Source organism: Labrus bergylta, chromosome 15, assembly GCF_963930695.1.
Source record: "Labrus bergylta chromosome 15, fLabBer1.1, whole genome shotgun sequence".
NCBI classification, from domain to species: domain Eukaryota; kingdom Metazoa; phylum Chordata; class Actinopteri; order Labriformes; family Labridae; genus Labrus; species Labrus bergylta.
Window position 1 is genome coordinate 16,567,573 of NC_089209.1, and position 134,984 is coordinate 16,702,556.

Sequence of the window (134,984 nt, forward strand, 5' to 3'; positions counted from 1 at the left end):
AAGTCAGAAAGTGTCTTTTTGGCTGATGTGGATGAAAGACACCAAATCCCAGAATGCACAGCACCGCAGGCCACTCCCACTAAGGTCTTCTATTTCAGAATCAGAAATACTTTATTAACCCCAGAGGGAAATTCAATCGTTACAGTTTCTCCAAATTATACAATATAGCAGAAGAAATATAGTAATAAAAACATTTACAGACATATTTACTTCAACACATGAGGCCATTTCCTCAACTGATTCAGAGATTTCTTCCAAAATTGATCTTGGAAATTCCTGTCAGAAAACAGACTCTATGTCTGTGTCCATAAGCAAACAGTGAGCGCACCAACACTACCAGTTCTCCCCAGCTCGAGCCGGCCCGGGCTCCTCGTCCTCACCGCCGACAGGCAAGCCTTATGTCTTGATGCTGAGCTGGCAGTGGCCAGCAATTTAACAACGAAACGGTTGCTGCTGACAGGCCGGTCTTGTGTCATTGTAGCCCCAGCGGCCGGCGGCCAGCAGCCTTCCGTGGCCCCGGCGGCCAGTGGCGGCCCCGGCGTCAGCAGCCAAAAACAGAAGACTGGCCTGTCGGTAGCAGCCGTCTCGCCGCTATATTTATATGTTTTCGCCATTATCAGCTTTGCCTGTTAGCATAGCTTCCAAGCAATATGGCGGATGTTAAGTTTCGATTCTGGCAGTCAGTTCCCACCCACTGATCTGTGATTGGTCTGTAGCTTCAGTGGTCGAAAATATGAGGAACTAGCGTTGTAGTTTCACCCCGCTAACCGCAACAGCTTCCAGTGACGCAAAAATCGTCATTTTGCGTCACTGGAAGCTCTTTTTCCGACTTAGAAATACAAAGATTTCCCATCTCAGGGGAAAATGAGGGCGGGATGCACGACCATTCAAAAATACTACCAGGTTTCTAATGATACAAAGCTTAATGCAAATGGGTGAAGTATCCCTTTAAGTATATTGTGCAATAAATTAATAACCTTTGAATTATTTCAATAGTGTGTTTTTTTTTCTTTTTGAGGAAGGTCTTAGTTGGATGACACATTAAATTCTGCTCTTTATATTTACAGAACTTTAGCTCTCATTTTATTGCAGGATATTATTGTAGTGATTTTCTTGTAAAAATGATTTATTTTAAAGCATTGATACCTTTTTTTGGGATAGTGGAGAGAACTGAACCTGGACATAGTGCAGATTTTTTTCAAAGGACACAAACTGTCCTTCACTTGTCAGAATCAAAGACTTAAGCCTGCTTTGTTGATGTGCGCACACACACACACACACACACACACACACACACACACACACACACACACACACACAAACACGCAAAGATAGAGGAGCTTTTAAGTTCTGCGTTGGCTGCTCTGTTTATAATTCATAACTCAGTGACTGAAGATCAAATATGCATTATTTAACCAGTTAAAGTGTAGTGGTGTGTGTGTGTGTGTGTGTGTGTGTGTGTGTGTGTGTGTGTGTGTGTGTGTGTGTGTGTGTGTGTGTGTGTGTGTGTATAAAATGGATGTTAATAGGCAGTCAATGTGCCATATTATCTCTATTGCACGTTCTGTTCATTTCAAGCAACCATACAAAACAACATGTGATCCATAAAAATATAACTAAGCACTTCTGAGATGCAGCTCTGTGACATACTGGTCCACATTCCTCAATGTGTGTAGAGCATGAAGAGAATTTCTAAGTGTGGTGCGTTCTTCACCACACTGATGTATTAATAATTTACAATCTAAATACATGGAAGATACTGGCTCTGTGGAAACAACAGTAAGAACTAGGTTAGGATCAGAGTTAGGGTAACTATGAGCCACATTTGTTTCATATTGTCTGACAACACGCAGCAACCGGGATGCAACCCCCCTCTTTCCCTCGATTCCAGTCCAGGATCGTTTGTATTTGTTTTTTGACGAGAGAATAAGGCCATTTTAAGCCAACCCCATATAGCCATTTTTTACACCCCTCAGTTTGCCAGGCAAACGGCAAACCAACAGGTGTTGCAGCGATGGCAGCAGGCAAGTAAAGTGGTTCAGATATAACTGATTCCACTCAACCTGAAAAGTCCTCTGCATTTTTCTAATAAGCTCCACGAGCAGAAAAAGGGTAAAACTAGGATAATTATTGGAGATGGTTAAGAAAAATGGAGCGAAGTTAGAATGCAGAAAGGTTTCATGACCGACTGCTGAGCTGGCAAAACACTGAAGCGCCCGTGTCCGTGACATGGCAACTTGCATGTGCGTCGATTTTAGGGAGGAGGGGTGTAGGGGAGACAGCTCCCTCCAATGTTTTGAATTTGGACTGCAAACACAACTCATCAGAGTAACATTTTGCTACTTTAGTGAGTGAAGTGAGTGAGGCGATTGCAATAAACTTACTGATCCACTTCCTGATTTTAAACATAGGTAATATCTTGTCTTGTCATTGATCATCATGTAGAGTTAAAAAAAAGAATCACATTTTCTGTGTGACGTGATTTGATTTAGTACTAGGTCTATGGATAGAACTTCATGTTACTTTTCCCCATAGATAATGTTTGTTGCCGTGGTAACAAGTGCTGGTGAATGACTGCAGAATGGTCATTGTCCAAATCAAGCGGTGTATTTGTGTGTGTGTGTGTGTAAGAGCGTCACAGTCATTGTCCCAATTGAACCAATTATGGCAGGCAGCTGGAGAAATTACTGATCTCTCTCTCTCTCTCTCTCTCTCTCTCTCTCTCTCTCTCTCTCTCTCTCTCTCTCTCTCTCTCTCTGTTTGACTGATTGATATGAATCAGTCCAGTCTTATCCTCAAACTCTCGCAATGTTTTTTCTCTCAGTTCAGGAACTTGGCCTCAGCTCAAAATCCATGTTATATCATATCACTAATTCATTTTTTATATTTTAAGCAGAACAAACCCGTCTTTGTCACGCTAATCGAGATATATTGAACTTCCCTCTGATCTTTTTGAAAAAAAATCCATAAATTTGAAACGGCACTTGCTTGCCTCTAAAACTCTGGTTGAGAAGAGGTTGGCGAACCCGATAATAATTCAAATCCTTTTCTTCATTTGCTTTGAACTTCACCACAGGGCACAAATGCCTGATTTTCTCCTTTCAAAACACAGAAATCTATAACTGAGATCAAGTTATTAACAATAACGTCAACCCGCATATGATCCAGATTTTATTCAGAGCAATAAGATATTTTGTAAAGATGATGAATCTAGTAAGAACAAAGCGCAAATTTATATGATTTATTTATTGATGGAGCAGATATATCAATCACCGCGGCTTAGTCTTAACTGTTCAAACTTAAGTTCAAACTGGTCTGTTTGAGGTCTGGTTATTTTGTTAAAAAATCTCTTTGGTGTAGTTGATGCTAAACAGGGTCACAAAGCTCAAGTCTTTCACACTGTGTGTATTGTCATGATTTTTTTTTCATCATGAGCTGAATCAAAAATACGAATGAAGTATCCTCCTTGTCCTCTGTCCTAATGCTGAAACGGAATTTTCAAGTATAAAGCTGCACCGATAAATCAATCTAGAAATCATTAACATCCATTTATTTTGATACTATATCTTATTACATCTATATTGTTTTATTATTTAAAGTAAAGTTGATGGGTTTAGAGCTGTTGGTTTGAAGAAGCAATTTGAAAATGTTTCTTTGGACTTTAGGATAGGATAGGATAGGATAATAATTTATTTATCCCCAGAGGGGAAATTCGGGCGTTACAGCAGCACAGACAAGAAAGCTCAAATACACATTAAACAGAATAGATAAGATAAATAAAGATAAAAATAAAAAATAAAAAACAGGGGGTATATACAGTACAAAAATGAATGCTGAAGTTAACTGGGGGAATTGAGAATTGAGACAGTATTTGAAGAGAATGAAAAAAGAAATTTAAGAAATTGTGTTTCACAGGTTTCTGACATTTTTTAGACTAAGCCTTCAAATTTTGCAGCTGAATAATCAATCATGTAAACAACCTTGTGTTGCAGTCCTACTCAAGTTCCTGCAGTTTTATGGGGGCACTGAAGTGCTCTTTTGATCTGCTTTAGTAGTAGTTAGTAGTTTCTTCAGTCAACCACAATCCTTCAGCAAAAAGCCAATTCATTTAAAGCCAATACTCTTAACATAGTGTCTTCCAAGCAGTACTTAAAGCAGGCATCGTGGTGGAGTGTTTGAACTTCCCAACACACGATCAGCATGTTACAGCAGAAACCGCTATGTGGACTTTCAGTCGCCTGATTTCACTGCTGTGTTGTGTTTCACTGCTTTTACTGCTGTCCGTGTGCTTCAACATGTGTGGATATGTTTTCTCCTCGTAATCACTTCTACTGACTGAATGTTGACTACAGGCTTTTTCCCGCCTGTTGTGTGAAATGAATCTCCCCACTCCTGTCCCTCATTATATGAGCATTTTTGCCATCATGGTGGCAGCTAAATTTCAGTTTTCTGACTCTTCGCACCGTTGTTGGTGGGCACAAGGCATTCATTTAAAAAAGAAATACAATTTAGATACAAACTTTGTCTCTCAGTTGCTTGGTGTGTCCGACACAAAATATTCCATAAATATTCTTTAAAGGGTTAGATGGCATTTTAACCAGCAGTTTTTGAAGACTAGTGTGTCATCCCTCCAGCAGAGTGTTGTTTGTGGAAGAACCCAAATGCTTGAGCCTTACACTGAGGGGGTTTGGCAGCTTTGTTGTCCTCTGGGGGGCAAGGGTCTCTTGAAATCAATACAACGGTCCTCTGAGTGATCTTTTTATCCTTTAATTAAATGTCTCTCCTGATGAGAATGGCTCTATCGGAAGAACATTTTCTCTTTGGTTTGGCACAAAGGGTCACTGAATGGGTTCGATGAGTATCCCAGGCAGTACCCACGATGCTGAACAGCAAATTGCAAACATCCTGCTTCTGACTAACTTAGCTCTGCTCTGATTTACTGAATCTCCTGGGAACATCAGGATTTTTTGGATGCTAAATGCTCCTCTATGTTCACCATCTTGCATCTAAATATGTGAGTGAGCTTGATGTTGGGCAGGATTCAGATCATTTTAAGTTCTTTTTGCTTGAAAACTGCCTCCAGGAATAATGCTAATGAGAACAGTGAGAGTGACAGAAAACAGTAAAGTTAGCGTACAGCCGAAGCAATTAGCTGCACGCTGCTGAAAAACTCCATAGATCAGAGGAAAACTGCAGTCGTTTGTGATAATTCTCTGTGGGTCTGACACAACAAGCAGCTCCTTTTCACATGAGACATTTTCATTTGATTTACGATTCATTTTGGATGATTCTTTAGCGCTGCTTTAAAGCCATAACTACCAATGTGGGACCAGCTGAACCTTTAACTTCAATCAAAGTAAGGAGCATACTGTAAAATCTACAGCTCTTAAATGAGATGGATGACTGGAGAGATCCAATTAAGGCGGTCAGAGACAGAATAGACGAGGGGCACGGCAAAAGCATGAAGGACAGAAGAGAGGAGAGAATGACAAACATTAAATGAACCACAGAAGGGGGGTGAGAAAGAAGAGAGAAACAGGAGGAGGAGAGGGGGCTTCGTGCCCTGGGGTCGCAACTTCCAGCAGCACTAATTTAATTGGCTCGTTAAGAGAGATGTGGGATGCTTCCTCCCGATTGGTTGAGTAAGCAGATGATGCCTGCAGAGACAAGAAACGCAGGAGGGGGCGTTTAAACTTTTAACACACACACACACACACACACACACACACACACACACACACACACACACACACACACACACACGCAGTTGTACTTGTCCGTAATGGAGGTGCAGAACATTTGCCCACAGTTCATCCACAGAATGCATTTCTGAGTGTGTGTGTGTGTGTGTGTGTGTGTGTGTGTGTGTGTGTGTGTGTGTGTGTGTGTGTGTGTGTGTGTGTGTGTGTGTGTGTGTTATCATAGTTTGTGCACAAAGCCATTAGAGCGCAATCGAAGACACAGAAACAAGCACAAATTCATACACACGGCAAGAACACCACACTCATTTTTTTTCCACACAGATTAGCTTATTCATGCATGCACTCTAGTTTATTAATGAGGACAAAGACCAACATCAGTTGTGTTTGCATTGTCAGTGTGCTGCACGCAACAGTTTTACTTATAGTATGTACACAGTGTGCCTGAAGAAATGTGGAAAGAAATGCTTTTTGTTTGCTGACACTTTGGAGTCAATGTAGTCAATTTAGCTATATTCTGAGTGCACAAACACGCATCCAAAGCAAATGGCTAGTTGTGTGACCTCTCTGTCAGTCCACCCACGCTCGCTCACTAGCTGCCCATGGATTCGTCCGTCCACAAACCTACAGATTGTCTTAATTTCCCATGGGTCTTTGGTCCTCCCTGTTTATCTGTCAGCTCTTACTTTCCCCCACATTTAAAGATTTTCACCTGCAGATACTTGCATATCTAATGCAATCAAATGTATTACTATTTCTGTCCCTAGTCATTTAATATTTGTACTCATGTATGCTCCATTAACACTGATTAGTGTTTACACAAACAACTCCTTGGAGACCTCAACATTAACGTTATCTGCAGAGCATGTCTCAATGTACCAAAACATTTCTATTATGCACAAATATCCAGTGAAGTCTCTGATTCAACTGATTACATTTCTGCTTATATTAATCTGGAATGAAATTAGAAACAAACATCTGCCATCAAAAATGTAATCCACAAGGTTCATTTTACATTTAATTAAAATGATTACATAATGTAGTTAAATGTCATGACATCACACTGTGTCCATCATATTCATACTGTACTTATATAAGATGATAGAGATGATAAATGTTAGATGGCTCAGGAAAAAACAGGAAAATGTGTTTAATCAGTGGTTTTGTCCCCGTTCATAGCCAGATAGTAACTTCATCTGGGTAGATCATTCAGAAATTAATATTTAATCATGGATGTGAGTATCTACAACTGCTATCAATAAACTTTTTTTTGTCATCTTGTTTACGGCCATACTATAAATTGCTCTCAGTCTGTGAAATTAAATTGTCAGAAATTGAAGTTTAGCCCATGGTCAGGGGGGGAAATACTGATGAGTTGGATGTTCAATTTTTTATTTTGCTTGGGAAATGTGTGAATATTTTGCCCAGCGGTGGAAAGAGATCGAGTTCTGAGTCCGTCAAACTTGTTGGCCAAGATTCTCCCCTAAGAAATAGAGCTTTATTTTTTGTGTTCAGGTATGTATTTATGCTCAGATTTGCCATGAACTGTTTCTATTTTTGTGGAGGTAAACTTATTTTGCTTAAATAATAAATATCTAGTCAGACATGAAAGTATAATTTCACGTTCTAGACATCACTCCTATCACTCACATCGTGTAATGATGCTCATGAAAGCTGAACTCGTATATTACAGAACTATTATTTATTCAGATTGTACACAAAAAAAGTTTTCACTTTTTTTTATTACACTTGGAAACACAGTTTTTGTTTTGATCTGCTATAAAATACACCATCCCAAGACCTGGAAAACCAATTTTTTTTAAATGTTTAAGCTGTTTCAATGACCGGTTGACCGAATCCTGACTGTTAAATTTTGAACTTTGACCTCTCTCTCTCTCTTTCTCTCTCTCTCTCTCTCTCTCTCTCTCTGTCTCAGTCATTATTTGAGAGAAACTTGTGTTGACCTGTTCAACTCTCAGGTCTTTCAGTGAAGTTAATGCAATATCTGCAGTCTGAAGTGCTTGGTTGTTAACAGAGACAAACTTACAGCTGTTCTTTGTGAACAATTCCTCTGCAAGCTGAACGTGTGTTTGGAGATCCGCGTTTTATATTTTAATTATTTTAACTAAATGATTTGTAGTGATGCCTTGTGTCTTAAGGGGGGGGCTTTTTGTGCCTTTATTGAAGAGATAGGACAGTGGAAATTGTTACAAATCAGGGAGCAAGAGAGTTGGGCAATGACTTGCGGGAAAGGAGCCACAGGTCGGATTCGAACCTGTGTCACTCACTTGGAGGACCACAGCCTCCATACATGGGGTGGCAAACTAACCACTGCGCCATCAGTGCCCCATCTGTAGCCTCTGTAGAGAGAAGACGTGACAAACACCATCGAACGAGTCATCGAACTATCCAAAAACATGAATGTCTGCATCGAACTGACACAAGAATCTGTTCTGGTGGAGACTGTATTGACTTGAGGAGTCTTTGCTGGTTTTATTTGTAAGTGGGTAACGTTGATATACAAATCTCCACTCTCTGACTCTGGTTTCAAATGTCAGCGCTAGTGCAAGATGGAATTTATATTTTGGCTTTACCTTTCTACAGAAAGAGGAGGCAGAGATGCGTTGTCCATCTATATATGGTCCTGGGGCTATAGTGGAACTTGATGGATGTCTAAAAATGTCCCTTAAGATATCATCAAGGTCATCTCAGATTAGATTCAGAGCTTACATTTTACAAACTGGACTTTAAAATAATTTTGCCTTTACTTGTCAAGACTGGTTAAAGAAAAGGTGTTGTTGAAATGTCTGATGGGTAATGTGGTATGCGGTACTTTTGGATTTACTAGTCATTCCCCCTTTTACCAGATGAGCTATTCACATTCAAACAACATTTTAATCACAAATTTAATTTGGGTCTTTATTTGCTTTGATAATATATCGCTTATATCATTTTTGGGACGAGAGATCCAACTGCGACAGAAAAACAAGAAAGTTCAAAATCATGAGCAATTAATAATTGAGCTAGCACTGCTCTGGCAGTTTTATCTGTTTCTCTCATTTGTACCATTGTAATCTCATAACGGTTCTCTCATTAGCAGCTCTCTCTGCACCTGCGTGTCAGAGCAACACTCACTGTGAAATATTAACACAGCCTGCCATGTAGCTCACAGTTCATGTCAGAGCTCTCTCCTGTAATGTTCATACAAGCGCAGAGAGACGGAGAGTACAGAGAGAGTGAGAGAGAGAGAGAGGGGGGGGGTACTGGTGAGGGGGGAGGAGGAGGAGGGGATTAGAGGAGTACAGTAGAGGAAGAAGAAGAGAGAAAATCAATCCAGGAGAATACACGAACAGGGCAGAGACACAGAGGGCAGACAGTGCTTGGAGAGGGGAAATAGTAATTGAAAGGCAGTGAGGAGGAGAGGAGATAAGATGATGAAGGTGGTGACAGAGTGTGGGGGAAACAGGAAGGAGAGAAAAGACCACGAAAGAGGAAAGAAACCGATGGGGCGGGTGAGAGGAAGACATAGACTGTATTTAGAAAGGAATATGGAGCAGATGTAAAACCCCACCGGTGACTCACCTGGTGCTGTCACTGTCAGTGTGTGTGTGTGTGTGTGTGTGTGTGTGTGTGTGTGTGTGTGTGTGTGTGTGTGTGTGTGTGTGTGTGTGTGTGTGTGTGTGTGTGTGTGTGTGTGTGTGTAAAATGAGCATCACTGCATTGGGTTCCCACAAAGTTCCATTCAAGTATTTTTACCAATCCCTCTATCACTGTCAAAATAATTTGATAAAAAGAATATATATAAATAACTTTAAGTGCAGAAAGTAAAATATAAGTCAGTCATTATTGAAAAATAACAATATTTATGGTTGCAACACTGAAGTATTTCTCACCATCCTATCCAAACTCTTTCCATGTTATTGGTTCCTCAACTTCGTCAAGTGACCCAGAGCCAAGACTTGCTTCAAGGACATTTTTTATTTTCGTAAATAATCATGGACTGAAAATGTGATTACAAATAAAAGGATAATATGTTCGGTGCACACACTTTAATAACTGCAACAGCTACCTTTGAAAGAATATTCTCTGACACCTTGCACCTCAGTAAAGTTCAATGACAAACAGAGGCAACGTAAATATGTATTCAAAGGTCAAATGTGATGTAGCAGAGGCAGATCTATCCTGACATTTTATTAAAAACATACAGGAGACGCAATGCAATGCAATGGTTCATAGGCAGATATCTGTTTTTCTTTGGAGTCAACACATCTTAAGGAGAAACTTAAAGGTTCTTTTTTTTAATAAATACAAAACCTTTTTTTGATTGGCTGTTAAAGTAGCTCTTTATGATTGTATTTGTTTTACAACAAAAAAGGGCTCAAGTTTAGAGGAAAAAGTGTTTGTTTTTGGTAAAACTGCTTTTTGGTAAAACCGCTTTTTTCCCCACAACACCCAGTATATAATAACAGACTCTGTTCTCTAAACCTGGCTAAGCTCAACGTGCAGTAGTGGATGGAAGTTAGTCAGAACGTTGGTATAGCTTTCATTGCTTTGATAGTCTTACACTTCATGATGACTTTCTGCTCTGTGACTCAGGACATGTTAAACTGTGTTTGTAATTACTCTGTGTTTTATGTCTGTAACTCTTTGCTGTGCTGCTGCCCCTCTTGGCCAGGCCACTCTTGCAAATGAGATTCGTAATCTCAATGAGGTTCTCCTGGTTAAATACATTTCAATAAATAAATAAATTCATTCTTCCAGTTGATATTAGTTGATGGTACAATAATGCGTTGATAGGCTTGATAGGACATTAAATCAATTTTTATTATTTTTTAACTTGAAAGGGAAAGGAGCCAGCCACGGTGCCTCGGTATGGTTTGTGCAGGTCTAGAGACCGAAACAGGGTTGGAAATAAGCAACCAACAAATGCGGGTGTTGTTGAGAAAGAAAACCCTATGAAATGTGGCACTCATTTTGGACAGTAGGCTTATGTTCCTGCCGATATGATGGAGTTCAGGATCTTGCAAGACTGATGTGCACTCTTGTCATACACACAGCATCAGGTTCACTAACTACTATTGAATATTTGTTAAAACATTTTATATGTGATAGTCTTTACGATGTTGTGATATGAACACATCGTTTGATATCCCTAACTAAGGCTGGCAACTCACCACAACACCTCATTGGTTCTCATCCCAACGCAACTCAATATCTCTCCTGATGGCTTTATTTCTTCTAATCCTGACCTGTTCCTGGTCTCTTTGATGCATAGCAGGTTCATAATTATAAGGCTGAAACCGGGCGGCCCGCCTGGGGGACTGTAGCCCGCATACACAGGGCGCGTGCACCAACCACCAGGCCATGTGCCCCTAGTTATTTGTCTTTAATATTGAAGTTAAAACAAGTGTATAAAAATGACTACAGGAGTCACTGTAGTGTATTAATTCATTAATTCTGTAAGTTATTTTCCTATACATTGATTCACTGGGGTCTCCAAACTTGCTCTCTAACACTAAGAAATACAGCCACAGTATACATCCTGAGTACAGCACTTGACATTTACTGGCAACAACTAGACACACGTCATCTCAGGTTGATGTATTTCAGCTGGCAGCCAGTGTGCAGGCTTATGTAAAAAAGAATGGTAATGTTGTGTGTTGACCTTCTTCCAAAAATGTGGAAAGTTTGGAAATGGAAAAATAGAGCGGAAGAGATAAGGAATAAGGAGTAAGAAAGAAGTATTCTTACCTAAGCTCTGTAGCCCGTTCCTCGTATCTGGTAAAGCAGTGGATCTCAACTGGTGTAGCTTCAGGACCCACTGATACCTCCTAAGTGAGAAAATTGCGACCCATATTTCTGAAAAGTTGCAACCATTAAAATATTCTTTAAAAAAAATGTTGCACACCTGCAAAAACGCAGGTATGTCCTGAGTTTAAGAAAACAGGTTTTGGTGTCATCCGGATGACATGCTGCTTAGGGACTGGACTGAAATTTGACCTTGAGACCACTGGGTTAAGGACCACAGACCTTGTACGTGGGGTGCTCACTGGGCTCCACCACACTGCCAAACTGGGAGGCCCACTGGGGCCCCCACAGAATATAGTATTAACATATTTTCAAGCTGTGCTGTATTTCCTGAGAGATAAATATGAAAGCTGAAATACTTCACTCCTGCAGTTACTTTTGAATGTTCGAAAATATGGAACATAAACTTTGCCTCGTGAACAAACACAATATAATGACCCGTTTTCATTCGAAGTTTAAACACTAAAAGCCTCGAAGAAGAAACTGTAAAGGTCAAACCCAGTTTTAAAACTTGAAAGCTGGAAGTAATACAACTGGCTTATTTCCATAATGCTGTTATCACTGAGGACATGACACTCTCTTCTGCGCTTCTGCTTCCAACATCATGTCGCCGCTCTGCCAGCAGAAGGAGACTTAAAGCTTTTTATTATTACCATGTATCCTGCAGCAATACTTTCTCTAGAGACTCACAGCCTTACACAGCAGCTGTGTAGCAGGTTTAGGGAAGAGAGGATATTCTTCTTTGTCTACATTTAGAAGAGATAACATTTCTTTAATGCTCTTCTACAGTGCTTGTTTTTTTGCTTTTTTTTATCCCCCTGCAGCAGAGACCTGACCAAATCCAGGTCAAGTGCAGCAGATAAACAGTGCTGACCTTACCTGATCCGTCCATTATCACCACAAGACAGAAGAGCAGCCAATTAGATTAACCCCAGATTTGCAGCTCATTCATTTTATTAGTAGTTTATCTTTTTGCAATGTCCAGTGGTTAGAGATTGTATTTTTTTTTAAATTGTAGTTCATGTGTGTGAATTGTAATTATGTGAGTAAGTGAGTTTCCTCTTCAGGCAGGGGTCCAGAGCACATCTCATGCTGCTATGGCAACTAGGCTGGCACCCCCACTGCTGCCTCATGGCATGAACACACAGATAGACACACACACACATACACACTTACTGGAATTATCGCCACAAGGCCCTTTCAGTGACACACACATGCTGGAAGGAAGCTAAGTATGTTTGCTTAATTACACCAAGGGATTCAGCGCAGAGAGGTGAGGGAAGACTGGGAGATGGATTATTGCAAGACACATCCAGTGGCTCAACCTTGTACTGTACCGCGTTTTGTAAAGAAATAACCAGACTATAAGAAATGGAGGTAGCCACTGTGATGTCATCCAATGAGTTTTTGACTGTTTTTTTAAATTTTCTGAAGCCAGAAGGGATCGAAGTTGAGTGAAGGACTGGAGTTAAGCCTGGATTATACATCTACATTGAATCTATGCCGTAGTGGCCTATGCCGTTGTGAGCATTACATATTTGTGAGTTTGTGTGTCTGCGTAGCTCTGCAATACTCACCCTACAAACGCTAGTTGGCAGTATGATTTATATCATGTTTGTTTGTGTACAGGAAACCATAGTGACTGAAACCAAACATATTATGTTGGAGTTGGAGATCACGAATATGAAACAACAGTTGATTAAAGAGCTACTCTTGCAAAAAAATAAAATAAAAGAGAGGAGACCTTGGAGGGGATGAAATGAACAGCAGTCAAATAGAAAGTTGAACAAGATTTGATGCCGAAGTAATTTATATATCAGGCTTTAGAGAGGAGCATGAGGTAAGCAAACATCAATTTAACAAAGCAAAACAGTCCACAACTGGCTAATGAGCTAGTCAATCCTTGTATTCCCAATCAAAAGAGTTACATTATATTTAAAACATGTCCCCAGTGTAGTTAGTGCCATAAAACGTGTTTTCATACCAGGATGTTATCATGTTAATTTCTGCTGTAAAGTTTAGATTTTTTTAACAAATTGCAAATTGGGGAATGACTCAGCCAGCCTCCTGTGGATACTTGAGGAACTGCAGTTTTAAGTACCTTTGTTTTGTTCAATTCTCAGCCCCAGAGACTGACTCTTGCCTGCCATTAGGGCTACTTAAATACTTTTTTGGAAAATACTTTACACAGAATACTTTATAAAGTAATACAATATTATATTTAATAAAACAGTCATTTTCTGTTCTTTTTCTATGGAGAAAGGTAAATAATAGAGTATTAACAGCTCTAAAAAACAATATGTCACTGGATGACTCACTTCCATTATGAATTCAGCACTGCTCATCCCAAACCATGATGCTTTATTACCCTCTGCAGCTGTGCTAATACAATTCTCTCCCTCTTGGCAGCCATTCTCCTCGGCTAATCTGAACACCACTCAGTTTAGCCTCCAGATGTGTGTGTGTGCGTGTGTGTGTGTGTGTGTGTGTGTGTGTGTGTAATTAGTCTGTCCGCTGATTATGTAAGTAAACTGCCCACATCACTCAAAACATGCAACCTCCCTTCCTATAAACAGAAAGAAAAATAACACCTGAAATCAAAGTCTTTTGTTACGGAGGGAGAACGGAATGAATGAATATATGAAAAAAATCAATCCTCTCTGTCTCCTCTGGGTGCTCACCTGTGCCTCGGGACTTCAAAGTAATTCCTTTCTATTGATGTGAATATAAATATGTGATCTAGAACGAGTCAGTGGTGTCATTTTCATCTCTGAGTCTGTGTGTATGCTCATGCACATGTGTGAGCCAGATTTCTTTCATTACAGTCAAATATCTTCACTCACTTTTAATGATGAAATGATTTCAACACAAACTGTGTTGCTGCAATATTTTCTTTTGTGTGTCGTGTCTGTCCAGATCCAGACTGACATTTTTTTCATTCTGTAATGTAGGCCGAGTTTCTGTAGATGGTTCTTTGTCTGTTCAGCCTTGGTGGCATTCACTACTCAGTGTATGACAATGTTCCTGTTGTGTTTCTGCCAAACTGCTATGACTGCTCCTGGAAATGCGAAAAGAGTCAGTCTGTATTAAAATGTTCTTAGAGAGAGAGGGAGACTCGAAAGCAGACAAAACAACATGTTTTAGCCGATTGGTGTTTCACAAATTGTCACCGCTTTAGTCGACATTTGTCATTTAGCCGGCAAATCCTGAGAAAACAGAACCAACAATGTATCTATCCATCTCTAGATATTTGCCAGCCTACACTGTCTTTGGCATTCAGCTACCAGCTCAGTTGTTCTTTCTCCAGACATAAATCTTTAAAAAGTAGAAGCTTTTCAGAAAAGATAACAGTGTGGCTCTAGGACGGCTGTGTAGGTCTGTTGAAACAGGCTGCAATATCTCCACAACTATTAAAGTGTTTGCCATGATATGATGACCATATGTTCTGCAAGATGAATAATACAGTGCCTGGCAATATCCTGCTTATCTGGTTGTTTGGTTGGTTAGCGTGCAAAACTCCCTCCAGCGAGCTCTGGGTCTACCTGGGGTCTCCTCCTAGTTGGGCGTGCCCAGAAAACCTCCAAAGGGAGGCATTCTAATCAGATGCCCAAACCACCTCACCTGGCTCCTTTCATTTCAAAGGAGTAGCGTCTTTACATCTGAAATCGGTATGGAACAACGTCTGCAGTACTGCCAACGCTGAACCAATCTGCCCCTCAATCTCAGGGTCCATTTTACCCTCAGTCTTGAACAAGACAATTCACCTTTTTCTAGCAAAGTACCATGGACTCAGACCACACACTGAGCTGCAAACCACCCCAATGCCTGTGTTGGAGTTTGAAAGAGGTCCCAGTGTGAGGAAGCCAACAAAACTACATTATCTAAATAAAGCATAGAGGAGATTTTGAGGCCCCCAAACTCAAAACCCTCCTCCCCCCCCGACTGCACCTTAAGATCCTGTCCATGAAAATCTCAAACAGAATTGGTGTCAAGGGGCAACCCTGGCGGAGGCCACCACACACGGGGAACGTGTCTGACTTTGTGCCGAGGATGCGACACAGCTCTCACTTTGGTCATACAGGGACCGGATGGCTCCTAGAAACCCCATATTCCCACATGACTCCCTGATGGACAAAAACTCCCATGCCCCCCCCACCACCACCACCACCACCACCACCAAGAAGCCCTGTGAGGTTGAAGAGCTGGTCCACTGTCCCACGGGCAGGACTTAATCTGCATTGTTCCTTCTGTATCCAAGGTTCAACAATTGGTCCAGCACACTAACGTAAACTTTCCCTAGGAGGCTGAGACGTATAATACCCCAACAGTTGGAGCACATCCTCCAGTCCCCCCTTTTTAAAAAAAAAATGGGAACCACCCCAGTCTGCCACTTAACAGGCACTGTCCAAGACCTTGAAGAGGCATCCAAGAAAGCCCCACTTTGTCCAGAGCCTTAAGCATGTCGGGGCGAATCTCCACACTGAGGAGCTTTTTAACAACCTCAGTGACCTCTGCCAAGGTCAATAGTAAGGCCTTTAACACGAGCGCTAGATGTAGAGGGTTAACAATAAAAAACAAATGCTGCAAATTACTTCATAACTTCATTAGGCATCAAGATAATACAGTGTGAAATGTCAAACCATATAGATGCTGTCTGTATATCTTCTCACTCATCCATTTCATGGTAATTTAAAGCTTGATCCAAAAGGCTGTTGTTCATTTGAAATTCCCCCCTGTGAGGTGGTCGCTATGTTGGTCTTTCAAAGTATAACACAAGTCTGCATTTAAAAAAAAAACAAACTACGCTTTAAGGCTTTGGACAAGCAGAAAAGACTTTGATGTCTTTGTTTTTATAATGTTTCCAATCCGAAATATATGTATCGTCACCCCTTATTTGCCAACTAACTTATTTACTTTAATTTACTTTTAATGAAAAGATGTTACAGTCTATCAATAGAGCATTTCGAGATGTAGCCTCATGCATATCTTGTTAACTCACAGAAAACTGCAGACTGTGTGTGTCTTCCAAACAGACTCACAGTCTCCCAGCTAACTGCAGTGTGTGACACATCCTTTGAGGTGAGAAGGAGCGAGCTGTCTCTTTATAACACATTGGCTGGGAGTGATACCCAGATGACACACAGTGATGGAGCGTGTTTGTGTTCCTGCTTGTGTATGGTTTCCCTCTGGACAAGGAAACTAAGATTTGGATACATATCTTATTTCCAAGGATTTCCTAGAAGAGACGCTTACATTTCCATGATCTGGTTTTATTTCCGTGCTCACAGTAAAAAAAACATTTGGAGAAATGGTTTCAGTTGCTTAAATTACCCAGCCATCTGTCACTGAGAGATTTGCTTAGCAACCAAAACGTAGTTACAGAAAGTTCTGTTTCCCAATTTTCAGGGAAACAATGCTTGTCTTTAATCAAAACTAGAAGGTCTGTAGCATTGTAGCTGCTTAGTTTAGTTTATCTATGCGAGACTGATGGACTTTATAAAAGGCACAGAAAGGTTTTATCCTCGCAAATCAAACAATAGTTTACTGCTGAATGCAGCTTGCAGCCTTCATAATCATCTAAAAATTTTATTCCTGAACTAGGACGAAATAGGAAAGTCTCCCCAGGACTGTGTATACTTTTATTTTGTTTTTATGTTAACAGGATGCGACATCATTCCTCTCCGCTGTCTAAATATGTTTCTTGCCCTCAGAAAGGGTCAGGATTGTAATTTGTGCCCTCGGTCTCACAGTGGATGAGACAACATCCTCAGCCATCTACTTTGAAATGTATTAATGTTTGTGTGTGTCTGCATTTGAAATTGGAGGAGGAATATGCTCTCATGCAAGTAAATGATTGGTCCTTGGGAGTGTGAGAGTGCATGTTTGTTTCTGTTTGTGTGTGTGTGTGTGTTATTCCCACCAAGCTGCAGAGCATATGGTAATTGACTATGACTCACTCAGACCTTTTGCTTATTTTATATGCAGGAGATGGAGAGAGAGGGAAGAAGAAAGAGAAAGAGAGAGGGATAAGCAATGTATTTGGGAAGTTGTGTTTAGAAGTGGGGTCAGTTTGTGTTGCTAAATGTCTGTGTGTGTGTGTTTGTGTATACCCAGGAGACTCTGCTACCTCCCACTGACCCCTTAATAAGGCACTAGAGGAGCTGCTCTGTGTGAAACCCTGTGTAGGAATCAGCGTTGGTTAAACACACCCATTAGGACAAAGTATGTTTCAGAGAAATGTTTGTTTATTTAAGGAAAAGGATAAAATTGGACATTGACTCATAAAACTGCTGGGAACCAGTTAATGAAACGCGCTGGCAAGATTCCTGCACCCACTGTCTGTCTCAACACATGTGGTGCTGATGATTTATCGTATCATGTGTGTTGCCTTAAAAGTAGCACAGAATGTGTTATGATTGATTTATTAAAATTCTTTTAGGTCCGTTAAGGTAGCAAGCAGCCAAACCAAACCGGATACAGAGATTTTAAGCATAATGAGGGAGTCATATTTGCTCATGTAGTGTATGTCTTCACACCCTGTCAATATGTTAATAATAAATAATTGTGAGACTGTATTAGTATTTTGCTATTCTGCTGAAATTCTTAATTCAAGTAAACAAAGAAATGTTAGAGGTATCTTTAAACGTTTACTGTAAAATTAAGCAGCATCACTTTTATTTTAAAGTCCTACTGAAATCACTTAATTGCCCCTTATTGTAGATAAAAAGTTGAACGTGTTTTTTTAATAGTGTTTCTGTAGATAAAAGGCCTCGAAGAAGTACTAGGTTTGTGATTTTGCAGATCTAGAACATCACCAGCATGTAACTGTACCAAAATGACATTAGCAGGTCTGTTTACATGCTGTTTAATGAGCTGCAGCTGAGCAGCTAATTAGCTCTGTGGCCTGCAAACTGACATTAGCGGAGCACTTTCCCCCCCCCCCCGCAGAATGTTTTAGTCACTCTTTGAACAAGATAAGGTGCTGCATGAACACGTGTGTCCATGTTTGTAGGACAGATAAGAAGACCTAAGCAGAAGAGGTAATGTCAGATGTTGTTAATGAATAGAAGATGTGAATGCAGCCAAGCAAAGATTTAAGTTGGATTTAAAAGTCCCAGCGTCCTGGATGTATGGTTATATAATGTCCTCCTTGTGTGATACCAATCATTTATCAATCACTCATCAAGAAGAAGTGCTTCAAGTTTGAGTATCGGCTTTAAAATGTAAATCTTTTTTTTTTTTTATGACTGAGAAATGTTTGGCAGTTTAAGACGGGTATACTTCGTTCCCTGGTAAAGATGTTCCTTCATTACTTGAAGCATTTAATTGGCAGTTAAGTGTTTAAATAAGCATCATGGATGAAGTGTATAATCATTTGTTTAAGCCTCAGTTTGTCATACTTCTGGTCTTCTTCAAGTATATCCCCCATATAAATATGGGGGATTTGTCTTATAATGAAGTTTGTTTATATGTATTCAAAACTATCAACATAGATGAATAATGGAGGGCATATCCTGAGATAACAGTGTCCAGTCTTTTCTCCCAGAATATGAACTTTAAACCCCTCAAGCAGAGCCATGAACAGACATTGTTACTTCTTTTTTTCACGAGCATAGTAAAACTTGTTTTACTCAAGCATTTGGTAAAGGGCAGCAATATTATGACTGCGAGGCAACATTGACTCTGTTATTGTATTTTGTAGTCTGGCGTCTTCATTTTAACTCGATTTGTTTGACTTTGCTCTTTGTGTGGATCTCTACATCTGTTACAATCTGAAGATCAGACACTCAAACAACAAACAAAACCCAACCTTAAAGCAAACACTACGTCTCATATCTTTTTTTAGAGCTTTTGGACTGTGTTTACTCTTGGAAAGTGTAATGTCTTGTTTTAGTCACTGCAGGTTTCTCTATGTTAGGTCTGAGCCAAACCATCATTTTTAATATTATACAGATACTAGATAACAGTAGCTACATTTTAAATAGGATCCATGCACTGCAATTTATTTTTAAAACTGAATTACTTGAGAGATGAGAGATTAAATACTAAAGAGCTTTTAATTTGAAACTAATTTAAAAAGTATTACATTTCTATAAAAGGGTAATGCTGTAGCCTGTAGCTGTGACAGGGCACATGGGAACAAGTCAAAATGAGGTCTTGCAAAGATGACTTACTATGTTGATCACAAAGCATCACCTGCATTATCCCATCACCCCTCATCCCATTTTCAAGCCCGCAGCAGTTTCGCCAGATGGCTGTTCATCATGAACCTGGTTGTGCACAAGATGTCTGCTTCTGAAAACAACGTTTTTTTCTTGCCGCTGTAACTTTGCTAAATGTTGCTAAAAGTGCTGTGCTCATGACGGCTTAACGTTTGGTCTTTGTAAAATAAAAAGAGAGTAAGGTCTTTTACCTGCTTTTTAAAGTGTCACAAAATAACATTTGTTATGAATTGGCACTCTACATATAAAGATTGATTGATTGATAAAGATGTATATTGCAAATTAGAATAGAAGGCCTGACTCGAATTCAAGCCTGAGTGAAAATAAAGGCCTGGTACTTTCTGCAGAGAACTGAAGAGTTCTAAAACGTCCTGGTCACTATTTAAGAAAATACTGTATTTGTTTTTGTGTCAAGATCAGTCGTTTAGTGGAAGAGAAAAAAGATAATTATCAGCTTCAGTATATAAAGCCTCATTACACACTTTATTTTAATCTCTGGTGCACTCCAAGCAAAGATCGTTAATATGACTATTTTTGAGCTTCTTCTCCTCTGATATTAAACCGACCGTGCTCGTTCCCTCAGTTTTTTTACCCTCTACCTTGTTTTAAAAGATTCACCTTTGTGTCTCTGTTTCCCACTCAGAAAGGAACTTGCTCAAAGCAATGACGGTGTGTCCTTGATTTCACCAGCAGCTTTTCAAGTAAAAACCTTGAAACACTTCACCAAAAGCAAATTTCAAAACCTGTTATAAGGAAACAGCATCAGCCAATACTGACTGTCAAGGCTTGAGATCATGTTAAATCTTTATTAGAACTACGTTTGTATAAAGCAGACGGGTGATTTAATGTGATTTGTTTATTGATGTAGGAAACTTGTCTTTCCACTTGCCTCCCTCAACAGAGGTCAGGGTCAGCTAAAAACGACTTTTCTCTGGACCTGCTGCTGTAGCCATTTAGTGTCTCAGCATAGATAGTCCGACACTCACTACTGTCCTTCCTTCAGTTCAGGAAAAAAAAAACTTTGAAGCAACACTTGAGTGTTTCTGGTAAAAGAGTGGAGCTGTTTAAGTCATGAATTTCAAGAAAAAGAGGAAACCGCCATACAACCATTGGTCCATGACTTCAGAATCGAGTCTCTGAGCTTCCCCTCTTCAGCGTGCTGCTGTTAAACTCGTCGTGCTCAAAGCTCAGATTATTATGCGACCTTGATATCATCAGTAGCTTCTCCCGCTTGCTGTAGTCGCGCCTTGCAGTCACATCCAACTCCAACAGCCGCTCCCCCACTTGCTCCTCCCTGTCCTCCAGCCGTGTGTAGCCTTTACTGCTGTTACTGCGACTGCTGTTGCTGCGGTCGAGGCGGGGCCAGCTGGGGTGCTTCCGTTGCTCCGGGTTCACACTGAGCATGCTCGGCCTACGCTCCAGGTCCAGAGATTTGGAGTGGCTGCTGAGCATGTGCAGTGAAGAGTTGGAGCCAAAGTCAGTCCTCGCTGCTCCAGGGGAGAGCCAGCAGCCTGAGGGAGCAGGGGAGAGGGAGGAAGAGGACGAGCAATGGGAGGATGAGGAGGCGGAATTACTCCGGTGGAGGCCTGGAGGTTTGGATGCCTTGGCAACAGATGCTACAGGAACCACCAGAGACTCCATCGAGCTCAGAGGCTGTGACCTTTCCCTGTCTCTCCTCTCACCTCCTCTTTCCTCCTCAGTAATCGCCTCCATCTCCGGCTCGTCAATAACACAGTTGTTGAGTTTGATGACAGGGAGAGTAAATGCAGAAATTGAGGAGGAGACAATAGAGCGAGCATGGTGTCCTCCTCTCTCACCATCTCCGTCCACTGACCACTGGTGACGCACAGAATCCGAGTGAACCAACCCAAGTCCGTGATTGTAAAAGGGGCGATCTTTGTAGAGCGGTGCTAGTAACCCAGCAAAACTACAATCCAACTTCACCTGGGACCTGTTTCTGTGAAGCTCCTCATCCCCTAACAGCACCTCCTCCTCCTCGGTTGAGCCCCCAACCCCTCCGGCGATGCTTCCGGCCCGAGAGGAGAAAGCAAGGAGGGAGTTGCTGGCTAACCGTGCTGCGCTATCACCTCCAAATCCTCGAAGATCCCCGACGTCTCTCGAGTAGATGCTGTTGCGGTGATAGTGTTGTTTTTGCTCCTTCTGCCTGAGGCGATGGATGTCAATGACGGTGGAGTACATGTCTCTCATATGGATTATCTAAAGCCAAAGAGAATAGTATTAGTAGAAGCAAAAGTGTTTACCTTTGGATTACCCGAGTATGTGTTCAATAATACATTTAATTACATGGCTGTGGTGTTGAATACTCCACTCTGTTTGGTTATTAAAGGTCTATTATTTTATATCAGACCTCTTTTTTAAAAAACAGATTGTTTTTAGGGACTCAGTTCTTACCCAGCCTCATCAGAACCACATTTAATCATATTTGTTTGAAGAAAAAGTCTTGAGCTTTAACTGAAACTTATGAGTCAACAACTTTGCAGATGACATAAATGAAATAAGACAGAGCACAGTTTGGACTGTTTACATTTTTCAGGATTTGTTAATAGAAAAGAAAAAGACCACAGATGACTTTACAGTCATAGGGATGAAAACCTAAATCAGTTATCACGCTAATTTGTGCGGCCCCATTTAGCTCACTTGATCAACAATGGAAATATTTGCCTTAAGGTCTAACAGCAAAATGGACTATTTTTAAGTTAACCCTTGCCATGGAAGACGTTCTAACTGAGTGAGTTTAGGGTTGGGGCAAAATATCAATATGGCAGTATATTTTCATTCTGACTCATCATATAATGCAATTATCAAAATTCTAGGTTTCAAGTGTCAATATTTTCATTAAGAAAAGTATGACACCATGACCAATTTGACTAATCGTATGACTGTACGGTGGTGTTTACGACATGACTGAGGGTAATGTCTAAAGAAGCTGACAGCAGAGTAAGAGAAGACGAAGAAGAAGCAGGATAATGTCAGACAGCAGTGAAAAGAAGTTAAAGCGTGATAAGAGGTTAAACTAACACCAAGTTGCTGTAAATATATATATTTATCCAGCAATTTACCTTTTAGTGGGCATTTTTTATTTGTCAATTAACCCGATATCACGATGCATCATCATATTTTTGTCTTGCAAATATTAGTTATCGAAGAATTTCTATATTGTGATATTATTGTTATTGTGGGCTACGCATCGTATCAAATGATGATATACCTTGATATTTCCAACCCTAGGGGACTATTTCTTTGGCATAAGAAACGTCCATAAAGCCATTACATGGTATACCATTTTGTGTAGTTTGAAGATCATTTTCAAAGAGTATTTCTTTTGAAACTTGCTTTATATTAAGCTGTATAGTTAACAGTTAGTTTTATTGTGGAATGGAACCCAAACAGGGTCATGTAGGACCCAACGCAAAGCAAAAACAAACTGTATATTTTCCCCTTAAATAACCATCCTTAGTTGGGTATCTGTATGTGTGTTTTCTGGATGGATTTGACCTTGGAATACATGGATTACCTGAAAGTGGAGAAGGGAGGAGGAGGAGGAGAGGTGTAATCGAATCAAAGAAGAGGGCATGAGAACAGAGGAAATGTGATCAGGGGAAAATTGCAGAGATAAGACGGGGCTGGAGGTTGGCAGAAATATGATTTGCATGTTAGTTATGCAGGGACGATGAATAAAGATGACTGTCTGCTGTGTGCATGCCTCTCATTTCGTAGGGATTGGAGGAGGAACAGAATGAGAATACAGGGTGGAGAATATAAACTACTTACTGTATTGACTCAAGGTTTGTTTCTGTATAATTTAAATTTTTTTCATAACTTTTTGAACTCTGTGTTCTTCAAACACAAGATTCTTAAACCCTGCAGGCAATACTAATTATGTTAAGTGTTATCTTTTTGGTAAGAAGACTCAAAAATGATTGGAAACTCAAGCATTCATTTATTGGACTTGAGCCCTACCTTAGTTTCTCTGTCTCTGTTTTCATGGAGAATGGCGTTGGCACAGATGAAGATGAAAATCCCAATGCCCATGGTGAAAGGCCCGAACATCTTCATCCTCTCAGAGTGACGATGCTGTTCCAGAAACCGCATCAGAGCCCCCCCTGTCTGCTTGGAAGGCGTATCTACATGCAAAAGTAATAGAATGTGTGAGCGGTTTAAAGTTATCACTTTGAGACTATGAATATGGAAGCAGAAAGAAAAGGAATTCCATCTCAACTCAATCTGGAAAGTTTTTTTTATTTCAATGTAGGATTGTCACCTTTGAGATAAATTGAATAAGATGACCCCATTTCACACTTCTCTCACTTCTCTTACCCTGCACATGACTGGCATTGGAGTTAGCTACATCTCCGTCCATCACGGCCATATTGGCTCCATTTCCTTCAGGTGTTCCTCCCGCTCCTCCAGCAGTTGCTGTCTTAGATCCTCCTCCAGTTGGGGATTTCGGAATGGTTTGACTGTGCGGCCAGTAACCGAGTGTGGCCATCCCGATCCCCACCGCCAAGATGACCAGTCCCAGGAGAAGGAAAAACCCAGAGGCAGAGTAGAGACGGAGCCTACCGCGTACCACAACAACATCAGTGCGTCGTTTCCGCTTCCTAAAAAATGAGCACAGTATTGAAGGAAAGCAATACCAACACATGGTAAATGAACATTTTTTGGCGTACAATGGCATACAACTTAAGAATTCTCATAAACCTTAACACCCGGGAAACACTGGTGAAATTTAAGCTAGTGTTGCTTGTAAATCAGTTTGAGACTTCAACCAGCTTCCTGTTGCCCAAAGTAGGTAACAGTTGTAGGTGAAGCTGATTTTGGATTTTATTTCTAGATAATTAATATTTGCAAAAATAAATCACCTTGGGGCAGACTCTGTTGCAGGGTTCCCCAGCCCTGGCGATGATGGTATGGGCCGGTGCTGGGAGCGGGCTGAGTCCTGGCGTTTAAGCTTAGCCAAGCCTGTTAGCACGCCTGCTGCTGCAGTCATTCTTTACCTGCAGATACATATGCAGAAATAATCAAGTAATGCATTTAACATTCATTTTGTGTTCAGCATCTGTTGCCGTTCTGTGTGTACTGCCAAGTCACTAAACTACAAGAGCTTCTGAGCAGTTTCTTGCCATTTTGTTTGGTCTTTTGTGCACAAATTCAACAAGAAAGAACTCTCAAACAGCTGCAGACATCCATTCAGTCGAGGCTGATTTGCACATTTTTTAAAATCAGGATAGGGAGGCACATCTTCACTTAAGTTTAAACAAAGTCTCTCAGGAGCTCTGAATACAGGCGGTGTAAGTCAGATAATATTCTACATCACTCACAAATGAGCAGATTGAAGCAGTTCCAGAGATCACAGCTCTGTTTGTCTCAATTTACACAGACGTGCCACCTCGCTCTTTTTTTGTACAGGGAAAGTGTGTCAGACTTCTGGATGTTTCTACTGCTTGTTTGAGAAAGGGCTGTTTACAATACAGCATTGATGAGGATCTGAGCACAACAACAACAAAAAATGTACACACTGTACAACATCTCCTCTGTTTACTGGTGATGTTTTGTTGTTACCTGTCAGCCCTTCAGGGCCACAAGGCGTGTGTGGATGTGTGTGCACACTGCACATAGTCATACATTCAGCCCAGCAGAGTGTTTGTTTACTGAGTTCTTCCTGTGTGCAGGGGAGAGAAACTCAGGAAATAGGGATGATGAGAAATGTAGGAATAGAAGCAAACAGACACAGAGACAAACACGCATGGCTTGGGCTTATTTTCAGTCTTTTATAGAGTTGATTGCATGTCTGTTGTAATTTATGCAGTTTTGGTTGTTGTGTACATCATTGATATTAATGTGGAAATATAGTGCTGCTATTCTGACATAATATTAAAATGAATCATAGTCTCTGCTAACCAGCTGCTTAGATGTCTATAAATAGTTATTAAGATGAAGAGGGCTTAAATAAACACAGGCTTATTTCAGGAGCCTCATTTATGTTTAAATGCCTGTTAATCTGGGCTCACATGAACATTAGCATTGTCCTGTTGAGCACTAAGAGGATTAAAATGACTGTGTTTGATGCTGAATACCCAAGGTACATTGTTTGAATGGAATTTAAAGTATCCCTCTGCGGAGTTATTACCGTCAAAGTGAAGTTCTCCTATGGTCAGGGGAAAGACAGTAGAACACAAACGAACAGCCAATGGAGCAACAGTGTGTTGAAACTGTAAAACTTCTTGCTCCCTATAACATTTGACCCGCTGCTGTCACTAGACACACTACAAGCAATGTCTTGTTATCTTGAATGAACATAGAAAGTTGCAATTTTAAGTAGACGAATGAAGAAAATCACAACTCGGTCTTATCAAATCGAACGATGTTAAGACTCAAGTGGGAAGTTTTCTCCCAAATAATTGCCTGCTAAGACACTAGTTTCACAGCTGCATGAATTTTCGTAAGAATGAGATTGCAATGTAATAGTGATAATAGATAATAGTTTCAGTGAGAAGCTAAATCAATGCAGTTATTGTGATGTGTCATTTTCTGTTGAAACATTATGGTGATGCATCACCAATCAGGACTGTACAATTCATCTTATTTTCATCATCTGGTGGCTCGATAAACACGTTGATAGAAAGTGTCTGAGAAGCAGTAACAGGAGAAAAACACTTGTAGGTGAATTGCAAACACCTCATCATAGAAACCTTCGATCTTTCAGATTGAGCCATTAAGAATGGGCCTTATATTCACAACATTTGGCCAGTCAGATGAAGCTTTAGCTTAAGCTAGCATGCTACCCTCAGATTACTGGATGTTTTCACTTGAGCTGTGGATTCTCTGTGTCTATATTTCGGACATTTTCCTTTGTGTATCTGTAGCGTATTAATGCCTGCTGCAGGTGTACCTGATATACGTATTTTAATATTTGTAGCTGCTTATTGCCCCCCCCCCCCCCCCCCCCCCAACTTTGTAAGTTAATCACTTATCGTAAGTGTTGAAGGGAAATAGAAACTACAAGGATGTGCAGATTGATGTCGACCCCTGAAAATAGGTAACAGGGGGCTTAAGTGTGATGTGTTTTTTTTCTTCAAACAAGCTATGCACTGACATGGCGCTAGATAAAACATATTCATTAGGAGAATTTTGATGAATGCTCATTTGCATTGCTTCCATTAAGGAATCAGTTTCATTATTTGTCTTCGCCTTCTCTTCTCTTGGCAAACAAAATAAAGCGGTTGTATGTTTGGATATCACTCTGGCAGCATATTCTCAACACAGCATTATTAATTACAGGATATTTATTTGGTAAACAGCGAACGTAACTGGATAAAACAGATTTAGCATGGGAACGAGAACACACCCATGACCTTCCTCTTTCTGTTTTTACATTTCTCTCTCCCTCCTTGCTCCCACCTCTCACTCACTCTCTCGCTCTCTCTCACTCTCTCTCTCTCTCTCTCCTCCTTTCTCACCCTCAGTCTGTGGGCTAATACATTCTGGTTGTGACCCTGAATAATTTTATCTTGCCTTCACTTCCTTCTTCTCCAGCTTTCTTTGTCATCTTATCTCTCTCTGTTTGTCTTCTTCCTCCGCCTTCCCTCCATCCTCCCAGATCTATTTTTAATCTGTCTCTAATTTTAATTTTCTTTTACTTGGTCACTCTCCTCTCTCACTTGCTTCCTTCTTCTATTTTCTTCCACATATCTCAAAGCAATAAAGCCTACTTTAAGATTCAGAGTGAGACAAAGCTTTTAGTAATCAAAGTAAGTCTGAATCACACACACAGCCAGACGCCCTCTCCTCCCACCCTCTTTTCTCCCTCTCACGTCTTAATGTGTTTTTCATGTCAATCATCTTTTTTCGGTAATACCGCTGCAGAAAAGTGCTCGACCACAGATGGTGAATCACACAGGGACAAACACAAGCAGACACTTTTTCTCGGGCTTTCTCAGTGTTCCCTCTCGATCTGTCTCTCGCTGCTCTGTGTGCGTCAAACAGGAACCCACACAATGTTCGAGAGCAGGGGGGAGAGAGTTCCTCCGTTTACTGAGAGGGATGGATGGAGGATAGAGGCGGGGAAGAGAATAAAATGAGAGGAAAGGATGACAGAATTTACATTATTGCACCTACCTGGGTGCAACACTCAGTCATCAGCAGATATTTAAAAGTCTACAGAGTTAAAAACAGCCGTAAAAACTAAGTGGTAGATGGAAATAAGATGAAAAAGACCCCACAATAAATACGTTTACAGCGCTATTTCTGTCAAACAAGACGGGATAGAAGGCGTAAACAAGCCAAGTGCATCTGCACTTTTAACAATGGGAGAAAGACTACAAACACCTGCATTAACAGACGCACCAGCAGCCCCTAATGAGATAGCACTCAGGCTCTGAAATGACAAGGCTTTCTACTTAGGAGACCATGTGTCGAACCTGTGCAGGGACCACATGAAAGAAAACGTTACTATTCTGTAACCCTGCTCCACATCCAGTCAGTGGGTCTGAACTGGGTGTGAGCCAGGCCTGTATGATATAAGGAGAACTTGTGACCTGAGAAACGATGTTCAAAAACTGAGATGACAATAAGTTGTGCAAAAACGAACAAACAAGAAAACATTGAAGTGCATGTGCACATTAGCTATCGAGTTACAGTGCTTGTGTCTGACTGCAGTTCTGCATGATTAAAATGACCTATGTTTGTAACCTTCATACTTAATCCAAAATAATGCCAAATAAAACAGTATAAAAAGGTTTTTTTATTTGATTTATATTCAACCAATCTTGTCTTTACTAATGTCTTTACTGCACAGTCAGTCGGTTATTGCATGATGATGAAATTGTGATTTCTAAGTGCAGCACTTGCAGCAAATCTCTGCTCTTGCATGCTGAACATGTTCAAACAGAGATCATTACGAATCAAATTTGTGCATTGTCTTTTAATCTGTGAAAACATCACTGTGATCATGTACAGATTGTTGAAATATTAACGATTCCCTTTCCTCCTCAAATCAGATAAAACTTATAAATAATGCGACATCCTCTGCTCCATTTTCCCTGTTGCTGCTTTAATGAGCAGTCTTCTAAATGAGTGTTTAATGATTTATGAATTAGCCTCCATGTGATCACCTTAATGTTGTAATGACTAAACTGCTTTCGCTGTTAAACATTGCAGCAGGAAAGCTTTTAAAACAATTAAATGTAACTATCCCCCACAGGGATTACATTTATTCTGTTGCTGAAGAATTTGAACATTCAGAGCAGCTCTGAAAAATGAATTTCCTTTTTTCAAAAACATCACATCTTTGCAGCAGAGATTCCCCCCTCTCTGCACTGTAACACCTCCTCTGTGATTTCCTCTGAATGTGTTGCATCTTTCAGAGAGGAGATGCCTTTCGTAGCATGATAACGACACGTTACCTATCTATAGGCGACATCATGTGATGCATTGTCCCTATAGCAACTACTGTACATGTGCTGCTGCTAGGTGACATGTTTCTATAGCAACTACCAGCTGTGTGCAGAGGAATGTCAGGTATATCATTCAACACAAGATTTGAATAACAAAGGGGCATTTCTCATGTATGTTTTCTGATTACTTTGTCCTTTTTTAAGTGCAGATATTGGGTAAAAAAAAACACCTTTAGGCCAAATTTTAAGGTTTAACTCGGCCTCTACATCAGCTAACGGAGGTTGTCACTGCGGGGGATGGGGAGGAAAGGAGGCGAAAGCAGAGGATGCCAGAGTAGGATTGATAGGAGACTGGCAAGAAGAGGCGATGGAAGAGGGAAGACAACATGGAAGAAGTGAGAGGGTTAGAGCAACAGAGGGTTTGGCAAGAAAGGCGTTTGCAAAGAAAAAAAAAACTACATTTTATGCACTTTCAAAAGGAATGCGTTAGCACCGTGTTCAAGGTATTAATTACACCATTTTCTGCAATTTCTGTAAAAGCTCTATTCTTGTCTTTTCGAGAAATGATGGAGAATGTGGATAAGGAAAGCGATCAGGACAGGTGAGGCTTAAAGGATAAAAAGAGGAGCATAGTCAGGGGATGCTCAAAGTGGAAATAAGTGACAAATCAGGACCAGAGGAAGTCAGCAGGTGGGGCAAGACAAGGAGGAAGTAGAGAGAAAGTGCTTTTATCCACATGGAACAAACTCTAGAGGCTTTAGAAAAACGTTGAAAAAAGTCAACTCAAATGACTCACTTCAGTGAACTGCATGCCAACACGTCATGGAGATAAGCATCTAACATGGACTGAAATGTAAAGAGGGGAGCTTTAAGCAAACATATAAGAGAGGAATGAGAAGGAAGAGCAGGAAGGAGCTGGATAGAGGGAGACATATTTGCACCATTATGTCTCCCATTACAGTAACATCAGGTCATGTGTTTTTCAGTTAAGGTTAGCTGAGGCCAAAGAGCTCGTATTAATGAGAAAAAATGTACGGGGGAGAGAGAAAGCCCCCACCACCCCTAGCCCCCCTGCTGCTGCAGTTAAGGTCAGTGGTGATATTGTGAAGCATGAAATAACACCTTCAAAAAAACCTCTCTTGAATTATTTTGGTGTTTTTGTTGGTCTTCTTCAAAAGTTTTCATTTTTTTCCAATTATTTATAGTTTACAAAACACTTAAACACACTCTACATTCTGCCATATCAAAAACTGACAGAGATAATCAAGGATTGGGCACACAGTGTACATCACTCAGCATTGGTACATCCTGTTCTTGACACTGTTTTTAACCTGTTATATTGAAACAAAGAGACCGTCAAGTGTTTTAATGCCCGGGTCAAACGTAAGTATACTTCACTTCTAAGTACACCTACACATCTGTCAAGCACTATGTAACAGACAGAGTGCAGGCTGGTGGAAAAGAGCAATAAGGGCAATATTTGACATTTTATTTCATTTTTTATTCAAGTCAAACCTCACATCTCAATCATTCTTGGCAACAGGTACCATACCTGCCAGGTCAAGAGAGTTCATGAATGTTTGTGTGCGTTACAAAGCTGTGCAGTATACTTAGTATATTTCATCATATAATATGGTTTATGAACTGTATGTTTTGCATGGTTAAAGTACAATGTAGAGCTTGACTGATATCAAAATGAGCTGATATAGTTTTATTAAAGTTTAAAATATGGCAAACTTATAACACCCCCCTAAAAAGGTGTCATTGCATGCCTTGTACAGCAAAGTGAACTCCATCATCTCCTTGCTCTAAGTGCTGTCTCCAGTGCAAGTAACAGAGCACTGCAGCTGAACAGAAGGTGGTCTATATTTACATTCATTGATGTTGTGTTGTAATGTTAAACATTCTTTAGTAAAGTTATTTAAAGCAACAGCATGCAACACAATTTAATCATATTTAGAGATAGTTTAAAAAAACAAACATCTTGGTCTGAATCAAACAACCATTCAGGGTTAGCTTTCACATGACTACTAGCCATTCAAAGCAACGACTTGACGCACGCACCTGTTGCTACCTTTTAATTTTTCTGAGATGTTTATTGATTGGCTGTTTGTGTTTCTAACCTCTGAGCCTGACACAACCAGCTGAGTGGTTTGAAGTGGAAATGGCTGGTATGCATGCATGCTTGGTGCATCATTTGGTTGGAGGGACGGAGTGCTAAGAGGGAGAGGTGGAAGATTTTTTAACGTTCCTTTCTGCCACTTTAAGAAAGAAATGATGTATGAACTATTATAGGAGGCTACAGCAAAATGCATAGTTTAAGATTTGACAGAATAGTGGACTTACTGCTTAAAGACAGTTTTTGAATGTTTGTGATAATGGCCTACGCGGTTGTTTTTGCAGGTCTCAGCCCATTAAACACAAATTGTGTACAATTTGTTACTTTGATCAGTTATTCACTTTATCTAACGAGTTCTAAGAGGAAATGCAGTCCTAGTGAGAGCCAGTTTGAGGAAATCCTTTTAAAGTGTGCTCCAAAAAAGCTACAAAACCAACAAATTTAAATTTAAAAACATTGACACGATCTTTTTTTTTTTAAATGTGTTTCTCCTTTCGGCCCTTCTGGGTTTTATTTTTCAGATGAAATAGCTAACAAATGTGATGCTTTTGGCAGCAGAATCTGGATCATGGAAGAGTATTCCAAACTCACACTTTTGTAATTATATTACCACGCAATGATATCTCAACTAGGACAAACATTAACAGCTTCTGCAAGGGATAATCTTCCCCAGAAATGTCAACAGGAAGTGAAGATATGAGGCCCATATGGAAGAAACAGTTTGATCCTTCACTTGTTTGATCCTTCAAAGATCATTTTTCTGCTTCACACAGCCATATGTGACAAGAAATCTATAATTAAGAGATGAGATGATCTGTGACACAAAGCGTGGACATGGATCATGACATGCCTTACAGCAGGAACTGTTTCTTTTTAGATCACACTCCTGATTTACTCTGTTGACCCCTGAAGTGAAATTCTGTTTGCTGTAGCAAAAAGGTCAGAGGTCAGAGTCAGCTGCAGGGAAACAACCCACAGTGTCTTGATGAAACAAGACAATCTGGATAACTCTACTGTCCAAATGAATCCTCCAGTAGAAGCTGATTGTTTTTCTTTTTGTACTCCTCACGTAACACCGAGGTGCATTGAGTTGAGGGTGTAATTAATGTATGCAGAGGTTGATGCTGTGTTCCCCAACAGATTCCAGCCCACCTGTGTTCAGCCACCTTCACAAACCAGTACATGAATCCTGACATGCTCCTCACTGACCACAATTTAATATATTGGGGAGGAATCTCCATCTTGGATTAACCTTGAGGTCTACATTGGTGTACAGTTGCAGAAGTTTTTAACTCCTGAACATGCTTTCCTACATACATTCCATAGACGGCAGCCTGGCATGTGTTGATCTGTGTCATTTTGTTGTGGAGGGGTTTGTAGGAAATAACATGTTTATCATGCTGCTCGCTTACAAAACAGCGACAAAAACGTCTCCTCCTTACTTTAACTCTCTCGTCCAGGTCTACACTCCCTCCCGCCCACTACGCTCTGCCAATGAAAGGAGTCTGATCCAACCTTCACAACAGGGTCCTAAGACGCTGACTAGACTCTTCTCCTCTGTCGCCCCCCGGTGGTGGAATGAACTTCCAAACTCCATTCGATCTGCAGAGTCCCTCTGCACCTTTAAGAAAAAGCTAAAGACCCAGCTCTTTATGAACACCTACTAACTTAATGATGATGGTCTCGATATTATTGATGATGATGATGGTAATGACGATGGGTTTTGTTTGATAACGATGACTTATAAGATGGTTTCTATACTGATTAGAGCTCTAAAGAACTTCCGTCAATGTTGTGCTTTGCCTCTGGTCACTTCCTGTCAGCACCTGTGTGTCCAATCGGACTCCAAGCTGATCGTTTGCTCTTAATGACATTGTTTCCTTTTTTTCTAGATCCTTGCTTGTGTTGTACTTACTCTCTGATGTACGTCGCTTTGAATAAAAGCATCTGCTAAGTGATTTGTGGAATTGGGGAATTGTAGATCATTGAATTAACTGTAGATACACTTAACAGAGATGATCAATAACACTATAGGGAGTTACAGTATTTACGACGAATGCTTTCATCACAATTCAGAGCCTCGGTACGCTTCTTTTAATCATCTTGGACTTAGGACAAGCGAGTCATCAGTTGAAACACACCTTTTGAGCAGCAGGCGGACCTGTTGTAGTGGAGATGCGGTAAACACAGACACCAGCTCTGACACGAGGAGCGGGCTGTGCTGTTTGTTCAGTGAGCGTGTAGGTCTGCCTGGCTCTGCTAAGCGGCAGAGTGAACCGTGCAGTAGAACAGGAATCAATCTGAGCTGATGTCTGTCACAAGTCACTCTGTTACTACTTCTATTTACATTGCCACCACAGCGGATTGAGCTATCGGTGGCATCAGTGTTGCCTTGTGCATGAATTACAATCAAACTTGTGTGTAAACCAGTATTAACGGTAAGGCATAAATCAATGTTGTGTCCGAGACTAATACCAGTGACAGTATTTGAAGCCGGTTTACCGCCCACCACTACAATACGACACCCTAATGAGTGCAACAGAGCACACAGGAAAGTGAGTTCAGTCAGGGGACACCCACCCGAAAGAGGCTTTATCAGGAAAATTACATCTATCTAGTTTGGTATTTATTTATGCATTCTCTAGTGTCCACAGTGTTCAGAGTCTTGTCTCCTCTAAATGAACCTGATACAACATCTTGACTGAAGTCATTTTTACGCACAAGACTGCAAGCTGTTTTTTTCATTTATTTAAAAAAAAAATGTTGATTTTATCATTTGATCACAGGCTCTTCAGCTATCGGAGAAGACCAGAGTAATGGAAGGATCGCTGAGAAAGAGAAAAAGAAGGAGCAGGTCTAATCAACAGATAAACAGATAGTGAGCAGTGCTCGTGCATTACTTCACTCCTGCAGGCTCTCAGTTAGGGGTGAGTCATCTGTCTGCAGAATATGTCACGTTTATGTTTTCTCGCTGACCTTTAGACAACACTTTTTTTTGATGCGATCACTCAAGTGTTAAATCCTTTACCGTCTTGTTTTTTTTTTTATCCCCTCGTTATTCTGATGATACATACTGTTCTTCTTTTCTTAAGTCTCGCATCCTTCACGCCTCCTGTGATCCAGCCTTACTCAACCTTATTAAGTTTTGAATTGAATCATCGGATGCTCATGCCAGGACTGTGTGCATGTTTGTATGCGCTCCTCTGCGTGTGTGTGTGTGTGTCTGTGTGTGTGTTTACTGGAGTTAGCCCCCTTTTGAGTCTCACTAAATGACTCACTTCATCTTCCCTGCAGTCGCTGTTTTTCAGTCAGTCACCCACACTCATCCTGTAACATGAGCTATGTGTCCCCAACTACTCTGAGGATTTTGTGTCCAAACTGGGGACCTGGGACCATTTTAGGGTCCATGTTTGGATTCTATGGGCCCTTTTTTTTTTTTACACCATTTACACCCTTTTTTTACACCATTTATATTTTATATTCCATAATGGTTCTTTTTCAATTTGGCCTTTAAAAACAGTCTCAGTTAAAGCAGGAATTCTGTCACAAACTGATCACTGTATGTTCCTCACATGTGGTTCTCTGGATTAAATTGAGTCAGTGGTTTGCAAGCTCTCTCCAAGGGAGTGACAAAGTGAAGGAACTGCTGACCTAGAGGGGATTCTAACAGGATTATCCATTTAGAGGTTATCAGTGAGGGATTAGCTCATACATTCTCTGACTTCTTAATGATTCCAAAATTAAACTCTAATAATTTCTGTGAAGATGTTTGGCAGCGACACGTCTCACTACCAGCCATTTGGCTCAGAGACTGCCTCGTTCTTCAAACAGCTCTCAAGGTGAGAGTTACTCCTCGTTCACTAACATTAGACAAGAGAGTATCTGTACTAAAAAACTGCCTCCACTCACATAATGTGTTTGGCTTGTTCTATCTTTAATGTGATGTTTGACCTTCACATGCGCACAGTTTAACACTAGAGGGCTGTTTTTCACATTTAGCATGTTTCTATGTGTTCACATTATATCTTGAGCTTCAAAGGGTTTTTGTACAACCAGGAATTTGTTACAACCCAACTTGACACCAAGCATGGTTTATTATATGATTGCAGATAAGGGGAGAAATAATATAACAGGCCAAGACATTTCCATGAGAAGAACTGAGGTTGAGGTTTTACAAATTCAGAAATGTCTTCAATTTAAAGAAGACATTTGAAATGAGAGAAAAACACTTCCTGTTAAAAATCATAGTAGTAATACATTAACACTGCAAAATTGCTGACAACAAAGTCAGAAGTTTTCCTAAATAACAAATGCAACCGAAAAACATTGCAACATATCCAGTTACCGCAACAGAAAGGCTCCGGGCCTGTAGGGGGAGTGTTGTGTGAAACTGCTTAATTAACGACTGAAGAGAAAGAGGGAGTAAGCAATGCAGTAATTTTGATACATTTACTTTTTATAGCGTCACAAAACTAAAGATGACTCCCAGCAGAGAGTTCTGAGGGTCTGACCTCAGCGACAACTTTTATAATCTAAATCTATGATATTGTTCAAATTTGGTAAATTCCACTGAACTGACTGTTTCTACAGCTAGTGTTACTTTAAGTTGACTCTTGGTTTGGAAGCTGTGGCTTTTAGGTTTCAATAGCTAAGATAATTATAATAATTTTTCCAGGATGTGGACTCTGTGAATCGCAGACATGACGTGCATGGAAGAGGAGCAGGTACACTGACCTATACCCCTATTGGTCTGTGAGCTGCGTTCACTGTCAAACAGCACACTTCCATTCCTCTAATGGAAATCCTTTCAAGCCATGTTTGCCCTTGTTGGCAACTATAAAGTTACACAATATGGAAAGTTGAAGGTCTCAGTGCCCACACACACTAAAAATAGACTTTACAATTAAGTTAGAGAGTCTGGAATTTTTGGATTATTCATTGAAACTGAAGAAGTATTCTATCAATTGCAGTTTTTTAATGTGCCACGAAACTTCTCGGTGGTATTTTTGAAGCATTGTTAGAATAGATTTGCCGAAGAGATTATTGACTTTTAATAAGTGAAATTCGACCAAATAGTTAAAGGCATTAATGTAAAGAAGTCATGCCTCATGGGGCTGCTAAGGTCACCATAACACAGAGAAAGAAAGCAGGCTGACAGAAGTGATCACCTCAAACTAGGCACAGTCCAAAATCAATGTTAATAACACACACACACACACACACACACACACACACACACACACACACACACACAGCATACAGTGGTTTAACCTATCTACTAAACATTACATTTAGCAGATTAAAAATACATCTCACCCTCTAGTTAAACTTCTTTGTTGATCAATTATTAAACAAAACCTTATGATTTATAGATGAATATAAAGCGACTGTCGAGCTGTCAGCTTGGATTGTTTCATAGAGACTGTTGGAAGAGTTTGATAGGAGGTCACAGACTAGCCTACTTCTTACCTTCGCAAAAAGCCGACTTTCACTGTCACTGTCCCATTAGGCATACAGGGGGATTTGGCTGTAACCCGGGGAGAGAGAAAAAGCCATCCTCCAATTTGAAGGCTACTTCCATAGAGATGCCATGCCAGAGAAAATTAGGATGACAGGAGACAGCTCAGGTCCCATGCAGTGCTTCGTAACAACAATACAGTTCCTTCTTACAGCCAAGATCCGTAATGGAGACCTTGTAATGTCATTAGAACAGTTAGTCTGGATCAAACTGCGACTCTTTTAAGTGTCCACTGCGCCCACTTTGGTCCGTGTTAAGCACGTTTTACGCCTTTTGGAGAGTATGCGCGCACAGGGCAACGACGGCTGAGAAACACGCTCCCGATTACGACTGAAGGGGAAATCCTTTCACACATTCGGCCTTTTTAATTTCCAAAACGCTCAAGATCTTACTCTCCAGCTGAAATTATTCCACATCATCGGGGAAAATAAACAACAATAGTCGCTGCTCTGATCTCCTTCGTGGCTGTAATGCGTAAAACTGTCGCTTATTCGCGACAAAAAAAGAGAGAAAAAAACTTGGTTTCCCTTTAAAGAAAAGAGTCAAAAATCAATTAAAAACAACTCATCAGGACTTTGTTCTGATATAATAATATTGGTAGAAGCGCAAAGCGAAATAAAGCGGGATTTTAAGTCCTCTGCGCCGGAGAGAGAGGGAAGCGCCTCCATCCAATTCCTCTAAAGCGCTTCTACGCTTGTGGGAATGCGAGAGACTTTCACTGAAATGTGTGTGTATGTTTGTGTGAGAGAGACGGGGCGGGGGGGAGGGGGAGGGGGTGGGGGCCTTGTGCGCTCAAGACAAGATGTATGCATGCCTGTTTATTGAGGGAAACAAGGCATCGTGCCATGCTTTTTCTTGCGTTTGCAGGGCGCGGACGATAAGAGGGTGCCTGGTTTTAAGAAGGGGGAGGAAGAAGCCTCGTGATGCTTTCTACAGTGGGAAAGAAAAACTGATTATAATCTTGAACACATCTCAGTGGGAGCAGCGGGATGCTGTATTCAGTATCAACTTAAAAAAAAAAACCTCAGGACATAACATTCCTGCAGCCCCAGAAGCATGTTAAAAAAGTCTGTTTTGCTCTTATATTGGCAAGAGTAACTGTTTTTATGTTTATGTAAGATATGCAAGAAAAGGCCCAGATGTTCAGAGTTATCAACATGCACAGGGTGATGTGTTTGTGTTCAACTATTCTATCTCCACACATGCCAAGAGAAAGAAAGAGAGAAAGAGAGGGGCAGCAAAAACATTGCAGATGTTGGCATGTGGATCATTTCCTGTATTTACATGCTGGGATTGATTCTGTGAAATATGCCAGCTGGGGAAAAGAGAAGACGGCGATTAGGGCAGATATTTTGAACATTAAGATTTATGTGTGTGAGAGCAAAAAAGAGAGAGTTTTATTTGTTCAGGTGGCTGAGATTAAGTGAGAAATACAGCACCCCTTTAGGGTAAAGCTCAACAGCTGAACATACACACAATCATAACGGCGTTCTTCTAGCGCCATCCTCAACCTTAAACCTGACCATGACATGCCTGACCTCTGACTCTTACTCCTATTTTAATGCTGCCTCTGTTCATACTGGCACTATACAATACAATGACATCAAGCATCACAACTCCCCCCCCCCCCCCCCCCCCCCCCCCCCCCCTCCACCATGTGCAGAAATCTGGAGCAGAAATCTGGATAAAAATCCTTATCTTGTTCACACCCAAACCCTTTGTTCTTCTCTCAAGCTCATAGCTCACTTGGGAGTCACTTCCCAATGGTCGGTCAGCTGATGTATTTAGCATTCCCTAAAAGCAGAAAGAAAACAAGCTGTAGAGGTCCAGAGAGGGCAGATGCATGCGAAAATGGGGAGAGGACAACCAAACAAAGCCTTACATTGTTGACTGCTGCATTTTGTGTTTATGAGTCCACTTGGGATTATGGGATTTACAAAATGTGTCGACTTTTTGTGTTATTCTTATTGTAAGCAGCTGTGGACGGGAGTCTCCAGCTCGATAATTAAGGGGGGGGGGGGCTGTAATTTAATTGAGGAAAGCGTTGCACAGTGAGGAGGTGGAGGTGGAGGAAAGGAGGAGGTGAGGGTAAAAGGTGGAAAGAAGAGAGAGAATTTGTAATTCTGTCCATGTTGATTTCTTTAAATGAGAAAATCATTTGGAAAATGGAAATTTTGATGGAATGGTGGAAACCTTCAGGGGCTATTTTAGGCTCAATGATTGGGTATTTGGACAAAAGTGGGAGGGACACATTTGAAAACTGGGGAATAACTGGGAGCAAGCATTACATATTAATACATTTTTTTAGAAAAAAAGGGAAAAACAAAAGACCATCACAAATCCCAGAAGCAGAAGGATTTCCTCATGCTCCTTAATGTCGTCCAACCAACATTTTGCAATTTAACAATTACTCAATTCGCTGTGATATGGAGCGGAGAAACCCAGTAATCACATTCAGATGCCTTCATTTGTCTGGAAAATGGCTGCAATTATTAACAGAACACTTTTTATCCTTTCTGTCTCCCCTCATTTGTTATGCAAATCTCTTCCTTTTTTCCTGTGCGTTTGTGTGACGTCAAAATCTCCGCCACAGACACATTCATGTACACACTCAATGATTATTACAGCCTCTCCGCTGCTAGAAGACGCCTTGTTACCATTTAGGTCAATGAGCCTCAGTGTCGTCATGAGTGTCTCTGTCTCTCTCTGTGAGCTGAATTGATTTTTTAAACAATGTTATTCAGATCAGGAGAAAGACTGGTTTGGTTTTCATGACTCTCTGGACGCAGCAGAGTTTGTTTTAATTCGCTCACTTTCACGAGATAAGAAAGTTCTTTGTTGAATGTTCTCCACCGGCCCCATTTTTCATACTCGCTTTTATCAGGTCTGGAAATGATAACATGCTACAGTATATGCTGATATCAAAATGTGCTGCAGCTGTTTCTTCTGTTATAACTGTACAAAAAAAAACTTTCCAGAAATATAGCTTGTCTTATCTTCACTGTGCTCCTTGCAAGATATATGTCTTTGTTGTTTGTGGTTTATTTTGGACTTAATATTTCATAGTGCCTTGAAATCCATCTGACATACTTTGAAGCTTTAAACGTTTTGCAGTTCTTGTCATTTTCAACTCTGCTAAGCTGTTTCTGGGTTTGGCTGAAACAAAGATTTAAGGTCCCCTCTGTAGTTTTTCAAACTTCCATAGAGCAGTGGTTCTCAACTAGGTGGGTGGTGTTTATTTATGCTGTAAAATCTGCTTTTTTTTTTTACCAGTCATGTGTATGTGACTTCTGGTGTTCTTGGAGCCAGCCTCAAGTGGACACTCAACAAACTGCAGGATTTTGCACTTCCACATTGGCTACATTTTTCAAGAACGGAGGTTGCCGCTTGCTACAACCTTAACAATACCCTCTCGAACCAGAAATCTTGACTGTAAACTGACTGAGATAACACAGTCTGTAGGCAGAAGTAGTATTGTTGAATAGGTAGTCTCCCCCTGCTGGCCTTTAGAAAGAATGCAGGTTTAATGTTTGCATTAGCTACAACTATCAGACCTAGAAGCTACGTGCACCTCTTTTATAGAGCCTCATGTGGCGCTGCTGGAGTTTGTAACCGTCAGACAAAGAGCTTGGCTAGCTGTTTCCTACTTTTTTATTCTGTAACCATGAGTTTAGTTCATAGGCTGCGTGCTTTAGCTAAATTAAAAATGTTCTAGTCTTTGTCCGCCTGTTTGAAAGCATATGTAGAAATATTCCTTTAATCCCTTGTGGCGATTGTGTGCAATTGTTTTAATGTTATTTGCTCTTCGATATAATTGCAATTTTCACAAATAACGTAAACATTAATTCATCATATATGAAGCATGAAGAAATGAAAAGAGAGATCTGTATGATTAGTTTTGTTGTCATAAAAATGTCCAACTCACTACACACACACACACACGCACGCACGCACGCACGCGCACACACACGCACACACGCGCACACACACACACACACACACACACACACACACACACACACACACACACACTGGGGATGAATGGTTATGATGCCTACCTTCTCAAAATGCACCCTACCTCCCACTCCCCCACTCTCCATTGCCATGGTTACAATGATGCAGGTTACCGTGGCAGCCAAGTAAACCCCACGCTCACTCAAAGGCGCACGTGCATCTGCTACACAGACACACAGACGGACATACGCAGGCTGTGACGTTGATGGTTTTGGAACATGGTGGTTGGAACATTATCTTCAGATATCAATCTGGAGGGAGGAGGGGAAAGTTGAACTGTCGTCATTCCTGCATTCGCCCCAACTTCAGTCGTAACATTTCTATTTTTGATCTGCCTCTACATGAATAGATACAATGTCAGGGTGGAAAAACAGGAAAAAAAGATCCATGACACAATTAGGCCTTACACAAATCTATAAATAGACATGTTGCATCAAGAAGCATCTTATCTACTGCTTTCAGTCCTCTGCATGTGGCTCTTATCTCTTCTTTCTGTACTGGTTCTTCATCGGTGGATTGAGTGCTTTGTGCGTTTGAGGCTCTGCTGCCACCTAGTGTTCATGTCATAAGAATCCAGACAAGATGTCTCTTGTTAAATATTTATTTCCAGGATGAGTCAGGTATCATAAGTGGGATATTTTTTAACAGACCATATGATCTAGATTCACAAGCAATACAATTAAAACTGAGACTAACATTGTGTTTATTTATTGTTTTTTGTGTGTGTTAGAATCAGGAACGCAGTTTGCTAATTTCACTGTAACGGTTTTTATTACTTATTATTATGTGATTATTTTGTCTATAAGATAATGTGAAAATAGTGATAAATCAAATCAGATCCCTGTAAGTGCCTGGAGACTTTTCCAAACTGCATATTTTTGTCACACTTGCAGGCTGAAGCCTAAAGATGTGATGTTCTCCCTCACAAAAGACGAAGAAAAGAAGGAAAATCCTTGATCCAGAAGTCGAAGCCAGCAAATATTGAAAAATGTCATTCGAGTGAGGAGAAGCAACAATAAAACATGAAAGGGAGAGGAGAAATGCAGAATGTGAAGAGGGGATGAGAGAAAACAAAATAGGTTAAATGGGAAAATGGAAAGAAGGATAAAGAACATAGATATTGGTAAAAAGATTATAGGGGAAGCTAACTGGTAAAAAAAAAGAGGGAAAAGGAAAAGGAACAACAATACAGAATTAAGACAGTTGTGTTTTTTAGACTAATCAGCACAAGAGAAAGGAAGAAGAGATAACTTGAAGTATTAAAAAATAAACATTGTGCCTCAACTTAAAGTCCAAATATCAAAGAGTCCTTCCAGTAATTTTGCATTAGTTACCTATATTTACTACGGTATGTTCTTACTACATTAACCTATAGCCCTTTTAGGATTTACTCAGACTTCTTAGTAGTAATCTAATTTCTCTCTAATCCCACCCGTCCCTCCCTCCCTCTTCCCTCCCTAACATGCTGTCTCTCACACACAAACACTCACATGTAGCCTACATTCTCACATTTAGACCAGCGGCCATTCATGTTGTTGGACTACTGCTGTCGTTGTTGTGGATTCACACTCATAAAACGCCATGGACCCCTTTCCCTCAAGGCTACACCCAGTGACACCTGGGTAAGGAAGCTGTGTGATGTATGTTGTTCTCGAATAGAAAGCTAAGGGCTGTCTGAAAGAGAGCTAGGTCTAATGTGTACAGTATGTCAAGAGAGCTTTTCTGACTATTTGTTTTGTCATTTAGATTAAAGCATCCTCGTTACAGTCACAATTGTTGTCTGACTTAATAGTTTTTGAGGTGTTTAATGTCTCAATAAAATATCAAGCATCTTCTCTGTAATTAAAGCTTTGCAGACTGAAGGGATTCATTTGAAGTCTCTAATCTGATTTCTGGAGCAGTTTTATTTTTTTACAGTGCAGTCTTGTCTGAATGTGACAGACAAACAAACCAGCAGCTAGACAAGGCGTTTAGCTGTTTCTGAGAGTATTAGCAAAAGCTCAGCCAGCCACTTCCCTACCCTCAGACACACCTTTGTCCTCATTTCTGTGTGAACAACAATAAAATACACGTGGGAGGTTACAGTAAAATACATCTGGCCCATGACTAAATTGGGCTTTTTACAATTATCCTTTAAATGTGTACACTCAGAGCATAGACCTGAATTTTCCCTACTTTTAAATGTCACTTTTATCTGATGCTGTGGAGAGAATAAGGTGGAAGAGATAGCCTAAAGAAGAACAGGAGGTTAAACTAGGGCAGTTATTGCGCTGTCACGTCATCAACTAAATCTCCACTAATGACAAAGTCATGCAACCCTCTAAATATGTTAGAGACTTATTGTAGTTAATTACTTGTTTAAATCATTTGTCAAGCAATAAGACAATGCTAGCTGCTCTGTAAGGCAAATGTAGGCTAATTAAAATGTGCAGCATTAAGCTGCAGTTAACTTGAGAATATTAGCATGCTTACATTAGGGGGCAGCTTAAGGCTAATGTAGCATGCTAACATTATTTTAATAATGACAGCACTTTTGATATCTGGTGTGTCCACACAGTTTTGTTCCCTAAAAAGAGTTCTGTCATACTTCTAACCTCAATGTTGCATTAAGGCCTCAACTGGAAGCTTTTAACGCAGTAGACTTGGAGAACGTTCTCATGCTCAACACAAGTCCACATATGTTTTTCTTACCTAACTTTACATAAACTAATCTATGTTGGTGCTTAGACTTAACTTAAACAAAATACTTGGTAATGTAAGGCACCAAAAACTTTACCATGTTCATGTTGTTAATCTGGTATATTAGCATGCTAACAGTCCTCAATAAGTTCTAAAAACAACATTTAAAGCTCATGGAGGGTTATCAGTTTGGCATTATTATTCATAAGTGAAAGTATTTGCAGGTATGTGTCTGCACAAAACATTTTGGCAAACTGCTGAATCGGGATCAACATGATTAAATAATGTTAACGATGCTAGCCAGCTTGCTCGCTTGGCTAAAAAATGCCAAGGTGTCTGTGGTTCCAGCTCTTACAGTTTGAGGATAAGCCACTTTTCTCGATTTTATAGTGCAATGAATTCAATATTCTTTATTTTGGACTCAAAGAGCAATCACAAAAATTAAAACAGACATAGGTTTATCCTTAAGATAATTGTTAGTAAGTTGTAGTTCCCTCTGTATCAGAAAAACACTCAGACCAATAAATATTACTTTGACCGAACTGTGCAGTAACATGGTATTATATCTTATCTGTGGTCTGTATAGCAGATGTTTGGATTGTCACATCAGGTACAGTACAGGTGTAGCTTTTATTAAAGATAACGCCATTTCAATAAGGTGTACAGTTAGCCATCATGCAAGGCTCTGGAAGCGGCGCACCTCACTGGGCCGCAGCCTTATATTAGTGTAATTAGTTTCACCTGTGTTTGACAAGTCTCAATGTCAGCTGTAAAAAAAGGACCTTTTTATTTCTCGTCAGAGGTGTGTCTTGTAACCCATTTTTCTGAATGTGCTGCAGTTAATCATCTATGAATAGAGACTTTAGCAATAATCTGTCTGCTGCTGTCCGATGTCATCACAAGCACTTATTTTCTGGATCATGAAGGAGAAAGCGGAGAAGGGGAGCGGAGATTTTCTGCTGCTTTGGGAGGCACACAAGGCATTAAATAATGATGATGCTTTCCAGTAAATATCTCCACACTTAGTGTTTCCTTGTCATATTGAAAGGTTTATGTTTCTCTTGGTATTTATAGTCTTGCCTGGTTCTTTGCGCCCGCAGTGTGTCGATGGAATACTTTGAAGAGGATGCAAATATAGAATTGCATGCACTCATTGATTATGGCTCCCATATACTTAATTGATTTTGTTGCTTAAAATTGGCTTTTTGTTGTAATTTAAGCTTTTCCCCAGCAGTCTTATAAAGGAAGAAAAATGAAATGACTATGTTAAAATGCTTTAAGAAAGGTTCTGCATACACACTAGTATTTTATTCAGTTGAAACTACAAGAGCAGATCAGACTCTTTCTCCTCCTTCTGTCCTCCTCAGGTTGTCCTGCAGAATCTGTTGATGTGTATGGTGTGCTTCTACTCTCTCTACTACATCGCGGTCAGTCTCTGCATCGGACTGCTCAGGTACACACACCTTCAGGAGTTACATATTGTGAAGTCAGATTTTCCTTACAATGTTTTGCTTTTGCTGTCATTTTCTTTGCACACCTATATCATCCTCTCGCTTCTCTCTAGGGTTCATGAGATCAACAGCTTGTTGACGCCATTCGACTACACAGCACAACCGTCATGGCAGAACCCCAAATACCTAGGTGAGTAATAGTGGAATTTAACAAGTACCTGTAATCCAAGTTTTGAAGTAGGATTTCAATGTAGATATTTTTTTGTATTCAATTTTAGGTTTTATGCTACTTTTCATGCATTCTACTTTGCAGCTCTGAATGTTTTTAGTTTTTTCATCACTCCACTAATTTGATAGTTATAAACTGTATTCCGGTAGATTTACACAAAACATGCCCAGTTTATTTAAAATGAGGCACTGGTATAAATAAATCTGTAGTAACTGAAATATTTAAAGGAAGGAAAAGACAATGAAAATAACATGTTGGCCTCTAAAAAAATATATTTTTCAAGTGAGATTAATAAAAACATTTAAGTCAGTTTAACATAAACATAACCAATAAGTAAAGAAAACTATAATCTCCTTTTTTGTGTCCAATCTCTCTTTCTTTCTGCAATACAGAACAATTAGATGTGATACCAATGAGTGTGAATGTACTCAGGCCCTCAAGAAAAAAAGGAAGAAACAAATGGTTGCAGATTTCACATGTTAAATGTTCTGTGTCCCTCCCTCCAGTTGGTGTAATCTCTACAGAAATCACCTATGTTTTGGGAGGGCTGGTATTCGCCTGGATCGTAGAGGAGTGGGTTTGGGATTACGCCATAACTGTCACACTGCTGCATGTCGCCATGACTGTAGCAGGTAAACACACACACACACAAACACACATAGATACAAAGTAGATTGATAGAGCAGACGCGCTGATTGGATTTGGAGGCCTAGTTACATAACTGGATAGTGCCTTCAGTTCAAAGATTTGTTTAGGCACACTTACACAGACTTAATTGCTTTAGAATGAAGAGGACCAGCATTCATTTCTGGCTGCTAAATTGACCCAAGCTAAGAAAAAAACGTCCTTAACAGGCTCCTTTTTGTCTTCTAACTTGTACATTTGTTCTGGTGGGTTTTCTGTCCTTTTGCAGTGATGTCAGATTTCCCTTCAGCTGAACAGTGGTGGATTGCTCTGGGTAAGATTTACTTTCTTTGTGTTCAACTTTCTCTCAATCTCTCGTGTTTGGAGTTGCACTTTCTTAACATGACAACGTCACTCTATTCCTCCTTGTCTCCTTTTCTTTCCAAGGCAAGACATTCCTTTTTCCCTTGAGGCCTCACTATAACTCACTTTCTTCATTCCTCCCTTGTGTTCAAACCTTTTGATTGATCTCTTTTGTTCATATTTGTTGGCTCTGTCTCTCTGCAGCTTCAGGCCTGGTGATGATGATATTCGGAGGACAGCTCCTGGCCTACAAACTCTTCAGAAGCAACTTTGTTTATCCTACTGAACTACAGAACTTCTAACAAACACAACGAGGAAAGCTTTTAAATGGCTTAACTGTTAATCTCATAAAACCCGCTGGATTCACTTTCAAAGACTGCACAGCTAGGTTCATCATAACTATTAGCATGAGCAACTTCATTCTATCTGTAAAGTGTATATTTTCTATAAAAACAGTTTCTCTGCTAGATAACTCTATTAATCAGCCCATAGTCAGGTCTCTCCTTGTACAAATGACCCAAATCTGTCTGTATAACTCCAATGTTTTATAAATCTGTACAGTTTTAATATCATTTTGTATTGTTTCTTTACAAACTTCACGCTGTAAGCCAAAGATAATACTACAACAGATGACACCTGTAGCTCTCTGTAAGACTGTATGCACAGCTGCTTAATATGACCAAGTAAAAAGACAACTATGGTGTTTATATTTAAGTTGAGTTGAATGTTTTTAGTTTCAGTGTTAGCTTGAAATTTAATGTGCTTAGTGTACAGTGTAGTTTGATAAATAGAAATAACTTATTGAGACAAAAATAAAAATATGTGCTGTGTTGTGACAAAAATGTTCTTCCAAATCTTTATCCTTTTGGAGCTTTACCTGAATAGATAGATAGATTCTTCAGGTTTCATGTTTAGATGCAACGAAGAAACTTGACAAATCCATGGTGATTTGAATACCTGTTATATATATTAGTTAAAATTATATCTACATTAAATACTTTAAGCAAAATTATTTTTGTACCTGTGTATTTTAAATGTGTATGCTGTGTCAGTGGCTTTTTCTCCTGGAAAGCTTGTCTTCTTTTTCAGAGGAGACACATTCAAAGGAACATGTTGGTCAAGTAATAGAAAAATCTGTCGTATGATCCTCAGATCCTTTCATCCACATGTTGCAGTGTCCTTAGGTAAGACACTGAACCTTGAATTTCCCTGGAGGCATAGCCATCGGTGTGTGCAGGTGTGTGAATACAGATGCGTAAATTGGCATCATGTATGGCAGCATCAGAAAATCGCTTTGAGTGACGCTCTTTTAATGCAAACATTTACCTTTAACATCAACATTTACAATCAAAACACTTGTTCCAATATCTCACAAAGTCATGTATGAAAAACAGAATTTGACATATCCATGTTTTTGATCAAAACTTGCTTCATGTAAAAAAAGGCTGATCAAACTGGGTGCACCTTAATGTATGATGAGTTCAGTGTTAGTCAGTAAAAATGAGTACTTGGTAAGCAAATATAACATTTAAACAAAACACTATCAATAATTATATATTAGATATCCATAAAAGCATTTATCCTTGTTAAAACTGTACTCTGACTATTACAAACACAGATTAATATATTAATATATATATTAATATATATATTCAAATTAATATTTTTACTATTATAAAATTGTATTTCAAGATTTTGAAGACTTTGTTTCTCCAAGTCAAAATTCAATTGAAGATTTAATCATCAAAAGGTTTTAGTTGCCTTTTTTTAACATTTAAAAGCTAGATTTGATTTAGCCTGTAAAAAAATATATAATTCAACTCTTAGTCAAAATGAGAATTTCAAATATTCTTCCTATCCATAATTGTGCCTTCAGATATCAACAACATCATAAAATAAGTCCTGGGAAGACTCCTAGGACAGGCCTACTATTTAAAATATCTACAGGTAAATTGATATCAGCTGTAGGCCGAGTTAAAATTTTAGATATTCAAAATTACACGAAGGTTAGAATGATTTCTAACTTTAGATATATGGAGAATATAATTGGTTAGCCCATGGGTCTGCAAAACACAATTTCTTACAAGAGAGAATATAGTCTTATAAGGAGAAATGCTTATAAAATGTAGGCCTACTGATACGTGTGTTTGCTCTGGTCTAAATGTTCACACTGCTTGCCATAGAAGTGTTTTCCGGCCGCCCACGTTGCCTCGCTCGTCATCAAAGTCAACTATCTGACTTTCAATCGAGCGACACAAACTGTGCGCCAAAAAAAAAAAATCCAAAGGCAACATATTTAATTTCAGTTACCTTACAATAAAATAAAACGGTCGTGCACATAAAAAAAAAAAAAATGTCTGGAAACGGGTTGATATCCAGCATCAGGAGGTTAATACACGCCGACGAGCGGCTGGGCGCTCCGGTAAGTTTACATGGCGGATAGCTAACCGTGCTAATATGCTAACTTAACTAGGATTGTTAGTGAGGGAGTGTTAATGCCTTGTTAAACTTTGCATGTTCAATTTTACACTTAAATGTATTCACTGTATGTTGAAATGATTCATGATCAACAGACATTAATTACATTTTGCATGAACTCCATTAACATAAAACATTCCTGATTTTAGTCAAATATAATTAAGATTTTTTAATGTAGTAATCCATGTTGCACTGTTGTATTCATTATTATGAGATGCATACAACAGGAAAATCCAGAGCAGTTTTTGACAGCTTCTAAAAAAAGCCCCAGGAGAGGGAAACTAGCATTCCTCTGGACATTTAGTTTATTTTTATTCTTGTGTTTTAATGAAGGATAACAGATGTACATAACAAATGAATTGATTTATTATTCATAGGAATTTACTAACAAGTTGAATTGATTGAAATGTCTTCAAGGATATTTCTTGTTCCTTAATCCATAGAGTCCTTTTGAACAGCTTCGACAGCAGATGGAGGATGTTTTGGGAGACGGAGGGATCCTTAAAGAAGTGATCCAGCCTGGAGATGGCCCACCAGTTCCCCGCAATGCTTCAGTATTGAGTACATTTAAATGCTTTTTTTTGCTCTTAAAACCCCTGCTGCAGTAATTATTTGTGCAGTTTTTTTGTTCTGCCATAACTTCTCCTTATTTTCTTCGTCCCACAGTCCATTACTCTGGTTTTCTGGAGTATTCCGACCATCCTTTTGAAACTACCACGAACCTCAAGTACCCCCAGATGATGAAGTTAGGGAGAGGTCTGTGATTCAATCTTGACTTGCCCGTTGCCCTTTTAAAAAATGTTGCCTCTATATATCTGTTCACCTGTAATGATTGTTCAAACAGATGTGACACTGGCAGGCCTGGAGCTGGGTCTGTTGACCATGAAGAAAGGGGAGTTCTCTCGTTTCCTCTTCCAGCCTCAGTATGCATACGGGGACATGGGCTGTCCCCCCTTCATTCCCACCGCTGCCACAGTTCTGTATGAGGTTCACATCCTCGATTTCCTCGACTCAGGACAAGTGGACGACTTCATTTCAATGAGTCCAGTATGTGCACTGTTGTTATTTAGTACTACTACAGGAGTACTTTAATACTCCAGAAGCCACAACCAATACATTATATTCATTTTCTAGCCTTATTGACATGCATTCAGGAACACTTTTGACAGCATCAAGATACCAGTCCTGAAATATTTAGAATAAAAAAGTATTATGGAAATATAAAAAATATAACAAAAACAAAATTGAGACATATAACATAAATGTGTACTTTTAACTGTGTGTTTGTTATGATTTTGTTTTATGCCATTGTTTTGTTCTTTTGTTAATGTTAAGTCCTGTTTCTCCTCTCTCTTTAGGAGGAGCAGAACACGGTGCCTCTGTCCACTCTTCTTGAAGTTGTCAACACTGTCCGCAGTTTTGGCAACCGTTACTTCAACATGAGACGCTACGACAATGCCAAAGATCGCTATAAACAGGTAAACAGTCAGTAAAATAAAATAAAATTGAATGGTTTACATTTTTTTTACATCAGTTTACTAGCTGATAAGACGAGTCATTTCTGTGAATAAGTGTACAGGTAAAGGTGAAGATGTGTTTTTACCAGATTTTGTGTTTTGGCAAACAGGGAATGATGCTGCTGGGGAACAGGGACGCACAGAGCGATGCAGAGACGGAGAGGATAGATAAAGCTCTGCTTCTTTTCTATCTGAACCTTTCTCTCACTGAGCTTCGCTTGGACAGACCCCACAAAGCCCTGAAATACGGCAACAAAGCCCTGGAGATAGACTCCAACAACACAAAGGCTCTTTTCCGATGTGGACAGGTCAGAATTTGCTCATGTGTTCCCAAACTGTCAGAAAAAGCCTTACAGAACGATTAAGTGCATGATTCAAAAGGCACTTTAGAGTATTTTCATCAGCTCACTATAGAGAGATGATGCCAGAAACAAAGGGTGATAGAGATAACAGCACAGTTTGAGCCAGATGTGAAGGTTTGACACTTCTTCTAGCTTGAGTTCACTGAACATAAGGAGTGCTTAAGAAGTACATTTTGGTTCAGCATTTAGCTACAGTATACTTCTTTAACTTTATACACCCTTGTAAGCCACTAGGGGGTCTGTAGTCAGCTTTTCCTTCCCCTCCCGGGTTAAATATGTTTGTAATTGTTCACACTCAAGAGAACAATTAGTCCATTATTTGAAATGATGCAATCTCCATCCCGTCAGGCGTATCTGGAGCTGCATGAGTACGACAGCGCTCAGGATTGCCTCATTACTGCCCAAGCAAAGAAACCCTTTGACAGTGATATCAACAACCTGCTAAGGAAAGTGGCAACGTAAGAACAACTTTTGTTTCACACATTTAAGAAGTTTAAAATGAATCAAGACAGTTTACTGCAGTCTGGGCAACTTAATCTGTGCTCTTACTTTGTTTCAGTGTAACTCAGCAGAGCTACCACAGGACACAATCACTCAATGTTTTTCATGTTTCAGGTGCTACAAAGAAAGCTTGGACAAACAAAAGGACTTGTACTCTAAGATGTTCAGACACTTGAGGAGTAAGTGAAGCTGCAAATATGAGTAAAAAGGTAAGAACTAGCCTGCTCACCAACTTTCCCCCTCCTTTAATATCTGATCATTTCTACATCTGTCTGAGGTGTACCCATCCAGTTTACTAATATGTTACTGTCATTGTCATGTTTTACGTCTAAGCTTTTCAGACAGACTGATCTTATTCATACAATGTTTGTGTGTTGCAGATAAAGGAGAAAAGAGCATGTTTCTCTCAATGTTAGTCCTTTGGCGTTTTTGCAATGTGATGAGAGGAATAATGTTAAAAAAGAAAAAGAGTTCTTTAAAATTGGTTAGAGGTTTTTGGTATGAATGACACTCGGCAGTTGTGTTTTTGTTTGGAGATGCTTTGCAGATTTGCATTAACAGTGTTGGATATTGACACAGGGTCACATCACTTCTTTGGTAATGAAAATAAAAAAAAGATGGTACACTTTCAATATATTTTGTCTTCGTTGTTGATGATTTAGATTTGATGAGTTCTCATCAGGGTTAAGCTTTAAGGTCAAATGTGCCATGTTGAGCTGGCTATTTTTAAACGTTATATTAACATGATAATTAAGTAGATGATCCGATTTGTGTTTATGCATATTTTTTTCCTGTGTTGATTCAGAGTGAAATAAATGACCTTCTGCTTCACACTGAACAAACACCAGGTGGCGGGCTTGTACAATCTCAGCCTCTAGAACAGCAAAATGCTCTTTAAGAAAATGTCATTTAAATTTACCTAAAAGTTTAAACATTTAAGTCAAGTGTTCAAAAGCAGAAAAGGCTCCAAATACAGCTTTAACATAGATTTGACTGTTGACAATACAACAATAATAAAACCTAGATAGTTGGAAGTCTAGAGGCTTAGAGGTAACATCACATGCACCATAAATTGCTCATATATTGTAAGTGGAGCCGAATTTAAGCTAAGTGCAGCAGCAGGCGGGACAAACAGTGATGAGTAGTAACTGGACAGACAGAGGTATTGGGAGGGGGGGTAAGATGATGGAGGATCAAAGGTGGGGAGGGGCAGATGGAAGAGCAGCAGAATCTGATTGACCTCTTTGGCTAATCCACTTTTCACAGTGTGTGAGTGTTATAGCATCATCTCCCAGCAGCACATGGCCAGCAGGTCGTGCTCTGTTAAAGACCGCTTAGCTGGACGAAGGCAAACACAGACACAATGGTCTCCAGACTCGTCTACTACCTTCATCTCAGGTGAGGAAACGAGAGAGTAAGGCGACAATCTGTGTGCTCTAATACTGATCCCTTCATAACCCCGCTCATTTCTGTGCGTATGGCGGCTCTGCTTACGTACCTATGTTGCTGTTTGTGTGTTTGTGTGTTTTAACGTTGGCATCCGTTCAGCATTCAAGTAGCAGAACTTTTGGAGCATTTTTGACATCTTTGTCAGAAACACCTGAATGTTTGTTAATTAAAATGTGTCAATTTCATGTAATGCTGATTCATATATCAAGTTTTAGAAATATTGTAAATGATGGTTTTTGGGTCAAGGTATGATATTCCTTAAAGGGCTGATGTTCAAACTATCCAGAGCTGTGGTTCAATAAAAGGAGTTCAATCAAGCGCTAAATATCTTCAGGTGTGTACACATTGAAATTGATGTTGTTGAGGCAAAAAAATGTACAGGTTTGAAGGTTTCCTTTTTGTACTTTTAAGGCAATTATTTTTATTAAATGCGCATCATACCTGCAAGATACACTCAAATTACATGATCCCTGGATGTATGTTTAGGCCTAAAGCAAATAAAGTAGTTGTGGCAAGATCCACATTGACCATCTTTTAAAAGAACATAATGCACAACAATGCCAGTGTAAGACTTTAAAAACAAAGACTTTTTCATTTGAAGGGGACTTCCATTTTATTTCTAATGCAGCGAGGACTAATGTCATTTCTTTGATATTGTTGTCTTAAAGATGTATTTCTTAGAAAGGCACATGCTGTTCTTTGGATTAAAATAAAACATGGTTTAGAGTCAGTATCAAATGAACTAAATTGGGAGAACAACAGTAGTTTGATATTTTAACATCAGTTTACAGTACATACATTTTTCATCCACATACAGCCTAAAGTATTTGGCCTTCAGATCTCAGATTGTTCCTGTTGAGGCTTATGCTTGTGTTTTTTTTTTTTTTTTGTCTTCAGTCTGACCTTCACTTATTGTTGTCTAATGTAGTCAATGATCATTTGGATTGACCTGGCCGAGCAGTCACGAAGATTACTTTGTCTCCGTGAGTGTTTTGGCTGTGTGTTTGTGGTGACTGTCCAAAATGTTCCTTATCTCATCAACTATAGGCACCTTAGAGCAGCTAGCCTTAAGTCCATAGTTAAATGTAAAATATGTCACAGATAAAAACATGTACTACATTCAATGAAGTGTAGGATTTAAATTTAAAGAGATATAAGATATTGTGTTAAAGTTACTAGTAAAATAAGATACATTTTTGAAATATCCTCCAAAAAAACAATATGAATGTTTTTTATAGCCTCCATTGTAATGATGCACCAAGGAGTGTTCAGTACCCATTTCAAGCAGAAGGGGGCGCTACTATCTATGAAACTTTGCCCTGTGTTTCAGCCAATCCCCGTGCTGTTTTGTGTATGTGGTCCAGCCCCTGTCCGGCTGCAGTACTTCAGATAAACACTCACACACAAGTTGTAGAGAAAGACGACAAGAACAGAGAGTCGGAGGGAGAGAAAGGAGGAGGAGGAGAGTTTGTCAGAATGAGTCGGCAACATAATGGCTGTTATGGCGATGGAAAGCACAGATAGGGTAAATAGGTGAATATCGTGGTGGTTGAAAGTCAGCTGTGTGTGGAGCAAAGAAGGAAGAAATAAGAACCGGAGCAGAAACATGAGTCGGCAGCAGGAGTCACAGGGAGTGGTTTTAACGGGTTACCACAGCAACGCCGAACTACTGCCGAAAACTGGACCGTGTGCCTCGAGCTGTCCGTCAGCCCAGGACCACGAGCCCAACTCGCACAGGTGGGACATATCAGTGTTATCACTTTAAATGAGGGCAGCAACAACAACAACAACCACTGCTAAAGGTTTCTGCTGAGTGTGTGTGAGCAAAGGTCACTGTGTTATTCCTCATTGTATAAACGTGAGGAGTGTGGAGCTCATGAACAGAATATTATAGCTGAATGAAACCTAACTAGCCTACTTGTGTTATCCGCATGTTCCAAGAGATACAGCCCAGTACCCGTCAGTAAGTCTACTTCAAAGTAGAACCTGGTTAATTGCATCCAGGCTGGTTCCTTTTTTTTTTTTTTTTTTTAGCTCAGTGGAAAAGACGAGCTCTGTCCTTGGCCTTGGGTTGTTTTTTCCTTTATGCACATTCCTCATCGGCAGGTTCACCATGACTTTGTTACACTGGCCCAGATTTTACAACATTGTAAACATTGTTGCATATCTAACACTTAAATCAATCAAGCTCTAACGTAAATATTAAATATACCAAAACATGACGCTGAAACACTTGTCAAAGTTAGATAGACAGCTATAGTCCTTTTACTTGCACAATTAATATAATATATTCAAACACATTAACACCTTTTTTTTGGGAGGATTGATCAGTCGTCAAGACTTGTTTTAAAGGGGACATATTATATACTTTTACAGTGTTTTTGAACATATATTTGGGTAACCTGAGTGTCTACCGACCTACAAAATGTGAAATAAACCCATCTGGTCTGCAAAAGTCTTACAACACCGAGAAAAGGGCTGTTTCAATTTTGCTCAACTTGCGATATAACAAGTTGGATTCTGGTTTAAAAAAAAAAAAAATCTGCTTTTCTTTATAACTGTCTCAATGTAGGAAAGTTATTCTTCAGCCTATGACATGTAAAAAGACTATTAAAGGCCTGTGAATGTTCTCACAGCCAATAAGAAGCCTTGAAGTGTAATATGTTGTCACTAACAATCCAAAAGTTCAAGATTTTGACATGCAAAAAAACATGAATTTATTTAGTCTGTTTTGCTTTATTAACACGGTGATACATTTCTGTATGCCTGTCATGAACGTGTTAAGTGTGGGCACAAATGAAAGGAAACAGCAAAAGAAAGCATTTTAATATGTTTTTATAACTTTATGATGCTGGGCCACTTCAGGTCTAAAGGACAGCACACAATCTTCGCATTACATCTTAACCTTCCCTATAGCTTCTTACAGCCTTGGGGAAACTACAGATTTTGAGTCACTGTCACAGGGGAAATGCTGAACATGAACTGTGCTCAAATACACAGTCACAGTCTTTTATTTATAACACATCACATTTTTGAGTTCCTCCACGCCGAGCTGTCTGTGTATCCAGTTCATGTTTAGATCTGCAAACTACTGCTGTCAACAACCACGGTGTGCTGAAAGTAAATAACCTCGGGCTGCTGGCATTTAGATGGACACACCTGCCTGTGTGTGTTCCAGATGGCTCATCCAGTTAGCTGGAGAAAAACAGCATCACATTACAGCCTGCCTTTGTCTCACCTCCTGCAGCAGAGTGTGTATGTCCTGTCTGAGCTGACGTTAAGGCTTCGTTTTATGCTCATTGTTTCCCCTGGTCGGGAAATGAGAGACAGGGAGACACAGACAGACATACAAAGAGACAGACAGGAAGCTGCTGGACTTTTTCCAGCAGTGGTCATCCAAGCTGAGGAGCCTTACGATTAGGGTTACATGTCCGCTGGGAGCTGTGCACATAGATACCTTTTTTTCATTTTGTGTTTAGATGCTAGGAGTAGAAGTTTGAGCATTTCTGTGGTGTGACTGGGCAACGAAGTAGTCATTGGACACATGTGGTTTGGATTAATTCTCTCTGTGATGCAACTAAGATGCAGCAGAAATACAGTGCCTCACAGGAAATGACATCTGCAGAAAGGAAGACAAGCTGTGAAAGGTAACAAGATGTCAGACTGGCAGCAAAAGAAGTTAACTCTGTGTGAGTGCGACTCAGATTAGATTATTCTTCATTATCGTGACATTTATCAGACAGGCTTGGGGGGAAAAAAAAAGAGACCTAACCCGGAGGTGACGATGTAGAAGATGGACAAACAATTTAAGACAGCAGATATATGGTCCCAGTCAGAGACGGAGTGGCAGACAAACAAGCTCTCATTTCGCTTTAGCAATAAAATATGGAGAAACAAGAACATATAGTGTAGGTCAATCAATGCTAAAGAGGTGTGATTTATGAGCCACTGTGTCATTGCTCAGACCAGTAACCGTGTGTGAGGAAGAAGAACACAGTCAACCTCTGTTTTCCTCACAGGGCAGCTGGCACCTGTTGATGTGAATGGGAATACCACTCACACAATTGTTACCCTCCTTCCCCCTCTTGTGCTGGTTGCAAAACATCCTCCGCTGTCCATTGATAAACTGCATCCATCTCTAGGGGATGAAGTACTCACATCCTTTAAAAAGTTATGTCACACTTAGGAAGTGCATTTTTTTTTTCTTGCCTGGTGTTGGAGATTGGTACAATAGATTGATACAGTCTCGTGTTTTTAAACTAAATACAGAAATAAGAACACAAGCATATCTTTAATGACTTTTAAAAAACAGATTTGGCTTAATATCTTTTCCAGACTTTGTGCTTAGCTAGGCCAGGCTAGCTTGGCTGTCACTTCATATTTACTGCACAGATTCCAGAGAGGTGTCAATCTTTAATGTGACACTCGACAAGAAAACAGAAGTGTATCACACAAACTTCTCAAGAATTTAAGAAGTAGTAAGTGACATCTTCATATTGATGTTTTAGTCAGCAGCTCAAAACCGAATGATATTTGATATACACAATGACAAAATGTAGCAAATTGTTCTTGTTAAGAAGCAAATAATTGACAATTTCTGATTGAAATGAAACTCAATTTGGAGAGCAAAATATTTGGTGCTTCATTTTCTGTTGATCAACTGAAAAATATTAATTGTTGCAGCTCCAATGGAGTGATATCTCCCTCCATTAAAAAAAAAAGACCTTTATGTCAAGAGTGACATAAAATAGAAATGCTCTTGTTAACTCCCAATTACTTCATATTTCTGTCTGTTGAAAACTATTCTTCACTTGCCATCTCTCCAATATAACATCTGTCATAGTTTATATAAATCATGCAGAGGTTAATGCTGCTCTTAGTTTGGAGCTGAACATTTCAAACCACTCAGGTCTCCTATCTTTAAAGTCTCGAGTTGAGTTAACTTCCTGAAGTGTTAACTCATCAGTGAACTCATCAGCGCTGAAGTTGCTCTTTGCTGTTTCCTTCTATTCCTGTTTGCACCTCTCAGTGTGGATTTACTTCTGTAAGCTTTTTTCTGTCCACACACACACACACACGACCACACACACACACCTTTTTTCGTCGACAGCTCTGTGCAGGTGATGAAAAGGTGTGTGGATAACCATACAAAGAGTACAATGATAACACACACGGCTGGAGCACTCTTTTCCTTTAAAGGTCGGGCCACAGATGTATGAATGTGTGAAAATGTGTTTGTTTTACTCACAAAGGCAGCTCACCTGACATCAATGAATGTGTGTGTAAGAGAGCAAAGCCATGTGTGCTATTGTTTGTGCAACTTTAAACAAGTTGTTTGCATTTTTAGGGGTGTTTTTTTGCCTTCACACATATTATGAACTGGGATAGCCCCACTTCAAATGACAGGCAAAAGTTTATCTTTATTTTTAAATAAAAACCTCAGTATCATGGCTTATTCTCTAAGAGGAGCATTCCTGCCATCTCGAGTGTTCACCTGTGGAAGCTGTAAAGTTTAATTTTTAACATGTTGTTAATATGTTACCTGAACTACAGGATCATTTAATTGTGATTGAAATATGAGCATTTGCAATAAACACAGTGCAAATGTCATCGCAATAAATCAAACAAACACATAAAGAAAGCAATGCTTTCTCTCTCATCATGCATACTTTTTTATATATTGGGGAGAGGTTTAGGTATAATGGCCATGCCATGCTTTCACACTCTTTTTGAAACGGGTAAATGAATCCAAGCTAGCCATCAACTACCCTCTAATGAACTGATGCCAATATAGTTTTCATCCCTAGACCTGAGCAGAACAGACAACACAGAAAAGGTAGCAGCTCTGGAAACGAGTGTTCAGACACAGTAGTGCTGTGAGGTAAAGCCAGTAGGCCTTAACATTCCTGCAATGGAAATGCTAATATGCTGCAGTTGCAATGCTCACTATGTTCACCATTTGTAGTTCAGCATTTTTGCATGCTTGTATTTGTGAAGTACTGGAAAAAAAGGCCAATATATTTGTCCTCTGGAGATGAGGAATGTCTTCAAAAAAACTCCCCAGCAATCTATCAAGTAACTGTTTAGATATTTGAGTTTGGACCAAAGTGATGGAGCTTCACTAGCATGGCTAAACATATGACTAAAGTAACGTTAGTGTGAAACCCTCAGCTACAAGTATCATATTAGGAACCGAAGCCAGTATGTACAGATGGTTACATTGTTGAATGTATAAACCGGAGTTTAACAACTGTGAAAAACTAATATGAGTGTTGTAAATATGTTTGTGTGTTTGCTAATGTCTGATCTCTGGTCTTGTTGTTGTGCATGAAGGTCAATGATTAACTCCTCCTCTGAGTCCATGTGTGCTCCCAAGATAAACAAATCATCCCAACAGCTTGTGAAAACAAGAACATTTCTGCCATACCTTATGAATGAAAACATTTTGGTAAAGTAATGAAGAAGACCAACCTGCTGAGTGTGCTGTGATCTACAGTAAACAAAGAGGACTAGGACTGCATGTATTGGCTTGTGTTATCATTCAGTGTTTGGACTCAATCTTACGGAGAGGAGGAGAGAAATTTCAGACAAGTAGGAGGAATGCATGGGAAAAACATGAGGTAGAGTTAAAATGCAGAGGTGAGACACAAAGTCCCAAGTGGGCAGGAAGTAAAGGCACAAACCATGTAGTGTATGAGGAGAGGAAATAGGGGACAAGAGGAGGAGGATGAGAGAAAAGAGATTGTTTGTTGACAGGAAGAAGAGGAGGAAGTAAGATGTTAGTGAAATACCTGCTGTTCTTTGTTGAAACCTGATCAATGCTTTGTGCCTTTCCTTGTTGCTGTTTTTAAAACACTGTGTTAGTGTATACAAAGTGTGTGTGTGTGTGTGTGTGTGTGTGTGTCAGGAAGTCTGCTGTGGTATGTGGCCTTAGCTCAGCAGGATCCCTCAGGTTAATACTCTGATGTTAATTCCAAATTAATTAAATCAGCACACTTACTCCATGCTGTTCAGTCTGACTGCACAGTTGGCTAAACCGTTACCTAAAATTTGTCTCGTTATGTTTGGGATTATTTACTTCAAGTTATTTATATTGACACTTTGCCTCACAGTAACCCTTCATGTTATCTTATTTCCCTTTCATAAATCTTCCCTGCTTTCACATGTCTTGACTTGAACCTTGTTTTGCCCTCACAGTAACTGTTCACACAGCCTGTTTCCACTGTTACTGTGGTAAAGTTATCAACAGTCGGACCCACAAATATACAACTCTGTCGTTTTCTTACCCCACAGTGTGTTTGTATGAGTGAGAGCAGACTGATGATTGGAACAAGAGGCAGAAACGACAGTCGGATATGTTTTATATCCCAGTCATGATAACTCCACAGCTTGTACTGGGGGATAAACTGAGAGAGAATGTGCTGAGTTGGATGTTGCCACTTCCTGTCTCAACAAAGGCAACATTGAGTCAGATATTGTCCAAGCTAAAGAAAGGGAGCCTTGTTTTAAAAGACATGTAAATGTTAATGTTGAGATTTATCAGCAGCTATTTATTGATCACAATTACCAATATCTGTTACAACCATACGAAATACCCTGGGGGTTATATATTATCAATGAGATGATGCAGAATCATGTCATAATCGAGCTGAAAGACCACGCTCCTGAACAATGACTGGAAAATAAAACATTAACAATCATAAGACAAGAAGGAGAAGATAAAATAAGCCTTTTCTGCCTGTTTTTGGAGAGCTTTTGCCATGTCCTTTTGATGAGTGTGCATATTTGTGGAGTTAATGTAATTTTTATTTAAATAGATTTTTTATACAGCAAATACTGGAAGGCGTGGCATTTGTGTCACACTTAAATACAGCTTGTAAGGCCATTCATCCTATATCTTAAAAGAACACAGAACAAACAAATAGGCATGTTGTGTTAAGTGATCATAACTGAAAAAAACAAAAAGATATTCAATCACCTGTCAGAATCAGTTGTTCAACTGACTCTACTTCTTGTTTAATAGGATGTTTGTTTTTCTTTTTACATTTATGATAGATTGTACCTTTAAGTTAGCATTTTCTTAGACAACATGTTCTTATTTTTTCCCTTTAAAGGGGACACATTATGAAAAATCTTCTTTTACAGGGTTTTTGAAGATATATGTGGGTAACCTGAGTGTCTACTGACCCACAAATTGTGAAATAAACCCATCCAGTCCTTTGTTTGTGGTCAGCATAAGTCTTACAACACAGAAAAAAATGCCCGTTTCAAATTTGGTCAGCTTGTGATGTCACAAGCTGGATTCTGGTTAAAAAAAAAATCCCCTCCCCTCCCCTGATATCTCCACCCATGGACTCCACCCCCAGCCTAGAGCACAACCTTTACACAGGTCTGCTATTTTTATTCTCTCTACAGAGGAGTGATTTCTACTGGGAAAGCTCAGGGGGGCTCATTGAATTTAAAGAGACACACACACCAAAACGGAGTGTTCTGAGAGAGCTGGTTAATACAGGGTCACAAACCTCTGGTGCTCGATTCATGTTATAATTTGACCAAAGCACAGCACAGATGTTTCATTTAGACCACGGGACTATTTGAAAAGGTAGAAAAGGGGTATAATATGTCCTCTTTAAATCTCAGGAGAGAATCCCGGTTGTTAACATCCAAGTTTCAGTTCTTTAACACACGTCATAGTTGCACATACTGTAACATAATTTGTGGTTGCAATAGGAGTCACTGTGTGCCTGTTTATGAAATAAATATGACTTTACAACCATATAATGATTAAAACCTGTATGAGGTCATCCTTACTATAAGACGCCCTCAGTCTTAACTAGGCTAGGTCAAACAGCATCAATAAAACTTCATGCTGAGATGAGCTAGCTAACAGAAGTCCAGGCTGAGTGAGGGAAGCTATTCTTAGTCTCGCTGGAAATTCAACACACTACTGTCTCTCCCTTACTGACCGACTTCTGTCCATCTGACTCACTGTCAGCCAAGAGTCACGAGCTATCTGTGTCTTCTGTTGTGCCATAAAGTCAACACTTTAACTCACCTTTTATACAGAACAACAACACACACTGATCACAGGTGATCAGAAGAACCCAAGTGTTAAATTACAGAATAAGTTTATAGATGACTGAGAGAGAGAATCACTCAAAACTGAGCAGCGCTTGCAAATAAAGGATGTCGGACGTGTTTTAGGAATCCTGGAAACCTTTCACAGGATTTTACATCTTTTCTTTTTTGTCATCAAATTTTTGTTTTTATTTTTGGGGGTTGCTGGTGGCCTAGCGGTAAGGTTGCGCCCCATGTACCGAAACTATAGCCCTCTAAGCAGGCGGCCCGGGTTCAAGTCTGACCTGCGGCTCTATGCATGCAAGTAATTTCTCTCTCTCTCTCTCTCTCAGATTTCCTACGCTATCCAATGTCCTCTTAATATATCTTTAAAAGAAGAGATGTAGATTTGGTTACAAATTCTCTTTTAGTAAAGTAGAAAAAAAGATAATACTAATTTAGATGATGCATCGCTACTATGTATTTATGAAAAAATACAAACCCTCATGCATACAAATATAAACATTATATACTTGAAAACAAAGGAGTGCAAATCATAATTTCAGATATTTCAAACTGTCCGACTCACCTGTCTCCACATGTCTGTGTCTCTTAAGCCGCAGAACAGGCCACTACGCAGTTCAGCAGAGCCAGAACACACACCATGGAGACAGATATGGACCTTGCACTGCTGCCTCCTGTACAAAAACAACAGGTCCAGAGCCATCGTCACAACCAAACCCAAATGCAGCTGCCTGCCCCAGATCTCAGCACTCCTCCAGTCCTAAACCAGGCTCCAGCCCCAGACACAGCCCCATCTCCAGGTCAAGAGCACGGCCTCCATGCCAGCGCTGCAACTCTCAGGTAGGCTGACATGCTGAAAATTGTCAGTGCAGTAGAAGTTTTCTTCTTAATTCATTTCGTTTTAGGGCAAAGAAATTAAAGTTTTGTCACCTTTCATTTCTTCAGATTTTTAGACAATTGATGCCCAGGGATGATTAATATTTCAATTTACTCACTAAACAAACTTGTAGCTAGATACAGTACGTCTCAGAAATCTTGTCAAAAAAAAAAAAAAAACAGGAACTAATTGAATGAGTCAGACAAAAAAAAAAAAAAAAAAAAAAGAAATCCATGTAAAAATCCTCAGCTTGTTTTTAGTAAAATTAAATATTACATTTTTACCACTTATACCAAGTATTGTGGAAGTTCAATTAACATGCAATAACCTTTTTCTACTTCTGTGCATGCTCAGATTAAGAATGTCTGCTGTAAATGTCTAGACTGTTAAAATGTTTGATGGGGTTTGGTTGGCCAGCAGACAGTATTTGTTCCTCATTTGTTTTAAAGTAATCTCAGCTCTCAGAGAGGATGTCTTTCAGTCACAGGGGATTTTCGTGACAATAAATGTATACAATCAAATATATAAACCAGCAATAACTTCAAGTCAAATGCCTTGTTTGGAAAAACAGATTCAAATGGAGAAGCATGCTGTTTAAGTTTGGGATTTTTTTCTGTAGAAATATGTGTTTGTGTGTTTGTGTCTGAGTCCTGTGCAGCCATTTGTGACCACTTGACGTGTTCAGACTGGTTATGAATTCTTTGTGTGTTAAGAAATGCAGCGTCAACCTTTAAATGTTGAAGTCCTGATCTCTGTGTTGCTGTTATGCACATTTTGCAGGACTCTCTGGATGAGCTGGAGATGGATGACTACTGGAAGGAGGTGGAGAATATCACTCGCACGGGTGGAGGAGCAGGGAGGGGAGAAGGTGGAGGAGAAGGAGAAGTGCCAGAGGAGGAGCAGCAGAAAATTTCTGAAGGTGAGATACGATGTTTCCATGGATAGACCTGAAAGCGACATATGAAGAGTCGACTCATGGTGTGTATTTAAATACAGGATTCAGAGGGTACTAACAAAAGAGAGAATGAAGTGTCAAATTTGATCTTTATCATAGTTTTTGCTTCTCCATGTAGTGTATCATGTCTCTCTTTAGTATATTTGCATTATTTTGTGGGTCTTTTTGTCTCTTTGTGGTAATGTTGCATTTCTTTTAGTCCTTTTTGAATGTCTTTGTCTTTGTGGTTCTTCAATTGACTTTCAAACAACAAATGCAACCTTTCCCTTTGTAAAAAAAACTTTGTAAAATTGAAAACTCAACCACTTGTATTTCTTAAATGATTACGGTTCAAAATTAAGCTTTGCGCTCATGCAGGACACATGGATCACTTTTCACCGTAGATGTTTTGACTTTTTCTGGCATACATGCAATCAGCTGTTTGTTTGATCTTTGTGTCTTTCATTTCAGTATTTAAGTGTCACATGTTATGGAGCAGAATGATTTTGTGTATCTGTAAGTAATTGTAAGCTGTTGATCAGAATCACAATGCCTGCTCAGACTTACACCAACCGAAATAAGAGGTAGTCAGGTCTTGTGTTTATTTCTGTGCGTCTCATTGAGCATGTTTAGGAAGGCTATTGTTCTCTTAGGTAAACACAATCTTCCTGTGTTACAGTGTGTACAGTTTGTCAGTGGTTACTCCTTTCCCTTTCCTCCACCTGGAAAGTTGCCCCGACTGTCTGTTACAGGAAAACATTAATGCTTCTGTATCCATTTTTTTCAATTTATTACAAATCTAATCTCATTTTCTCTCTTAGAAGGCGAACAGGAGGAGGCATGGCTAACAGAGGCGGGGCTGGCACGGCTGTTTGATGATTCACTGGCAGCTGACCAGGATCAGGTGTCATTCATCTTTCCCTAAATTTAAACACTTAGTCATAGTTTAGCAGCTTTATGTTTACAGTTCGGTGTTCCAGTGGATGCACTCTGTATTGTTTGTGTGTGTCATGCTATACAAAAAAATGTTACACGAGTGAGAATGTGTTTATTTAAGACTGACTGAAGAAGGCACCAGATGTATGATAAAGTCTGTATAAATATCATTGATTATGCTTGTCTCTGATTGGTTGATTGACAGGAAGAAGACAGTGCTGTGTTCCTGTCCACACTGACGAGAACTCAGGCGGCCGCTGTCGAGCGACGTGTTGCATCTCTACAGCAGACGCTACGACGGCGCAATCGGCAGCACGTCCCTGACGTCAGAGACATTTTCCGACCTCCTGAAAAGGTTAGCAGATGTATAAACAGACACTCTCAACACAAAGTCATTCTATTGTATTGACATAAAAGAGATAGATTTATCTTGAAAAACAAATAACATTGGACACAGGATACAATATATTTAGCAAATACATTTTTTTCTGTTGAATATTTCGAGCATTATCAAAGCAATCTGTGTAATCTGTGGTTACTTTTAACTTAACTTCTGCTTCCTCGCTTACAATTCCTATTAGCAGAATAAACCACTTTGAACCAAAAAATCACGATCACACACACACACACACACACACACACACACACACACACTGTCTGTTAATTAACAGACAAGATAATATGTAACATGAAGAATGTTACAAGGAGGAGGCGGTCTGTTTTAATTTGTGACAAGTTGAACATTACACTTTGTGCAGTCCAGTTACGCGTCTCTGTGTTGCAGGATGATGATCTCAGTAAACTCAAAGGGGGAAGTGAGAACGGACAAAAAGATGTCACTTCATCTGGTATGTGTCTCACACTCCTACAGACTCACACACACACACACACACACACACACACACACACACCGAGACCCAAATAAACTTCTGCCTAGCAACCCATACAAACATCAGAAAAATAATAGCGCAGAAAAATAAATCGAGACTGAAATGCAGTAGAATTTCTAAATATGTTGTGCGTTCCTGTTAAATCGATAAAAACAAAACAGATAAAACATCAGGTGTGTGTTCATTCATCCAAATATAAGTTATAGTTAGCAGCCCCTCTCTCTTTCTCCCCCCCTTTAAGTTCAGTGACTAAAACATTTGAGCATTAATGAGAGAAAAACACTTTGAACTTTCCATCGCTGTGTTTATAAAACTGCACTGTACCTACATAAACACACTCGTCCTGCACTACTAGTGCGACTGTATCTCTTATTTCCTTTTATGTCTGTGTCTCAACAGAAACAGAGACCGAGCTCAATGTTGAAGTGGCTTTTTCAGAGCAGGCGCTCACTTACAGGGACTACCACCAAAGGTTAAAGGTCAACACAGGCCCCAGCTCACCTGACGACAAACTACCGGTGAGTCACGTACCTGTAAACACACACACACACACACACACATTAAATGCAGATTTACTTCCTCATCTGTATTTTTTTTCACAGGGGAACAATGTATGTTGTTGTCAATAAAAAGATAAATGCATTGGTTTAAAATATTGCCTGTATGCATATACAATACAATTGCTATACTATGCACTTCACAAAGCCACTCTGTTGCTGCATGTGTTGTGTTAAATCAGAGCTCGTATTGATTAATGATTAATTATTGTGGGTCAATGATTACCAGAGATAGAGATCTGACAACAGAATTAAAAGAATTTACTGCGCACAGATGTTTTTTGCTGCTCGCTGTGCATGCAAGTGTGACAAAATGTTTGCCTTGCATCTTTACAAGAACAGAAGTATTTACTTTATCACCCCAAATTTCAAATTATGGCAAGTTCTCAGTGTGTTTTTACAAGGAAATGAAAGATCATTCTTTCAAATCTTGCTTTTCATTTAAAAAAAAAAAAAAAAAAAAAAAACATTAAGATTTGAGACTCATTGCTTGATGTATGGCTTTGAGAGCTGATCTGCAGTGCCACCTGGTGGTTAAAGTTGGTAACACAGGCAGTTTTCACTAGTGTTCATAAATAGGTCTCTTGTCACTTCTACAAACCAATATATTTTCCATTACACCCTTGACATTGATCATGCAGTGTGAATGTAAACACAGTCAGAAATGTGTTTACTGTACTGTGCTTGTCATTCAAGCCTGTCTGTCATCCTCTCTCTTTCTTTTTCCCTTCAGAACTTTAGGCTGCTCCGGGATAAAACAGGTCAGACCAGAATAGGAGATCTGTCTCCTCTGGATATGAAAAAGGTAACATGGTTGGATGCCAATATCTGTTTGTTTAAGTCATGTTGGTTTAATGCTAAACCTCTAAAGAGTAATCGCCTGTCAGATGAGTAATGAGTGTTTGAGCGTGTAGTTACAACAAAATATTCTCTACATAAGGATAATAGAGAATAAAGATGCACCTATTCTGATCCAATCCAAACTAAAGTTATTTATGAAGCACATTTAAAACATCTAGTCACGTTCATTCATATATAAAAAGCAACACAATAGAAAGATTAAGACCAATTTAAAAAACAGGAATTAAACTAATACAAGTAAAGCGTCTACTTTTACACTATAACAACATATTTAACTTATTTGTCTGTCTCTTTAATGTTTTGTCAGGTGCATAGAGTGGTGCTGGTGGAGATGACGGCACTATTTGACACAGCAGGGATCGACCTTAAGGCTCACAAAGCTGTCAAACTCAAGACTAAAGGTATAACGCATACACCAACAAGGTCTTAGAAGTAGGAAAGTACTGAAGATGAAAAAAAACCTGAAAGTTAACATGCACAGAAACATGGACATGAACTATGAAATTTAAAAACAAGACTTTTTGCTAACACACAGACAGGAGTACACTATATTCCAACACTGCAAGACACAATGGAGCAGTCAACATAGCTAAAAATAAGAACATGACAGTTTTGTTTCCAGGTAAATATTTGAACTTGGTGTCCTGTATTAGGCTATTTATGTTAAACTAAATATTTGTTTGTGTGTGCAGAAAGTGGTCTATTTGGAGTTCCCCTTGCCACTTTATTGGATCAGGACCAGAGGCGGGCTTCTGGGACCAAAGTGCCATTCATATTGCAGAGGGTGAGCACATTTACTATAAAGCAGTACAACTATGATTAGAGGAAGTTTTACAATAGTTATTCAGTTTGTCTCGACGTTGGTGACCCCTGTTGACAGGCGTCCTCTTGTCTCTCTGCTGATCTTGTCCTGTACATGTGTAAGTTGTGTTAAAACAATTAAAATCTCATCCTGCTTTCTTTAAACAGTCAAATGTTTTTACCCATTGAGAATCTTTACCTTTTGAAAATGTAAAAAAATCTGCAGCCTGCTTTAAATGCCTTCATCTGACACCGTCCATGTGGCAGTTCATCATCACTAGTATGTCTAACTTAAATAGTTGTCTGACACTTTCTACTTTTAACTTGACTGTGATCACTTTATTGCTTTTTCTAGCTGATGTGTCATATTGAGGCGGAGGGATTAAACACAGAGGGGCTGCTACGGATCCCTGGAGCTGCAACTAGAGTCAAGGTTAGTTTTAGAGAATTAGCATGACTGTTGATACCATTAATGACGTGATTTGCTATTAAAGTAGAGAAACAATCTGACCCCTGTCTATCTATCCCAAACACAGTCGCTGTGTCAGGAGCTTGAGTCCTCGTTCTATGATGGGACGTTCCCATGGCAACAGTTGAAGCAGCATGATGCGGCTAGTCTTTTGAAGATGTTCATCAGGGAGTTACCCCATCCTTTACTCACTGTGGAGTACCTCAACGCGTTTCTTGCTGTCAACAGTATGTTAAGAACCTGTTCATGAAGCATTCTGCTGATTTGCTAAAAGTTTGCAGACAATTTATGTGATGGAAAAAAGGATCAACTTTGCATTAAGGATTGTTGCGTGTGCGTGCGTGTGTGCGCGCGTGTGTGTGTTTTTACAGACCTCCCTACAAAGAAGCAGCAGCTGCAGGCTTTGAACCTGCTGGTCCTTTTGTTACCTGAGGCCAATCGGGACACTTTAAAAGTACATGAGAGCTGCTTCCTGTTAGATTTCTATTTCAATTTGAAAAAGTTTTTTTATTTTAGTATATCTGATTTTATTTTTTTTTGTTGTTTGTTTGCTTCCACAGGCTCTGGTGGAGTTTTTCCAGCGTGTGATTGACCACCAGGCCAAGAATAAAATGACTCTCAACAATGTCTCTGTTGTCATGGCACCCAACATCTTCATGTTCAAAGGTTTCCGCTCCAAAGTTACAGAACAGCAGGAGTTCTCCATGGCAACCAGCACGGCCAACATCGTCCGGCTCCTTATTAGATACCAGAATCTTCTCTGGACTGTAAGGATGGAAAAATACTCCTCTAGTTTGATATATTCTCCTTTGAATCCTTGTGTTGCACAAAAACATCAATTTGTTCATGGAGTAGGGAGGATAGAGCAGTGTATAAACTGAGGCCATGAAATCTCCCTTTTGTGCCCCTCCAGATCCCAAAGTTCATTGTGACCCAGGTCAGACATCAAAACATGGAAAGTCATCGGAAACAAAATAAAGAGAGAGCTGTAAGAAAACTCTTGAAGAAGATGACCACCGAAAAGACATCTGAAAAAGCTATCCCAGAGGTAGGAGATGAACTTAAATAAACAACAACAACCACACTACTAAGGACTGTGCGAATGAGAAGCTGTAAATCTACATTTCTTTAACTGTAGGTTTTATTATTATTATTATTATTATTTATTATTTTATTATTATTATTACATGGTATTGCAAGAGCTCCTACTCCAGACTGCAAATTGATATGTAATGAAGCCTAAGCAAAGATGTGCCTAAATATTTGAACACTGAATATATATGGTAGTTAAATTTTGATACCAGCCTTTCATGCAGTATAACTGCATTGTGTTTATAATGTACACTGCTCCTCTGAAAAAAACCCGGAAGATACAGTATATTGAGAAACGGTGACATCTAGAGGTGTAGAAAAATAGCAGTTTTGTTCTTATGGGAGTATATTTTACCTTAACTGCAACTTGTAGGCATCAAGAGACAAATACTATTCCTAATATTCGATCATTAAGTTAGTATTTCTGTCACAATGTATCTACTGCTTTACAGAATATTTATATTCATTTGATCTATTGATTATTTACAAGTATCTTATGCCTTTCAACCGAAAAGTTGAGGGTTCAATCCCCAGCTGGGCAACATGTCTGATGTGTCCTTGGGGAAGACACTTAACCCTGCATTGCTTTAAAGCGTCTGCAAAGTGAATTGTAACATTGTAACTACTACAGCAACCTTTGACCATTCATGCTACGTGCTCTAAGGTCAGACAGTGTTTGTATCTTGTTTATCAAAAGACCAGGATTTTATCCAACACCACATTTTTGTTGTCTGAAGTCACGGTCACATCGAGTGTTTGTGTAAGATGCAGACAGTGTTTTGACCTTGTTTTTGTGTGTGTGCTTATGTCTGTGTTGTTTTTCTGTGTTTGTCTCTGTGTTTATAAACAGGAGGGCTCACAGGGATTTATCCGAGTCCAAGCCCCACAGTTCAATAAAGTGTCCATGGCAGTTCAGCTGACCGAAGAGTTACTGGCTGTTGATGTGCTCACACGCTTCCTCAGCCAGGACTGGTAATGTGTACACCAACAGCTCCGTAAACAGTATTTTTCCAGACTACTTAAGGCCTATATTTATCATTTATTTTTTCCTCCTGCATCATTTTTGCTCTTTCTCTCTTTGCCGTCCCAGTTCAGTGGCAGTGAAAAAAGAAGAGCTGTGTCTCTATGAGATTGGTGGAAACATCAGTAAGTCCTGCACTACCTAAATATATATTAATCAAAAGTTTTTATTTTGTTTTTCTGCAGATAATCCCGTAATTGAGCTGGAAGGCCTTACGATTATAACTCAAACCTGTTGTTGTGACTGCAGTTATCAATCAGAATGATCTCTTCCCTGTCTCTCATTTCTCTTCATCTTTTGTCCCTCAGAGGAGAGATGTCTAGATGGGGAAACGTTTATGAAGGACCTCTTCCAGCTGAACCCGACTGCAGAATGGGTCATCAAAGTTGCACAGAAATAGTCATTTGCACTTGCCGAATGCTGGGCTGCCCAACCCTGTGTCCTACTGAGAAGAGACATAACCTGAATCTCTGGTTTCTGCTGGTTCAGGACGTTCTTGGACTCTTCATTTGTAGCAGAGATTTCTGAATACACACAATTTGCTTGCCCTGACCACAGCCTTAAAATACAAGTGGAAGTCCTCTGACTGAAAATACTGCTTGCGTTTCCCTCCACAGCCAGACTGTCAAACAAGAACAAAAATTGTGCTTTGACAGATGTTTCCATTTATTCTCCTCCTCGCCGTGTGATGCAAATTTGAGTTTCAGGCCTCAATAACCACTATCCTGAAGTTTCATTTGGGTAGATGAATAAAGACTTATTTTTAGATGACCTAAGGGTATCTCTCGAGTTCTGACAGACTGCTGATGAACTACAAGTTTGTTGAAGCACTTGAGCCACAATATTGTGATTTTAAACACTTAGTGATACTGAAAGTGTTGCAGTTGTAATCTTTGATTTATTGCCACTAATGTTTTTGCATCTGCAGTGAAATGTTGAGATAATATAGGGAGACCAAATATTAACATTCTCTTCCATCAACAAGAATAATTTGAGAATTTTGGCTTTTCTTATTTATATTTTTATTTAAAGCCCTTTAAAACACAAATGTGATTTTATTATTGTATGTCAGTGTATTGAAGCACTTCACTGTAATCAACAGGGAATGAACGTTGGAATAAATTGATGTTTCGGGAGCTTTATGTGGAGTTCTAGTGTATGTGATGGAGTACTGCTGTACTGTGAGGGAGGGGCCCCTATAGGTGGCACACCTCAACATTCATCAGAAATATATTCATAATGATGTTGTCACTGACAACTAACCTGGGCACGCAATGATGACATCACTGTTTTATGGTACATTAATAATGCTGTACTTTCTAACTGTATAAACCATTGATGTTTGAGTGTTTTTATGGGTTCATATATTTTTGAAAAACTGATTTACCAATTTGAACCAACACAGTCACGACTGTGCGTAAGCTCCCATAAAAGTCACCAAGTCAGTTGCCTTACAAGTTTTGTACCAAAGACTCATTTTAAAGAACTGTTTGACTCTAAATTGACAAATTCAATAGATCCAAAGCTGACTGTATGATTGCCTTTTTCAATGACACACCCTAAAATCATGGGCTGTAGATGTATCTGAACACTTCTGGCTTTACCTGTTTTTATAGCCCACTGGTAAAGCAATGTTAGTGAAGAAATGGAAGAGAAGAAAAAGTATATTATCTGTTGCACACATACAGTATCTGTACTTTGCTTGACTTGTAACAAAACCTTATCTGATTATGTGTGATTCATTACAGTTTGGGCGGCCTGTGGAGAATAAAACATTGCAGCTGTTCATCTTGTGTTAAACTGAAAAAACTACAATTAATGTGACACTACCTGCCTTGTATTGTCTCGTTTTTACTGTGAATATTTTTTCTGAATACTGATTTGTCTTATTAATGTCCCTTGACCACAAGACTGTAAATAAACACATAGTTATTAATTACCAAGTGTGTTGTTGAGAGTGCTGGTTTATGCGTCCAGGTTACATTTGTTATAGGGTTTTATTATGAACCTATAATGACTACTGTTTAATATGCTGAGTGCTTCAGAGTAATTCCTTCCCTTCATCAGGCAGCCGACAGCCCTTACCAGGTGCTTGCTCTAATTTCCTTTGAGAAGTAATTGTCCTCAGTTAAGGTGTATGGTCACAATGCTAATGGAGTTAGTGGGTCTTAAAAGGCCTGAGCCAGACTTCATTGGTTTACCAGGGTCACAGACTGACACAAAATGTAACGGTGCGCAGTAACCTTGTTTCTCCTCTCTAAGAGCAGACCTCGATCCTTACTGCAAAAGGATATGGTCGACACTAGTCTTTTTTTGTTTTATATGAGAAGTAATCAAACAGTCAAATTAAAAAGGACAATTGATATATTTATTTAATCAATTTATTTTTAAACTAATGAAAAACACCTCCATATTTTTTTCTGATGCAAGGCATTTAATGAAGAAAGTAGATGTTGTGATCTACCAATTTAAAATACTTAGAAAAGTTAACTAGAAGCTAAAATACTGTACTTATTATTTCATTATAACAGTTAATAGGAAATTGATTTCAGTTAAGACAAGATTTAAGCAGAATCCTCAGTATTGCGCATTACCCTAGGAAAATACCTCATAAAACAAGTGGTACAATTTTGAATTTTTTTGTATGTATTAACCATAGACTGTAAGGCAGGGATGGGCAACTTTGGTCACAGCAAGGGCCACATTCATTTAATTCTCACTGCCAGGGGGCCAAATTGTAGAATACAAAAACGATTACAGTCGATTATGTCTCAAATTTATCTCAACATATACCAGTGATCAAATATTATTATGGACATATTTCTGGTTTTCACTATTTCATGGCAGATTTTGTCATCTTTTCTTCATGTTCCCAATTAATTGATATCTCAAAATTGACCTGAGGGCCACATTGAGGGTTGATGGGGGTCGCCAGTTGCCCAACCCTGCTGTAAGGTATGGTATTATGGTATAAACACATCTCCAATTCACTTGTGAGATCATGTAGCCAACAACTTTGTTGAAATGTCTGCGTTTAAACTTCAAAAAGCTCATGTAAGTATTGCTACTATTTATGAGTTCAAAACATAGGACTAGACTGTAAATATTACAGCAACCACTACACCGTCCGTGACTATTACCTTCAGTGTTTTGATGTCGTGGACAAACCCATCAACGAGAAACATAACTGTGTACGCACCTGATTGGTTGACATCACTTTGGCCGCTTCTCATTGGTTACTGTCAAGCCAGACGCGTTGTGATTGGTGGAAATGCGAGAATAGGAAGTGTCGCTCAGTTGTAGAGGCTTAACATGGATAGCTGGTATTAGCTGGTCGATAACAATTTCAGGCAAAAATATTTTTCATTTCCCCGGTGTGTAATAGTTTTAAGAGGTGCAAGGCAACCATTTTTAGACCGAGGAGCTGTGTCTCTTTAAAACACTGCGCTGCTTGGAAGGTGTTTTACGTGGCTGTAGTAGCCTGTCAGCTAGCAGCGAAACGTCAATTCAGCCTGTTACTACTTAGCTAGCGTAGCTCTGAACTGAAATGTGTTAGCTCGTTGGACATCTAGAGTGACTAAACTAACCAGGTTGTTTCCCAGTGAGAGTGCCGTTTCGTGTTTCTTAGTGTGTGTGAGTTTATTTATGCTACGTGTAATAGTGTGACTCGACTGTAACTGGATGTTTAGTCATAGACACAGCAGCAGTCACAGCTAGCACATAGTTAGCTTGTCAACAATGGGCTATAAAAGGTATTTAAAGACGGCAAGATCGTTTTATTTGTTGATCATTCTGATACTAGTCGCTGCCAAAGGAATCACAGCTGGTAAGTGTGTCAGTTTTCTTAACAATTGCGTGGATTGAAAGGGATACTTTTGCAAGCAGCTGTTCATATTTGACGATCATGTCTGTGTGAAGTAAACACTGTTTTTACTTCTGTTTACACTTTACAGATGAAGAGCAACACGTAGATGACGGACCAGAGCTAAAGGTATCTCTATCAAACTCTGAGAATAGCTGGCTGGAGCTATGCTTTTGAAATTAAGATCAATAATACCTTTTATAGTTTGGATCTGAAACATTTTTACTTTCTAACCCTGTGTGAAGTTTTAAGCTTTTGTCTAGAATATATGTTGACATTGCAGCAGACAGAAACAAGTTAATACCTACCTGTCTGTGTTAAAGTAACAATCAACTATTTCAAAAATAGTCTGTAGAACAGCTCTACATCATGCAGCTGATGTTAAAATGCTGTACGACTCCCCATCCAAGTGCTACTTTGTAAAAACTTCTTGATTGTCTCTCCAGTCTTACCATGACCCAGACTCTGAGGAGGAGGATGTTCGTCTGACAGCAGAAATTGTAGCTGGCGCTTCAGTGACCTCTGGCCATGACGTCTCACCGCCAGAAGAGGAGAAACAATCACCTGAAGATGGACTGGAGGGAGAGGAGAAGGAAGATCTGCCTGAGCAGCCTCCTCCAGTTCTAGAGAAACCTAAAGAGGGTAAGGACTTTTATTTTAATCACAGTAAATGCAGCCAGAAATATAAAAACACAGGACAAATAGCAAGTCATTTAGCTTACTTTAGGGCCTTCTTGGAGTCTAATCTAGTACTCAATATAATTAAAATGCCTAATTTCTTATTTGATTTTCTTGAAGGTTTATATCCACATTCAAGCCCTTTTTTTCTGGCTATGCTTTGATTTTTTGGCTCATGTTTCTGTCCTTGCATGTCTGAGTGAGAAAGAGATGATGGATGGTCATTTTTTTATGACACTGAGCAAAGCGAGCTTTAGGTAATATTTTTAATTTAACAACAAAGGCTAGGAATGGAAGGAGTAAAGGAATAGAGCCAAGACGGTAGGAAATTTGTCTCTGGCCACATTGGCAATCCTGATCCTGAAATGAGCAGTTGCACATCCACACCCACTAGGACACCACTTCCACTCAGCATATGGAAAGCCTATTGTTTGATTTTTTTTTAACATGTAAAGCTTCAAGTAGACGTTTGAACAAGGATAAGTGACACACCAGGCATCTGTTTCATGTTAGGTTTTATGATGATAAGACACATTTGAGATATTGAACTGAAGACCTTAAATCTGCATGAGCATTTCTTGCTCATGCAGATTTTCAATGGGTCGTCTTTCAGTATCTCTATTGAGTCCTTGATGCTTTAAGGTATAAACTGTGTCTTGGACAAATCAGTTTTTTAGAGCTGAAAAAAAAAACTACAGCAAATAAACTTTAAGCTTTGCTGAGTCTTGCATGTTAATTGTTTTTCAGTTTAGCTGACTCTGAGCAAAGACGCGTGTGGTTTCAAGTCGGTGCCAGGCTGGATAAACGGTTAAACCCCCTGAGAAATTAACAGGGCTTTGCACCTGTGGCTCCTCTTGCAGTCAGTTACATTATTTTACTTGGGGACTGTTTTTAGAGAGTTAGCTGCTTCCTGCTGACCTGCTGCTGTTTTGCACAAGTATCATATCTGGATTCAATCACAAAAGAGATGTAATAGTTGTTCTTTTTAAAACCACACTGAATGCTTTATTATTATAAGTTGTAAATCTGTAACTGTCACAGAACAAACAAGATCACGGTAGTGTAGCGTAATTGAATTATTAAGATGTTATATCTTTATTTAACCTCGGATTAAAAGAAGGGGGCACCACTTCCTGTTAAAGGAAGAAAATAATTTTAATGGTATAAGTTCACTAATTAATCAGTCAGTTTCATAAATTGAAAGAAGTAAGTTCTAGAAATGTTAAACAAGAAAACACACAGACAAAGTCCTGAATTTTATGTGTAAAATTTAATATAAAAGGGGTAAACAATAATGTATAGATGAAACAGATAAAGAATATGATTATTATGATCAGGATAATGCAATTATAATGTATGGTGACATTATATATTTAGTAATGAGATAAGATGCGGTATTGTTTGAATGATTTAACCAGAAAATGGTCAAAAAGAAAAAGTTGATAAAGGAATTTTGGGATTCTATTTGGATTTAAAGGAGGGCTCTGAATAGACACGACTCAAGACTTCATCTTCCAACACCCCTTGCCACCAGCAGTCTCACTGTGAGATGTGTTCAATTGAGCTCCGCCGGCTGGTCCCGCGTTTCAGTCTCTGGCAAGCGGTTCTTTTCAGGCCCAGAGAGGTCCACGGGCCAGATTAGATGCAATTGGTGAAATTGGTGTCTTTCAATAACACCTTCTATAGCTAATATCAAAGCGTATGCTTTATAACACATCTAAATGTATAATTATGAAGGTATAACGTATTCATGGATATTCTAACACTAGATGGCAATAGCGTTCCACGTCAAATTCCTATTAAAACTATTATAACTCTTATTCCTATTCTGAAAATCTGATTTTGAGTTTAAAAAGATGATTATAATACATTCAATGTGACAATTACAAATATCTAGATGAAGAAAGACATCAATGTTCATTTGATGCAGAATTGAAAGCTGTGGTTTAATTCAGTTCTTCAGCTGTCCTTCAACAGATGGTCAATTTTACGACTTTGCAACACTGATTTCGGTCACAGTTCATGTCTTTGGGGTCAATTCATAGATAGCAGAGTGTTCTGTTTCTGCTCGATTGTTTATTCCAGGTGTTGTAAAAGTTAATAATATCCTGTCTTCCAGAGCCTGTCTGAGAGGGAGACTTAAATCATTGATCAGTTCCTTTGTTTCTTGTTAAATAAACCCAGATGTTAATCCACAGTCCTGAGTCCTGCAGGAAGAGAGGTTGATAACGGCTACAGTAGACAAGACATTTTTTATTACTTTCAAATGATTTGAGTTATTAAATAGCTCTAACAAAAACTCTCTTTTTCCTCTAATACAGTTCCTGTTGTAAATGGAGGTACAGCACATGGAGAGCCCTGCATCTTCCCTTTCCTCTTCCAGGGGCAGGAGTACTCGGATTGTTCCACTGATGGACGGGGGGATGGACGTTTGTGGTGCGCCACATCTTATGACTATGACCAAGATAAGAAGTGGGGATTCTGTGAAAGTAAGTCTTGAACCTAATACCTTGATTGGTACATACCGGTAGTAAACACTTTTTGAAAGCAAATGTAGCAGGATTGCAGTATAACAACATTAAAGATGGATTTGGTAGGATTTGTTTGTTGCAGATTGTAAACACTGCATTCAATCTGAGCCCCGCCTCTTGGGCTTACTGCTCCCAGAATCACATACTCACTGCAGGACGTTGGTGTGTACATTTACTGATTGCACCTACACTGCAAGCTAACACATTTTAGCACAAGCTAACCGTCTGTGGCATCTTGGCATCTGTAGGTGAAAGCTAACCCAAGGTTCACCCTCGGTTTCTAACAAGCTTTTTCCACTTGGCGTTTAGCCTAAACTATGATTCTATTTGCTCTTCTTTGCCTCTTCATCCACGTCTGTCAAATTGGTTAGTTTGAATCACGTCTAATTGCTGAATTGTATCTCACCTGCATGCTGTCATTGGTTGGGGGAAACAGACCAGCTCTCTGCCCAGAAACGTCCCTTGACAACCAACAGAACACAGAACATCAAAATCCAGGCAGAGGACAGGGTCTCTGCAGACACAGTCTCCACTACACATGTACAGCACCCCCTTAAGGGATGATTGACCTGCATTACTTTTGAATAAGTCTATATTTTATTTTTTAAGAAAAAGCTGCTGACACCATCTTTAAGTGTCAAATATTGAAATGCAGTCATTAGTTTTCATTAAATGGAAGTTTTACTAAACTGTCTAAAAATATTTACCTATATGATTGCTTTGGAAAAACACCAACATAAATCATCATTATCATAATTATTATCATTATTTGAGTATCAAAGTAAAAGCCTTCAGAAGCTCCACAAACTAAAGATGAAAATTACCCTGAGGTCGCGTCATGGTTTCATTTCCACACTTATCTACACTCACTCGCTGCTTCAACATTTAATAAACCATCATCTGAATGTTCTTACCGGCTTTCCCTCTTTTTCAGCGGAGGAGCAGGCGCAGCTGAGATTGCAGGCGGAGGAGACAGAGGAGCAGTATCTGTCTATCCTGCGGGTGCTGAATGCCACGACCAGGAAGACGCAGAAGAGAGAGTGAGTTTCTCATCGGATTTATATCATTGCTTTCAATCTTGTTGTTACACAAATACATTTGATTTGTTAATAACAAACGGTAGAGGTGGGGGGAAAAAACAATGTAAAAATTGAGATTCTTCTAAGATTTAAAATCGATTCATAACTTCCAAAAATTTATAAAAAAATAAAAATAATAAAAAAATATATATATACTGTATGCAGTGTTTCCCTTACCATTATATTAGGGGTGCGGCCCGCCCCCCCTTGAAGGTCAAGTTAACGCTGGTATGTATAGATGTTTTTTCAGTAGAATGCCAAATAGAGCAACAAGAAATTCAGCCAGTCTCACAGATGACTGGAGTAGATCCTGAAGTATGTACTAATTCATAAATAGACTTTGAATCCAGAATCGTTTTGAATCGAAAATCGATTCTGAAGCGAATTGCGACCCCAAGAATCGAAATCGAATCGTATTCTGAGACACCCAAAGATTCCCAGCCTTAAAAAACAGTGTCCTGAACAAAAATATATCATTCTGGTTCTGTAAAAGAACATGTTTATCTTTTATTAGGTATTAGCTTTTTTGAATATGTCTGTAAAGAAACTTCCCAATTCTCTCACAAACATTAAACGTAGTTTAGAGCCTTCAAACCTGACAAAAATGAAAGCAAAAAAAGATTACCAGATAAAGAAGACGGAATCATAATGAAGATTCAACTCATCTGAAAAAAATAAACATTTCTTCTTCATTTAGAAGCACAGTAAATCAAAACTTATGAAACGCAATGAAGCCCTCGGTGCATGAACAGCCATTTATCATCCGAATTTCATCAGATTCAGTTTGAGCTGTCTTTTTTTTTTTTTTACTGTGCTTAGTTTCCATGTGACTTTGTTCACCACATCCTTATTTGCTTAAGGTGTCATGTGGATGTTTTGTTGTGTAAGTGTAACTTTTTTTTTAACGTGTGCCGATCTGCTTGCCCACCTGCTTTTAGATTATACGAAAAGCTGCAGAAAGTGGCAGACAAAGGTCACCAGAAAGCCATGGAGAAAGTGGCGTACGCCATGCTGTTTGGAGACTACATGAACCAGAACGTCACCAAGGCCAAAGAAATGTTTGAGAAGCTTGCTGTGGAGGGTTCGCCTAAAGCTCAGACGGTAAAGATAGCACCCAAAGTGTTCACGTGTCACATAAGGGAGTGTTGAAACAATTTCACCTTATCAGAAATGCTGATAATTACATATGTTTACTCTTCCACAGGCTCTTGGCTTTTTGTATGCTGCAGGACTTGGTGTTAACTCAAGTCAGGCGAAGGTAATATCTTATTATGTATGACTTCTGCTTTGTCTTCCTGTTACTTGTTGTGTATAAAATGTTGTGTGTTTTTTCTAAACAATTTCTCACGTGTCTTTCAGGCCTTAGTTTACTACACCTTTGGTGCCCTGGGTGGAAACTTGATCGCTCACATGATTCTGGTGAGTTGATTTGTCTGTCAGCAGTGCAATTTAACTGCAGTTTAATTTTAAAGCATACACATTAATATGTCCTCTTGTTGGCCTTTAGGGATACAGATACTGGGGAGGTGTGGGAGTTCCCCAAAGCTGTGAGTCAGCACTAACACACTACAGGCTCGTGGCAAATCAGGGTGAGCATTTACATCCGAGTCTTTCAATATGTATAACGTGTGATGTTTCAAATCCTCTTTGGCATTGAAGATTTTTTTTCTTCACTCTATCCTTCAGTGGCCAGTGACGTGTCCCTGACAGGGGGCTCAGCGGTGCAGAGGATCAGGCTGCTGGATGAGGTGGAGAACCCGGGATCAACCAGCGGGATGCTGGAGGAGGACCTGATCCAATACTATCAGTTTCTAGCTGAGAAAGGAGACGTGCAAGCGCAGGTAAAGTAGCATCTGTATCAAACAGTGTGCACCACTCGCATTTTTATTCTTTATTTCACAACAGTTTCTGCACTAATAATCAAAGCACTTCACCTTCAATACAAAACATCAACAGTCAAACACAAGTTAGTTAGTTAACCTGGTTATGTGTTTCCCCTGATAGGTGGGGTTAGGTCAACTACACCTGCATGGAGGACGTGGAGTTGAACAGAACCACCAGGTGACATATTTAAAAAATTGTAAAGTACTTACTACAATCACAGTGTTGTGTTCTTGTAATAATAAAATGCAGCATTAAAAATATTTGTGATGCTTTTTTTTCTCCAACAGAGGGCGTATGACTACTTCAACCAGGCTGCAAATGCAGGAAATACACACGCCATGGCTTTCCTTGGAAAGGTAAATCAAATGTGTTTAAAGTCCTTTTCTCTCCATTTCTCCACAGGGAGCTGTGGTATTAGTTACAGGACAGCATCCAGTTGCAAAATACATTTTAACTTTTTAATTTCTACTTTGTTTAACCCAGACATTGCTTCTGTTCGTACACTTAATTAACGTGTGTGCTATACTATGATAGGAATTGAGAGAAGCAGTATAAAAAGAATGCTAATAATCTGGCATTGCTCTGTAACATAAGGCAGTGTAGTCTATTTTTTTATCTGAGCAAAATGCATCAGGTTTTTGATTTCTCAGACATTTCTCCATCTGTCCTTCAGATGTACTCTGAAGGAAGCGAGTATCTCCCTCAGAACAACGAGACAGCCCTGCAGTACTTTAAGAAGGCCTCAGACCTGGTAGGAAAGAAACTGTACATTAATGTCTTTATCTCAAAGTGCACAACTGTTTATATGACCTTTCAGTTTTTGTGTCAATGTTTATAATCACAGTTATTCTTAAAAAAAAAGTGACACTTCTTTAACCTCATGAAAGGAGCAGTGCTGTCCATTCTATTTATTTCTTAATGTTTTCATTCAGGGTAATCCAGTGGGACAGAGTGGCCTGGGCATGGCCTACCTATATGGAAGAGGCGTCCCAGTGGTAAGAAACCATGACACATTATACAATCCTTCTTAAATCATGAATACGTTTAAGATGCATCCCTCTGAGTCTTACTTACATTTGCAGATTGCTCTGTGTTGCTAACATAGCAGTTAGAGTTTTCTGCATTTTAATTAAAAACAAAGTCAAATTTAGGTCTCAGGAAGGAGAATGAAAATCAAATGAAAACCTCAGACACCAGAGGGTCCCTCGCGCAGAAATCCCAGCAGCAGTTTGAAATGTGTGTGTTTTGTGTCTTCAGAACTACGAGCTGGCACTTAAATACTTCCAGAAGGCAGCCGAGCAGGGCTGGGTGGACGGACAGCTCCAGCTGGGAACGATGTATTACAGTGAGTGTGGAGGGATGAGTCTCTTTTAACACCTGCTTTTGAACACAACGTCTGCCTCCTGTGAAAGTTTTTTTTTTTTGTTCCTCCTTGTATCTACTACATTGTATCAATGTATCCAACTCTAATAATTCTCTTCACTAGCCTTCTCTCTTTATTTCTTCTCTAGACTTAATCGTGTAATGTCAACTTCATGTGGTTCTTTTTTTTTTTTTTCTCTCTTTCCTCAGATGGCATTGGTGTGAAGCGAGATTACAAGCAGGCTCTTAAATTCTTCAACCTGGCATCACAGGCGAGCCACATCCTGGCTTTTTACAACTTAGCCCAGATGCATGCAACTGGTACAGGAGTGATGCGCTCCTGCCACACCGCAGTGGAGGTGAGGCCCCCTGGAGCTGCTTCTTCTTTCCCTGTGTTGTGTTGAAGTCTTCCTGCTGTCAGTCAGCCATCACTCATGCATTAAAGCCCATAATCTGCACACATGTTATGTAGCTCTTCATTCTAGTCAAACTAGTCATCATCCAGTTTTGCTCCAGTAATCTGTCTTTACTCTGCTGTTTTGTATTGTGAGTTTGAAAATGATCCTCTGTGTACCTCTGTCCTCACTGCAGCTTTTCAAGAACGTATGTGAGCGCGGCCGCTGGTCAGAGCGCCTCATGACGGCCTACAGCAGCTTTAAGGAGGGGGACAGTGATGCTGCACTGGTCCAGTATCTGCTGCTGGCTGAGCAGGGCTACGAGGTTGCCCAGAGCAACGTGGCCTTCGTCCTAGACCAGAGTAGGAAAAACATCAGCTTAAAATATCAATAAACAGTCTGAATTTACTCTCTGATCCTGTTGAGGATATGTATGTTCGTCTGGTGTCCTGGTTCTAATAAATGATCCAGCAATTAAAAACTATATTACACTTATCTGCCTTAATTAATCAAATCAAAGTAAATCCCTTCATAATAGCAATTTGCCTTTGCCTCGGTTTGATCAGGGTTGGTTGACTTTCTTGGGAACAAGAGCCAAAATGTTTTAACCACACATTTGTTAAAATGTATTTATTTTTTATTTTTCTGTGATGCAGTTAATTCAAAGAGCAGGTCTAACCCACAACTCTGGGAAAACTGAAAACCTAACTGTTGAATGTTTTTTTTTCTTGTTTCTTTTTCTTTTTTCTGTCCTTGAACAAACAGAAGGAGCAAGGATCTTCAGTGATAATGAAACGTACCCGCGGGCTCTGCTCCATTGGACGAGAGCGGCAGCACAAGGTCAGTCTATTTTTAAACCTGTGCTAGATTTTATTAATGCATTACTTCTTTATATTAACCATTCACAAATGGATTACCCAGGTTACACCGTGGCTAGAATAAAACTAGGAGACTATCACTTCTATGGCTATGGGACAGATGTGGACTACGAGACGGCTGTCATCCACTACAGACTGGCGTCAGAGCAGCAGCACAGCGCCCAGGCCATGTTTAACCTGGGTTACATGCATGAGAAAGGCCTGGGCATCAAACAGGTGAGTTTTACTTATGAATACTGCTACAGTAAGGCTGGCCTCAGACTGCAGGAGGCTGATTTTGACCTGATTTGCCTCCTGCCCACAAACATATTTGACATTTGGATTTTTAATGGAGGGTGACCTCTGGGTTTTGAGGAGCCCACAATAGCTAATGAGCCAGGTTAAACATTCAGCTATGAAACAAGAAAGGTTAAAGGTACCCAGCTAATGATTAGAGAAGAGAATATGGGTTTGGATTTGTAGTCTTGCCTAAGGTAATCTTTGGACTAAAATTCAAAAACTCATGTACGATATGGAATTGTTTCATTTCATTCTGCAGGACATCCATCTAGCCAAGCGTTTCTACGACATGGCTGCTGAGGCCAGCCCTGATGCCCAGGTCCCAGTTTTCCTGGCCCTGTGCAAGCTGGGTTTAATTTACACTCTGCAGTACCTGAAGGATCTTAACGTGAGTACTTCTCTCCTCAGCTCGAGCCATGACATTTTGGCTTTAAAGTAGAAAATCTGAATTGATTAGCTTAAATTAAAATGACCTATCCCTGACTCTCCTCATTTGGTTTCCACTCCGTCAGTTGAAGGAGCTCATTTCTCAGGTGGACCTGGACCAGCTCCTGGGCCCAGAGTGGGACCTCTACCTCATGACCGTCATCGCACTGCTGTTGGGCACAGTCATCGCCTACAGGCAGCGCCAGCACCAAATCATAGTTCCCCCTCGCCCCCCTGCTCCTGCCCCCCAACCTGCTCCGGCCCCACCTCCAAGACCACCTCAGGAACAGACGCAAGCCCCCGCCGAGCCCCAGGGTCAGGGAGAAACACAAGCCCAGGGCCCGGCCCCAGAGGAGGAGGAGCAACAGTGAGATGGAGTTGGACCGAAGGACGTGCTAAAATATGACTGAGTAGGCTGCTGAACTGCAGTCTGACAATTCCCTTTCTTTAATTCAGATATGCTGGTCCTGTGGTGAAGACAGACAGGGGGGGGACATGGACAATGTTACAGAACAGAGTGTAGAAAGGGAAACACAGACATGGACTCGCTAATCTGTGACTCAGGATACTGCCAGAATCCCCCCTTCCCCTCTCACCGTGGAATAACAGTAGTCTCACAGCTTCCAGATGAAAGGCTTTTTGGACTTTACAGATCAAAAAAGTCAACATGTTTGGAATCTGATATGTGCGTTAGTTTCTGCTCACGTTCCCTTCTTCTCATGAGAAAATCACACCCAGTCAAGCTGCTTCAATCCCAATCTTGATGTGTTCTCTCACTAATTAGCAGACTTGAATATTTGGCACCTTTGTTGATGACACTTTGAGTGAGCAAATTTTGCAATAATTTTTGCATTCATTAATGAGTTTGTTTAGTTGACATATCAGGTCTTTACCTTTTTGCATACCTGTAAAGAGAGTTAGATTTTTCAATTCAACATTAGTAACTTTACTTAACACCTTCTGAGGCCATGCTGTGTCACTAGTAAAAGAACAACATACCTGTTTAGTGGTTAATGTTGAATTAAAAAAAAAAAGAGGCTGGACTAGAGCGACTTTCAACATTGCAGACACTTAAAAAAAACACGAGAGGCTGCTAAAGTCAAGAGCAATCTGTCAATGAAATCTCTGATGCTAATCCTGTTTGAAACATTTTCCATCAACAGTCTTTTTTGGGTAATTTTTGCGCTTGGATTTGGTCTTATCCCACAAATCCTGTGTTTTTTCTAAGCCGTGTGTTAGCTGAGGCAGAACTGGAGCAGCCTTAAATATAACAGGATCTCAAACTCTGGATTGTCTCTAAATATGAGGAAGTGAAATCTTTTTTTTGTGTGTATGTGTGTGTTGTCATTACGCAACTTCAGCTGTTCTTCCACTTCCACCCCCTCACCAAAAGTCCAAGTTGGAGCTGTTGAGCTCTGCCTACACTTTTCAGTTTAGATAGACTTAAATCATAAAAAGTAGGTCTTGTTTTAGGCCAGACAGTATTTATGAAAACAATGATGATGAGAAATATCTGATTCTGCCACATGGAGACCATTTGTTCAGTTCCATAATATGTGCTCGTTCTATTAATTGACAAGTCATCTGCTGATACATCTGCATGAAGTCAGAACAAACTGAAAAACTGTTATCTGTAGGAGGAGAAAAAGAAAATGTTTCCTGCTCAACATAATTTGTCTAAAATGAAACACTGGTGAAGATTGTCGAGCTGACTGCATTTTTACCATCGCAGATACAAGTTTATAAAGAAATTAATAAATGATATATGGATATTTAATGGCTGTTTTGTTACTTTCTTATAGTGTAAAGTTTTATTTGTTAATCACAAACTGTGTATTGTTCCAAACGAGAAATCTTGTTATTGTTCACATTTTGGCTTGCTGACATTCAGATTGGCTCCCCATTGGACCCACTGGGTGTCATTCAGCTTTAGAGGGTGTGTGACAGACAAAGCGACATTGCTGTAAAGCTGAGCATCACATTGTGCGGGTCTGTAGGGGGGACCCATTGAATGATCCGTACGCACTACTATGGAGTGGCTTTGGATCGCTGTGGCAACTTGTATGCTCACGTCCCCCTATGTCAAAGGTAAGTGCTAGAACAAGCAGGAGGGCAGAGCACATGTGAGCCTGTGTGAATGTATTTGTTGTTACAACAGCCTCTGAAACTAGGCCTTTTTTACGCAGGTTGTTTTTGAGGCCTATAAGGTTAAATACTGAGAACATATTTCTATTGTCATGGAGGGAATTTTACAAATAGGATCAAAGTATAGACTAAATAGAGCTTTCAAAAGCGACTGCAGAGCCTACTATTTGCTTGAAATGACATTGTCAAAGAAAACTACCAGTTTAATTGATGCTCTTTTGAATAAGCGGCCTACTGGGACATTTACTTTGGAAATAATCCTCTTTAAGGCAACGACTGGTGGTGGGAGTATGAGGAGGGGATACGACACTACAGCCAGGAGGCCCTCAACAAGGTACTGCCTACGCTGTCATCACTGGTCAACAAACTGTTTTAAACAAATACTTAAAAACAGTTCTCAAGACAGATCATGATCATGTAAACGTCAAACATGTTTTTTGTTTTGTGCTAGAAAGAGGAAGGTACACCTAAGACTAACTACAGCCAAAATGCCTTGTTTGAAGAATTTCCCAGTTTTGTATTTTTATTGAAGGGATAGCTTATTTTGAGAAGCAAGTCACCATAAGTGGAAGACAAACCACAACATGTGCCAACAGGCAGCTTGTAAATGTTTACTCTGTATCTAATTCAAGACATACAGAAAAATGAGATATTAAAGAGAAATGAAGAGAAGGAAAGGGAGAGTCTCCTTATCAAAGCTGTGTCTCTAACAAACTAGCTCTGTAACAGAAGACTGTCCTACATATTCAACCTATATCAACATTGTTTTTGTTTGAAAAGTTTCCTGGCAGCTCTCTCTCTCTCTTGTTTCTTTCTCAGGAGTTTCCAGAGAAAACTCGACCAGTGAGCTTCAAACATCCTGAGTTTCAGTGCCCGGATATGAGTCCATCTCCCTCTGTCCCCTCCTCAGGTCTGTCAAGATCACATCAACACACACCCATAATCCATCTGGTGATAGGGATAAGAGTCTAATCATAATCTCTTTTATATCATCATCATCATCATCTTTCTTTCACCCTTTGCTGTAGTTGAGTATGTGAAGGCGGCAGATATCAAAGTCATCGCAGCCTTAGGGGATTCACTGACAGTAGGATTTATTTTTTGTTTTTTATTCACCTTTTTCTCTGTGTGGAAAGCAAAAGTCTGACCTCCTATATGCCAGTTTATTAAAATTAATAACATTTCAAAAGGCTTAAATGACTGTAACTTACATGATAAAATTACCTCTTTAATTTAAACATACAATATTGAGTTTTTCTTATTTTCAAGAGGTCCAGATCAAATCTTCTTTGGATCTTGTGTCTTTCCTTTTTTCAGACAGCTATAGGAGCCAACGCCACCACTGTGCTCGGGATTCCTATTGAGTTTCGTCATGTGTCATGGAGGTGACAGAAATCATGTTATAAACCAGTCCTTGGTCTTTTGCACATATAATAAACCTGCTGCAGAATCCTAGCATGTGTATACAGCTTATGATTTTATAAGCCTACACCATTTTCAACAATAAGGCACACTTTTTTTCATCCGTAATAACAGTCAAATTTGTTTTTATGAAAGACAAGAATTTCCTCTCTTCATCAACCTGTTTAAGAAATTTTTATGTGTTTGTTTTATTAGTTTTGGTACTTAGACTGTCTTGTTTCAATTTCTTCATTTTTCAGCATTGGAGGCTATGGCTCATTTCAAGAAGTCATTACTTTGGCAAGTAAGATGTTTTAATCACTGAAGATAACTCAGCCATCCTATCACAAATATAATTTCCCCCAATGGTTCTTATTAACAGCATTTAAATTCAGAAATAACACAATCCATTATTCTTACACATTTCTTTCCCAATTGTGCTTTTTATTCTAGACATCATCAAGCTCTTCAATCCCAAACTGCTCGGTGCTGCTCCTGGAAAGACGGTCCACGGGATGCAGGCTCATATCAGTGAAACTGGCTTCAATCTGGCTGTGACTGGACACAACACCTTGTAAGTACTCATCCATGGGACATTACCTGTTTTTGGTTTAATTAAAAATAAATCATTTTGAAAATGTTTTAGCAATATTTATGCTTTTTTTAAACTCATGCTTTGTCTATGTTAGTTATGTGATGCTTAGAAAGAAGTTCTTATTCTCTCTTTCTAGCAACCTCCCTGACCAGACAAGACATTTGATTGACACTCTGAGAGGTTATGAGGTACAGTGATGTCATAAAAGAGTTTATAGAGCTGTTTTTAAACCGCACAACAGCAAATGCTGTCCTTGAGTCAGTTTTGACAGATTCAATTCACATTCTGACATTCTCTGGTGTCCCATCCTTAAGGGTATAAACTTTGAGGAGGACTGGAAGCTCTTGACTATTCTCATGGGCATGAATGACATCTGTGACTACTGCAAAGATAAGGTCACTCTTTTAGTTTAAATAGCATCAGTTCAATAAAAACAGCTTTACACAGAATGAAAAGTATTTATTAATATCTGCAGTCTGCTTTTATCTCTAGGCTCTATTCTCAGTGGATAACTTCATTCACTATATGACCGTGGCCTTGGAAATGCTCATGAATGAGGTAGAGTAAAGGAATTGAGGACACGATTGTGTAAGTGAGCTTTCTGTCTGTTGATGTAATTTACTACAGCCTTAGTGTCTCCTTCATGTTCTACAGGTTCCTCGTATGATTGTTAATGTGGTTCAGATCCTGCCCATGCACACTCTTAGAGAGGTGCAGAAACCCACCCCTGGATGTCTGCTCCAAAGGTGAGCCAAGTTTAAGTAACTTTACATCAACATTAAAGAAATGTTATAGTCCCCATTTCTAATGACGAACGGGAGCATGTTCTGTTATGTGTAAGCCAGCACAGCAATCAGTCTGCATTTTGTTGAGCTAGCTGGGTAATCACTTGAGAGAGAGAGATAGATGCATAGCATAGATGAAGGGCTCAAGTGTAAGGTTTGACCATGTCCAGGATGAAGGATGGGCCTGAGCTGCTTGCAGCATTGTACTGTAGGTAAGATTTAGATCTTAGGAGATATTGGTAGCAACAAGAGGAAAGACAAATTTCAGTATCATCTGCCTTAATGTTGTAAGAAAATTAATTTAAATGAAAACATGACCACAAGACTTGATGTTGAGAGAATGAAGAGGACCCAAAACGGAACCCTGAGGGATCCCATAAGTAATGCCAATGTTCAGAAACAAATATAATTTCAATTCAATTGAAAATGACTTTATTGGCCTGGAAAACATGTGTATACATTACTAAAGTAAAAATAACACACAAATTTAAGTACAGTAAAAGAATAACAATAATTAAACATTGAAGAAACAGAGCTGTGCATGATTGTAGTACATAATTATTATCCATCTTTTATATTTTTCTGCCAGAACAAGTTCACACCTTGATTGTTTGAAATTGTTTTCATGAAACATAAAAAGTGTAATCCCCCACCTGCTCTTTTTCTTTTGTTACTTTTATTCAGGTCTTTCTGTTCATGTCTGATTGAGCCAGTTCCCAGGTCTCCTGAACTGCAGGAGATGGTAGAAGTCAATTTGGAGTTCCAGGTATGGTTTAAACAACCCAATTTACAGAACATGCATGCTATCAATGAGGTAAGCAACGTTAGAAATCTTAATTATCATCCCCAGGAACTCTCTTTCTTCATGAAAATAAAAGTAACTGGTTCACAGACCCACAACATTACATTGGTTAAATGTTAAGAAATATTTTTCTTGACAATATAAATCAATAAAAATGGCACTTATATTAATTTTATTTTACATATGTCCACAGAAAAGACTTGAAAAGCTGCTGAACAGCGATCGCTTCTTCAGGGATGACTTTGCAGTCATTCTTCAGCCCTTTCTGAAACACGCTGACCCTCCCCGCCTCCCGGTAATCTATTGTCACTCAACATGCCACAACATTAACAACATGGCAGGAGATGAGTCAGTGTGAAATGACACAAAATAACAATTGAATCATTTAGATCCTAGCTGTGACAGATGCAGCCTTTGGCTCTGTTAACACAAGGCTGAAAATGAGAGAGAAGTCACATTTCACCAACAACCTTTAGTAACGTTGCACTTGTGTATGTTTTCTCTCCCTGAGCAGAGTGGGAAGATAGATATGACCTTCTTCACTCACGACTGCTTCCACTTCACCATAAAGGGACACGAGGAGCTGGCCAAAGGGCTGTGGAACAACATGGTGAGTTAAATGCTTGTATTTAAGTACACAGAAGGTCAAAGGTCAAAGGTCACCTCATTGATGCTCAGGAGGACTCATTGTGTATAGAAATGCCATGGCACTTCGCTCTCTGGAGGCCTGATCTGACCTCACTCTTCACTGCTGTATAAATGCACTATTTAATATGTACTGGCATTATTACCATTTCTTACCATCTGTTAGCAGCTTCCTCAGTTAAAGAGACAGGAGGAAGGTTATTTCATAGTCAGGCTAACAATGACTCTCAATGCAGGAGACATATGCTTAACTACAAACAGGTTAAATAGAGCTGTCTTGATGAAACGCTATGGTATTCTTATTTATGCTCAGAAATACAGGAAACACGCAAACAACATCCTGTATACACTGACACTAACAAAACAACCAATAAGAAAAAAAGGGCATTTTAAAAACATAAACAATGAGCTTCACAAACAAAGTCATTGAGTCCAACACAAAGCATGATGGGAAATTATGCATGATCGGTTATCCCTAGAATATCTAATTTTAAACAATATTCTTTAATCTGTATTAAGTCATAAACATATTACCTTATTATCATTATTATAACAATACTGCCTGGTATATAATGATAATTTTAGTATTATATGTTTTTAATTGTATATTGTTGTTATACAATAATCCTATACTCACACTTTAATTATAAGAAAATTGTTTTATTAGTTTCATGAAATCATAGTTATTTTATTAATTAATTTTTATTATAACACCTTTTAATGTGTTGATAACTTGAATGAAGTTATATCATTTTAAAGTGATTTATTCAATTGAAACTGATACATTCAATTATGTGCATACACACAATTATTATCACACATACCTGACTTCTATTTTTTCCAGCCATCACCTCCAACATTAAAGTAACACCTCTATGTAGTTGTTTACAATTTTCTTGTCATCTTATCATGAAATCTTACCAGTAAAATAGAGGAAATGTCATGTCTATTCTTCCCATAGTGGGAAAATATGGATTACTCTAAAAGTTAAAAAAAATCCAGAAATCAAATGCTTAGGAAAATAAATCAAACTACACTTTGAATATCTTTTATTCTCAAATAGAAGCACTATTTCTAAAACTCATGACCCGCATGTTTTAACGTGTTACACTTAAGACTGATAATAGTCTGTTTTGTTCTCTCAGTTTCAGCCTGAGGGAGGAAAAATGATTGTGAGCAGTTTCTCCGACCCCATCAGTCTCATCTGTCCTCCTATGGTAGGTTCATGCTTTTACTACACCAGAGCAGCACATATAGTGTGTTTGTTTTAGCCTTAAAGGTTTTATGTATCTCTGATCAAATATCTTCACCCAACAATAAAATGAGAGTTACGTATGTAACTACGATTCTATGAATTCTGGATGACCGCCAGAGGCAGTTCTTAACACTGACGGAGAACCCTGGCGGTCAGGAAGAATGAAATAGAACAACCTTTCTAAAGAAAAAGTGTGACAATGAGGAAAAAAAAGGCTCTAAGGAAAGAACAGTGTTGATTTATTCAGCCCATTTTTACCCCAAGGGAACACATTGATTCTTACACTTTTTGGTAAAAGAAATGTGTCTCATAGAGATTTCAAACTTTCTTAAGAAACATTTGAATTGTGTGCTAGTATCATGCTTCTTTTACTTTCTGAGTTTATATTTCCAGCTATAAATACATCTGTAGTTTGAGGGGGTTCCAAATCAGTTTTCAGAATATCTAAAATACACGACAAATACTTGAATACTCAGAACTGTTCCCATTCAAGTCCCCTGCAACTGCTTAACTATAAAATAATAATTTGGGTAGGAAAAAAAGAAAAATAATGAAATATGAAGAAGAACATGATATATAGATTTTCACCTAATTTAAAGTCTGCAAGTATATTTGTATTTAGTTTTTAAATGAATAAAGCAAAATATATAAAATATTCAAATCCACATAAGTATGATCCTTTACATGCTTTATAATTCACATAACTACGCTCTGCCAATGAAAGGCGTCTGATCCAACCTTCACAACAGGGTCCTAAGTCTTTGACTATACTCTTCTCCTCTGTTGCCCCCCGGTGGTGGAATGAACTTCCAAACTCCATTCGATCTGCAGAGTCCCTCTGCACCTTTAAGAAAAAGCTAAAGACCCAGCTCTTTCATGAATACCTACAAACTTAATGATGATGGTCTCGATATTATTGATGATGATGATGGTTGTGACGATTGTTTTTGTTTGATAACGATGACATATAAGATGGTTTCTATACTGATTAGAGCTCTCAAAAACTGCTGTCAATGTTGTGCTTTGCCTCTGGTCACTTCCTGTCAGCACCTGTGTGTCTTTGGATAAAAGCGTCTGCTAAGTGAATTGTAGAATTGTAGAATAACAGCACATACTCTCTGTGTGTCATCATCTGTAGGAACATCCGTATATCTTCACCAGACCCATTGCCGCAAACTCAGGCCAGTCTCACCAGCAGTCTGATGCTCGGTCACATGCTGTCACCTTCCTGCTGCTCTTGCTCCATGTGCCTTTGAGATGTCTTGGACTCGTGTAGCTCTCACTCTGATGAACTTTTCACGAATATGTCACCTCCACATTTGCTTCAGATGAGGTGATGAAGTGGATCACTCCCAAAGGCGAGTTTTAGAGCTACCCTCCTGAGTGCCCCTGAGAGCACCGTAGAGGATTTTTTTTTTAAGCTTTAAAGATGAAGAATGATTCCTACATCCCTAATGTCAAATGTTACGTGGCAGTTGGCGGTTTAAATATGAAAGACTTGAAGAATGTGTTTGTGAGAAACTTTTTTTTGAGACTGTTTCTGCTCTTAGCAGAACATTTTCTATATTGATTTAATATTTAAATACACTTTTCCTGGGGCAAGATTACTTTCCTACCCTGACCATACACTAACTGATGTGAGGGTAAGATCTTATGTGTTCCTCCCACAATTGTAATGAAAAGTAAACTTAAGGTGTAAGTTTTAACTACATTTACAGATAAAATGCCCAGATTCATTTTGCATAAAGTCAAACTTTTGAATTGTTAATGTGAAAATTGTACTTACATAATAAAATCATTAAAAATAATGCCAAAAGTGAAGTCCATGTCTGCTAAGTTTTTTTGAAAATGATTTATTAGATGGTCGATTAGTTTCTCATACCTCACCACATCCTGACACTTTTACTGTTTCAGTTTTTGTGGTTAAATAATTTGATATTATAAAGTATGTTTTTATAAGCTAACAGCGAGAAAGGACAGAATTACTAATCACATCAATTACCACATTCAAATTCCTCCTTCGGGGAGAATGACAGAGGTCAGATTCTCCTTTCCACTTTCATGCATAGTCACACAGAGAGACATGGTTCTGGAAAGATCCTTAATGTTTTCAGCTGCAAGATTGAAGTGTTTTTCATTCATATTTCCCACTGTGTGTTTTCAAACCAGACAACTTCGACACATGTCTACCGCTCGGATCTCCAGGCTGCTGATGGCCCACTTTCACTACATGGTCCTTCAATAACTTCATTATTATGCACCGAGCATTAGAAGAAGAAAAGTAAGCCACCATAGGCAAACAATACTGCAAATATTATACATGATACTTGATGCTTAGCAAAGGAGTCATTCTTGTTTATTTGCACACAAATGATCTATATTCAACAAAAGTATTCATGGTATATGATCCCGGACTAAAGAAGATGTTATCCATGTGCTCTCTGGTAAAGAGTAAACAGCACTGCTTGAATGTTCTCTGTTTGATGAGGATAATACACAGGCAGGTGCAGGCTATATTAAGAGTTCAGGTTACTTGGACAGGAACGGTTGTTTAGCACATGAAAAGAACTGAAAGCATACACTACGTACTCAACATGATTTAGCTGAGTTGAAAAGAGCAGAATAGGACTGATCTCTTCAACTTGTATTCAGGTTAACATGTGGCACAGCAAATCCTTATGGATTATAATTATGAAGGGAAGAGGTCCATTTTAATGTTAGCAGAATATTTTCTAGGATTAAAGCTCTGAGATTTTATATATATTTCTATATATTATTTACTTAAATCAACAGCACACTTGAGCACAGCATACAACAGCACATGTGTCCCCATTTCCACCATTTCTCTTGGATGTTGCAGTGCAATAGAATTTAATCAGTCCTCAAAGCCCTTGGCTTTTATAAAACCCTTCATTATTGCATCCAAGGAAAAACTCTATTCATGTTTAAACAAAGCCTTTGCTGGTTTATGTGGAACAAATATGGATGTGACGCAAATTGGTCTTTATTGTGTCTCTGCGAGCATAATGAGATCTTTGGGATCTCAGTGGACGGTGCCGTAGGAAATTTGAAACAACAAACAGTCCAGCCCATCATGAGGAAACATCTTTGTCTTTTTTATATGATTGTGTCTGTAACAAAAGAGAAAATGTACCTTATAGAGACTTAGCACTTAGGAGTGCAAACAGTTTTACAATTAAAACATGTATTTCTTAGGGGAAAAAACCCATTTATGTAAGCAAACAGTTACTCTGTACATTTCTTTTCATTCCACCAACTAAAAACATAATTATAAATCTCTGACTGTCACAGCTGTTAATTGACCTAACATGCATTTTCTGCTGTATTCAATTAAGGCCAATAATTAAATATCTTACAATAAAAAACACCACCATCAAATTTTAGAATAAGGGGCCCACAGTTGCCTAGTGGTTAGTGTGCAGTCCTTATGTAGGAGGCTCTAGTCTTCCAAGTGGGAAATCCAGGTTTTTAATTCCTCTTTTTCCACTGTCCTATCTTTAAATAAAAACACAAAAAAGCAGATTGAAACCTTAAAAAATGTTTCTGTGCATGAAGTTGTGTCTGACCAAACAGAGCAGGGTTTTCTGTATATTACATCAGATGCTGGATTCTTGTATTACTTATCAGCCATTAGTTTGTGTACTCACATACAGGGCTTTCATTTATTTTCATTTATTTCATTTTATTTGTAAAGGCACCATGAACAATATTAAACACAAATGACGCCATTTGATGTATTGTACCAGTCAGCTTAAAGCTTACATCTGCACTCCCATATTATCATGGCATACACAGCATACATTTTAATCAGAAAAGAAGGGTTTATTCACTTCATAGCCTTAGATTATGAAACGTGTAAAAAGGTCTGTTAATGTGTGTTCTCACCAGATTCAGATCACCTGCTTACATAATCAAAGTGGGCACTGAAACTACCATGAGAGCAGTCATCTTTCAATAACCTGTCACCTAGCAACACTTTCATTGGGTCAAGAGACATGATCAGAGAGAGAAACCAGCAGGATGGAGGAAAAAAAATCATAAAACCTGTACTTTTGAAAATGTTTATAGTCAGATATTATATAATAATATCGCCTACACGTAATTCAATAAAACATGAGCCATGATATCCATTACTAATAGTCCTAACCTGTTCACGCCCTGACAACCGCCGTGGTACGTTCAGGTACAATAAATCTACAGTAGTAGGCTAATCATTTGTCCGCGGATGATGTCACTTCCTCGCTACATCTCGTCCTATAAAAGCGCGTGCTGTTGCGGTGAGGTGTCGGTGAAGAGACCGGAGAGGACGATGCAGCAGGAGATTAAGCTCTCCAGAAATACTAAAAGGCGGTTAAGTTTGGTTCAGAATGCTTCCGTAACCCACCGACTTTTCTTTTGAAGTGGTGAAATCAAAAACCTTCTGATAAAAGCTTCGCTATTTTTTTTTTCTATTCCTGGAGAGCTCGTGTCAAAAAAAAAAAAAAAAAAATGATCGGGAGAGGACTGTTCATCTTGACAATACTGTCAAACTGCGGTGAGGAAAAAAAAAAAAAGAGTCTTATTTAAGTTTATTTGTTATCTCTGTGCTATCAGTTTGCTGAGAGAAACCTGCATTAAGGGATGTAACTGCCTTGTTTCAGCACCAAGGACAGCGACAAACACGTCTTAAAATTGAGCTGCACCTTTGGCACATTCAGTCCCTTGTTACTAAAGCAGTGTGTTTGAGTAGCAGAGAGAATAACATCAGAGCTACTGGGATTAGAACGAGGTACGGCAGATAATGATGGGGGAGATTACATCCTTTTTCTTTCTTCTCTTGCAGTTCTGTCATTGCCAGTGACTCCAAGTCAGCTGGAGAATGAGGACGCACAGGTAAACATTTTATAACTATATGCCATATCTACATGTTTTTATGTCAATGTTAGTTGTGAGAAACGCTGTAGTTTAAAGTAACCTCCAACTGCTGAAGAGACTGTCTAGTCCCTCTACTTTCCAAGCAGTGAATAAAAATACTTAATCCAAACAATTTAACTCACATAAATTCCTTCTCCACTGGGGGCAATCTCATTGTGACCTTGTAGCAATCAATAAATCCCATTCTGAGAGCAATGGACAGATTTGGTAGTACAAGATTCATTTCACAACTTGATGGAGAGAAAGAGACAGAGAGAGAGCGAGAGAGAGACAGACAGAGAGAGAGAGAGATAGAGAGAGAGAGGGTAGATTCCTATAGTTGGATTTGAAGACTTGGGAATATAGCTGAGAGATGTGACAGCGCATAAAAGAGTGATGAGAGTTGTGCGATGGGACTATTTATGTTCAAAGATCTGGCAGGCATGACAAATAATATGAGAGAAAAATCATCAGGGATGCAGCATTGGCTTGAAATTAAAAGCACAATGGGAGTTGAAATTATTTTTGATCTCTCATCTAAGACACTCATATCTTTGAATTAGTGAGCGAGCAAGCACATGGGCTCTCTTCAAAGAGAAGCAAATGAATTTTAATGTACAAAACTGAGTTAGATGCAAGATGCTTTACTTATTCTGAGAGTAGCATCATCTTAGTTTACATCAACATCAGTGACCAAAGAGGCAATTTTAACACTGTTTTTATCTTCTGAGGCATACTCCAGGCATATATCTGACTGTAGCAGGTAAGGTTTGGTGAGTCATGTTATGCTCGCTCTGTTTTCAGGTAATGAAATGCATCGTGGAGGCGTTGGCTGACGTACTATCAAGGCCCCACCCCAATCCTGTCAGTCAGGAGTGTTTGGTCACACTGAGGACAGGTGAGTCTCGACCAGAGGATTACAGCTACTGTGGGCACTATATAACCTGGATCACAAAGCTGAAGCCCTGACAGGCCTATGACAAAGACACAAGAACAGGAAGTTAATATAAAACACAACATACTGCTATAGCAGTGAGAGTCTGACAAGCCATGTTATAAATAATGATATTTGTGAATTCGTTTAAATTGATCATTTTTCATTCAAATTAATTGAAAATTAACATTTTAATTTAAAACATTGCAGTGGTGGGATTTTACATGTAAATGGACTTGGACTTGTAAAGCGCTTTTCTAGTCTTGTGACCTCTCAAAGCTCTTTTTACACTCCATGTCCCATTCACATCAGAAACTCAATCCTATACAATAACTGAATTGAATTGAATTGATTATATTTAATAGAGACGATGCAATTTAACATAGTTTCAATACAAAATAACTGATTTACTGCACAGAAAATTTGAATCTACTTATTTCCAACTCTTGTCCCTATTTTGGTCTTTGGTTAAAATATACAACATTCAGTTACATTAAATCACACAGTATAACAATAAAAAATTCTATAAACCAACGTAAACAGAATGTTAATGTAAATTTTACAATAAACGATATTTCTCAGCTCTGCCCCTTGAAGCTTTTATTCAAAACTTTTTTAAAGCTACTTTTTCAATCAAAAGATGATGCAATACTCTGATTTATTTTCTGTAATGTCCTTTTTGAATAACCTACTTAGAGTTATTACGTTATGGTTAGACATGATATAATAACCATAAAGATTTGGGCAAAGAACACATAGGCTGTCATTTGATTTGTAAGGTGTTAGAAGAGCTTAAAAACATTGAATGAAGTAAACCTGTAACATGAATTTAAAATGTGCAATTGTTTAAAATTTGACAACCTAAGCCTTTTTCATATTCATCATTATTATCATCATCAACATTAATATCTACATTCTTCTAGCAACTTGCTAATAACCCCTCTCTGGAATAACAACACCTCCCTAAGAGAACCAATAAGTACTCTCCTTCTTTATCGACAGCAAAGACTAAAAATCATAAGGTTAATGGATTTATGCAATGGCTGCTGGGTATAAAAAATGCTCGGTTATATACAGCAGGGCAGAGGCTATTCAGAGGCTGTTCAGCAGATGCTATTCAGTTACATAGCAAGTGTATTACCTTGAAGCCGTCCTTGTTGTAAAATCAATCAGAGCATTACTCACTGAGTGTTTGTTACTGAGAGAGAGGGAAACTGTACACCACCAGCGGGATGAAAAGAGAGACAAGGAGAGGATAGAGGGGGAGTCAAAGTCAAAGAGAGAAAGGGGACAAAAGAAGGAGACTGCAAGGAAAGAAGAAAGATCACGTACTGATATTACAGACCAGTAGTTGTCTTTTTTGTTGCTTGCTGAGTACAGTATGCAGTGCCGTTTGTGGGTCAGCAGAAAGTCCAGTGCTCACTGCTGCGGGGAGTCTCTGTGGGCCAAATGATTAATCGTGTTCGTGCTTTGAAAGCAGTAAATTTCAGGGCTATTAACTGTGACCATCCAAATTGCTGAGTCCTTTTAAAAAAAAAGAAAGGTGAATGGGAAAGATGTATACTTGTGTTTTACCCCCTGCAAGATCCCATTATCACATTTTTGCCCTTTTAATCTCTCTGCATTGACGATTATTCAAATGGTGGGAAGCTGAAATGCCGTTATACCGCTGTGTTCCAGGTTGTGTGTTTTATAAATGTAGTGAATCTGATTATTTATTATCATTCCCTTATTGACCACCAACTTAAAAGACAGGATAAAGACAATCTTGTAGGGCCTCAGGCCAATAAGTTTAAGCAATATAGAACTATTTGATACCTTATTAGCGACCATCGGAAAAAAGCTAACATTAACATTCAACCACTTCTTAGCTAGCACTTATTCTATAAAGGGTTTGACTATCCAAGAGGAGGGGCCTAAATTCTTTCCTTACAGCAGCGTTAGCTAGGAATTTACGCTTTTCCTATTGTCTACTCTTATGGCAAGCTAATGTGTTAGCATAGCCTAGATGGTAAGCAAGCTAACACAGTAACACTGAAGTAGCTTACAGTAATGTATGTGAGCTAGAAATGTACGCCTTTTCTATTGAATAGTGGAGGTATAACATACAGTCATGCTAACCAGGTAGCTAAAGCTAGCTGATGTCTATATTAGCGTTGCAATTTATTTTGACCCCTCATTAACGACTTGAAATATGGGCTCTTATCCCTGAAGATTTTCACTCTCCATTGTTTATCAATCTGGAAGCAGGAAACTAATCATTACTTTCAACCTGGTTACAACCTGGAATCAAAGCAATACATTATTAAATCATCTGAGCCTCCAACCCTGAGTTGATGACAGAGAAAAATAGCTATTTTCACCATGTGAATATGGTAAACTGAACACCTTGTTTGTATTAATTTTGCTATGTTTTTTATGTGCGTGTTTTAATGCAGATGACAGACTGGTTTCTATTCTTCGCCATCATAACTTTCTAAAGGAGCTGCAGGAGATTGCTGTTCAAGGTGAGTCACAGACCTCATACAGGCGATGTCTGTTTACTGTACATGCTTGTTTACATTCTGATGATGAAAATAATAATTCATTGTGATTTTTAGGGGGTCATGACAGAGCTCAGCTGCAGAGAGAGGCTACTACACCTGCTTCAGCAACACAGAGTCTTCAGTCTTCAAGTGATTTTGCTGGTAAGTTTCTTCAGTCTTTAGTGGTTCAAATACCTAAAAACACAGTCTGCACATTCCTTGCATAGTTTATTTTTTTAAGGATACTTCCATTATTTCAGATATTATTGTACCAGCGAAGCAGGTCTGAAAAAAGTGGAGATATGCTCATGTTCTTTATGGGGATAATCAGGCCATACACAAGGTCCTTTAAAGTCAGTGCAGGAATTTCTGCATCGCATAAAGTTGAGGTAATAATGCAAAAACATGTGGAGCAGAGAAGAAAAGGTGAATTTCCATTGGTCCATGGTATATCTGAGCTCTTCGAGAAACTAAACAATTGTGAAATTATCTGAAATAAATTAAGGCATATAATTAAGGCTGCATCTAAGGATTAATGAACAGTAAGTAGATGATGAAAACATACATTTCATTATTATGACAGAGTACAACTCATATCTCATTATCTTACAGGTAAAAAACAGGGAAAGAAGAAAACATTCTAAATTCAGAGCCTAGGACCATTCCTTCAAAGCATTTGTTATGGAAAAAACATTGTTATGCATTTTTGATGAGAGAAAACGAACATGTCTAGAATAATGCTCATGTGCAATAAGGCACATCACATTTTACATGCTGACCCAATACATGGGTTACATTTTTTACGGTTAAACTCAGTTAATGTCTGTGCTTTTGTGTAAGCACCTTCCTTATACATCACTGAAAAATCAATGACTTCTAGTAAATTAAATTTCTCCCCCTCCCTAGCGATTTCAGATCGATCCATGTTGGAAGCTTTAGGAGGCCCTGGTGAGAGATCCATCCTGTCTCAGAAAAAGAGGACAGGACATGTTGACAGAGGGGAAGAAAAGGATGAAAGCTTGGAGGATGGAGAGCCACAGGAGGACAATAACACCGGTGAAGAGGTGCAAGTGAAGAGGGAAGATGATGAGAGCCCTGGTAGTCATGCCTCTGAGGATGAGTGGAGTGAGGGAAAGCCTGGAAAGAGGGAGGAGAAAGAGGAAGAGAGTGATTTAAATTCAAACGAGAAATCAGAGGAAAGAAACATGGCCAAGGAAAAAAAAGGCAAGTGTATCTTTTTTTTTTCACACATGTCTGCCTATTGTTTGAAATCTTAGTTATAGTTAAAGGAAAACACCAGAGAAATGAATACAAATATGGGCATTAATATTCAAGACAACCGGCAGGTCATATTTTTCATTTTTTAATTAAAATATTGAATCAAGTTGAGCAAAGGCAGACGGCAAAGTCTTAAGATAGGGAGAGCGCAAAAAGATAAATGGCCTTTGCAGATAAAACAGTCTGCCACCACGACTGGGTGATTGATTGAAGTGCCTCCATCTATATGATGAGTCCGCCCGCCCCACAGTGAAGCTGGGCCAACATAACTGGCAAACTGACAGCACACCAAGAGAAAGGATTAAATGTGTAAATGTACCAGAATACAAATAAGCTAGTACATTGTCCCTGTCGGAATAACGGGAGTCATCCTGTATACACAGGTTTCAATTTTCAACAACATAGGAAGTCATTGGTGAGGGTTATTTAAAAAAAAAAAATTTTTAGGGTATTTATATCTTTGTAGGAACTGAATATTTTTCTTTTAATGATAGGAAAACAAAGGAAATATAGCACAGGAGGGGCTGTTTCATAGGATGTTAAACTGAGCTGAATCACTTACCATAATCTCAAACTTTAGATCAAAATTGCAATTAAGAGTTTGACTTTTCTGTCTCCAGACCTCTTAACAGATCGATGATTTTTATAGCTGAAATAGCAGAGCACAATGAAATATGCAAACCTGCTCTACTAAAGGGAGCTTCAGTCATCTTGTTGCTCTGGCCGTGCTGTCAACTCCCATAAAGCACAGCTAGCAATACAGTGAATGAAGCTGCCAGCTGGCACCAAATATTTAATTACAAGAAGTGGATTCTTGCTGATGGTGGAGAATATTCTGTCGCTGGACCTGTGGATATGTTTCAGTTCAAATATAATAGAAAAATTTCCTTTTTCTTTTCTGTATTTCCAGGTGCAAGGTTGGATGAAAGGAGAGATGCTCACAGAAACAAGTCAAAAGAGAAGAAGTTGGATGAAGAAGAGAAAGATAAGAGGGCTGTGTTTTCCTCCCATAAACAAGAGCAGAAACATCCTGGAGAGGAAGAAGAAGAGGAGACAAAGAGAGGGAATATAGAGAGCATGAAGCGATGGACCAAGAGAGGTAAGGCCTTGTCACTGCAGAAAAAAACAGCCAAAAAGGATGTACAGCAGCTCAACAGCCAGGAAGAAGTGCTACATCATTCGAAAGAGGTGCCAGAAGAAGTGGAGGAGAAGAAAAAAAGAAACACACAGAGGAGTCCAGAGGAGAAGGAGCTACAGATGATTGCCAGAAGCGGAGCTGAGGAGAGGAGGGGGTCGGAGGAAGAGGGGAGCGCCAGCCGGAAGACAGAGGTGAGCTATCAATCTACTGAGATTGTAACAATAGTTCAACTTTGTGGAGTAGTTTTTCTCTATATTTCTTGAACTAGATCATTTGACTGTAAGGTAAATATAAAGAAAAAGCTGAAGCACATTAGCTTAACTTAGCATATTTACATAACGAATGGAAACGGGGGGAACAGCTAGCCTGGATCTATCCAAGAGTAACAAAGCTTTCCCCATTTAGGCAAACTAATTAATCATAGGCTGTTTTTAAGAAGAGGACAGAGCTGTTTGGTTACAAAAGTAAAGCCAGTGCAGAAGTACCTTAAACCTGTGTTCTTTCTAATGGCCAGCAGGGAGAAACTAAGCCTTAGTAAACTAATGTATACTGTTTGAAACCAAGGGGTTACTGAATTGCTCTTTCTAAGTCTTCTTTCATTAAGTGTTAGTTTTGTTTTGTTTTTTGGCTGCCACATTTTAGTAAAATTAATGATACCAGGGTTTGTTGTAGGGCATTGCTATATGTTTTTGGCATGCCGTTACCTCCCGTTCTGTCAAATAGGACAAAAATATAACAATAATTATATACCCTGTTGCCATCATATGGTCCTCTATGGCTTCAACAAATAAACAAAGGTGACATCATTTTTCCTAGTTACTATTTTTCTTTTAGGATACTGAGTTAGGCCTCTGTTTTTCTTTAAAAAACAATGAGGCAGAGTCCGTACTACGGCTGGAATCCCATCAACATGCAAATAAAGCAGCTGCTGCTTGGCAACATGTTTAAAGGCAACCACTAAGACGTGATAGCTTTACTGGCCATACACGGTTTCACAGTAGTTCTAACATGAGGATAATAGAGGTCATTTTGTTCATAATGTGTACCTGCTTACAGCTAAAACAGTTTTAAAACAATCAGTATAAAAAAACATTTGTCTATAAGCAGCCTCTCTCTCTTGCTGTTCTCTCATTATATCTGCAGGAACCAGAGATTGAGAGCCTGGCAGCCATCGAGTCAGAGCTCGAAAATGTTGCCCAGAAACTCCACGAGCTGCGACGAGGCTGAACAAGAGATCGGAAGAAAACTTGACATGGCAACCTCCTCTGCCTCTTTCTCCTCCTCCGCTTTACCAGCTGCCTGGTTTCCACTGATAGAGCTTGTGAATATGTGACAAGATTTTATCTTTTGCTTTTTTTCTGGAAGATGCCCTCTGGCACCAAACTGCTCCGGCCTCCCTTGTGACATCCTGTCCTCTACATAGATTAGTAAACAGTAGATGCACATTGAAACTAAACATGCAAACTGAAAACAAAGAACTTCTGGAAGTTCAGTTACTCGCATAAAAAATTCAGAAGACATAGCAAGGGTCCTCAAGAAAAAAACATTTCTGTCAGTGAAGGTTGACAGCTTGTTTTCCTCTTTTTCTCTCTGACAATCACCTCCTCTGTTTATAAAATGTGTCTTGCCTGCTTAAAAATCATTTTAACACTGAAGTCTATCCAGATATACACAATCCAACAAGGTGGGGTTCTACGATAAAGCATGTATACATGTACAAAGACTTTCTGTTCGGCTTAGGTAAGCAGTAGAAGACATAGACGCTCGCTACTGCAGATACAGTTGGCTTGAATAAAGTCAAGGCAATAATTGAACATGTTTAGCAGTTAATAGCTGGATTGTAATTTTAATCCGTGATTAATTTATGTAAAAAATAATAATAAATTGATTTGAGTTTATCTGGAAATCTCTGTCTCATAAAATCTTTGAATGCTTAGAAACTTAATATTTGTATAAGGGAACAGGTTTCATGAAATGTGCTAAAGCTGTTTTATGTGTTTTATCCAGTAAATTTAGCACATAAGTAGCCCTCAAATTAGACATGTTAACGTGGTAAAGACATGAATTACTGGACTTCATGTAAAGGTCACATATTATACTCCTTTTCAATCGTTAAAGTCTCAGAGCTCCCTAAAAAAAACATTGGAGACACAAATGAAGTATCTTGTTAAATATCCACTCTGATCCTGTATTTGATCATGTTTATAAACCCCTCTATTCCAGCCCTGCTCAGAACAGGCTGTTTCTGTGTCTGGTGCTTTCAATGCAAATGAGCTGTGTCTGACCACATCCTTCTCTGGAGGGGCTTTGGTGGCTCAGCCTTTCTGCACCATGCTCTATTGTTCACGGTGGGAAGGCAGATCAAACACCTAGCTGTGGGAGTGTTACCCACCTGGAGGAGGGGTTACTGCCATTTGTGATGTCACAAAGGGGAAATCTCTTTCCCCTTTGCACACATTTTCTGGTAAAAGATGCAGAGTATAGACTTTTCTCATAATTGGGGGTTTTGTAGACAGACTAGGGACAATATGAATGTTAGAAAAACATGGTAAAGTGTATTTTGCATAATATGTGACCTCTAATGCTTTATAATATGTTTTATTCCCACTGTTTTTACTCATACTGTCCACATGGGCTTAGTCTCTGACTGCAAGTAAACATTTATTATTATTGTAGATGCAGTCTGCACATTTAATGCTAGTGTCTGTGGGCGAAGGAGCCAGGAACATGAATCATCACTCTGACATACAAGCTGTTTCATTCCATTCCAAGACATTCACACTCTAACCTTTAGTTTGGCTTCAGCATTACATTGTTCTTCAGTTGTTACTATTAAGAAGAAGAACCAGACAAGTGAGATGTTCACAGTTTTCTACATATCTGCTCTACGAATCTGTGAGCAGCAGAAACTGAAAAGACACAAAATTAGAATACTGAAAGAATGAATAGAAACTGAGAATGAAAGGGGTTTTCTTTCTTTGGCAGCTTGTAGATACAGCTGAGTTATGAAACTGTGTCTGCATTTTTTCCATCCAGCATCAATATGCAAATATAGTCATAAAACGCCTGAATACCAGGACAGCATTTGAAATTCATGAAGTTTCTCCCTGTATGAGAAGCTCAGTATAAAACCCAAATATTTGAAGGTGGTTAAAAACAAGTATGAAACATAGGAAGAGAGAACAAAAGCACCATTTCAATTGCCCCCCAGGGAGAAGTTTTTTAAATTGGATTGAACCATTTAAGATACACAATAAGACACACAACTTGCTAGAGAAGTCACACTTAAAGTATTCTATAACAAAACATCAAGCTGTTTGACAGGACAGACAATTTCACAGAAGATCGCTTGTGAATGATTTGTGAAATTTAATGAATCTGTTGCAACAACCAACCACCCTTCTAAGCATGTAGTAAACCTATGATGTCCACAACACTTGCAATTAACAGGAAAGGCTCAAGTTGAGCCAGTGTCTGTTTTGTCCATTCTGGGCTCCTGTAGAAAGTGTTGCTTTGCAACATTGTGCGCTCAGTGGACAATTTTGCACTCCCTCTGTAGATATTCTCAGCTCTAAGAAGAAAAGAGGAAAGAAACAACACTCCTCATGTTAAGCTTAAATGCACTAATGAAAACACACTGCATTGGATTTAAAATCTATTTCTTAAAGAACACACTGGTTGTTTAAGTAGAACGTAAATAGATGCCAAACAAGTGAATAGTGTTCATGACAACAAAATGAAAAGGGCACCAGATGGCAGCATTGAGATAGACTTTCTTTTCCCAAATTGTGTGGCAACACCTAAGGGGATTTGAAGTGGCAGCTTGGTGACCCTGCAACATTGACATTTTATTCTCCTGGGCCTGGATTTATTTCTTTAATTCATTTTTTTCTTTGTATAAAGTAGAGACAAACCAGCAAGAATGCCTTACCATAACCATGCGTTTTAACAATACTCTGGTTGTTTCTGTGTGATTACAAAATAAAAACTACAAAAACAAGCAGGACAACATCAATCTGAGAAATGAAATATGAAACAAACATTTAAAAAATCACTGCATAAAAACTGAAGAGCTCACATGATGGTTTATCCTCTTTCCTCCTCTGCTGCAGATCTGATGTAACCACTGAACAAGTTTATTTATCTTCCTCTGGCTCTAACAGAATGATAATTGAGTTCATAATTAATAAATACCTGCTGTGTTTGATATGTCAACATGAATAAATGATGCCCCAGTTATGCAGACAACAAACATGCGACCCCTGTGTATGCTGTGTCAATGATGTTAGTGAATAGTTCATTTATTTCAATTTTTTTCAGTCGATGTTTACATCAAACACTCATCAGTGAACTCATATTTTAAGAAAAAAAGTCAGAGAAGTCGTGTTTGTATAAAAAATATATAACATTTTATTTTCAGCTACAAGAAAAACATGTAACATTGTTGTCACACTTCTCAATAAAATAGTAAAAAATACACTATCGATACATTTTGAAGCACAGAACAAATTTGGCTTTTAAATTAACTTAAACTGTACAAATATATACATAATTTACACACCGACAATAAAAAAGGAATGAAATCATTCTTCCAGTCTTTTTCTTCTATTTCTGTACAAAACAGACACCGTTCCTTGGTTTCCTCCTGACCTGAATCAGTAAAAGTCAGTATGTCTTTTTTTTTCTTTCTCAGTGCCATTGCCATGCCCACTGTGTCATTTCTAACCCTTAACTCAGCAAGCTGCTCACTTTCTCGTCCACATGCGGGGCGGAAACTCTGACCTTTCCTCTACTCTGAGAGCAGAGACAAGGCTGACATTCAGGCTTGTGCTAACATACATACACATACAAAAACACACACACAAGGACACATTCAGACCTATTTGGACAGGGGAACACTGGCCCGCTTTGGTTTGCGTGCTCCGTCTACAGCTGCTTAGAGTTTGTAGGTCTGGTCTGGGCTGGGAGGGTGGGAGGGAGGGAGGGAGTGGGAGTTATTAAACACCTCATTTAGAGAGGGTGTCATGGTTTAGATAAGGTACAGAGACACATACAGTACAATGGACGGGTCTGTAAAGGGTATCGAGAGGGGGAATGGGCGGAAACCTGACAGTAGGTTCGTCAAACATACAAGTTATAGTGCAGGAATCTCTTGGAGCTGCTATGCAACCCTCTGTCTGAGTCTATGCGGCTGATGTCAGCCAAACGAAACACACAGACACTTACACAAGTGTCTTGACTACTTTTAAAATGAGAAAATGAGAAAATGAAACATTAAACATATATACTGAGCTGCAAAATGAGATGGAGTTCTGTTTGTTTTCAAGTCTTAAGCTGCGATTGTCCTTGAGTGGCTTTTCATGCCATGTCTCCCATCATCTTCTTGTAGTACATGGACTCGAAAATGTCGTTCTCCCCGGGGCAGTTGTGGTGGCAGGCGCAGGACTTGATGAACATCATGTGCTTCTTCATAACCTGTCCGTCAGGGCATTTGAACTCCATGGGCAGGGTGGTGGTTCTGTGTGGGGTGCAGCAGCGGCCGTCCAGGCATACGCCACAGAACTTGGGCCTGTAGGACTTGGTTGTGGTGCAGCCAGAGATCTCAAACTTCATTGGCTTGGAGAGCCTGGGAGTGCGGATGCATTTCTTTCCTTTCTGCAGGAGGAAATTGGAGAAAAAAGATTATTAAGCATCCTTTGGTTGTTATTATCCATTACTATGGCTTAAGAGTTCTTTAAAGAAGTGGTCCTCAACAAACACTCACCCTGATGCTCTGCTCCAGCTGTGACTCGCATGGTCGCACCATACACAGCCGGGTCTGTTTCTCCAGGCGGCATTCGCGGTTATCGTTGGTGACCCTGGTGGAGATCCCAAGGCCACAAGTCTTTGAGCAGGCACTCCATTCGGTCGTCTGAACCAGGCAGTTCTCCCTCATCATGGAGGGATCTGGGCCATAGGTCTCCTCCTCTCTGTAGGCTGTAACATAGGAGCAAACACCAGATTAGAAGGACTATCCAGATTATAGCACATTTCCAAAAAGCTACCTCTAGATGCAGAAATAGAGACTAGCTTACCAGCCAAAGCAGAGCCCATGAAGCTGTGTCTGTTGGGAGAATCACACTCCCACTCTTCGCAGCACTTCCCAGGGACCTTGACCCGTCTTGGCATGGGGCAGTCAGGGCTGGGAAGGCGGATGTCCATGGAGCAAAGAGGCACGCAACCCAGAGCGCCGTCTAAACAGGTACACTGGTACTTGCAGCTGCTTTGGAAGGACTCTCCGCTCTTGTACACCATGCCTCCGAACACGCAGGTGGCTCCATCGCGAGCTGTGGAGGGAAAGAACAAAGGAAAAGGTCATGATTTGGTTCTTAGATCAGGGATGTTAATGGCACTTCTGAAATAATACCAAAAGGTGATTTTTTTTTAATGTCTCACCTGTGCAAACTCCTATGCGTCTGTTAATGGGGGCTCCGAAGTCACAGTTGAGGCCTTTGTGGGGGTCACAGACGTCTTTCTCTGTGCACAGCTCCCCCATCTGTTTTGCACACACCCTGCAGCATCCACAGCCGTCCAGCACCAGGCTCACTCCTGGGGCGCACTGAGGGGGGGTGGAGGGGCACGAACACTGGCTGCTGCACTCCTGACCTGCAGCCTGAACACAAGACGAGCAGAGACGCATGCTCAGTTACATATTATCTCTACAAAAGTGTGTTAAAGCTGAACATCCAGCACGTGGAGAACACAATGTCCTTTAACATTATGTCACGGCATCACACAAAGATTTTAAGCATACACCACAAAAGTATGAAGTTAAATTTGTTTTTGACTTACCATGTTTGAGAGCATGATGCACAGGATAGGCAGTAAAATCATTGTCTTCATCCCAGCAGTCATCTTTTCTTCCTTGGAGAAATAGATTCTAGTTTTCCTTAAGTTTCGTAGAAAAAGTCTTCCTTTAGTCTCAGAGTTTGAGCTTGAGAAACCTCTCCTGATCAAGTTGATCTCTAGTCTGGTTTCTTCTTATAGCGTTTCTTCGCTGCTCCGGTCACAGTCTGTCCTTTCTGTCTTAGTGAAAGCTAGAGTTTAGCTTCAGTAGAGGAGTTGATCTGAGTTCTGACTGCACAGAGAAGCTCCTTTTATACCCGCTGGCCCTCTGAGCACGTCACTGGGGGCTGAATGGAGAGCCAGCCCTGGACAAACATGGACATGCTTGGCATTCTTTCCTCGCTTCCTGACCCCCACTCCAGACATCCCACATTCCTGCTGTCTGAAGGCAAAGCTCTGCTGCTTGGGCCAAACAACACTGTCTCTCTCAGTGCAGCTTTCATCTGGAAGGGGAGGTTTAGTCTGGTTAGAGGCTTGGGACCCCACACTGGGAATTCCTGAAGACTGACTTCACAAACAGACAGCCGGTACCTATAAATATTATTTCAAAAAAAGAAAAAAAAGGGAAGAACAGAAAACATCTTCACTTGAAAGAGGAAGAACAGTTAAGAACAAAACAAGTAGATGCTCATAAAAATGCATCAATGTACAATAATTAAGTAAACCGCTTGATTTATAACGAGTAGTTAAGACTTTAAGCCCACAACAGCATTCCTCAGCTTTTGTTCAAAGGCGCACATGCAGGCTCTGCTTTGGTAAATTAGCTTCACGCTGTAAGGAAAAGGAAATACATTTGAGTCATTAACTTGAGCTGATTATCTATCAAGTTCCTGAACACAGACTTGGCAGCCACTGCAGTCTTCAGTACTCATGTGGTTTTATCTGCGACACTGCAGCTGCATTTTTGTGCTCTGACATCAGTAGCTGAAGTGCAACTCTCAGCAGTTCACATAAAAATAATATTACAAGGACATTATGATCTGTTATGTATGACAAGAGCAGTATGATCAGAATTAATTAATCCAATCCTATTTATAATGCCAGTGAATATCTGCCCAAATTAACCAAAGAACATATTTAACCCAACCATCACAAAACCCATCACAAGACCCATAATAAGAACCATCATAGGAACCATCATAAGGTACATCATAAGAACCGTTATAAGAACCATCCTAAGAACCATCATAAGAACCATCATAAGGTACATAATAAGAACCATCATAGGAACCATCATCAGAACCATCATAAGAACCATCATAAGGTACATCATAAGGTACATCATAAGGACCATCCTAAGAACCATCATAAGAACCATCATAAGAACCATCATAAGGTACATAATAAGAACTATCATAGGAACCATCATCAGAACCATCATAGGAACCATCATAAGAACCATCATAAGGACCATCATAAGAACCGTCATGAGACCCAGTATAAGTCCCATCATAAGAACCGTCATGAGACCCATAAGAACCATCATAAGAACCAATATAAGAACTATCATAAGAACCATCATAAGAACTATCATAAGACCCATCATAAGAACCAGTATAAGTCCCATAATAATAACCATCATAAGAACTATCATAAGTCCCATCATAAGAACAAGTATAAGTCCCATCATAAGAACAAATATAATAACCATCTTAAGAACCGTCATGAGAACCCAAACAACACAAGCTGCTGAGAGGTCACAACCAGCTGAAACCCAAAGACTTAAAATGATGTAAAACACTAAGACCTTAAAGAAAATAAAAACAGATACAGTAACAGCAATAAAAAGGTAAAAGAAGTAAAGAGGTGAGAGCAATAGAAACACATACATATTAATAATAATATTAAAAATAGATAAAGTTAGTAAGATAAAGCATTACTAAATAAGAACATTAAACCCATAAGAGCAATCAAAGGGAATAAAACAGTAACTTGAGCTAAAAGCATAAATAAAGAGACAGTACAAACAACAAAAGGGAATCAGAGCCTGTAAAATGCAAGTAACAGGAAGCCAATGTAGGGAAGTAAAAATTGGGGGTGTTGTAATGTCATCTTTTAAAACCAGTAAGAAGCCTAGCTGCTGCATTTTGGACTAGCTGGAGGCGAGACACTGATTGATGATTCTGGAGGAGGGAGTTATCAAGTAATAATCAAGTTGGGAGAAAATGAAGGTGTGGAGGATTTTTTCAATTTCTGGCACTTGAGCATTGTTTTAATTTTGGAGATGGTGCGTAGATGGAATAAGCATGATTGTACAACTGTTTTTATGTGCGGTTCAAAGGTGAGGTTGCGATCAAATGTTATTCCAAATATTCCTTTGATTTTTCCAAAAATGCAAGAATGACCAATGTAACTTGTTGATTGCAATAATAAGGCTTCAGCATCAAATAATACTCGCTTTATTCAGATTTCCTTTGATGCAACAAAGTAACCAATGTCATTAGACATGGCAGTAAATTTGAAACTCTTATAACTCACAGATTTGGCATATTGTTGTAAAAATATGTTGGCTACATTTCTGTTGGATACTGCATGATGATCCTGATGGTCTCATTCCTCAGTTACCTGAGCTGAATGTACTGCCAAGGTATGCAGGACAGAGACTAATGTGTTCAGGTAATGGCACTACCCAAAAATCGTTTATTGATTTGAGCTTTGGGCTTTTCTTACTTCTCACAAAGAGGATTTTGTTGAACACAAAGACTGGAGGTTTTATTTCACATCTGACGGGAATTTTTCACTCCATCAGTCCTTAGTCAGGACAAATCATGTTTTAAAAACCTGAGTCGACTTAAGTGAAAGTGCAGCCCAGCCCATGAAGATATGATGGGAACAAAGGCTACACGTTCACTGGCTTCCCACCTGCCTAACGAGGTTTAGTCTATGACAAACTTAAAAAGGCCAGGTGTGCCCTGTCCCTGGCCGGGCTTATTTTACTACATCAAACCCCAGAGTGGAGGATTGCAGGAAAGGGGCTAGACGGAGGTTTGTGTATTTTTTTTGAATAAAAAAAAAGGAGATCACACACCAAGCTAGACTCTTATGAAAGGCAGCCCTGCTCCTTCTACAGCCAGCAAATCGGAAATGAAAAACTCCCTGAGAAACCTGGAGCTGGAGGAATGTGAGGAAGAAGCCAGCAGACAGAGCTCTTACTACAGAGGAAGCTGCACCATATAAGGGCGTCTGCTCCTTTCCTAATATGGATATTTTCTCTCTGTGTGCTGGCTCAGTACAGTAGGAACTCCTGTTAGATTGTCTGAGAGAGGAAAAACAGCAGAGAGTGAAAGTTTGGGGTGTTTGTGTGGAGTTTTCTGTCTCTCCAAATAGACCAGAGAGAGAGAGAGAGAGAGAGAGAGAGAGAGAGAGAGGGTGTGTGTGTGTGTTGTCATTACAGCCTCAGGGCTCAATCTTCAACTCCATGATATCTAAAGGAAACAGCTTGAAAGAGGAACGTGCTCCGGCCACGCTGCAAAACAAAACTCGAACTTGGCTGAAAACTTTATGTTTCAACTGACCTTACGTAACATGCAATGTCTGCACAATTTCTTCAGGAATTATGTAAAATACTGCTTTCACTATTGCACGTTTGTTGATATATGTTATCTAAATGCCATTTGAAGATTACATACAGTAGCATCTTATTTAACCAAGAATACAGTGTACCTGAGTTTGATTGAAGTTTATGAAGTAGCAAGTTTTTAGAAAACGATGTGAATGAAACATTCAGGATAACAGAAAGCTGTCCATGGATAGTCTCCATATATACTGTTATTTTCCTGTTTGTTGTTATGCTGCTGGTTTTGTTGCAGAATGAATGTTCATTGAACTCATTCTGTACCTCTCATGGTTTCCTGTTATAAATATCAGTAGTCTGATGAGCCACGTGCTCAATGTTCTGCAGATCTGGAGGGTTGAAGTCCAAGGGATACATATTGCTCTGTGTGTGGTAGGCCCAGACATATTGATGCTAAGTATAGAATAAGCTATTTTTCCAAGAGAGTAGCTGTGGGTTCAGATCAGTAATAATGTGATTACCAGACTGTGGTGGTGATATAGTGTCAGGGGAGTCTGCTCAGCTTTGTACTTGTTGGCAGCAGTACTGTTAAACATACCTGCCTGCAAGCTGTCTTTCACACATTGGGAAAATTGTTCTTCGGGTAAAACTATGCATGAAAAGTCAAAGTATGCAGGCTTTCACGAAAACTACTAAATCACACTGAAATAGTTTTAAAAAATATATATATTTCCTCTAAGTTGTATAAGATTTTTGAGGAGCAACAGAAAGAGGATAACAAATTGAACACTGATTCATTGACAGCTTACCGTACTTACATGCCGGTTATCATTCTGATGTCACACTCAGGGTGGGAAGTTCAATCACTGTTATAATGTTGCACTGCTGTGTTTTAGGTGTTAGTCCTAAATATATATTTGATTATTCAACAACTGACAAGTTTTCTAGCTAGCATTACCAAGCAAACAATTTATTCCTTTCTTTTCGTATTGTGTTGTACTACAAAACATCAAAGTGGCATAAGGCTAACATTAGCCATTGTCTGACGTGTGTATGTAAACAAGTGTGTTGTTTTACTCAAAATAAGGCCGGATTACTCTTTGCTATCTAACTTTTCATCGTCTTTTCATCGTCTTTTCATCGTTGCTGATATGAGTTTGTTATTTATAGTTATTTGTCTGAATCACAACATTTATGTAGTACAACCTGGATCACAGCACTACAATGTTGTAACATCATTTGAGCTTCAAACACTGAGCATGATGTAAAATGTCCAAAATGGAACCATCATCAATTATCATGTCTTAGCGTGCGGCTTTGTTCATGTACCTTTTGATTTCAATGCTTTCCTTTTATAATCAACATTTCCCCTTGTGTTTGAAAACTACTTCCTGCCATTTTGTGATTTTCCTCTTGTGTGATTGTGTCCCAGTGCCCTCTATGTACTAAGTTCAAAGTGTTGAAACCATATGTGCTTGGCCTTAGTTTATTTCTTATCTTTTTCTTCCATAACTTTCCTTATTTTTGTCTTTAGATTTTCATCCCTCTCCATAGAGTTGTGTGCAGTTAGCTTGAACACACCCTCCCTGATGACGGAGGGTGTTATGAACACACCCTCCGTCATCAGGGAGGGTGTGTTCAAGCAATCGCTGCCAGGTAGCCTTTCACCTCCGCTGGGGTAAGTCTTGTGAAGCCGGCCTCATTACAGAGCACCGACACAGGGGTACCACGTCTTCTACATTTACCGTAAGCTTTTAGTGTTTGCTTATTTCCTATAAAATAATTTGTATTACCCCAGCTGCAGTTGCGGTAAGCCTTGGGGCCCACTCCCCTGTGTTTCTGTGTCCCTGTTGGAACCATACATGATATTATGATGTGCATATGGCGAAGTCGTTAGCAAACAGTGGCCTATTTTCACATCCAGCAGACACAGAGCAACATGAGCTCCATTTGAAGTTCTGTTCTAGTTCAAATTGATTGATATAAGTCCAACATTGACTCTTTAATTCACTCTGTTTTAGTCTATACTCGCATCTGAGGGAAACTACAGGCAAGTTCATCCTTTAAAGTAGATAGCTAAAAGATCAGTTCACACAGATAAAAATGAACTTGTTCATGTTATAGTTAAATTAACTAGTTCAGGTTCATTTATTTGTTTTCTTTTTTGTTATCACAGAGCTACTTCAGTAGAGCTTCCAATATTATTCCATTGTCACCAGTCACTTGTAGATATTTCAGAAGGCTGGTTGGATGCTTCAACTCGATGTGTTGTTTGAAATTTGTTCAGGATGTGTAAGACTTTCTGACTTGTTTTCCAGACTGGGCGGGCACAATTTTCATGAAAATCAGATATTTTCCTGTTTGAAACTGAACTGATTTGTTCATAGAACTTCTTCATAAGAGTTTGTTTTAGCAGTACTAGAAGATGCAGTCTCTGAATTACAAGAGACATGCTGTAAATCCGTAAATCTTGGTACTCAGCAACTCTTAGTACCTCTGGGAATGTAAGAGAGGTCATTCATGGTCTCCATTGAGATAGTGAGTATATGTTCTTGTGGAGCCATGCAAATGGATTTGTTCAGTTAACTCTTTACCAAAAGTAACAGCACATTCACTGAATGCTTTCTTGTAGCTCGTTCAGCTACAGCACTGACTACAGGCTCCTTAACTGTTCAACAGGTTAGATGTTCGGTCAGTGTTCTGAACTTTTTCTTCAGCTGTCAAAAGGATGCAAGTAAAAGCAGTCAACTAAAACATAAAAGTTATTTGGATGCAAAAATTAGAACCTAAACTAAGTAGATTATTCTCTGTCAGTTCTTAAAAATATAAAATCCCTCATTTAGAAAATACCTTTCTGTACCATGATTAATGATCTTTCTAATTGAACTAATTTCTTGATGCCCCTACTTCTTGATACAACGACTCAATAGTGTAGAAAACCTTTATGAGCAATGTTGAAGTGTAGGTGTAGGCAAACCATTTGACAGATGTGTGACTTAACAAACTGTAACACAAATAATTAGCTCCTGGCTATAGTCATGCCAACATTGCATTAACAGGGAGTTGACTAAACATAAAACCAAACACACTTCATTTTATAATGTTTGTTATTTCCCAAATTGAAATGTTCCTCAGCACATTCCCCCTTAAAATGAAAAAAAAAAATACTGGTGAAGTGATAATCTTAATTTAGTTATGAAGTCATTCTGACTTGAGGTCATGTGACGTGTGTAGTTATTTCAGGTCAAGGCCTGCTTTCTATCTTGGTGCAGATTTACATTGCAACCGGCCATTTATAGTCTCATTATCTCACTGCTGCTGCTTTCATAGCTGCTGTGTGACATCACAAGGCTACCGTGCTGTGTCAGCTGGGACATTTCCAGCTTTAGGATCAGTGGAGATGACAGGCTCAGTGTCTCACCAGGGTGCATCTTTATGTGCCCACATCAGCCTCTGGTGACGACACTGTCCTCGTCCAGTCTCTCCTCCTGCTGTGGAGACTGGAAATTATTCCTAGTTTTCAAAGCCTCAAGTGTGAGTAGTTCCATCACATCATGGGTGAGGACGTCATACCTTTCGGTGATGTCACAGAGAAGGCCTCTGTGTCTTGTGGGACATACTGTTTCCATGGTTCCTGCACACTGCTCATATTCAGTACATACAGTCATAACTCCCCAGCATTTTTAGAGCTGAACAGGAAGATAAACATCAAAAGTAAAATAAAAAAGTCCGGTCAGGCACACCAAAAACTGAGGCTGCAAGTTTATGACACACTGGGAAAGAAATAGACTCTATTTTAATAGTGAACATTTTTAGTACATGATGTGTTACTTATTGCCTTTTTCATCCTTAAAGAGCTTTCTTGTACTTCCATTAAATGCCAGTTTTCAGGTGTTGTGGAGACATGCAGATAATTTTTTTCGGCGTTTTTTTTAATACAACTAACAACCCAGCAATATATCTGCATAAGGGTCATTTTCTACTTTCAATAGCCTATCTATATAATCTATAAATATATATATATATATAAACTATGTATGGGGACATCCAGTGTTTTTCTCAAACCGGGTAATCTTTTGAAGCTTCAGTTGTGTTCTCTGAACTCAGCTGTCCATTAAAACTAAATTCCATTAGTGGTAGCTGGCAGGCTATTTGAGGAATGTTCCCTGGCTCCAGCCTTCAAACCGACCATCATATACCACTGTGTAAACTGAACATAAAACCAGCATCTCCAAATTATTTTCCTGCCCGAATATTTCTGCTACTTTGAACTTTCTGGCTGGCTGCAGAGACTCCATGATGGTTGAGAGGTTGAAAACAACACGGTCCCAAATACTTTTATTTAATAATTCAACACCATTTAAGTAATTTTAGGTAATCTCAAACCATTGCAAAGTAAGAATAATCAGATATTTCAGTTACGATATTACACATTGCTATGAAAAAGGAATGATAGATTTAGGGCATGACTATGCTTTTTTGTCTGTAATAAGAGTTTCATAAGTGAAGCAAACAGGCTAATAAAGACGTGCTCGGAAAGTCTGAGTGCAAAAACACTCATGGGGAATAATGCAAAAAAAGCATTGGATGATGATCTCTGGACATTTTACAGTCCAGAAGGAACTGGTCTCCAACTGAGAGATTAAAGAGTTGGAGACAGACAGAACCTTTTTTGCAGCCTGTCTATGAGGAGACAAGCAGTGGAAACTAATAATGGATCAGGAGCCTGGAATGATTTGTCGAGATTTAACAATGGGGTTGGTGGGCAGATGAACTGTCAAGATGGAAACGGTGTCTATTTAAAGGCCGGAGTGGTGGAAAATGTTCAGACTGGAAACATACATGAGACCAAATCTTATTCAGGCACGGCCAGTACGAAATAGTTGGGTTTAGGATTACTTGAGGTAATGGGCGGAGGTGTAATATATGGAGCGTTTCATGCCAGAGGGGCATAGTTGGAGGGTGGATTAAATTTTTTGGTCAAATTTTATCATAAATCTTTCAGTTAGGGTCATCTAGGGGAATGCAAATGCCAGATTGTGTTAACAATTGAGAAGATATTCCTTTCATGTATGTTGGACGAAGCACTTTTATCTGGCTGAGGCTCACAGGTGGAGGCCAGAGCTGGACTGAAAGCATGGGAACATCAGTTTAACAGAGAGGGGGGGGCTAATGGGTGGTTGAAAGGGAGTGAAAAGTGCCTTTTTAAAACCTGTGTCCTGGAAAGTGTTTAGACTGGAGACACTGATGAGAATTTGAGCTGTCACTCTTTCAACAAACAGCAGAAAACCATCTCAGCTGTAGATGTACTGCCACACATGGAGATGGAAGTCAGGTGGTCTTAACTTAAACAACTCCATGTGAGTCCAGGGCAGCCTCTGTTCTGTTTCAGTGACCTGACGGCTGGAGGTCGAGAGTTTCTAAACTTAGACATCATGCCAGGCACACTTTAGAAGTCATATTGAACAAACAAAGAGAGATAAAACCAGGAAAAGTTTTGAGGTGACCTGACTTAAATTAATTGAAGATCTCTCCATTATCATAATACTACTTAACTTTTCTTTCTCAACTTTAGGGATGCATGTTGCTAAATCAGAGGGTGAACCCTTGAGGTCACAGTGTCTTTGACCCTGAAGATGATCTCTACAGGTGCTGGTTTCTAAATATAGTGTAGGTCCTACCACACACAGTACAACTACTGGTGTTAGAATCACACTGAGCATGATTCAGATCTCAAACTTGTTGAAAGTCTGTTCTTTTAAAGAACATTTTGTTAAATATGCTTGTTTGCTACTCTTATGACTAAGCCAGGAAGTGATTAGCACAGCTTAGCATAAAGACTTTAGAGGAATAAAGCAAGCCTACAACAATACTAAAGCTAGCTTAAGCCAGCTATAGTAACTTCCACATGGATAACTTCCTGGAAGTGGATGAATCAAATGTTGTGTGTTTGTTAAGTAGTTAAAACATGAAGCTCCATCTTAAAAACAAAATGACTATATAAAATGTCTTAAGGCTGAATTTAAGAGGGCCAGGCTAGCTGTTTTTCCTGTCGTCTTTATGCTAAGCTAAGTTGTCACTTGTCAACTTGCTCCAGTTAAATGCTTCATGGAGATATTGATAATGTATTTTGCAGTGGAAAGAGACGAGACCAAAGAATAGAAAATTACATTGACATTGATGCAGACCTGCATTGGAATAAAACAAAAAGTGTTTAGCCGGAAGCTAGTCACATGGCAACGATTAAAGTTAAAAGGTTGACAGCTAGGTGTTTTTTTTTTTTTAACATTGTGGAAAAAGAAACTCTTGCCCGCTACCATCAGGAGAGAGCACATTGAGGGAAACTGCATTTTTTTCATCATTTCTTTTTTTTGTGCCATAAACCTGCTTTTTATTGGTATGAATTCACAAAATATAAATGATTTAAGAAGTCAGGTTACCTTACATTTAAGCAATTATGAATGGCATCATACTATTTGTCCTCTTAATCTCCAGCGGTGCTTGATAGCTGACATTCTTTGTTTTTTGTTGTATTCAGTCCAATAAACCTCTTAGAAGTGTAAACAGTGAGTCTCTAAAGTTCAAGAAAAAGTCTTTGAATTTAAATTGACTTTTATAGTTCGGTTATATCCGGGTGAACAACCTCAGAAGGTTTTTCAGTGCCCTCAAAAGTACTAACCTACAAGTTCACTGGGCCAGGCCACAACTCTTCAATATTTGAAAAAAAAAAAAAAAAAAGTTGCAAACTGTTTGAATTTAACTTCTTGGGGCTCACAGAGTAGGCTGTGAATGTAAATACATATTCTGAAACTTTTTGCGAGCAATACTTTCCTGCTGGAATGTCAGCTTCCACCTATTAGCTTGGCACACGACTGCATACCTTAGCTAATTAGCTTCCTGTAAAAGCCTTGAATAAAAACATCAGCTTTAATCACACTTTGCTGTTTTGTTTCATTCTCTGCCAAAGTAAATGTTACCTCAAGCTGAGAAAAAACACTCATTTTGCATTTGTGGGTTTCTGCCTATAAGACAGGTGTTTCGAGCCACGATGTGCTCGAACCAGGTCAAGTCTTCACCTTAAGATTCCTCAACATCAAATGAACTCAGACTGTTTTTCTACCGTTAGACCTTTTAAAGGCTTTCATTTAAAATCATGTGTTTTTTTTCTCTCATCCTGAGGTTGCCTGACATGTCAAAATGATCTTGAAAATGTGTGTTTACTGTTGGTTTTTATTGGATGGATTTTTTACCGGCTGTCAGTAGGAGAACTGTGCCCTTACACACATGCTTTTACAGTTTGTGTGTTTACTGTCAAAAACAGCTTTACAGAACTTGTTGACTAGTTTTCCGATTATTTAGCAGCTGCCTGCCAGTAACACAAATCTCAATTTACAGTGCCTCAATTAAACGTAGCAATAATTTACAAGCTGCTTGTTTATCTTGTATACTGATATACTTACACCTTCTGAAAGACCTTAATTCATTAAGAGGTAAAAGGCTACAGAAATGACTAGAACTGTTAAGTCATTTTGAGGTTTTTATGCATCTTTGTCGGATAGTTCCCGTAATTCCTGATGGGTTAAATGCCGTCCACACATTAGTCTCATGGTGCTCGAGGTCTCTGACTATCAACGGTAGGGTTTTCCTTGCAGCTGTTAGCAAGTGCTGTGAAATAACTTTGTGTTATTTGCCACCATATAAATAAAATGTAATAAATTGAACTGATTGAAGTCAGTCTATATTCTGAGCAGATCAGAATATCAATGTTTAGTTAATAAAGAAAGCATTAAAAGTGTCTCTGTCCATTGTCAAATGTCTTTATGTAATCCTAAATACTATTAAAGCCAATAATGTATTTTCTTTGTGGGTTATACATATAACCAGCCCACAGTATTGGCTTCCCATCAACCCTAAAAGAACCCTTCGCTCTAAAAGAACAAAGTTCAAGCCACAAACCTTCCTCTTAAAGGTGTGTGCGATGAGTCTCTTTCATCACTGCTGGAGTTTTGGCTTCACCCATCTAAACCTGGTCAAACCCTTTGGCATTGACAGCAAAGACCAACGCCTGTCTAAGTAAGAACATTCAAAGTCAACAATTGATCTGTCCTGAAAAGAAGTTATTGGTGCTGAACATTGCAAAATGTAACACCATTTTTAGATGACTAATCAGCATGAGCAAAGTTGAATTAATCTGTTCCTTTCTAAACGGCTGTGAAAATATTACTCTTTGAGGGCTTTCCCCTTGCTTATTATATTAAACACAAATGTGTTCACAACGTTTTCTTTTTTTGGGTGGGTGGAGGGAGAGGGTGAGGTTGGGTGGCTTTTATGCCTTTGTAATAGAGGAACCTCTGTATATGGGGCAGATAACAACCACGCTATACCTTATCCTGTTTTTCACTAAATCTGAAAACATTGTTATCTGCTGTTGCAAAAGACGTTTGTGGTAAAAACTGAGTTTTTTGTGTCTGGTTGTTTTGGTTTAGAAGTTCTGAGTAAGAGAGCAAAATCTTCCAAATGCACTCCTGTTAAAAAACAACACCAGTCCACTGCCAAATTCAGTGAAGGAACAGACCAACTAGGGTTCCTATTTGGTCTAATTGTTTCCAGATATGAAGTTTCTGTGCAGTGGCTAACAGCACCCCTCCCAGTCTGCCTGTGTGTCTGGAACCAAGCGGCCTCTGTCTGCACAGTGCAAGGTCAGACTTCAGCCTACACCGTCGCCCTGTGTCCGTCTGTCTGTTTGTCTGCCTGTCTTGTGGAAATCTGACCCCTCTGTGCTCGCCTATGTCTGTTAACTGGAAGGTCACAGCTGATCTGATGTTACTCACTGTTTCCTCCTCTCTTTGCTAAAGTACATCGCAGAGCATCACATTTTCTGCAGCCCTGCAGAAGAATGGCTGCTATTTTTTCTCGAGTTAAGGATAAACAAGAGAGACAGCATTATGCATCATACGTATTTATTTAGAAAGAAGGGGTAAGGAAATGAAGTTGTGGTACAAGTAGATGTAAAAAAATGATGATGAATAGATTTAGGTTCTGGGTTAGTGCACAAACTTAAAGAAGACAGTCTGCTACGTCAATGTCACGGAAAATAGGTAAAAAGTCTGACTGTGTCCTCTGTTGACAGTGTTCTTTACCCTGCAGCATATCTGCCCACTGCAAACTGACAGCGGAAAATATTATGCTCCCATCATCCTCTTCACAACAACATGAAATATTCCCCAGCTGGAACAGCGGACGGTAGATTCCTCAGCAAAGTGAGGAGGAAGTGATGACGCAGGAAGGAGTCATCGTTCAGCTAGCTGTCAAACCGATGGCTGACAACCCAAATTTCACATGTTCCTCCTACCTCAGCTCAGACCTCAGGAAATACGTTTTCTGCTCTGGTCACGAGCAAATCAGGGCATAAACTCAAAAGTTTAAGAATAGTGTACTGGTGACTTATTGGTGAGGTTAAGCATGCGCTCCATTTTGGAATTACTACATTGTACAACGAGAAGATTACACAACTTACAAAAGCTTGGGGTATAACTATTTGAGAGAGTGTGATGAGAGGGTGGGAACTACACTCAGGTTTTTACATGTACCATTTAACACTAGCCAGGGGATGTTCGCTAAACCTAGCAAGACAAGATGCAACAAAGTTACCGTGAAGTCAAAAAATAATTGTTGTTGTTAATATGTTAAAGATTTTGATTTAAGATGTAAAACATTACTTTTATTAGACAGACAGAGTTTGGCTAGTTGTTTCCCCTGCCTTTATGCAAGGCTAAAAGCAAATCAGTGTGCCCTTCTAAAGAGTTGAATTATTCATTAAAGGCTGAATATGTGATTTTTCACACTTAAATGTAATAGAAATCAAGTATATCCTCCGAAAATAACTCTGTGAGTCATGACTGTCTACAATGGGTGTAACAACCGAGTCCCACTGTCAGTGATGTTTTCCGAGCTTTAGCCGTAGCTTCACTTTGTTTACATCGCCAGGACTGCCGGCCGGCTCCTCCCCTGGCGTATAAAAGTTGTTTAATTGAGGGACTAGAGAAAAGAAGAATAACATACTGTACTCACTGGTTAATTGAATGTCACGTAAGTGTTTCTAGATCACGGCCATTTCGGGTAAATTTACATACAATGTGAAGATACGAGCATAATAAAGCTTGCTAGTATTAGCATGCTAACACAACAATGCAGCACGAGTTGTTTTGGTTTCATGCTGGTGCTCAAGGGCGACATCTGCTGGATCAAAAAATCGCATATTCTGCCTTTAAGGTTTTGAAAAATTACCTAAATAAAAATGTTGTCAACTCTTAAAAAATGTGCAAAATACATGTTTAAGTATCAATTAAGTTCAACTTAAAGTAAGTTTACCTTCAGTGCACCTTGGGTTGATGTAATGACATTGGTCTTAATCAAGATCTAATCTGCTAATTTAATACTGTAGTGTCTGTTTGTAGGATTATTTGTATGAAAGATTCAAATCAGCAGTGAAGGAGGAGGAGGTGGAAGAAAAAGAAGTTGCAAAAGAAGACAACCACACTGGTATCTGTCGGATAAGTGGTAGCTAGATAGATCTTAATGCTTAGATGCTTTTCTAAGATGCAACAACTTAAAAACAATTAATAACAATGATATGTTAGTTCATTTCTTTTGCTTGTTTTTGGGATCACCACATCTTTTGGCTAAACAGATAAACCTCAGATAATAAAACTGGATTACATCACGAGACATTTATTACAACCCTCTAAAAAAAACAAAAAATGTAGCTAACAAGATTTTAAAGGTAGACTAAATCAATTCTTAAGGACATTTTTACAGTTCAGACTCCTTCAGGATCAGATATGGAGGCCACCTAGCTTAAACCTGAGCCTCTCATGCCTTAAAGCAGTGCAGAATGTAAGGCCATGCAGGGCCCCTTCAGAGGTCTCACTTACAGCACAATGATTGAAGGGTGCGATAGTTATGTAACTACAAGGTGTTGTGTGATGCTGTGTGAATATGAAGCCTTGTCCCACTGAGCAGAGCTTTTACAGGGCATGTCTGACATGTAGGTGTTCTGTCACCACATGTCAATACGCTGCCTGTCTCAGAGGCCCTCACACATTTTTCCTTTTACCAATTTTATGCTCATTTTACAAAATTATCCCAGAGGTCCTTTTTTACACACTCAGTCTAATTCCAGTTTTGACATTTTTTCTTTTTCTTGTCTCCTCCACACATCTGATTTCCCTTTTGATGGCTTCAGATCATGCACTGCTCTTAAGTGTTGAGTAGTGTTCTGTATTATTTTACCTTATTTTCAGGTATGTTTTGAATGAACTAGTCCAACCTAAACCCTACTTTTTACTGTTTCACCAAGCATGTTTAAAATGAAGGTTGCACTTCTCTTAGCGTGCCTTTTGACTGCAACCTTTTGTGGTTGTCTGTATTCTACTGCACCTCAAGCTTCTCACGGTAACTGTTCCCAGGTATGTTATTCTCCTGACTACATTTAGCGTGCCTGGCAGGCAGCTCCTCTGACTTGGTGTGTTTATGCAGGTGCAGGACATTGAGGACACATCGCCCTACAGAGTATTTTGGAGGGGCTTTTTTAGAGCTGCCTACCCTGGAGTGCATTAGAAGGGGCCATCTATGTGCTGCATTTCGTGGGACAGCCCAGAAAAGGCATTTCCTCAGGTTACTGGAAATGGAGCTTTAAAGGGTTTGAACCAAAGGCAGGCACATCAGAGTGAGAAATGCTCTCATGACAGGTTAAAGATAGAAAGATATATATAATTTGAGAACAAACCATCCTTTACACAAGAGTACATTATGAACTTTTTTTTTATTGTCTTCAGTGTACAGTACTTTATACATAAAGACAATGCAAATATCTTGGAAAAAATATTGACTAGATATCCAAATACAGCTATTCATTCAAAAGGTTTAATGTGACAAAGGTTGTGTGTATCTGCATGACAATTGGAGTCAATATTATATCTACTGATGAAATGCCCCCTTGAATTACTTGAACTAGTGCAAACTACAGTTGTTGTTAACAGCTGCCAGGTTGCCCCACATTATTGGTCTATCTTCCATTGGATATATAACAGCCATTCAAACAATGAGGTCCCTAAATAAACAGAGGAACTGCTTGTCAACAAGCAAGGCAGGCAACTGATTGGGGCCAGTAGGGGGCCCCTGAGAGACCACAAACATAAACCAAAGCCGTGGCAAAAAATGTGCCAATTTTGCAATGACTGTAGGAAACCCCCCTTAGGGATCGTCATCCGACAGCACTCACTCTTATTGCCCTTCTAAGAGTTGGAAAAAAGTGGAAGAGGAGTAATCATCGGGATAATGGAAGACATAATGGTGATGAACGCTGGTTGGGGTCCCCACAATAGATTTTTGCCTAGGGCCTAAACTGACTCTAGAATCACCACTGTAAACAAACATTAACTATTAGCAAAATCAACAAGCCACAACACAGTATCCCACTTTTTTTGCCCCATTGGGCTGCCTAAGTGGGGCTCATCTGTTATCTACAATATATCTATAGCTTTTGTTTGTGGAGTTGTCCTCATGTCTGCACATGTTTCCTCCAACAGTCTGAAGATATGCAGGTCAGCTGGCCCATAGGTGTAAAAGGTTTCCTATCCATGCACTTCTATAATAATTGTATTTGCCAGCAATGAACCAGACTGGTAGCCATTCCCAGGGGTATCTCTGCCAGCAAAAGTGGGTATTGATTTTGGATGAATGCATGGGACACTGTGTTTCTTATTTAAAGTTATATAACTGTTGGTGAATGATTGTTAAATATCTGCATTATTTTCATATCCTTTAGTCCCTTTTCAATACCAAAACTCCAAAGAAGAATTCATCTTTCACACACAAATAAGAAGAGAAGTTATAATTAATAGTTTTATAAGAAAAGGAGCAAAAGAGCCATTTTCTTTCTTTGCAAAGATGCCTGATGAAAGTTAAAATAGTCTCCTTACCAATTGACTGCGATAGACGCTTTCCTTAGAGAAAGAACCAAAACAACATGGCCTCATGGAAAGAACAATTGTTTTCAGGGTAAAACTAAGGTTTTCAAAACTGGTTAAAGTTCATATGGCAAAGTAACAGCAGCCATCAATAGCAGCATATAATAGGTATATTGTATGCCAAAGTTCCATTGTTAGGAAGGACAGGAAAGAAGAATAGCCTTGCCCTGCTTGGCTCTCTCTGGTCTGAAAAGTGTTTCCAGGATAATGAATTCCTCTGATTTGGTCAGCCAACAGCAGAAATGAGGGGAGAGGAGGGAGGAGGTCTGAAAGTACCGAATGGAAGGACTGGGGTGTTTGTCCATTCAGCAATTAGGATTTTAACAAACCCTCTGTATTGTGGATAATTGCAGATTACTGGCAAAATAAGTGGATTGACCAGCAATGAATGGGGGGGAGTCCAGAATTGCAAAACAACATATCGAAGTCCAAGTATTTTGTCTTGTCCCTTAAAGTGGGTTAGAAGAAATCTGCTATGTTCAAGTTGTAAGGATTCAGAAATCATTTTTTTTAATAGAAGTTATAGAAGATCCTGCAGTTATTGAACTTAGTGTCAATTAAAATCTATGTCTTTTGTCAAATATGCATCGATCTGTAACTCGTCACATTAGCTACCTTCACTGGGCTCGCTTCCCTACCAAGGGCTTCAAAGGTTAATAATTATTAATTTTAACCCTCCACTATGTTCCTCTTAAAGCTTGTGAACTTTGGCACAGGCTTAAAATGACCACATGCTCAATGAGCCATACTGTTGCTGCTGCATGGGTACAAACACAGATGCACACTTTAGTGAACACCTTAAAACAGCGAATGCACACACGCGCAGCACACAGCGCTTCCACATCGGAGTGAACTAGGTTGAGAAATTTGAAAGAAAACAAACAGGATTCCAGAGCGGTGTGGTGTGGCGTGAGGCTGCTGGACTGCAGCACAAAGAGAGGTCTGTTCGCAGCGTTCAGGAGCATTCCAGCTAACAGAACAGGCTCTGGGACACTGTTGACCTAAGCTACTTTAGAATGTTTGTGCAATAGCTTTTGACCACTTGATTAAAAATATCGTTTGATGCCGCAGCGGCCCTGTCCTAGCTAGGGGCAGTTCAGACTGGTCTGAGTAGAGCAACATGTTGCCGCATGAAGAGAGTGCTCTTATTAAGAGGTAGCACAGAGCCGTTTAAACAGTGGGCCACAGTTGAAACATTTAGGATGAATATTCATGCCGTCTGGAACGTTTTTGATTTTATAAGTCAGTTCTGGACACATGCAACACAAAGAGTTGATGAGCTGTTCCATGATTCATCTGATTTTAGCTACGCTTATTGCTTTGCTTATATGTTGATATTTTTACAAACATTAATTGCTAACGGAATAAAAATTAAAAAAAGATGTTCATGACTTTTCTGCTACCTACATCATGATGTACACATTTGTGGTTTTGAAATAACTTCCATAATGTTTCACAACATGAATAAAAACAGATTTTGTTGTGACTTAATAGCTGCAAAACTATGACATTTCCTCCAACTATCAAGCTATTTGTTTGGGCGTCATGGTCTGCTAGCCTGCTAGGATACTTTAGTAAGTGTTTGAACATGGTAAAGTAAAATAAACATGTTAGCATTGTCTATACCTCTTTTCACACAGCTAGATAAAAGGAGTATTATGCTGTTATTCCACCTGGGAGTTAATTATAAAAGATACAGACGTTGAAATCACAACGTTTTGGTCCCTCTGAACCTTTGTCAAGTGTGCTCCAATTATTGCTGATGCTTAGCAAGAGTAGTTTGTGTGATTTTTTCTTTTCAATGTGGCAGTTTGTTGTCCTACACACCTACTTCACAAGATAGTTGGATGAGCGAACATCTCCTTAAGAATCTTTGTTTTTAAAGTGCTCTTCATTGAATCTTAGCATTCTGACATTAGCATTAAGCTAGAATTGTTATTCAAAGAGCATTTTTCTGGACTCTGGTTTCTTTAAAACCAAATCTGGAAGAACAATGTTTTAACTTGATCACAGGCATCTTAAGTAAGCTTAGATAAGTAAGCTGAGATATTAAAGACTATCACAGGGTAACCTGGGTCAAAGATCCAATAACATGGCCTAAGAGAGATAGGTAACTATTTTTTTTTTTTTTTTTTGCTAAAGAATTCCAAAATCCTCCCACAGAAGATTCATTGTTTCTTGTAAATGTCCTCCATTACACAAAGGTCCTTGTTCCAATATGCACATTCCTTGTGTTTAGACAAGTGGACTGATGAGAAGATTGAGATTTTGGATCCCTGATTTGCCAAGAAAAATGGAGGGCAGGGAAGTGAATGTGACCCGCTCTCCTATAACTCAGCTAATACCATAGAAATGTCCTTGAGCAAAACAATTTTAACATCCAAATTGCTCTGGTGGAGCTGCCCAGTGGACCAACACTAGCAGACTGTGGTTGCACTGGGCAGCTGCCAGGTATGAATGTGTGTAACTTTGTACTTGTGAAGCAGAGTGTCAATGAAAGACGGTATGTGTGCTTGGCAAATATTCCCAGGATAGATTAAGGTGAAAAAGCAAAAGTCCATACTGAGATCTAAAAAGTAAACGTTTGATGTGGTGGCAGATTTGTGCTTTGAAGGTCAGATTGGACCGGTCACAGAACAGAAACACGAGGATAGAGTAAGCTGATGTCTTACCATGAGTGTTTACTTGAATCCAAAAAGAAAGTCCAGAGAGAAATCATCAAAGTGTTGAAAGAATTGCATCAATTAATCCAGTTGTCAATTCTGCAAAAGCCCTGATCTCGTCATTGCTTTTCAACTCATGAACAAAGCTCTTCTTATATAATCAAGGAAGTGTCTCCTGTGTCTGCCTGAAAATCTAAATCGAATCTGAAAAAACACATTGCCAAAAGTGAATTGAGTAATTACAACAAGTAATTAAAATAAGCAATATTATTGATATTGTTATTAACATATTTTGTCAATGCTTTACGTCAATAGCCTGTTTTTATAAAGAGGGAGGGAGTAACAGGAGAGAGAGAAGGAGGGAGGAAGAGGAAACCGATGGAGGGAAGATAGTTTAGCTATCGTTTTTGTGTCTTTCTACTTTTACTTGTACTTTGGTTAAGTACATCTTTTAAAGGTTTATTACACTACACACTAATTTAAACACTAGGCTTAAACCCCTGAGAAGTACATTTTAACACCAGATACTTCTGATACTTAAGTTCATTTATAATTGGCTGCTTTAAGACTTTGACTTGACTTTGACTTGGCTTTCAAGTACTTTTTCCAACACTGCATGTGTCTTCTTAAATCATCTTCCCATCATGCCTCCATGAATCCTTGTTATTTCTTATTTGAATCTAATCTCATAAGACCAGATCATTTTAGGGCACTTAATCCAAATTTGATCTCATGAGTTATGGGTAATTACGTATCATAAATTACCTCACACCTATCAGAATAGATCATCACATGTATTTTAATCTTGTGTATATCTGTCTCAACATTTTTGTCTTATTTCAACTAGTAAACAAAAAAATTGTTTCCTCTTCTGATCTTTTCTCCTCAATAGTACCTTCCCTTTAAACTCCTAATTCTAATCTTTTATCTTCATCTCATACAGTAACTTCCTGCTGGTCTCATATGGGATCTGTACTAAGCTCAGCTACATCCTGACAGTTCGAGGTTAGGGCCAGACAGTGAAATGGAAAGAAGCAGTCTGAGAATCCCCCGGTGTGAAAACATGACGAACATATCACAACACTGCGAGTAAATCCAGGGCCTCCCTCCTTCACTCTTTCCCTCTCGTGAGTTCTCCATCCAGCCTTCCTCTCCCCTTCCTCACACACATATCCTTCCTCTGTCTCCCTCACAGCCCTGTGATGTTTCATAAGTCTGCTGTGTTTGTGACAGCAAGCTGTGTTTGCTGAGCAGCTTTCACCGACCTGCACCGCCGCCCCAGCCATCAACCCCTTTTAACCTTTAACTCCAACAGCCCCACCTGCCTACTCAAACCAACTCAGGCACACACTGTTCACACCTCCTGTTCTGTTAGCTTTGTCCGCCTCTGACGTCAAAACCTTTTCAATGGTGCTGATAAACGGGTATATTTCACTCAGGAGTCGGGCTAATAGGTTCACCTGTGAGTAATGGGTGTATATTCCTACTTCTGCAGTGTTTTCCGATAAGTCGGCCACTCTGAGATAAATAATTGAATTATTGTCTTTCCTATCCTTTAAGTGTTTTAAATCTTGTCTTCAAATGTGTGATTGTCTTCCTCTCAAACATACCTCAAGGTTAAGTTCAGAGTCCCTGAAATCCTATTGACGCAATCCCCGCCTTGTCCATTGAGTTGGGCAGTTGATAAAAGGTGATGTTATATATTCCAGTGCACCAGTAGGAGTTTAGCTATTTTAGGATTGAGATGTGTGGACAGATGTGGAGATATTTTTAAACTCTGATGGTCACCGCACAGGTTGAATCCATCCCCGGACCCATCCCAATCTGTGTTAGGTGTTGTTTGAGGTTCAAAATGTTGATTATGATAAAGCCTACGTAATACAAGCAATTATCACGTGAGCATTAGGAACAGGTGGAATTTTTTAGAAAATTCTGAAAATGTAAGCTGGAAATAATGATCAAAATTCCTTAAAGACCACAGTCTCATTAAGATTAAAAGATGTGACCAGGAATCATTTTCCTTAGCAATTTTCTTTAATGAACCAAAACTACTATATTGACTTCAACAGCTATCTATTCGTAGCTATGGGGCTAACTTTCCAGAAGGAAAGGAAAATAAAATAAATAAATAAAATAACAAGAAAGTAATATCAGTCTCTTCAATGACGGTCTTAATTGCCTTTCTAGGTATCAAAGAGGGATCCAAATTAATTTGATTCGATTCATTACAACCTATAAAAACATTTTAAAGTCTCTTGAAGTGTGTACAGTCACATGGACTTTCAGTGTTCTGCAAAATAAGTGATCTTATTTTAGCTTTGAGCTATCACCATGGGTGAACAACAAACATAGAAAATGGTGTAGATTTGGTTACCTTATTAGCTAAAATATGCAGATTAATGGGAAGCCCAGCTTTCTTCTGATGGCATGGGTTTCCTGCTTCATTCGGATGCTTAATGTGTAACTGTGGTTCTACAGAAACTTCTAACCCAAAGCCAAATTCCTCCAGTCCCACCATGACAAGCACCCACAATTTATTACCAACCATTATGGAAACCAAGAATCAAATACCAGTGCACTAACACTAACACAGACTCTACTCCCTCTGGTCCTTCCAATGAGAGGACCAAGAGTACAACAATAACTAGAGCTGAAGTGTGGTGTGGCCTTGCTACTAGTGTGCGTATGTGTGACCCTGTTTGTGTGTATGTGTGTGTGGTCTGACCAGTGCCCACATCCTTCCAGAGCAGCAGCATGGCCACCTAGGAGACACACATCCATCCCTCAATTACCTCCGGCCTTTCCTCCGTACATCCATCCTTCATTCTTCATTCCCACCAACAGCGAGGTGGCTGGAGGTTATGACGTCTTTTGCCCTATACAAGGTCACCAAAGTTTGTCTTCCAGCATTTTTACTCCTGGTTACATTCCTCTGTACAAACAGCACCCTGCACATATGGGAGATGATTTGAGGTGGGCAAACCAAGATGGTATTTAACTAAGCAAAACATATTTGAAGTGGAGGCTGATGAAGGCCTGTCTTACTTTCTCCTTTGTGAAAAATGAATAAATCAATTTGTGCCGTAACCTACGACGGAGGATTAGGGCCACGTTAAAAAAAAAAACTTTTTAAATTTGCGAGATTAAAGTTGTAAATTAACGAGTTTAATTGCGTAAATTAACGAGTTCGAGACCAGCCTGCACGAAAATGATGAAAGTAGAACTCTTAAAGTCTTTAAAGAATAAAGTCGTTATTTTAGTCTATATCAGAAGAGCAGCAGCATCCTGTTCTCAAATGACAAACATGGCGCATCTTGTCCTAAAGGTTTCACTAATAAGGAAATAGGCTACTTCTTTGTGTAGTTGGTAAAAACAGTTAGTTCAAGAGAAGTTTTCACTTCAATTTGCAAGAACTTGTTTATCTGTAAAATGAAGTATGAACAGGACACAAACTGGCTCTGCACATGAGACACTTTAACAAGGCAGACCGATAACAGACACAAATAGTTGTGTTGGGGTTTTACTTATGCAGATATGAAACTACACATGCTTTTGGCACATCATCATCTTCACATTGTCATAAAATATCAGCAGCACACTGAAAAGATACTGCAAGAAACTGTGGCTTTACCGAAGAAAGAACCACACTGACTTGGAGGAAGTTGTCTGCAGAGGAAAATACTTTAAGAGTTCTACTTTCATCATGTACGCAGGCTGGTCTCGAACTCGTTAATTTACGAGATTATTCTCGAAATTATTTTTTTTATTTAAATTATTATTATTTTTTTTAACATGGCCCTAATCCTCCCTCGTAGTAACCAGTGATGCCTGCAGGATGAGAAAGGTAGAGTTAAGGAAATTGTTAACACAAATCATCCTCCAATGTAACCTCAAAGCTAGAAAAGAACCAAGTGTTTAAAGGTCAGACTTTAAAGCACAAGGAACAAGTATCGGAACAACAAGTTACTGTGGAAGACTGTGAACGGAGAGTAAAAGAACTAAGATTATATTACACATACAACTGAAAGTTTCTCTACCTGGAAAATTAAATTAAGAATTAAGAAGTCCAGTTTTTGAAAGTGAATATTTTGATGGACAATGTAAAAACTGTAAACATAAAATCAACATTCATTTATTTGTAAATAAAAACACTAATTATTGTCCAATTAAGTTTGTAATGTGTCAGCTAGTTGCCCATTTATACATAGAACACGAGGTCAACAGCAGTACTTGAAGTCTTGTTTCTATCAATTGAGAATGTCAATTCAATGTTAACTCCTCTTGTAGCTCTGTTTTATTCTTCATCATCTTTTAGGGTAACTGCCTGGCTGTTGAGAGCTATGTGATACAAATGGACAGTTTGCCTTTGCATCTTCCCGCTGAACAGGATGAAGCCAAAATAACCCTGTGACAGGTGCTGACATTTTGTTAGGAAGCAACCAGAGTCTCTGCAGAAGGGATGACTGAAAGAGACTTATTGATGTATGACATCACACAGGTTCTGCTAACAAAAACTGCTAATCCATAGCACAGCGCGCTGCAGGAGCCGCATTCGTCAACAGAGCTGTAAATTATGGCATGTTTACATCATGTAATAGCAGAAAGTAATTCAATAAAAAAGAACCTTCTCAGAATAAGATGACTTAAACACTAAATTGTGAGATGAAAACTTATCTGATGTGCATTTTGACTTTATAGTATGTCCTATATCTGTTATCATAAAGGAGATGGGGTTTATGACTTATACTGCAGAGAGTTAGGAGGGGAAGCTTTAATCTTTTGGCTTCACTTGAGGAAAGATATTCCATTGTCCATTCTTTATGCAGTCTATGGTTCCACTAAGTTCTCTAGTTGCAATATGAATCTGTCTTCATCAATAAGTTTCTATGAATAACAAACGCACATTGCTAATGAAACTGCTGTAAATAACAAACATTGACAAGTGCAGCCTTACATGCCCCATCAAAACCAATAATGTTAGACCTGTAATGACATATTTACAGAAGCAAACAAAGTATTCATTAAGAGTGCAAAAGAGAAAGATCTTGTGCTCAGTGACAAGGACACATTTATTTGGTCCCTGTCTGTCTTATGCTGTATGGTATAGAATATGCTAATTTAAAAGGGGTTGACTAAGGGTAGCATAATGGATGTTTTCTATGGAAGCGACAAGTGATCATAATTCAAACAAAAATGCTAATTTTAAAATGAAAATGCATTAACAGAAACGCGTTTTAACTTTCAGAATATAGGTGCATTATTTGACCTATATTTAAAATTTGCATTACACTTTTGCTCTCTATGTATGCTTTATCATTTGAATTCTGATCACTAGTTGCTTCCATAGTTTTAACTTTCTTGAGCCTTTGATATTAAAATCCAGACCAGTAAATATGAGCATGTTGCCTACACGTGCACATCACATGGTTTCTTGTTGTTATTTTTTTAGGCCTTTACCACGTTATCCCAACAGTAGCCAACATCATATTAAGTTACTCACTCTAGGTTTAATATGAGAAGCTCCAAGTTAAAAAAACATACTATATCGTCATACCTGATGTGGTTATTTGTTTTTTAGTGCAGCAGGAATAAACAGCTCTGTGCAGGTGTACTAAGGTTTTTCCAGTGTGCAAGACTGAATTTCTAACCTTGACACAGCAGGTGAGTCCAGCGGTTTCCTCTCAGTGCTGAACATCCTGTCACATACCTGAGAGCTACTTCCTTTTCAGAAAAACATCAATATTTACCAGAATACACAGGAGCCTCTACATCTAAAACCCCATTTACCCACTGTTTTTCTGTTCTAGTGCCAGTTGTCTTCCTGCCAGTGCCAGCACCACCACATCTTTATTCATGTCTTTTTTCTTTCTGAATAGAGTACACCTCAGATTGACATTTTAACTGCACACACTCTCCACATTCCTCCTGCTGGACTCCAAAGTAAAGTTTACATTCCTGGGATGCTGGGAGGAATGCAGCCCAGTGGGGCTCTGGACCAGACCTCAGGATTACAAGTCAGGGATTTCTGACAGGGATGTTGAGCTACAGGTAAGATTTGAAGATGTCAACAAGCAAGGTTTCATTTACACTGACTCAAATGGTTTAACTTTGTGTTGAATCAAACAGATCAGCAGGCCAGGCGTGTACTGTACGGTGCTCTATATGGCTGTTAAAATTGCAAGTCCCTTTCACTTATGCACTTCACAATAGACTGTATATACAAGTGCATGCGTCAACCTCCTCTTGTCGAACAGGATGAAGCCAGTCTATCACCCTGATGGGTGCTGACAACGCTTCGACTTATGACAATACACATGTAAATGACCCATCAAATGGAAAACAAATCCCTCAGGGAGGTTGAATCATCAGCACACAAGATTCTTATATGGATTTGAAGTAGGCACTCAAAGTTAGGAAAGTTCAATAACTCATGTATTTGTGTTTGTTATGTTTTCTCTCATTGTTTCTGCTGCAGGGGCCTCATTCGTCAACAGAGCTGTAAATCAAGCCATGTTATATTGGTTTATAGGATCAAAAAAATGTATAAAACAACTCAGAAATATAGACGATTTAAACACAAAATCGCACGGTAATTTCAATCATTTTGGATTTAACTTGCATTTAGATTTGATAATTTGACCCATGTCTTAAGTCAGGAGGAGCTCAAAATCTTTTGGCTTCACTTCAAGGCAGCTTGTGTTCCATCCATGTTAATATACAGTCAATGTACTGCACCTCTTAAAGTTTCTGCATTTTTCCGGTGGGCTGGAAGTATGAACCCATATCGCCAAATTTTTCACCCTACCTTTATTCTGAATTTTTTTTGGCCAGTCTCCTTGTAAAATTTCCTGTGTGTCCTGAACTTTTTTTTAAGATAGATTTTCTGCCATTTTTGGTAAAGATTTTCTTTGCGGACAAAGTGATACCTCTAATATCTTTTCTGATTTTCTCCTGCAGTTAATGCTTCTCAGTAAAAATCCTCCTGATTTTCACCCCAGTGAAATATAGCACTCATCGAGAATCTTTACCATGAGAAATGTAAAAAGAAACTGCTGTTTCTGCATTGTCTGTCATTAGTTTTATTTGAGATCTTCATCCCAGCAGTGGTTTCAAGCATTACAAATAGCTATAG

At 39.2% G+C, this 134,984-nt stretch overlaps 8 protein-coding genes across 13 annotated transcripts; 6 read left to right on the top strand and 2 right to left on the bottom strand.

Annotated features, from left to right (window-relative positions):
- Positions 1-18,734: 18,734 nt before the first annotated feature.
- Positions 18,735-40,976, bottom strand: tmem200a (transmembrane protein 200A). 2 transcript variants are annotated; one of them, XM_065963985.1, is made up of 5 exons: positions 40,841-40,976; positions 24,613-24,747; positions 24,068-24,351; positions 23,711-23,874; positions 18,735-21,946 (listed from the first exon to the last, which is right to left on the bottom strand). In XM_065963985.1, exons 2-5 carry the CDS (start codon positions 24,738-24,740, stop codon positions 20,852-20,854), a joined length of 1,671 nt encoding a protein of 556 aa, XP_065820057.1. In that variant the 5' UTR covers positions 24,741-24,747; positions 40,841-40,976; the 3' UTR covers positions 18,735-20,851. The 2 variants fall into 2 exon arrangements, with proteins under 2 accessions (XP_065820057.1, XP_020488081.1); XM_020632425.3 differs by lacking the exon at positions 40,841-40,976 and adding an exon at positions 36,734-37,496.
- A 1,293-nt stretch (positions 40,977-42,269) lies between these two features.
- On the top strand, positions 42,270-47,154 carry tmem244 (transmembrane protein 244). 2 transcript variants are annotated; one of them, XM_065964172.1, is made up of 6 exons: positions 42,270-42,418; positions 44,843-44,928; positions 45,040-45,116; positions 45,662-45,787; positions 46,069-46,113; positions 46,347-47,154. In XM_065964172.1, the coding sequence occupies exons 1-6, from the start codon at positions 42,326-42,328 to the stop codon at positions 46,442-46,444; spliced, it is 525 nt and encodes a 174-aa protein (XP_065820244.1). In that variant the 5' UTR covers positions 42,270-42,325; the 3' UTR covers positions 46,445-47,154. The 2 variants fall into 2 exon arrangements, with proteins under 2 accessions (XP_065820244.1, XP_065820243.1); XM_065964171.1 differs by having other exon boundaries at positions 42,285-42,436.
- Positions 47,155-48,337: 1,183 nt separating this feature from the next.
- fkbp6 (FKBP prolyl isomerase 6) lies at positions 48,338-51,632 on the top strand. Its single transcript, XM_020632406.3, has 9 exons — positions 48,338-48,564; positions 49,064-49,181; positions 49,287-49,376; positions 49,465-49,667; positions 49,979-50,098; positions 50,248-50,445; positions 50,848-50,957; positions 51,115-51,209; positions 51,381-51,632. Exons 1-8 carry the CDS (start codon positions 48,496-48,498, stop codon positions 51,185-51,187), a joined length of 981 nt encoding a protein of 326 aa, XP_020488062.1. The 5' UTR covers positions 48,338-48,495; the 3' UTR covers positions 51,188-51,209; positions 51,381-51,632.
- A 2,214-nt stretch (positions 51,633-53,846) lies between these two features.
- On the top strand, positions 53,847-71,911 carry arhgap18 (Rho GTPase activating protein 18). 3 transcript variants are annotated; one of them, XM_065963697.1, is made up of 18 exons: positions 53,847-54,186; positions 62,124-62,370; positions 63,188-63,326; positions 64,163-64,245; positions 64,483-64,632; positions 65,062-65,100; positions 65,566-65,685; positions 66,458-66,529; positions 66,893-66,986; positions 67,278-67,369; positions 67,742-67,819; positions 67,923-68,082; positions 68,227-68,309; positions 68,416-68,622; positions 68,769-68,903; positions 69,798-69,919; positions 70,038-70,093; positions 70,277-71,911. In XM_065963697.1, the coding sequence occupies exons 1-18, from the start codon at positions 54,056-54,058 to the stop codon at positions 70,366-70,368; spliced, it is 2,100 nt and encodes a 699-aa protein (XP_065819769.1). In that variant the 5' UTR covers positions 53,847-54,055; the 3' UTR covers positions 70,369-71,911. The 3 variants fall into 3 exon arrangements, with proteins under 3 accessions (XP_065819769.1, XP_020488058.1, XP_020488057.1); XM_020632402.3 differs by having other exon boundaries at positions 62,130-62,370; positions 65,062-65,125; positions 65,567-65,685; XM_020632401.3 differs by having other exon boundaries at positions 53,848-54,186; positions 65,062-65,125; positions 65,567-65,685.
- Positions 71,912-73,238: 1,327 nt separating this feature from the next.
- sel1l (SEL1L adaptor subunit of SYVN1 ubiquitin ligase) lies at positions 73,239-85,119 on the top strand. The gene is made up of 21 exons (XM_020632418.3): positions 73,239-73,794; positions 73,922-73,959; positions 74,277-74,472; positions 76,830-76,997; positions 77,974-78,079; positions 79,057-79,219; positions 79,323-79,376; positions 79,478-79,537; positions 79,626-79,707; positions 79,805-79,959; positions 80,123-80,179; positions 80,290-80,358; positions 80,676-80,753; positions 80,935-80,997; positions 81,260-81,347; positions 81,575-81,723; positions 81,956-82,121; positions 82,525-82,599; positions 82,681-82,853; positions 83,176-83,304; positions 83,429-85,119. The coding sequence occupies exons 1-21, from the start codon at positions 73,707-73,709 to the stop codon at positions 83,711-83,713; spliced, it is 2,442 nt and encodes an 813-aa protein (XP_020488074.1). The 5' UTR covers positions 73,239-73,706; the 3' UTR covers positions 83,714-85,119.
- A 209-nt stretch (positions 85,120-85,328) lies between these two features.
- si:dkey-177p2.18 (phospholipase B1, membrane-associated) lies at positions 85,329-92,905 on the top strand. The gene is made up of 16 exons (XM_020632382.3): positions 85,329-85,430; positions 85,757-85,821; positions 86,307-86,397; positions 86,516-86,574; positions 86,805-86,872; positions 87,149-87,192; positions 87,342-87,462; positions 87,620-87,671; positions 87,798-87,878; positions 87,976-88,041; positions 88,138-88,229; positions 88,953-89,034; positions 89,264-89,365; positions 89,585-89,680; positions 90,861-90,932; positions 92,109-92,905. Exons 1-16 carry the CDS (start codon positions 85,373-85,375, stop codon positions 92,244-92,246), a joined length of 1,287 nt encoding a protein of 428 aa, XP_020488038.3. The 5' UTR covers positions 85,329-85,372; the 3' UTR covers positions 92,247-92,905.
- Positions 92,906-95,262: 2,357 nt separating this feature from the next.
- chga (chromogranin A) lies at positions 95,263-103,657 on the top strand. 2 transcript variants are annotated; one of them, XM_065963753.1, is made up of 8 exons: positions 95,263-95,525; positions 95,814-95,863; positions 96,689-96,782; positions 99,257-99,325; positions 99,419-99,505; positions 100,259-100,567; positions 101,532-101,950; positions 102,903-103,657. In XM_065963753.1, the coding sequence occupies exons 1-8, from the start codon at positions 95,480-95,482 to the stop codon at positions 102,984-102,986; spliced, it is 1,158 nt and encodes a 385-aa protein (XP_065819825.1). In that variant the 5' UTR covers positions 95,263-95,479; the 3' UTR covers positions 102,987-103,657. The 2 variants fall into 2 exon arrangements, with proteins under 2 accessions (XP_065819825.1, XP_020488031.2); XM_020632375.2 differs by having other exon boundaries at positions 95,264-95,525; positions 100,250-100,567.
- A 2,488-nt stretch (positions 103,658-106,145) lies between these two features.
- ccn2a (cellular communication network factor 2a) lies at positions 106,146-108,887 on the bottom strand. Its single transcript, XM_020632422.3, has 5 exons — positions 108,591-108,887; positions 108,195-108,411; positions 107,834-108,085; positions 107,524-107,735; positions 106,146-107,414 (listed from the first exon to the last, which is right to left on the bottom strand). Exons 1-5 carry the CDS (start codon positions 108,651-108,653, stop codon positions 107,118-107,120), a joined length of 1,041 nt encoding a protein of 346 aa, XP_020488078.1. The 5' UTR covers positions 108,654-108,887; the 3' UTR covers positions 106,146-107,117.
- Between the last annotated feature and the right edge of the window lie 26,097 nt (positions 108,888-134,984).

Excerpts from the sequence above, each read along its gene's own strand:
- si:dkey-177p2.18 (XM_020632382.3), top strand. The coding sequence starts at position 85,373 with ATGGAGTGGCTTTGGATCGCTGTGGCAACTTGTATGCTCACGTCCCCC. Across the intron at positions 85,822-86,306 it reads GCCAGGAGGCCCTCAACAAG|GAGTTTCCAGAGAAAACTCG; the intron begins GTACTGCCTACG and ends TTTCTTTCTCAG. Across the intron at positions 87,193-87,341 it reads AGAAGTCATTACTTTGGCAA|ACATCATCAAGCTCTTCAAT; the intron begins GTAAGATGTTTT and ends TTTTTATTCTAG.
- chga (XM_020632375.2), top strand. The coding sequence starts at position 95,480 with ATGATCGGGAGAGGACTGTTCATCTTGACAATACTGTCAAACTGCG. Across the intron at positions 95,526-95,813 it reads GACAATACTGTCAAACTGCG|TTCTGTCATTGCCAGTGACT; the intron begins GTGAGGAAAAAA and ends CTTCTCTTGCAG. Across the intron at positions 101,951-102,902 it reads GCGCCAGCCGGAAGACAGAG|GAACCAGAGATTGAGAGCCT; the intron begins GTGAGCTATCAA and ends TTATATCTGCAG.
- tmem244 (XM_065964171.1), top strand. The coding sequence starts at position 42,326 with ATGTTGTTGGACTACTGCTGTCGTTGTTGTGGATTCACACTCATAAAA. Across the intron at positions 42,437-44,842 it reads GGGTAAGGAAGCTGTGTGAT|GTTGTCCTGCAGAATCTGTT; the intron begins GTATGTTGTTCT and ends TGTCCTCCTCAG. Across the intron at positions 45,788-46,068 it reads TGTCGCCATGACTGTAGCAG|TGATGTCAGATTTCCCTTCA; the intron begins GTAAACACACAC and ends GTCCTTTTGCAG.
- tmem200a (XM_065963985.1), bottom strand. The coding sequence starts at position 24,740 with ATGACTGCAGCAGCAGGCGTGCTAACAGGCTTGGCTAAGCTTAAACGC. Across the intron at positions 23,875-24,067 it reads CAATGCCAGTCATGTGCAGG|ATACGCCTTCCAAGCAGACA; the intron begins GTAAGAGAAGTG and ends TTTTGCATGTAG. Across the intron at positions 21,947-23,710 it reads ACAGAGACAGAGAAACTAAG|ATAATCCATATGAGAGACAT; the intron begins GTAGGGCTCAAG and ends CTTTGGCTTTAG.
- fkbp6 (XM_020632406.3), top strand. The coding sequence starts at position 48,496 with ATGTCTGGAAACGGGTTGATATCCAGCATCAGGAGGTTAATACACGCC. Across the intron at positions 48,565-49,063 it reads ACGAGCGGCTGGGCGCTCCG|AGTCCTTTTGAACAGCTTCG; the intron begins GTAAGTTTACAT and ends CTTAATCCATAG. Across the intron at positions 49,377-49,464 it reads GATGATGAAGTTAGGGAGAG|ATGTGACACTGGCAGGCCTG; the intron begins GTCTGTGATTCA and ends TTGTTCAAACAG.
- sel1l (XM_020632418.3), top strand. The coding sequence starts at position 73,707 with ATGGGCTATAAAAGGTATTTAAAGACGGCAAGATCGTTTTATTTGTTG. Across the intron at positions 79,960-80,122 it reads AAGGAGACGTGCAAGCGCAG|GTGGGGTTAGGTCAACTACA; the intron begins GTAAAGTAGCAT and ends TTCCCCTGATAG. Across the intron at positions 82,122-82,524 it reads GGCCTTCGTCCTAGACCAGA|AAGGAGCAAGGATCTTCAGT; the intron begins GTAGGAAAAACA and ends TTGAACAAACAG.
- arhgap18 (XM_020632401.3), top strand. The coding sequence starts at position 54,056 with ATGAGTCGGCAGCAGGAGTCACAGGGAGTGGTTTTAACGGGTTACCAC. Across the intron at positions 65,126-65,566 it reads AAAAGATGTCACTTCATCTG|AAACAGAGACCGAGCTCAAT; the intron begins GTATGTGTCTCA and ends GTGTCTCAACAG. Across the intron at positions 70,094-70,276 it reads TGAGATTGGTGGAAACATCA|AGGAGAGATGTCTAGATGGG; the intron begins GTAAGTCCTGCA and ends TTTGTCCCTCAG.
- ccn2a (XM_020632422.3), bottom strand. The coding sequence starts at position 108,653 with ATGACTGCTGGGATGAAGACAATGATTTTACTGCCTATCCTGTGCATC. Across the intron at positions 108,412-108,590 it reads GCATCATGCTCTCAAACATG|GCTGCAGGTCAGGAGTGCAG; the intron begins GTAAGTCAAAAA and ends TCTTGTGTTCAG. Across the intron at positions 107,736-107,833 it reads CATGGGCTCTGCTTTGGCTG|CCTACAGAGAGGAGGAGACC; the intron begins GTAAGCTAGTCT and ends CCTATGTTACAG.